Here is a 113,937-nt window from a genome sequence, read left to right on the forward strand (position 1 = left end):
CATTGAGATCATGGATAACACACAGAGGAGCTTCACTCGGTCACTAGGCCAAGGGGGCACATGTATAAGAGGTGTGGGTATTCCCAGTCCATCCAACCACATAGATGGAGCTTATGTCATCAGCTGCTGACTTTAACCACCACTACACACTAGCTTTTAGACAGCAGAAAGGATGGCTAAATGAGAGAGAGATCTTGTAGTCGCATTTATCAAGTCATGCATTTATTAAGTCATGGTACGATAGACTGAGGATGGTGTTCTGTATCGTTGGACAAAACATCAATTCTTCAGTAGTCGCAGAGACCTGTTTTTATCGAGTAGACAGCTGAGCAACTCCGTTTGGGCCCTCTTTCTGTGTCAAGATATAGGTTTACCTTTTATGACTCACTGTAAATATGGCCAATGGAGAGAACATAATGCACACTTGTACCTGTTTCACTTTGGTGCCGAGGGGAACTCATTGTGATCCAAAGTTATTTCTTTGCAAATGATCTGGTAGAGGGAGGGGGCCCCTCAGTCGAACACCTGAGAGAAACATTTGGATGAAGAAAGTTATGTAAACCAATAGTACCAATGCCATAACTACTTTCGCATAGTAATGCAGTTATGCATAGAAATTATTTGAAGGGCTAAATTGTTTGAAAATGCTGTCAGCCCATGCGGTTAGGGAAATATGCTCAGCTCTTTCTTTCACTGGTGGTATAGTTTATATGCCTTCAGTATAAATGTTAACAGAGGCAAAACTCATTGCAAATATTCAATGTTTTCCAGACTACCAAGAATGTCCGTCTCTCAAGGATTGGTGGGGGTTGCTTGTTTAAGCCAATAGGCACAGCGCACCGCTAATGTCATTTCGGTGTGCCTCACGAGTTGAGCCCATTACCAGCGGAGCGCCTGTGTATTCTGCGGTACTTTGACAATTGTAGATGAACGCCAGAAAGTCGTTCTTTTGTCCCCTCTATTTCCAATGTATTTGCCAAATTTTTAGGTTAATTTATCTGCTCACCGCAGGGAAGGCTACACTTCAACGGCATAGCTTGGCACTTTCTGGACTTTTCATCCTATGCCAATGAGACGCAACGTGAATCATTTTTGCAAGTTCAGGAATATTGGTTCCGGACACTTTGTTTATCACAACTGAACAATTTTGGGTAAGATTATTATTGTATTGTTTACCGCATTCAGTGTGAGTCGTCTTGAGTAATGCCTTTTCAGCTGCTGTTCGTTAAGCAGTTTAAATCAAGCACCACACACCCACAGGTATTTGTATGAAACGGATATTTAAATCCCTGCATCTCTAGGAAACGGTGCACGTATTCAACCGTGAACAGACTAAATTATGGTATTCCTCACTGTGTGACATCAAAAAATGTTATATTGTGCATCATAGTTTACATGATGCAATTAATTCTTTTCCAAAGGACTGAATTCATTCGAGTTCGCGTGGAATAAACTGGGCTCATATGTGAAATACGTTTACAAAATCTGGTATAATGCTTTCGATTTCGCGTTTAAATGAATATGCGGAGAAACGTGGTCTGGAAGTGGGGTGTGTGGGATCGCGGTGCCCCCCTAGTTTCCAGATGTATGGACTCAGCTGTCGCCTGTCACTTTGGTGACAACTGGTCGGCGCACTGTGCCCACTGTGGATCCGCCGTCCTGTCTCAACTCGGAGCAAGCGGAGCGGACAACCGGTCCCGTGGGCGCGAGGGAATGTGTAAAGCATGTTCTTATACAAATGTAGCCAGTTGCAGCATTTGTAACCCTCGCTGTGTTGCTGTTGATGGAAAATGTCAGAGTTGGACTGCCCCAATGGAACCCGAAAGTAGAATACTTGCTCAATGTGAAGAAAAAGCTCACATCTCAGCTCTCTCACTCATAATAGTTCCAAACAGCTAGTTGTATTGGGAATACAGGCACACGCTTTAGATTCAGAAATGTTCCCGGTGGGCTGACTCAGTCTGCACAAAATATAAAAAGCACGAGGGAGCAGTCCATGTTATATTTAACAAGGCTCTCTCACATAATGCTCCCAGTAGGGGACAGTAAACATCAACATAAGCCATTAAGCTTGTATGCTCTCTGGAGGCTTGTTCTGTGGCGTGGCCCTGGCTCAGTCAGAGAGCAGGAGGATGGACTCAGCCTGGCTCGAAATCTGTCACTGTGGCCACAGCTGGGGGGCTGGATGAAGAAAAACACAGAACTGGGTTGAGCCCCAGCTCTGTGCCCCCCCCCCCCCCCCCCCCCCCACTCCCACCCCTCAAAGTCCCCTCTGACTAAGCCTGATGGCTGGGGAGGTGAAAAAAGAGCAGTCGGCTCTCACACATCGGTCGGAACCCTCTCATGCTTGAAGGGACTTTGTGGAGTATGTGTTGGTTTGCTCTGGACACACGGCCAGCCTGGAGTCTGGTTCAGTTCAGTTAATGTGGTCAGCCACGGAATTTTTGCGGACTGAGACAATTTTCACCTTTTCAGGAATTTGTGTCATTGACAGAATTGGTGTTTCTGTGTTGCATGTTTAACTGGTCAGTGGAGAAAGTGTGTGAACACACTCTGGCACTGTGTGTGTGTGTGTTTCTTGAAAAAAATAGGGGAGGGAAACTCAGATCAGAAATCTAGGTGGCGGTGTCACCTAGTGGCTGGAAGATAGACTCACTCCCTTCAGCAGGGTTTTTACCCGTTATAGCAGCTGACACTTCCCTAGGAAAGTTTTCGAAGTCGGGCGAGATCCTAAACCTTTTAATGCTAATGACAGCTGAGGACAACATTACTTTAGTTAGACAATCAAGATGACCACGAGGGGAAAGCTGAGCATTAGTGCTGCGTGTCCAACATGCACTGGTTTTACATTTAGCTCACAGCTCAGGACATTCTCTGATGTTTATCTGAGTTGTGTGTTTTCTGTGAAGAGACATCTTAATCCATTATAACATTTATTCGCCGTTTGACCAAAAATATGGCTGATAAACATACCAGCTGTGATCCTTTGGTTGTTTAGATGACCTCGCTTAAATGGCATGTTTAGGAAATGAAGTGTTTTGGTCGAGGTCTTGCTTGGTTGTAAATCGTTTATTACAAATTTATTTATAATGTACAAGAATTTGGGACAAGCGTCCCATACATGATTATGGATGGACTCCAAATGTCAAGTCATGTCAAGATTTCTCACTTCATGGACTCTCGGAATTCATGATTTCCCGAACAGAAGAACCAAAGAGCATTTATATTTATTTCTCTCTAACATTAAGTGGATCTAAAAAGGAAAGCTCCAACTCATTTTAAAGTCTCTTGGACATCGTCTTGGATTTTTTTAAATTCTTATTGGCCAATGAAGCGCTCAGTAGTGCTAATTTAATCATGTAAAGGAGACAGTAGTAAATTCTGTATGTTGTAAGGCATTGTTCAATCCTCCAGGGTTTGAAAGGGCTTGAAAAGATATGTCTGCTTATTCTCAAGGGAGGCATCTTATAATACGTCTTTCTACCAGAGAGACTGACTGCCCCCATGACATAAGAACTCTTGTGTTTCAGCACATTCGTGGGTCTTTGCAGTGAGAGAAGTGGAGCAGACCGTATCACAGACAGGAATCCAATCATACACAGTGGGACATTTTGTTGTGTGTTTGTTCATGTGTGTGTGCAAGTGCAAATGCCAGTGCATGTTTACGTCTGGAACACACATGCACACGCAGTGTAGACACCAAGCCAAGTGTGAATGAGTAGAATGTAAGTCTTGGTGGGTGCCAGAGTGTATACATTTACCTGTTGATTTAAAACCCCAAACCAATGAAATGTACACAGTGACCTATTTGTGCATGGCAGGATGAATCATCTTCGTGTCCGTGTAAATCGCTCATGAGCCAAACACCCTGGCAGGCTTTTTATCCCAGACTGGCCAGCCAGACAGGCCATTTTGTTCTAGGGAGCAGTCTGTCTGAAGAAGCCAATCTTTCATGGCCTGAGTGCAGCGAGAGGAGGATAGGAGTGTGCTGCCATAGACAAACTGCAGAGCAGATCCCCACCAGCTATAAACTGTTAGTGGTAGCTTGGCAGGGAGCTGTACGCAGTGTGGCTTGTTTTAAACGCCGGTGGTCTCCACGCACACGGACACTCGGGCCGTGTGGTAAATGGCTGTACTTGGTCGGTCATTTTTAGACCTCTGTTTCTGTGTGGTCATTTAGAGAGGGAGGAAGTGGACTGAGCATTCATCGTCTTCATGTTTCCCCATGCAAAACGAGCCGTCTTCTCAACCTTCAACATGCTGATGAGTACAAGTGAGAGATGTGCCGGTGGCCCCTATTGAGTCCACATGCTAAGCATTATTCTAAAGGGATTAAAGCTAGTTAGTGATTTAGCGCTTCCAGACGTAGCTCTGTTTATTAGGAGTTACAGGACGATGTCTGCTTGGGAAAAACAGTCTTGGCTCACACTCTGGATTTAATGCCCTTCCAGATCTCTGCCTACCACACTGCGTAATTGTGGGGGGAACCATCAGACCACCAAGATGATGAAAGTCATTCACACGCATAGATGCTTCATTATGTCCTACATGTGTTTATACCATGATGCTTAGTCTCTTGGAAATAAATCATCTATAATATCCATAACACAGGCCATAGAGAAAAAGATGTATGGTCTTTCTTCTAGCCGAGCTAGCAGTATGTGTGTACACAGTACACCTCTGTATATGTGACCCATTGCCCCAATGGTTGGAAAGGTGGTAAACCAAACAAGACTGACAAACCTGGGTCTGGTTTGACCCCTTTCTCCTCATTATTTTCTCCTCCTTTTATTTTCTTATTTCTTTTCTCCTCCTCCTCTTTTTCTCCTCCTCTTCACCTCTTCTCCTCCTCCTCTCCCTCTACAGGGATCCTAGTAATCACAACGTCACGGGAAGAGAAGCAAAGAAAACACATTACTCCGAGATAGTCATTAAAGAGCACAGCTAATTTCCCTGGTCCACTACAGGGGATTCTTCTAGAGCTTTCCGGACCCCTGGTTGGAAGAATGCAAAACACTTGTCCCTCCTCCTCTTCCTATGGGGCTCATTCCTGCGGCCTCTGTTGTCAGAGAGGTCGAGTCAGACAGAATTGATGATATGGAAAAGGTCAAAGGGATTTTAAAAATGGACTCTGCTGAGCATATTTTGTATACAGACAACAAAGGTATTTCCTGGGATATGCTTCCTAAAAGGTTACTTGCCGGGGACAGTTTGGTTGGCGTCCAAAAAGGTTTTTCTCAAATCTGGGTGGTGGTGGAACAATGCGTCCTCTGTTCTGTATAACATGTATTTCATTGTTACAACTGTATGACAAATCTTTTCTTTTTTTTTTGGATGGCTGCCAACTTAGATGGTCCACAGTGGTTGCATTGTCACCATTTAGAGAAACCCATAAAGTACAGCACATAGACAGGCTTGAATCTAACTCTTTTTTTCTAGATAAAGGGACTACTCTGATTGAAGTTCATATCAAATGAGTCACTGAATAAAGACTCTCCACTACTATTGAGGTGAATAGGCCTTAATTAACCCCTTCTAGCAGGATGAAAGAAACCCTTTGTCCTGGCTCTGCCCTGTCTTAATGGTTATCATCTGGTGAAGGGATACGTCCCTAACATGATCTTCCAACCCAGCACATACGAAGGAAAAAGCCAGACAATACGATGCACAGACACTCCCTTTGGAGCCAACCGTGGTGATGCTCCCATAGTGCAACACTTGACCTATCACCCCACCACTCTCCACAACAAGCACTCATATTAGTTCCGGGGGACGTTTTCTGCTGTTAAGTGGGTTTCAAATGAACACACATGCTTGATAATGACTACAGAACTGTTACTACTTACTGTAGACCCTCTGCAGGAGAGCAGAAGGATAGGCAGAGGATAAGGTTAGGGAATTGGGCTAGTAATCTGAAGGTTGCTAGTTCGATTCCCGGCTGTGTCAAATGACGTTTTGTCCTTGGGCAAGGCACTTCACCCTACTTGCCTCGGGGGGAATGTCCCTGTACTTACTGTAAGTCGCTTGGGATAAGAGCGTCTGCTAAATGACTAAATGTAAATGTAAGGTAAAGGGCCTCTATTAATGTCTTGAGAGAGGACATAGTTCCCTATCCTGTGGAGTTGTGGTGGAAAGGCTCTCTCTCCCTCTCTGGGTTTCTAGCGTTCTTCTTCCATCTGAGTCTTTCCCTTCTCTCTCTCTGTCTCTCTAGATTTGATCATGAGATCCCGCCCTTAGTGAGTTGCAGTCAATCCAGCATAAGCAGTCACACCACCTCTAAGGAGATTGTCTGGTTTCAAACAGGGGGTTGTCCTCTCCCTCGTGGGCTGCTGACATGAAGTCATGTCTAGCTAGTGTGTCATCTATTGATACGGTGCCATGGGCATCATTATGTCTCCATTCAGGGGTAGATTAGCGTGGTCCAGCACTGAAAAGGAATACTTCTCTGAGCAGCTATTTCTGCAGCGTAGGTCGACTCTTTAAATCACTTTAACACACTTCCACATGACTCAAATCCCATCGTGTGGTCTATCAAGGTGTTTTCGATGAGACATTACACCAAGTTTAGATGTGTTCTCAAGAAAGCAGATGTGACTGACATGGCTCTCCTGGAGTGTTGATGTCTGTCCTCATGTAGAGGATGCTGCTTGTCAGCTGGGGGAGGAAGCCACGATGACATAGGGACGGACGGTGAGCGGGCTGTTAGCTAGCTAACGTACAGGTGGGTAAATATTGACGAAGAGGGCAACTGAGGACATACCTTGCAGAGCAAACCCCTGGGCCCACAATAGAACCAGCCAGATGACAAGGACTGATTTGTTTGCTCACGACGACCTCCCCCACAGCTCCTAGAGAGTGGAGATTTCAAAGAGGGGAGCTTTTGTTTGGTATGCTCACACTGTCTTCCTGTTAGGGGTTGGGCTCCGAAATAAAACAGTGGAGCAACACACCAGATGTGAGTCTGTGTGTATCTGTGCACCGACACACACTGACACAATCATGGGCAGCAGATGACTCAACGATGGTAGAACGATCAATAAAAATTGGTCAGCTGTTCACAAAATGAAATATAAAAATGTTTACGTCATTAGAATGACCAGAATTGTATTGTATTAATTTTTTAAATCCCGCATGGGCTGACAAACAGCAAACCAAACGCCTAACCACTCCCCGCTCATAAAAGTGGATTGAAATCATTTAGCTGAGTGACCTCAGTATTTGCAGCTCCAACAATAACACAGAGCTGCTGACAGAAGGGGACTTGGTCAGGGCCCAACCCAGGCCTGGTTTCTAAGAATAAGCCCTGGGCAGGGGGGAATGGCATCCCTAATCTTCGGGGTGATAAGACAGGCCTGAACTGGTGTCCTGTTTTTCATTCCTCAAATACACCACATGGATAAAGCTGCTGGGGAGGCAGCTCCTGGAGGCCACTAATGGGCCCGGCCTGGCCTGCGTCTGATTCGCTGACATCTCTGGGGACCTTCACCAGGCTCCAGACCCTTCCCAGACACACTGGGTTGCGTTAGCGTTCATGAGTTTGAGTATTTGTTCACTGGAGTGTGGAAAAGTCTCAAGGTCTCAAGACCTTCCGATGTCTCTCTATCGCTCTGTATGTCTACAGCACATTTGATTAATTTAGCAGAGGCTTTTATCCAAAGCTATCTATCATTGTAAAACTTCCATAAAGCCAAGGCAGTGGACATCTTCCGTCACTGTGATGGCCCTGGTCCTTTCACCGTGTCTACGATAGGACTCCCAGTTCTAGTCTGGTCTCCCGGGGCAACAGTCTCCAGGGAGACGGGGGAGCTGACCCCAGCCAGCCCATGGCCACGGTCAAACAACAGGTCTGCTCAGCCAACCAGCGCTAAACCATCTAGCTGGACACCTCAGCCGAGCCCTACCCTGAACACCATCGAATAAAGAGGTCTGGATGGGCGACGTCACTGTCCCCTGACCCCTGACCCCTTGGAGCTCTCATCTTGGTACCTGTGACCGCTAGCCACGTGATGGGGTGAAAGGGTCAACATCAGAGCCTTGGGGAACCCATGGAGGGAAGGGTGCAATTTAGCCTCTTTTCTCTTCTTTCTGCTTTTTTGTTTTGTTTTTTTACTAGCACCTTAATGACTTAAATTGTGTCCAATTAAGCTGGGTTAGAGAGAAGCATCCCTACTTACAGCAGTCAGAGTTTCCTCTGTGCAGCGGCACTGGAGCATGTGTTTAATTAGCCAGTTATAAAAGAGTGTAACGGAGTGTTTCTCCTGGAATGTTAATGATTAGTGGGATCTTGACTGAGCAGCGCTTAACTGTTTCGAAGTATTGTTGAATGCGGTGGTCGCCTTTTGAAGCCTCGCAGGTTTGGAAAACGCTTCCATGTGTGGGAGCGTGGATGTTTTTCTTTTTACACTGCCTCTTCTTCTTACGACGACCTTACAGCTCCGAGCGCTCACACCCATGTTGGTTCGAGCAGGCGGTCCGCTCACAAGCTCAAGTTTAGCTCGGGGCTAAAACCGAAACAGGAAATGGTTCTCTTGACATGCTCGGATATAGTGTTTAACTCTGAGGCCAGCTTGAGAGGACAGCCCAGATGTGTGAACGTTTCTGTTGAAACGTTTGCGGCTTGCGTGTCAAACGTTATGAAGCCGAGGTGACCTCCAAGTCTGGAGAGAGGTCAAAGGTTATTCAACGAGAGCTGGATTCACCTTGTGAACCCAGAAAGAGTGTTGTTTCAACATGAAGAGGAGAAACAGGACACGCTCATACCTAATTGGTTTGTGAAAAAAAGCCCAACACCTTTTTAAAGCTTTAACGGAAAAAAACTACAAACCAAAGAGGAAACAAAGTTTCAGGAGAAAGGCACAGCAATGTAGCGTCATAACCGGACGTTACCCTTTAAGCTAACATGTCTATTCATTACCTTCAGAGTATGTAATGCCAGGGGGACCACACATGACAGGACTGGCCCTTTGCTGATGCAGTGCTTTTGTGAGTGAGAGTAAGTGTGGAGTGTAAGAGTGGCCCATTCAAGCCCAGGCCTATGCTGTGTGTAAACCACCACATCCTTTGTTAAGTTATAGTGCCCTCAAATAAAAGGGCTTCCTCCCTTTAACAGCCCCGGGAACTGAGGCGCTTCACTTCCCATTGTTCCCAATGAGGTCCAAGCTTTACAACTGGGTGAGAGGCTGTCAAATCGAGGGTGAAATACGATGACTTGTCTTATCCGACATTCCAGCACTGTGGCTGATGCAGTTCAACAGTAATGTTACTGCTATAAAGTGGAGAAACATGTAGTCTACCGCCCCAAGACTAAGAGCACTCAGAGATGGTATATGTAGACGTATTATGCAATGCATTGGCCTTTGAATACTACACTGGGTACAGAATAGAAAAGAACAGAACAGAATAGAATAAAATTAGACCAGCTGCATACTCGTCGACATGATGTCTGACATAGTGTATTCCTTCTACAGTGATCAACTTCTAAACCAGGGTTATATTTGTAACAATACAACTTGATATCCTTATGAAGCATAATCCAGTTATAAAGCGTGAAGAATTTGATAAAAAAATTGCAGTGATGCAGTACTGGTGGGATTATTTTGTTCTACTTTGATCTTATCAACATATAATGTATTCAAGGTTTGTAATCAAATAAGTATGCAAAACTGAAAACGGAATATTCTCTAATCTTTTCCTTTCCATTGTCTGATGCTGAAATTGGTTTAAACAAGGTCAAGTGTGTTTCAATGTATTTTTCCACAAATCTTCAAAACAGGACATTACAACAGATACATTAAAACTGGAATAGTGTGCTCTCATCTCCCCAGTGTATAAGTGTGAAAACTGGAAGAGAGGTTATCTGAGGGTTATGGAGCTAACCAGCTCACAGTCTGACCTGGGTTTGTCACTGCCAATCTAGCTAAGTCAATATCAATGCACTGACTGCTCCACCAGTTGACCTTTTTCTTCCCTCTTTCGAGGCGTAAAAGGATTGTTATTACAGTAGAGTGATAGGCTTTTACTGGTCTTTATGACTCAAGCTTTTGTTGGGCTTGTGTCCTGCTAATACCCATTGGCAAGTCATTTAAGCCTTGAGACAGGCCTACTTTTATGATAAGGTAACTCACACATCAGTGGGTGCCATTCCCAACAATGGTTGTGAAGGACAGTAAACAGTTAGATGGTTTGGGCAGCGTGGATTGACCTTCTCCCTGCCCCTCCTCAACTCCCATGCTAGAGCAATCAACTTACATTCACCACAGCTGAGAAGATCTCAGTCAAACAATGTCCAGAGGTAGATTAGCCCCGAGGGGTGAAGAAGTATGCTAACAAACCGCACAAAACCAGAGTTCTTTACATTCTGCTTTTATCATGGCTGGTTTGAGTTTTACGGCTCCGTTCTCAAGGGCGAGGCCAGTTTTGACCCAAAGAAGAATGTCTCTTTACCGTGGGGCGTTGGTGCTAGTGAGGACAGTGTCCTGTCATTGTTGGGGCATGCTGGAGGTGGCGTTGGGTGTTTTTACTGCGCTGAGAAGGTGCAGACCAGGTGTGGGGTGGTGGTTAGGTCGTTGTGGCTATGACAGGGGACCAGACCGTAAAGCCCCAGGAGGACAGATTTATGAGTCATCTGGTGCTCCCGAAGGTTAAAGGTCAGGGATGTTGGGCCGTGTCTGACTTGATATTTCTCAAGTATCCGAGGTGAACCTTGAACTGGGAAACTACATCTCACTCCAACAATAGAACTGTACAGTGTCAGAAGGACCAGCAGAAGATCGCTCTGGATAAGAGCGTCTGCTTAAATGACTAAATACAAAAGATGCAGGCCTGTCTTTTTCTGTTAGCAGTCATGTTCTATGGAATTTGGTACATGACCAAAAAACAATAAATATATACACAAAATGTGGGGTTCTATGACCACCAGATGGGATATTCTCTTTTGATTACTTCGTAAGGGAGTCTTTGTGAGTTTTAAAAACTATGAGTTTTAGTTCTTCAGGTCTTCTAAAATACACACGTGCGTATTGCCCTTTAGAACTTAGTCAACTTGTTCGTCAACTTTCTCCCAATAAACACATTTTAGGCTGGGAGACATTAGATAATAGTTTACCATTATATAGCCTACTACTTATTGAGAAAATCTATCAATTGAATAGTTTTACTTTCAGCTATGCATTCAGGAATTTCTTAAGCTGCAAACCTTCTTGTGTTGTTTTGCTGCATTTCCGTCATGTATTTCTTGAATGCCCTGCAGGCAGGATGCAAAGTTTTCCCTCCTCTCTAAGACTTGCTAATGGAGCGACAGCAGTCCTTTGGGCCAGCACAAAGGACTGTGTCCTGTCCTGACACCAGCTGTGAATGGAACTCCCTGCCTGCATGGCCTTGGCTGCTGCAATGGCTTTGTCTACATACACACACACACACCCACACCAGCATAACAGTGGTTTGACTAGAGAAGGGTTGGGTTTTATAAGTCAATGTTGAAGAAAGAAACATTATTACTTCCATAACTGGCCTCTCAGGGTGATAAACTTTGTTTTGAGATGGACATTATAGGTCTGCTTGGCCAGGGTTTGACCCAGAACCAAGTGTTTTTGTTTTCAGAGGCAACAGGAAAAGCCTCACCTTCTGACATTCCTCAGGAGGTGAAGGAGACTGGGAGGTCAACTGGTCTGCCGGCTCGTCTCAGAGCCATCTCTGACAGCGCTGACAATCACTGCCTACAAACGTATTCATATCCTAAAAATGACAAATATCGTTTGTGTGTATTGCTGGCCGCCAAGAGTTTAGCTGGCTTAGATCAGATTGCATTGTGGCAAGTGAGTTTTAAAGCAGCTGATTTCTGTGTTTGTAACGTTATACCCCCAAGCTTATATCTCCCTCGAGACAATGCTGATAATTGGAGCTTCCTCGTGGATGTGGCTCACTTGTGTTGTGATGGCTACTGGCATTCATATGGAAATAGGCCGGTGGATTAGAAAAAGGAGCTGGATCACTCTGTCTCAGTGTTGAAGAGCTGCTGACAGTATCAGGGACTGGGGCTGATGAGGGTTGTGCTCCGGGTGGAAGTTATCTACAGTTTGGGATGGCAAGTTAAACACAGTCTGTTATCAGCTTTCCATTTATCAAGAGTTGATACACAGAGTGAGAATCACTGATGTGCTTGTTGGGCAGAGTTCCTGAGGGCTCCTTCACTGATGGCTCTCATTTGAAGTGTGTTTGAAGTGCGAGGGGAGGGTCACCAGGGGGAGACGCCCGTTTTGAGTGGCTAGTCTTGGGGTTAGGGGGTGGGCTCAGAGAGGGGTGGAGGGGAGCTGGGTGGGGGGGCAAGAGGGGGACGGACATCTGGTTGTTGGTGCTGCCCTCCTTCACACACCTTCAAACATTCCCTCACACACACGCACACACACACACGGACACACCTCTGGCTTTTGCCGTCCTTGCTTTGATATGGGCTGTTGCTGCGCTGACAGCCCTGGAAGACGAGACCGCGTGCAGGGGAGGGTGAGGCTGCTGTCCTGGATTTAGAGCTGCCGAAGAAAGAGGGAGAGAACGAGAGGCAGACAGAGAAAGAGGGGAGAAGTGAGAGAGGGAGAGAGGCTGGAGCCTGGAGACATGCAGCACAGACCACAGAGCAGAGTGAGGACTGAAGGACTGGAGGACTGAGATAGATCTTGAGAGTCTGGGTCCAGGAGATTTGCCCAATACTGAGGTAAGACCGCTAAGGGAACATGACTGGAGTGGATCTAATCTGATTTTCATTGGAATGTGATTTGATTGGGAGTCAGACTTTGAGAGGCTGTAAAAACTAGGCTGAAATGTCTCCCAAACCGCCAGTGCTTCATAGGTTGAGGTGGGGGTTCCAAAGAGACTTTATACTTTTTTTTTCTTCTATATAACAAAGAAGAGAGGACGTATTTCTTGATTTTGTTGAGTTGCAATATCTCACATTATGCTCACATGACTTAGATTCGATTTGCTATGTGTTTCATATCATACTCAATGTAAGACCCTGGACATGTTTCAGGTCACTGCATCCCTGCTCTACAGAGTGGTGGGAGGGTGAAGAAAATTGGGATCATCGTTTTTTCTTCAGGCGGTGTGAATACAGGTCTGCAGTGGGATGTGCCAGTGTGTGTGATGGATGGGATGTGTGTGACAGCAGCACGTGTGTGTTAGGGAGCGGGCAGGAAGTGGTCTGTCTCAGAGGGTTGCTAAGGAGACGTCGCTCACTCCCATTCAATCCCCAATAACACCCCCCCCCCCTGGGGTGGAGGGAGGACCCTGGAGGTCCCCCAATCCTGGAACCAGTGCCCCTCTCTTCAAGTGAGACCCATACACTCACAGGCGGGCCACCTCTCTTCTAATGTTCTCCTGGTTAAAGTGGAGTGTAACATTTCCTTTGAGTCTGGTCCAATTCTGTCAATGGTTTGACTTTGGCTGGGATGTATTGCATAAGGATATCATATGTTTATTTTGTAAAGCTTCACTTAGGTACGCACAAGGTTGTAAAATTGAAGAAGGATCCAGTTTTACTTTTGTTAGTAAACGTCACGAAAGAAGGCTGAAATGCGGAAAGATTTGTAACTGGCTTTCTCATGGGTTTTTTCAACAAGGGCCTTGTGAATTTTTAACAGGTGACGAGTTGGCATGAAAAAAACGTACGTTTATTGGATTTAAAAACCATCTGCTGTGTATTTTCGGAGAACAGAAATATCTTGTTTGTCTGAAAAACAGACGAGTCAGAGTCCAAAAAACCCAACTGGAGACTTTGAAATGAGTATCGTGTTATCCCTCCTCCAGCAGAACCGACCCAGCATCCCAGGCGAGTCCCAGCCAAGTCAAACATGTTGGGCCTAGCCAGTCTGAAGGAGGGCCATGTGTTTAGTTGTGTGCTTGTCCATCATTCATTTCCTTCAGGAACATTGACATGAATTTGGATCAGAAATGGCTCATTTTCCTTCTCTGCTTCCAGGATGTGTTCATCTGAGGCTGTTTCGCTGTCGTGTTTTTAGCTGAGTGTATCTGACAATGAGCACTCTTGGAATTGAGCTCTTTGTTGAAATGTCAATATATCACCTCCCTAAGAAGGAAGGGATGTTAGTTTGCAGTTTGTGAAATGGTCTTTACATTCTGTGTAACAACCACGCACTGTAAAAGTTGTTCATTTTCTTTGAATAATCTTTAAATTAATAATATTTTATCTATAGAATAATCCTTTTGTTGTCCCTGTCATCTCTTCATATCAATACTATCCCTCTCCATTGTCAATAGAATTTCCATACAAGCCAGTGGTGACTCCTCTTCCTTGGTCTCAACCCCCTCCTGACCCCCTCCCTGCCCCTCCTGGCTGGAGGCTAGAAGGGCCTCTGTGGGCAGATCAGTCAGATTTGCAGTCCAGAGCTCCCAAAGCCATGTTAACAAGCACCTTTACAATAGAGAGGGGCTGTTAAACATTCAGGACGGCAGGGGTCTGGCCTGTGTGGGAGGATGAGAGGGAGGAGGTGGCAGATACCCTACAGACCACAAGCTCCTTGTTGAAGCTCACTTTTTATGTTCGGCCAAAACTACGAAGCGGAAACGGTAGTCAGTTAGTGGCAGGGTGGTGAAATGGTTCAACGGCCGGACAGCTCATTGAAGAAGTTGTACGGTTGGAGTTTGGAGGAAATGAACTGGCTAACATCTGAGGGGATAATTTGCATACATTTGCATTAGCAAACTTGCAGCTGCGGTTCAGAAGGAAGGTATTACTGACATCAGCGCTGCTGCCAACTCAGGTATCCTGCCTGTCTACTCTCCATAGAACTCTGGCAGAGATGTATCTCCGGTCTGACATCCCACATTGAGTCAGGCCAAGTTTCTAGAGGCTGAAGGGCCTTGTCTGACACGCAAAAACATCTTTCCTACAATTGTAGTAAGTGTGTCTGATATAGCGTGAAGCAGCACTGTAAAGTTTCATCTGTTCTCTTTGGCTGAACTCTATACTATAGTTAGCTGCCTCCCAAGTGAAATCCACCCCATTCTTTAACAAGACCTCATTTTTTTGTGGGTATTTTAGTCTCATTTGCAAGTCAATAGACATGAATAGAACAAGGAGAGTGTTATTCCTCTCGTCTGAAGACAGGCTATCTGAGTTTTGAGGGCTTTAAAACCACGTAGAGAATGTAGAGATAAGAGACCTCACCTTCAAGGGAGAGAGACTGACAAAAAGGCCGGAGGAGGCAAACAGGCTCTTCATGGAACAAGCCTCGAAGTTGATTCCCTTGTCAAAGAGAGCCATTGTTGAGGGCATCGGAGGCGTTTCGACGGGAGGTGTCATACCCTAACCGCCTGACTTGACACTTTGCAGCACAATGCTGCCATAAAGCTCTGAATCGCTCAACTGTCCTCCCCTAACAGCGTCGTCCATCATACTTGTGTCTCGAGGGGATTGGTGTGGGCAGCCTTGAGGACGGCATGCCAGTTGTTGGCATGAGTGAGATATGGTGGTGAGGGTGAGGGTGTGCAGCCCGTCCTTGGGACCAGGCGGTGGGTACGAATAGCCGGTAGCTGCCTGCTGTGTGTGGAGCAGTTAATCATTCCTCAGGGGTCCAGGCATGCCAGCCTGCTATCTCACAAAGAGCTGATGCTAAACGAGAAACAGAGTCAGACCATACAGCTGACACTTGGACTGGTAGGCCCTTGTAAGTGTGTGTGTGTGTGTGTGTGTGTGTGTGTGTGTGTGTGTGTGTGTGTGTGTGTGTGGATGGACAGTATGTGGTACGTGCACATTTGGTGCTTTTGTGTGTGTGAAGATATTGTTAGTGTGTCCTATGCGTGTGTGTGTGTTTCGGTGTCTGTGTGTGCGTGTCTGTAAACCACACTCTCCAGCATCCATGCATATATGACATTCCAGGGGTAGAGCATTGGTTTTAGTCCTCTAGTCTCAGGCCTGTGTTCTTCAAAGGCAGCAGTGGAGGGTGGCCGGTTTTCTCAGCTGTCTCCCACCCCTGCATGTCCTGGCCCAGCCATGGGGGTCTGGGGGTGGGGGAGGGGTGGGAGGGGTGAGGGAGGGACGAGGGAGGGGTTGGAGTTGTGAGGGAGGGTGGGGTGGGCAGTAGACTGTGCTGTTCCTGGCTAGGCTCCTCAGATCTCTCAGTCAGAACTGTAGTGAGATGAGAAATGACCACAACTGCACTGTCCTTTGTTCTGTCTGTGAATAGTTGCCCCTTATGGGTTTCCAGCCAGGCATAAACTGTCCAGAGACAATGTACCTTTAGTGTGGTAAAGGGAACCTGGAATTAAATTAAGTTGTGTTTGGTGGTCCTTAAAGGCTCTGCGTGCCTCGGTTTGACAAATCATCTGTGGAATAATGTGAAGCGATGACCGAAAGTTTACCCAAAACCTTTTGGATCTGAGATTTCCGCGACATGACAGTATTCATCCTACTCTCCCATGTCTCGCTGTAACGTTGTCCGCAATAAACTTTCACACTGTCTGTGTGGTTTATGTGTGCTAGTGTGTCACACAGGTCTGTGCGTGTGTGTCAAATGTAATTCTGTTGGTGTCTATGTGTGTGGGCACACACGTGGGTCAACCTGGGGGTGAATCAGCCAGCCTTTGATCTCTCGGCCCTATTTCAATCCCCCCATGTCAGTGTCCAGACAAGTCAGTCGTTCCCTTCCATCCATCCCTTCTTCACCTGTCTGCCAGTGCTCAGTCCACCCCATCCTCCCTCTCCCCCCTCCATCCAAAAGATGAAGGGATGAACTTCTAGACCCCCTCTTCCCCCAGCTCTGGCAGGTTGAAAAACAAACAGCCCTAGGAGAAGAGAGGAGAAGAAAGAAGAGAGAGGGAGGAGAAGGGGGGACGAGCAGGGCCTGTGGACATTCCCCATATGGCAGCGTTATCCACAGGGTGGGTGTTTCTCTAAGGCTAGGCCAGTGTTTATACAGGACTGGGGCTCCAGTGATGAACCCATCATTACAAGCCATATGTCTGCCTCATATGGGACACAGCAGCACAATGAGCTATCACGTACTCCCCTCCTCAACATGTGCTATGCAGATACGCAGGAACCTTGAAGTGTGAGTGCTCAATGTCTGGTGTTAATCCTGGTGTGTCTTTGTTCAAGACAGGGTGAGTTACATTACAGGACAGGAATGTGCTGTCTCAGTTCACCCTAACCCTGGCCCTGACGTTGAATGCGGGTACTTATTGCACGCAGGGCTAGCTGTTGGTTACTGTCACCAAACAAGTCAGGAAGTCACCTTGTAACACTTCTGGAATCTTCTAATGGAGCTCGGAGGGAGCCACATGAGGAGGCATGGGGAGATGACACATTACCACAATGGCGGTGACTGAGGCACAAGTCCTACTTAAGATGTTCCTCAAATTAACAAACCCAAGCCAGATAAATAAAGGAGCTGTTTATATGTTGCACAGTAATGGCCTCTCATGGACGTCAGCCCACATGAAGGGCATCTTGATGGTGTGACTCAAACAGTGGTTTAGTGCTAGAGCAATGTCGCCTTGACTCAAGGAATGTGTTTATGTATTGGTAATGTACTGTGTCTGTATCATATCTCTTTATCATGTCTCTTTCCGTAACACAATTCTCTCCTCTTTTTTCCGACCTTTTCATTCCTCCACTCCTCCCTCCCACCCTGCCTGCCTCCTTCCCTCTACCCCACCTTCTCTCCATTCCTCCCATCCTCCCTTCCTCTCTCCCTCCAGTAGAAGTTGAAGTCAGATGAACCTGGAGAGTTCTGCAGGCTTCCACCAGGGCGGCGTGGCACGCCAGAGGGACATGATGGAGCAGAAAGTCAGCAAGCTGACGTTTGGCTTCCAGCGCAGCTCCACGTCGGACGACGACTCTGGCTGTGCTCTGGAGGAGTATGCATGGGTCCCCCCCGGCCTCCGACCGGAACAGGTGAGCTGGAACACGATGATCGCTCTGCTCTGTGTCCCGGCATGTGTTGTGTGCATGATCCTGCAGTATAAATGTAACCGGGGGATTATTAAAGACTCTTCTACTTCCTTGTGTACTTTCTGTCACCATTTTAAAAGCTACAGAACACTGTGATACAAGTTCTAACCTGACATCAAACTAGATGTTTAGGGGTACTCATGTACAGTGCAAGACTTTAGTTTTGGCCTTATTTTATTGTTTTCTGCTGAGAAAAGTTTGACTGTTACTTGAGTGTTTCCTTGGTTTATGTGTGGAATGCTCGGGTAGCTAAAAAGAAGTGACCCGATTCTAGCTGCTTGTTGAAGAGAGCTTCTACGTTGCTAACCCATTTCACTGACCCAGAAATATGTTGTTCCTAAACATTTTCAATGATATCCATAGCAGAGGCCTCCTGTCGAGCAGACTCTCTTTGTTTGAGACAAACGCAGTCCCACCCTGCAGCCACTTAGAGACAGGATGTGTATTTTTATTTACAAACTGCAGCACGGAAAAGTCTGCTTGTGATTAGACAAATGCAGGACTTTACCAGGAGGCCTTAACTACCAATAGCTACCTCCTAACCTACCTAGTACCTGACTGGCTGAACCAGGATTCAAGAGAGGCTAGACACTGCCTTTTACAGGCCCATCCACAGCCCTGGCTTTGTGTGTCTGTCTGTGTGTGTGTGCGTGTCTGCCCGCAAGGAGCGTGATGTGGCAACCTCCCAAATCGACTTGGGGAGGCCCTCTTTCTCTCTCGCTCTCTATCCCTTTTCTCCCTCCACCTCTTTGCTCTCTCCTCCTCCACTCCACATTTAAGACCAGCACACATGGAAGCAATGAGAGATGAGGAAAGAGAAAGAGGAGAGAGAGAGAGAGAGAGAGAGAGAGAGAGAGAGAGAGAGAGAGAGAGAGAGAGAGAGAGAGGAGAGGATGGGGGAGCTTGCGAAGCAACAGGAGAGCCCCAGAGCCCATCTACGCAGGGCCCCTTTGTGTAGAAAATGCGTGGGTCAACTGTAATGCCTTTACTGCTGCTATTCTCCTGAATGGCACGCACATTACGGGTGATCATTACAGTGGAGAAACACACAGCTTGGCTAAGAGCCTCAGGATCCCCAGGTCCCAGCCCTGGGGTGCAGGATAGGGCCTAATAGCAGGGGGGAAAATGTGCATAATTTATGGCCAGGCCAAATGTGTGTGGGGGGGTGGTCTTAGGGGGATGGGAGGTGAGAGGTAAATTGCTGTCCCCTCTAGACGGTCAGCAGCAGGAAGCCCCCCCCCCTCCCTCACTCAAACACACACAAACACACAAAACATACACGCACACACAGGAGAGAAGCTTATTTCTCCTCTTTATCTCCTGACTGTAATAACCCCCCAGCCTCATAAAGCGTCCTTCAGTTGCAGCTCCCCAAGGGTCAAAGTGCCACAGAAACACTAAAAGACACTCATCTTTGTCCCTGCAGCCAGTGTCAAGCATATGACAAGCCCTCCCTTCTCCTCCCCTCCCTGAGACTGTAAAGACCGGGCGGTTTACTTAACGGAGTCATTATAGGCTCAATGAATATCGACGATTTCTATCTTCACTGTCCACATTAAGTTGACATACCTGTGGTACTTAAGTCTGACATAGGAGAAAGAAACACACTAGCTGTTGTCTATCATTTTAACTCCCACAGGAGCAATAAAGAGGGATTTGATTCATTTCAGCCTCTCTAACCTCTCCGTTCCTTTGCCTCTCGTCCTCTCCTTTGCTCCCCCCTCCACACTTCTCCTCCTCCCCTCTCCTCTCTGATCCAGGTGCAGTTGTATTTCTCCTGTCTGCCTGAGGACAAGATTCCCTACGTGAACAGTCCTGGAGAGAAGCACAGGATCAAGCAGCTCCTCTACCAACTGCCTCCGCACGACAATGAGGTATGTGTGCGTGTTGTTCGTGTATGTATCATAAAGTCAGTCCCAATGGGCCCTCTCGTTGAAGACATTTTTGCCGAGCCACCACCCGTTGTCCCACCCTCCCCTTTCAATTCGCCCGACTCCATCTTGTTTGAGGAGCAGCATCTCTTTCCTCTCCTTTCCTCCCCCCGCCCCTCCCTTCTCCTTTCTCAGCGACAAGATAGCCTTTCTCACCGTCACAGAGGGATTTAGGGTCTCCAGTTTGTGTTGGGACACGATGCTTCTCAAGGGATGTCTTTATGATGTTTGCTGGGAGCCTGTGTGTTCTACCTCCCTCGGTTCCTGCCTTAGTGCCAGTTTATGTGAGCCCAGTGGGGTAGAGGGATGGTGCTCTAGGAGCCTTTATGTTCCTAAGGGTGTCACTACAGTGACACCCTTAGACACAGAGGTCTACCCAGGCCTGCGTGTCTTCTACTTGGCTTCCTGCCTTTGTGGTCCAGCTCTTGATTTCACTGTAAACACAAGGCTTGTTTGTTTAAAAGTCGGCTTCGCCCCATGTTTGGGGTGGTACAGAACCTCTCACAAATTGGATTCGGAGGAGGGTGGAGGAGTTTGCAAGGGCAAGCAGGGGTCACGGGTGTCTTTTCTCCCCTGTGCCAGGACACTGACATGGTGCCGCGCTCACCTGCTTCCTCCGTCTTCCTCCCCAGGTGCGCTACTGCCAGTCCCTCAGCGAGGAGGAGAAGAAGGAGCTACACATGTTCAGTGTCCAGAGGAAGAAGGAGGCTCTGGGGAGAGGCACGCTGAAACTGCTGCCTCGCTCTCTTCTACACGTCTGCCAGCATGTACGTGCCCAACGTGCAAGCACGTGCACTCACACGCGCACTTGTTGTAGGCCTTTCCTTCTGTCATGGTATGAGTGGTGTTCCGTTCCTCCACACATAGGGAGAGCGAGGAGTTCGGAGCTCAGTATTAAACCATGCTATGTAACAGATCAACTAAACACATGCTGGATCTGCAGCCATGCACATCAGCCAGAAGCTCCTTTTGATTTGTTTGGAGTGCAGTTCCATTATTTATTTTTAATCCCTGTGCTTCAGTACAGTGTTTTATTCACTGTTTACTATGGTCTGTGAGCAGCCCGGGGGTGACTATTAAGTTTTGTCAAAACACAACCCCAGCACAGGCCCGCTTCGCCTCACCTCACTCCGCTCCCAGTGACATACGTTTTTTTGTGTTTTTTTTACTGTGCGACTACAGTCACTGTTCATGGCCTGTTCATGTATGTGTGTGTGTGTCCCCACATGGCACCCAGACAAATAATTGAGAGAACACATCAACCACAGTAAGACCACAGGCACCACAGTCATAATTCCCTCAGTCGACAGATGCCACATACACTGAGGGGGATAGACACAGATGGAGGGGACTGTGCCCTGTATCTCTACCCCCCAGCCCCAGGCCCGGCCCAGTCACAGAGCTGCAGTGGGATGAACTGTGGTCACCAGATGACACCCGCTCCCAAGATTAAGGCCTCGCAGAGCACAGTCTGCAGTTGCATATGAGAATGGGCAGGACATTGGGGAACATCTGAGGACAGTTTGGCCTAAAGTCATACAATAAACATTTCGAGTGATTGTGTTCAACCACAGTTTCATAATAATGTAGCAAAACATTTTTTGGGTAGAGACTGATTGATGCAATCAATCAGTAGGCGTTACATATTGTGGCTGTGGTGAACAGAATGAATCTGCGTTCCTGAGTATTGTCCTGTCCATCGCAGTGTGGGGAGAACGTGAATGGAGGAGAGATGGCCGTGCTTGCTTCAAGGGCCGGCCCTGGCCTGTGCTGGCACCCAGCATGCTTTGCGTGCTCCACCTGTAACGAGCTTCTGGTGGACCTCATCTACTTCTATCAAGAAGGCAAGATTCACTGTGGCAGACACCACGCAGAGCTGCTGAAACCTCGATGCACAGCCTGCGATGAGGTGAGCAAGGACACAGAGACTCCATGACTGACTCACCGACTGATTCAGTGAATTACTCATTTTCTGTGAGACAAAAATAAACAATATAAACTCAGGAACTTGTGTTCTAGCTATGCCTCAGGTTTAAACTTGTATCTTCAAATAGAGGAAATCCTCCCAGCTTTATTTTAGAAACCGTTTGTTGAACGAGTTCTCTGTCATTTTCCAGACATTGACTATCTAACCGTGTGTTTATTTCCATAGATTATCTTTGCTGATGAGTGCACAGAGGCGGAGGGACGCCACTGGCACATGAAGCACTTCTCCTGTTTCGAATGCGAGACAGTTCTGGGAGGCCAGCGCTACATCATGAAGGATGGGCGGCCATATTGCTGCGGCTGCTTTGAATCGCTCTACGCCGAGTACTGTGAGGCCTGTGGGGAACACATTGGTGAGAGTTTGTTCTGGGATATTCAGACTAGATGGTTGTCAGTTTTTCTCGGTACTTCCCTGGCACTGCCACTGTCAAATGAGTTCTTGATTCTAGAAAACACACAACAACCGTCTTGTATTATTATTATTACCTGGTACTGTCCATGTGCACTGTCCAATACACTGCTGTAAAGGAGCTGTCTTTTTTGTCCACCGTGCCTTGTAGCTAAGATTTGGTTACATTGTGATGTGGCTAGTGAATACAGACCATCTCTAGACTCTGACCACCGAAATCCTTGCACTTCTGATTCTTGATCTTCTGCTATACCTTCGACATGCACCATGTTGTACATTACTTTGGATAAAAACAAATGCTGCCAAATAAATCAAATGTACATTTAAGTGTGAAATCTGCAGGATATTCACCCTTCGACCCCTTTGCTTCCTAGGTGTGGACCATGCCCAGATGACCTACGACGGGCTCCACTGGCACGCCACCGAGAGCTGCTTCAGCTGTGCCCAGTGTAAGAGCTCCCTGCTGGGCTGCCCCTTCCTGCCTCGCCAGGGACGCATCTACTGCTCCAAGGTCTGCAGCCTGGGCGAGGACGTCCAAGCCTCCGACTCCTCCGACTCCGCCTTCCAGTCTGCCCGCTCCCGCGAGTCGCGCCGGAGCGTGCGCATGGGGAAGAGCAGCCGCTCGGCCGACCAATGCCGCCAGTCGCTCCTCTTCTCGCCTTCCGTCAACTACAAGTTCCCCGGCCTCACCGCCGACGCCAACGACGACACGCTCACCAACAAGCTGGCGCACATGAGCCTGTCGGACGAGCGCTTCTGGCGGGGCCGCGGAGAGGAGGTGGAGGCCCCCGAGGACCGGGAGGAGGAGTGGGCGGAGCACGAGGACTACATGACCCAGCTTCTGCTCAAGTTCGGCGAGCACGGCGTCTTCCAGCAGGCGGACGAACCGCGGCCCGCCGACCCGTGGATGACGGAGACGGAGACGGAGACGAAGCTGAAGCAGGAGGTGAAGGCTGGGATGGCCGGCAGAGGCGGTGGGGTCGGCGGAGGGGGAAGCCAGAGCCTGGCCAGTAAGAAGTACCAGGCTGATATGTACTGGGCCCAGTCCCAGGACGGGCTTGGGGACTCGGCCTACGGCAGCCACCCTGGGCCGGCCAGCAGCCGGAAGATCCAGGAGCTGGAGCTGGAGCATGGAGCTGGAGCGGGCTTCCAGAGAGAAGAGAAGCAGTGGTACGATGACTCGCTGGAGTGCATCACCGATGAGTTGAAGCAGGCAGAGCAGAGCGTCAGAGACTCCATGGACTCCCTGGCACTCTCCAATATCACCGGTAAGAGCGGTTCGCCTGAACGTGACTCCACTGAGGTACTGAACTATAGTGGACCCAACCTAACGTTCAATGTCCAAATGAAATGTTTAGCATCAACCCATGGCATTGTGGAAGGTGAGACGAGACACATTGCACGTCCACATTTTGTCGAAAACATTTCACCTCGTTCTAACTCCCTCTCTCCTCACAGGAGCTTCCGTTGATGGCGACAGTAAGGACAGACCGCTGGTCTACTCTCTCCACAACTACCAGGAGCTGGAGACAGAGGACTGTGAGAAAACCAGCAACATGGGAACCTTGAACTCCTCCATGTTACATCGAAGTGCCAATTCCCTAAAGAGCCTTACGTCTGAGCTGGAGCAGGAGGAGGTGGAGGAGAACGTCCCGGAGGAGGAGGAGGAAGAGGAGGAGGCCCCTCTACCAGAGGAGAGACCCAAGCCTCCTTACCTCCCCGCACTGAGGAGAACACGCTCCCAGTCCAGGCCCCAGCAGGTCAAATTCTCCGACGATGTCATTGACAACCATCGCTACGGTGACCTGCCAGTGCGCCAGCCCCCCATGAGCGAGCGGACCAGGCGGCGGGCGTACCACTTTGAGGAGCACGACCAGGAGCTTCGCGCTGGACGCCATCATCACCACCATCATCACAACCACCAACACAGGCGGCGCAGAAGCCGCAAGTCGCGCTCCGACAACGCCCTCCACCTGGTGCCCAAGGAGAGGGCCCGCGTGTTCTACCGAGAGGACCACAGAGGGCATGCCGTCAACCCCAAGGGGCCCCAGACCTTCCTGGCTGGCCAGCCAGGCCACATCCAGCGGCCCCACGCTCACCCCCACGCCAACCCCGACTACGGGCTGCAGGGCCCGGCCATGGAGAGGTTTCTGGGGCTGTGTGCGGAGGACGACGACTGGTGCTCCACCTGCTCATCTTCCTCCTCAGAGTCGGAGGAGGAGGGCTTCTTCCTGGGCCAACCCATCCCTCAGCCCCGGCCACACAGACACTACTACACAGAGGACCTGCCCAGCCCCATGGCAGGCCTCCCCTCGCCGCCTTACGGCCCCCGGACTAAGTCCAACAAGAAGAAGGGACACAAAGGGAAGAACTGTATCATTTCTTAAGACTTTCATGATTTCCCCGGCTTGAAGTTAACGTGCTCTGTAGCCATCTGTATCTCGTTGCCACTATTTGAAATGAGAAAAGAAATCCAAATAGTCAGTCACATTTCTAAATTCTGTAAACAGGAAGTACATGTAAACACACAGCACTGGTCATCACCTCAATTAGGATATTGAATACAAATACCAAACACATTTCAGTAGTCTGTAACAAAAAACATTGAATTCATTTATTCAGAGCTAAACATATTTATAAAGCAACATCTAAAGACAAACTGAAATGATTATTTAACAGTGCAGATATGAATGTAAATATTGTAAAGTTCAGATACATAATGGATATTTTTTATACCCCCAAGTTCCAAAAGTTTTTTTTGTGGCAATTACAGAACTCATTTTCATAACAAAGGTTTTAAACATAAAAATAGGATGTCAACTGTGGCTTGACAGAGTATGACCATTGCTATTTCCATCATTTATGTGCTTCTTAGTATTCAGACTTCTGCAGCCCTGACTCTTGCATGACACCAGTATGCATTATAGGGCCTGGTTAGGTGGACTACTCTATTTATGGGTCATATTGTAATGTAAACAGATCATTGTAATCTGTATAAATGTAAAAAAAACTGGAATATAAGGTTAAAATTGATAATTGTAATAAAACATATATTATGATGTGAGACTTTCTTTGGTCGTTTGAATCCCTAAGTGGTTTGTGAGAGAGGACTGACAGACACACACACCTCAGTTCTAGTAATTCAATACATTTATTATTATGAACACAAAAACGACATGACTGTAGTGTAACATGATATTTGTACGTACGCAACAGTACAAAAAGTGCGTAACATGGTTTACAATGTAAAACTTAATCTGTTCAATAAAAGATGTGGCCACAAGACTGTCATAATAGGAAAATAAATGTTAATGAATGTGCACTTCAGTGCGGCTTGATGAGGTTGCTGGAGAGCAGTTTTAAGAAAACACCATCTACACTGCCCCATAAATATAGAAGTTTAGTTGATCTCCACAAAACTCTCAATAACACAATTTTCAACGGAATCAGTATGATTCAGGTCCAGGATACAATTGGACTGGACTGTAATGGCCATCAAGACCCAGAGAAAAGGTACTTGGCATCATTGTGTAGTCTGATTACTGTTTAAGGTATATGACGGCACAGTGCCCCTCAGTAAAAACAATCCCGTACTTTTGTATTGTGAAGGCCACAAAATTCGCATAACTCACTTTTTAAAAAGTAGGACCAAGGAACATGTTCAACAATAATAAAAATAATACAAATAAACAGCTGCAGTTCCAATAACATTGGACTGCATTGTGATACCATCACAGTACAAACACTCTCCTCCTCCCTATACTAATACTTTGAATACTAATGATCATAACTAACTATATAAGTCAACTAGTGTCTTCACATTAGAACGTCGTATCAGGGCAAGGTTGCTTTCACTCTCACTTGGAGGGCGTTCCAAGCTTCGAGGCCACCTGGTCCAGGTCCTCGATGAAGTGTCGGAGGTCTTCCAAGCAGCGCTCCTTGATCTCCATCAGGCTCTGATGCAGAGGAGCCTGCAGCAGCTGGTCCAGACGAGGCTCCTTGGTCACCAGCATGTTCACCACCGTGCCGAACGTTATGCAGTCCTGCCTGTACAGCTAATCACAGACAGATACAAAGTTACACACACGCACAGGTGTAGTAAACTGTTAAAAAGAACAACTTTCAAGTTGAGCAAAGACATCTTTGCCTGAGGAGTATTAAATAGGTTCAACGACTGCTGGGAACACGAACACACACACACACAACCGTACACACACGGTTAACTGGCTCCCAGAGATTCTAACCTATTCTTCATACCAACGCTTTCCCGTGAACTTAATGAACCCATTTCTGGCAAGTAGGTGCGTTCAGCAAAACAGGTGTGGGTGTGTGTGAGCTGGCCTGTGAGAGTGCGTGTCCATCGGAACAAAGAGGAGCAGAGGTGTTAGTCTGTAAGTGGGACTGCACACTTCTTTCACACCACATTGTAACAAGCTTTTAGGTCTAGCTCAGGTTTTACGGCCAGGTTGAAATGGCCGTTAACCTATTTATTAAAGCAGCCCAGTGTCCCAGGTGCAAGCCCACTGGGCCTTTATCACCCGGGGCTAAGGGGCCCCGCTGTGGGGCCAGCATACGATCCCTGCCAGAAGCCTGGTCTGGACCAGCTTTCACACTGCACCACCAAGTGCTCTTGCAGGGCAGGGTGCAATCTGGGACATGAGGGTCCTCCAAGGTTCAGCTAATCCTGCCCAAGCTCTCCTCACTTCAAAGGGCAGCTAAATGCCAAATGAAAAGGTTCTGACAAGAAGATTAAACCTAGAAATGTCTGTAAGGACGTCAGGATGAATGCCTTTCATCTGTGGTCAAACCTATTATATGTTATACATTCTACTATAATACAGTAACTTTGTCAGAAGGACACACAAATTAGCGAGACATTTAACCCACTTCTCCAAAAAAGCGGTTTTTATCAAACAACCTGCTAGCTTGTCAGAGCTTCTGCTGTGTCACAGTAGGAGTATGCAGTCATATAGGGTATGTAGGCAGCAAAGCATTTCGTTTCCCAGCGTCTACCTTGAAAAAGAGCGACAGCGTCTGATCTCACATATTCGGACACTGTGCCTTTCTGGGTGAGACCAATCACAGCGGCAACAGCAAACAGGGACATGGAGAATGGCGGACACAGCAGAGGCTGCTGGCTGTCGACTCACATCCCTATGCAGAGTCAAGCAGGAAGTAAAGTCGACCAGGCAAAAAGACTCCGGAGAGTATTTCATTCTAGGAGACAAGCGGGTGTGAGTTTCAAGTCTTAGTGCGAGTGTGTGTGTCTTTGCGTGTGTGCCCCGTGTATGTGTGCGAGCGTGTGTCTTTGCGTGTGTGTGTGCGTAACAGGGGTCTGGTATTGCAACAAATAAAAAGAGGAAGGGAGGGGGGGGGGGTGTTTATTAAGCTGTAACTCAGGGTTCAGTACAGGACAGAGCCTGTTAAAGTGCATCCTGGATGAAACCTGAACTGTCCATGGCCACTTAGGACACTCAGAGGACAAACGCTGGGTGGTGCTCCACTTCAGCTGGGAGGTGCTCCACTTCAGCTGGGAGGTGCTCCACTTCAGCTGGGAGGTGCTCCACTTCAGCTGGGAGGTGCTCCACTTCAGCTGGGTGGTGCTCCACTTCAGCTGGGTGGTGCTCCACTTCAGCTGGGTGGTGCTCCACTTCAGCTGGGAGGTGCTCCACTTCAGCTGGGAGGTGCTCCACTTCAGCTGGGAGGTGCTCCACTTCAGCTGGGAGGTGCTCCACTTCAGCTGGGTGGTGCTCCACTTCAGCTGGGTGGTGCTCCACTTCAGCTGGGTGGTGCTCCACTTCAGCTGGGTGGTGCTCCACTTCAGCTGGGAGGTGCTCCACTTCAGCTGGGTGGTGCTCCACTTCAGCTGGGTGGTGCTCCACTTCAGCTGGGAGGTGCTCCACTTCAGCTGGGAGGTGCTCCACTTCAGCTGGGTGGTGCTCCACTTCAGATGGGTGGTGCTCCACTTCAGCTGGGTGGTGCTCCACTTCAGCTGGGTGGTGCTCCACTTCAGATGGGTGGTGCTCCACTTCAGATGGGTGGTGCTCCACTTCAGCTGGGTGGGCCGAGGCTTAATGCTACCAGGAAAGGTCAGGGAAAGAGGGAATAATATAACATTTAACCTGAGACAATGCGAGTATAAAAACAGACTTGTACAAGGAGAAGTAGCCTGTTCTCTTTCATACCGTAAAAACAGCTAAAGGAACTGTTGTTCAACAACAATTCAAATACCAAAAGCAAAGGGATAACTGGATGTACAACATACATTTCCTGTTATATTAGAGACCGAGACTTGTTCGCATTGTAAATATTAGGCCTATTTCTTGATCCATTCTATCCTGCATGGCAGCTGACTGTCGGAGGCACCTGAGGTGAAGTAGATTCATACAGAAGCCATCATGCTCTCCCGATTGAAACAAAATGAGGGGTCTCTCTCTCCTTTGCGCTACCTGCTAATTAAAAGTAAATTCAACAAAGTGCCTGCAGGTCCCAGACGTCTGAAAGACTCTGACGCTCTCTCTCTCCCCTCGCCCTCTCCGTCTCGCTCTCTCACCTTTCTCTCGCCGTCCCCCTCTCCTTGACTATCTCTCCAAGTTTCCCCTCGTCCTCAACGCCCTGAAAATACCCTTGCTCTACTAGCTGCAGCATGTTGAGGCAGTTAACATACACACACACACGTACTGCAGCCTCTCATCCCACATCGCTAACCCCCCACATTGCTGAGTCTTCTCTCAGTACTGGGGACAGAGCTCCGACCTGCACAGAACTGTGCTGCGGGGGGGGGGGAATGTATGCAAAGATTGTAGCACAGCGTCAAGTAAGGAAAGTTCCCCCATCATCCATATTGTTAAACAAGCCATCGACCTTGACGGGTATCTCATGCCCAGACTCAGAACTGCTGAGACCCAAACATAGAGGAGAAGGGCCAAGAGCGAGTGAGAAACTCTGACAGAAATACTCGACTGTGGGAGATGTTTGGACTGAGACGGACGCTTTAATGTCTGCTGATGATGTCAAGCGAATCCGCGGGGCCACATAATGATAGCCTTGAGCCGCTACCACAGAGAAGTGAGAGACTCACAACACGTGTGGCCAAGTCAGGTTCTTAAAGCAACACCGGCTGCAGCCTGACAGGAGAGACAGACTTTTCCCCCCCCCCTTGAGACGGTCAGAGAAGTGGCTTCTCTAAATCTGATTCACTCTAATCTGACTTTCCACACCGAACGGTAGGGAAAGTCCTTTGGAAAATGCGCTTGTTTTAATCACTTCCAGGTTTGAAGATGTCAAAAGGAAACAAGTAACAATAACAAGACGAAAGCATGCAGAGTCCATGTCCCGTATCCCAGGACCCTCCTGGTCACTCAACGATAGTTGTGTTTGTCATCTTTCAAAACAAAAACCTCCATCTGCTTTTCCTCTCAGCTCGACTGTGTGTCGACACTGATTGCATTCTCACTTCATGACATCCTTTGTACACTCCTCTATACACTTTGAAGCTCGGGAAGTGGAGAAGAGATGGAAGGGGGGAAAAAAACCCTTGCAACGAACAATGAAGTCTAATTAAATGATCTCCCTTGACACAGACAGAGCTACAGAAAGACTACGCTATCACAGACAAACACACAACACAACAACAATATTACACACACTAAGAACTTAGCGTTGCTCTATATAAAGGCTGTAACAATACGCACTTCAAGGAAAGTTTCATAAAAAGGCCGCTGTTCTCTTAACTGCTGCCTTTTAAACCAAAACAAACAGGAAGGGTGTGTTTGACTGGGTCACTGGGTCTGGTTAGTGTGTTGGTTGGGGAGAATGTGGGGGGGGAGGTTGGAAGAGAGGTTGCGGGGGAGCCTACGGGGGAGGTTAGTGGGGGAGGTTGAGCCTGGGTTCCTCTCCCTGTGGTGGGACTTGGGGGGCCGATCTCCCGGCCTGATATGCCAGGGCCACACAGGACGGGCTAGGGGCCCTCAGAGACCCCAGTGTTGAGGAGCCGAGCCTGGGGGAGCGTTCCGGCCCCACATCAGATATGGAGCTCTGGAGTACGGTAGAGCATGTTTGTGTTTAGCATGGGTGTGTGTGGTTTTAGCTTGTGTAAGTGTTTAGCCTGTGTGTCTGTGTGAGTGTGTGTTTACAGGTGTGTGTGGATGAGGGGCAGGGGGTGAATGTGAAACTCGCATGGACATTCTGTGGAGCTCTGCTCAAATGAGTGGGGTGATGCAGGCAGGGGTCCCGTGTCATACAGGAAGTGGGGTAATGAGTAGAGGGCTGGGACAGATTAGGGGGATATTAAAAGAGCCATTTTAATCACTCAAGCTACAAAACCTCTCAATGGAAGGCCTAATAGTTCAGATGGATGCGTTTCATTTGCACTGATTGAAATGATTAATGGGCTCTTCAGTAAATCACTCCCAGCCATGCCTGGCCTGTGTGTTTTATATAATCTATACAGATTAAGAGAATAAAACGGTTTGCTTTAACAAAGTGGATGTTTTGGAGGGTTTCATTAAGCTTGCAGTGTCACCTGCCGTTATTTAAAACCCAAGGTTTTAAATAACGGTCCTCTCACTAATTTACTGCTACAACTTTTCAAATAACACTCCTGCTAATGGAAGGGCTGGATCTGACTGATGTCCACGCCGAGGTTTTCATACAGAGGCCGACTTTCATGTTGACTGTCGTGCCGTTTCATTCAGAAAACACGGTGAGAACACAAACTTAAAATCGCCAAACAAAACAAACAATCACAAATCATAAAAAGTGGGATTACTTGTAGGCCTCGCTACCCAGCCAACAGTTGAGTGCTCCGAGGTGGAAGTGGGTGTCGGTCTTCTCCCTCCATATGGATGAATAACTGCCACGGAACAGAGCCTTCATACCAAATTCGACTTCAGGTCGAGTTCCTATCCCCTGCTCCGACCCCACACTCCAGCCTCACCTTCGGTTCTACCCCTCGCTACGGGGGTTTTCACTGAGGCGCTGCAACAAACGGGTGTGTGCGCTGGCGCCCAGAGCAGATGTTACGGCAAATGTGCTCCACGGACGCTTGGCCCTCACCGCGGTTGTGACCTGCTTACACATGGCAGGCTAAGCATGAGGGTTAACGCCAAGAGAAGTGCCACTCCGTGGGTGGCCAGCCTGAGTCCTGCAGGGCAATTCCTGCCCTGATTTAATGGGGACAGATAAGTGGTACTGTAGAGTATGGTGTACAAGGGAGTGGCTGGTGGGCATGCACAGCATTGCAACCCCCCGTGCATAAAGCTTTTCTGCCAACTCATCCTCCCCTCTCTCTCCTCCACATAAACGGGCGGAAAAACCATATTCCCCAGACACCACACTGCAGCATAAAGCAGGGGTTTTCGAGAGCCAGTAATCCAGATGGCGGGGGAAGGTTTAGAGATAGCTAGCCTAATTCAGTAGCTGGCGGAAGTGGCAGTCGGAAGGGGTCGGGACTGAGAAAACTCATTACCTTCTCAATTTCCAGAGCTTTGTTGGTGATTTCCCTCGACCGCCGAGTCGCAAAGTCCTCTTCTGGAGCGTTCTCTGACTCCACGCTGACCCTCGCACCCGGTTCCGCCTTTGAAACCAATGCAGGGGGCTCCGCCTGGGACGGAGCAGGTCAAGGGTCAGGGGTCATTTGGCTTAGGTAACTGATTCTGGTTTCAAAGTATGCAAGACAAACCTGAGGAGAATGTCTGCGGCCTTCTCGTTTAACGCTTCTAACTCGTTACCACGCTTCATTATGCATGCTGCATCTCAAATAGTAAACTAGGATGTTCTGGTCCATACATCTTTGATCAAAGCCTGGTGACAGTCCAAGATCAAAGCTAATACCTACAGACATACATCCCTTCACAAAAGTGTAACAATTAAAAGAAACCCAAAAGAAACCCAAGACAACATACATCACAGAGTTCTATTCAACGTGTCAACTTTCTCTCTTATTTTAAGGTATATAACTAAATCCAGAAGCAAATAAAATGACTTTTGTGACCATGTTAGCTCATTACTTTTCGGTTTACACAGAACAGAGACGTCATCCCTGGCAAGGAAATGGGACGTGCTTGGTGGTGCTTGGGTGCCCTGTCTGACGTGACCCCAACCAAACCACAAGAAAGGAGAGGCTGTATAATGAACATCCACTAGCCTGTGATGTGGCCTGTTACATTCTTAAATGAATCACATTAAGTTGTGGATCTGCCAACACCTAAAAATAATCACCATAACTGTAATGAAATGTGTTTCCAAAAGGTATAGAAGCTGGATTGTTCACATGATGCCTGCCCATAATGTGTTCAAAGTGCACAGTATATTTTATAGGGTGACAGTATAGTGCAGCTTATTGTGTCTTTTAGAATGTCCTCAGGCTGCAGTGCCCACTTCTATTCTCCTTGTTCCTGGGTGGCAATATTCTCCAGTATAAGTGGATACCACAGGGAGTGGCATTCACAAAGACCTACCTTGAGTCGCACAGCATCCAGACAACTATTGGGATTAGGAACCCTGTCTGGAGAAAAAGAGGGGAGGGAGAAAGACATAAAGAAAGAGAGATATAGTAAAACAGCAAAATACATTCACCTGAACTTGATTATGGTTTTACTTTTTAAAAATAAATTACAAAACAGCTAATAGATCAGGGTCAACACAGGACTACTAAATGTCTCTCTCTATTGAAAGCACATTTGAAACAACAATTGACTAGCTGTTGTGAGCTACCAAGGACTCATTACACTTTTACTGTGGAGAATGGAGAGGACAAGATGCTAAGCGACTGTCGAAAAGCACAGACAAATAGCTGGTTACTTTATGCACTCTTGCTCGAGTGCTCTCAAAACAGCGGTTGTGAAGTTCAGCTGTGACTAAACTGAAATATTGTGCTCTGCCGCCTCCAATATGTCTATAAAAGAAAACAAATATGTCCAAGCTGGAAATTGTTGTTTTTATTTAAGGAATCTCCCATGGCGATGACACCGAGCCAAGGTCAAATTAAAAACACACTTGGGCCTCAGCTTTATTTGACTACAGGGCTTTCAGGTTGTGAGACACCAAGTGAACCTCAGAGGTAGTTCCTCAGTTTAGGAAGAAAAACACTGTTTTATTATTGGATCAACTACAATCAAAAGATGATGCGCTCGATCAGTGAGAAACTGCAATAAAAACATTAAAATGTCAATTGGTGACCTCTTCTGTTGAGGACAAGGTCAATCTAATCGGTTGATCTAAAGTCCATTCAGCCATCCAGGGACATACAATGTGTATGTTGCAAGGTAAAACTGCCACACTCATCACCACAAACATTGAATCAGTGGAAAATACTAAGCGGTGTAATTCCAATGATTACTGACAGATGCCCAACAACAGATGCTCATAACTAGATGCTAATCCAAGATGAGCTGAGAGAGAGGGAACCATCCAAGTGTTGTCAATAACAGTAATAATAATAATGCATTTATTTAGCAGACGCTTTTATCCAAAGAGACACATAGTACAGCGGGCGATTTGAACCTGCGACCTATCCATCTGCAATCAAATGCTCTAACCACTGAGCAATAACCAACTCCTGATGAAATGGGGACAACATTCGATGGAACGTACAAGTATTCAGAGAGTAGCAATATCAAATAGGTCATGTCTACGGCAAACCCGACGATTAAAATCACGTTAATTCAAGCACGAGTCCATATCTCGTTGTTTCTAATGCTGGTAGGTTTGAGCTGGACATGGAGGCCGTGGTGCAGCCCAGCAGCTGGTCAACACCCTGAGCCTGCGATGTCCTCCGACTAGGTACACTAGGCATGCTGCACTGCAGTTCAGCTTTCACTGGGGCATGACGGATGTATCCTGCCACAATAGAAACGATTTGTTTTATTCACAGAACGTCACTGGCAAGGGCATATGCCAACAGTGGAAGCAACCGGAATGTCCCTGTGACAAACAGGTTGACCCTTCTCATTTGTTTTTGGCAGTATCTTGCCTTTAGCCATAGTTTTAGTGCATCTTAAAACGCAATCATTGCATCCAGGCTCACTCAGAGAGCCATTTCATCTCCTTGGGTAGACTATGCCCAGTGAGCATTCCTTATCACCCCAAAAGCTTTGAGTTTACTTTGATGTGTTGGCCTAATTAGCGTTCCAGACGTGGGGGGGGGGGGGGGACAACTGTTTTCTAGCAGTTTTACTGCATCTTCAAAGGGGGGGTAGAATGTCCTGCCCAAATACAGGGGGGCTCCTCAGACCCAACTGAAGACTTGTGTTCTCAACTGGAGACACTCTGTAAAACAGAGTTTAAAAACCCAATGAAGGCTTTAATTATTCTACACAAGCGAGGACTTGGGTGAAGGGCTACACATTACATGCAACATTCCCGTAACTTATTTATGACAAACGTTATCATGAACGGGAAACCACCCAACTCCATGAATACTCCAGCTATAAGCAAGCAAATCATTGCATTTCTAAATAATATTCTTCTCATCGTCGGGTCATTCGAAAACAAGCTGTTCTGACTTTAATTAATCCTCACAAGACGATAGAGGTGCTACTTTCGCACCCAGCTGAGGTCAACCTCAAATCAAAAGCCAAATCACTGCAATAAAGCAAGGCTATCTTTTTCCACCCTTTCCTTTGAGGTTGTGCATGTCCTAACATGTTCGAGCACACCCTGGACCCTAATGATGCACACCTCTAAAAACAGATGCCTCAGGTTCTCACAGGTTTCATTATGTGAAAATTAGCTGGTTCCTGACATGTGCTGTTGTAGGCACTGTTAATCTGCAGTTCGCCAGTTGTACATCATGAACCACAAATGCTGTTGTGAGAAGGCATCTGCACCGACTGCAGAGGTTTCAATACAGGTGCTTCATTAAATCGAATGAATTCCCCATTGGTTTGCTTGTTGCTCCAAATACAATATCCACTCTGAGAACAATGCATGTCTATCATTTTCGATAATTCAAAGCATATTGTTGTGTTCAGGGATTGCTGCTGCAATGGGTGAAATAGTTGAATTTCTGAGGGGGGGAAGGGGGCACTGCGGCCTTACCGAGCTCCCTGTTTTGACTGTAAGCTTTTTTTATACCCCGAGAAGAAAAAACAAGAGAATCTAAATGACATAACAATGGCGGTCACGGCAAAATCCGATCCAGGTATTTCCAATCAAAACAAGAGACAGTGCCAATAAACCTGCTATAACCTAGATACCCAGCAAAAAAAAGAAACTGTATACTTTAACTCAACTTAAAAAGCATACATACAAACTTACTTGTATGCAAATTAAAGTTGTAAACAAGTATGCGAGTATACTAAATCAGTGCATTTTGAAGAACACTTCCAATTGTGTAGAAAAATACATACTGAAACGTAATGAGAAAGCTCTCATTTAATGCATTGAAATTCGATTTTAAGGACACTCTTTTTCAGCTTGGGTATCTATTATTGACAACTGGCGGCTAGGTCTAATTTCTGGGGGTGGGGTAGGGTGCTTACTCCTCTGCTGGCTCTGCTGGTAGGAGCAGGCCTGGGCATCCCTACTGAGGGCAGAACGAGAACGTTCCCATCCTGGGTAGGGCTCCCTCCGCCGGAAGTCCTCATGGTCCTCTCTGGAAAGACAGGCAGGCAGAAGCTCACACACTGGGGATGTGAACTGTTCAGTAGTTGAGCATGGGACTGCAGGTCACAGGTTCAAATCCTCCACCTGGACATCGCTAAGCGTCTGCTGAATGTAATCCTACTATACCAACAGCTCTATAATGTAGGCACCATAAACAATGTACATCTATACAGTAGGGTTCAAAAGTCTGAGATCACATAGAATATTTTTTATTTTATTTTTTTATCAACTTTTCACCCACATTGTTAAGCTGAAATGATCATTTGCAATGAAAAACGTTGTATTACATTAGAATTAACTAGGGGTCTTCGGGTTTTTATCGGAAGTTTAGATGCCAGTCGAGAGGTGGGCACTTCAAATTGATCCGCGTACCCCGTGTAGGTGAGCTCATGCATTGGCTTCTCTCCTCTTCTGTCAGCCTTGCCTGCAGACAGGGACCTGGGGGGGCCCGGCCCACGCCCTCTGCTGCTGGGGAGGGATCCAGCTCTCTCACCGCTGCAAAAACACACCAGGAAACTCAGTTACATTCCTAGTTGAATTATTATTCATAGTCAAATCATTTGACAATTGACAGAACCATTTCATGTCTAGAACAAACATTGAAGTCCTTCTCTCTAATGCGAGTAATACCCTCTGGCACAGACATCATATATAGCCTGTAAGAAAATAAAAATAAAAAATAACATCTGCTAGAGAATGCAAGCACAGAAAACATTTCCTATCTATTCCACAGTTCAAACCACAATATTTTAATTGCTGAACTTCTAATGATTGAGTGCACAAGTACCTAATCTGGTTAGTAAGACTTCTTCATGATGTGGGTAGGACCTTTCTGTGAATAGCTTTTTATATGACAGGAGCTAAATTAAGGTTTCCACATTTAGTATTACAGAATGCTTGCAATGTCCTTTGTTTTTTGGGAAAATATGTTTAGTGGAATTATTCAGTGAAGGGTAGAAATAGCATGAATCTGAAGTGACCTGGGCCAATTTCTCTATGCGTGAAAAGGTTCCTACACCAATAAAAAAAGAATGTAATAGGCTAGGCCTCCGACCACTGAATTAGTTTAAGATAAACCAGGTCATTAAGCAACAGCATCAGCACTAATCCAGATCATTTACCACATGAATTTGGCAATGGTTACTAGGGTCGCCTGCATTTAACTACATCTGTTTAAGCTGTGGTAAAATCATTAGTTTATTTACCAAGCTCTATTGTTTTCGTTCCTGATCCTGGTGATTACTTGTGACTACACAACACTAAGTAGAACCAAGCGAAGGTATAAATGAGCCAACAGCACCTGGCTTTCTTGACCTCTGCCTGAACTTAGGCCATGTCCCTAACAAAGAGCAGGCATAACATGGCTTCAGGTTTTTACGACTGCAGGCCTGTTTGAAGTAGCCAAGGCTTAGCCAGCCATTTGCCAAATAAAGTTAACTGCCATCGTTCCAGTTCTACAACAATCCCACCAAACTAACACCAACTCTTTTACCACCAAAGGACGTAAAACAACTCATGCGTTTGGAAAGCCAAAGGAATCTTTAATAACAAGATGATATTGTTAAAAGTAAATCAATTGGGCAACATATGTATCAACACTCATAAATTAAGGTCAGTTTGTTTAACAAAACTACCGGACCAATGGAAGGATGCACTGCTCTGCACATTTAGATTACATTTGGGAATGTTACATTCAAAGTAAAAGATCCTTTCAGAGATTCCAGGCCGCAGCTCACCAACATGACACACTAGAACAGCATGTCTCACATAACAGACTATGATGCGTACAGTAGGTGTACTGAATCCTGGACACAACAGCTTTCTAATCTAAGAGCAAGACAGACCGAAATGACAGAATCAGGGCAAGTGGATGTCACTGTTCTCCTAAGAAGAAATGGAAAACTAGTGGCTTTTTTTCAGAAGATATAAACTAGATAAGCGAGGTCTTCTCTCCCTCAGATCCAAGAGGCTTTCTTAAAAGGACCGTCTGTTAAGAGCCACAATCTTCTAAACCAAAATAAATAAAATGCATAATTACATGCACTCCTTGTCAATAAATTATATATTTCAAAGAACTAGCCAAAATGTTTTCAGGTTATCTGGCTTATTATGCCAACAAAACTCTCCCCTTTCATCTTCTTCATGAATTTATAAATCAGAATTCTGCAATCAAGTTTGTGCACTAATTGGTTGGCAACACACAGTTATGACTTGAGATCTATTAACTAGGTGACTTTACAAAAACCATCAAAGCTGGTGAGATTTAGCAAGGTGGCTTTGATGGTTCAAAGAGAGAGGAAAAAGAGAGACTCAACTAGTTGCACTTAACTGGCCTCCTATTTTCCTCATTATCGGCTATTCATCATCTGAGGTCAAGAGCTCTACAAAGGAGCAGATTGAGTAATCCGTCGCCTGCTTCTGTTGCCATGCCGCCCCCCCCCCCCCCCCCCCCCCTCCCCTCAACACAAGACAGAATCCGGGGACTGGGGGGCTGCTTCATGGACCTTCACCGGGGCTCCCACTCAAACACTCAGACTGAGGGGGGCTGCCAAGGTAATGGAGCTCCGTGTGGTGGGGTTTGGGAGCATGGAGAGATGGGGTAATGGGGTGTTGTGGGTAATGGGGTGCTTGTGTCTGGCCACCTTTCCACATGGCTAGCACCACACCTCCTTCCAGGGGAGATCTTTGAGTCTTCTAGCCAACGCTACATATGGGTCAAGCTCCAGACACACCAAACACATTGTAATGAACAGATGGGAACACTAAACAATCAATGGGCATCAGCCAGTGCAATTAGTTTGACAGAAATTTGGTAAACAAGTGAACAGTGTTTCCTTAATGGAAAGCAAGCCTACTCTACATTTGAAAAACAAAATGAACAAAATGCCCACAACACACCAAATGGTACATTAAAGTGCCACTGAAACAATCTACTTTTGTTCTCTCTTCCTAATAGGGGTTCTACTGATCACGTATAAGCCAGAGATTGAAAGGCTAGTCTTCTGATAGTTCTACTAGCTGCGAAAGTCCACTACCAGGAGGAATGCACACTACTCTGACCACAACAACTTGGCACGTATTTTGGAAAAAAAACAATGTGCACAGTTTAATGCATCAAAAACAAATTTGGCTGGCAAGGTACAAGAAAGGCCAATGCTTGGTCTGAATCAGGGGGGTCAGAACACGTTGGTTCAGGGAGGTAGGTGTATCCCGGCCTGGAGGACCAGCAGTATAGCTCTATGGCAGTGGAGGGAGTAACCCAACTGGTTTTCCTGTGGGGGTTTGGCTCTCTGCTTCAGTAAGTAGACACTGGTGCCCTTTGTCCCTGTCTCAAACCTGGTGTGACTCCACTGAGGGGGGCTTTGGCCTGTGAACTGTTGGCACTCTGTAGAAGCTACTGCTAGACGGCTGTCTAGGCAGTGCTGGGCAGAGCCTCTGGGTGTTGCTACTCTGTGTAGGGTTGAGCTCCCAAGGCCAACTTCAAAAAGGCTCCTGAGGTGGATAAGTAAAATAGACCATGAAACATATTCCCACGAGCACCAAGCACAAGCACATCATCTTTAAAACCGAAATCCTTCATTACCCTGCATATGGCTAACAAAATCAACGATGCAACTCTTCAAATAATAAATGACATTCGAATGAATTTTCCATTACTATAGTATGAAGGATCAAATGTAAAGATATGCTGCCACCTCCTGGTACATGCTGGCACTATACACATTTTCAAGCACGACACAGGTTCAGTCTCTACGTTTCAGCTGCCACGTAGGTTCTGTCTGAAACTGTTCCAAGGTAGCTTTCAATTAACCCTCCACGGTTGAATAAAGTTGAAATCAAAATGAGCAAAAGTTGAAGATTAGGATGGTACCTCAGCTTGACCTGACGGCCAGTGGGAGTATTATCTCTGGATCCTCTGTAGTAAGGATACGAATCCTAGAAGAAAGAGCAGGGTGGAGGATGTTTGGTTCAGCCAAGTAGAATATGACTTGAACCTCCTTCTTCCTTTACAACAATCTAATAGGCTCAAACAGCATGTCATATACACATTCTTAGCTCTTGTTCTGACAGAATAACCTGCAGAGCCCAACATACCAGTGAAAACAGTGTTTGGTTCTTATGATCCTAAAGAAGCTTAAAAAGGTGCATACCTTGCGTGGTGGTGAAGACTTTCTGCTGCCACTACTAAAACGAGTAGTTTCACCATAGTACCCTCCTCGGTCATCCACTCCATGCATGTTTTTGCCTCGATGTGCTCTCCCATCCTGGTCATGGTAGCTTCGAGAACCACTGTACCGCTGGTCATCATAGTCGTATTCCTGGACATAGTCCTGTTCTGGTCTCAAGAGAGCCCTCTTCTCGACAACACTGACAACTCTCTTGTAGATTACCTGAAATGATAGAATTCCACTGTTTGGATTGGCGAAAAAGGCTTAGATGATTAATATCGAGGGGGGTGGGAGGGGGGGAGTTGTAAGGCAGTTAAGTTTCTATCAAACTATCCCTATTACCTCTCTGTGTGGAAAATCCTCATAGGCATCTTGCATGCTGCCATCGCGCCGATAAGACACTAAAGATTTACAATTAAAGTCAGATGAGTAATGCAAAATATGACATATATCAAACTTTTAGTAGGCAGCTTACTGTCAGTTTCAACCAAGTATCAACCATTACTGCTATATAAAAAGCCAATAAAGTCAAGCAATCATATGGATTCAGTTTCCAAAAATTTGACCAAGCCATGCGAGGACGTCAGATCTGACATCCGTGCATTTTGTCCCCCACATATATATATTTTTTACCTGGTTGCACTGACAGCAATAATGAACATGCCAAGAATCGTAGTTATACACTGTATAATACTAGTAGCTGGGACAGAATGGAACTGTCACTTACTGTTTTTAGTTTAGTTTTTTCATGGGCGGGTTAGAGAGGATGTAGCTGACTAGTTGCTCGGTATGCTCTCTGGACCTACAAAACACATTAATGAAGTTAGACCTTCCGTGCATTTGTCCAAATATTATAATAAGATAGCTAGCTCGCGTGTGATATCACATTACAGCGAAGGAGGAAGGCGCGTGTCCATGGCAGATAGTACAGATCTACGTAGCTAATGGCACTAATTAGCTATGCAAATGTGCTAGATGATGGCTAATTAAACGAAAACCAAAAAACTGAGGGAAAAAAACCCTGATCAATAACTAAGCCAATGACACACACATTACCGACACACACAGTAGCCAACTATACTAGCTATAGACTAGTCCAACGATGTGCAAAAACAAGATGTTGCGAATTTAGTGCTAGCAAATCTGAAACCTGGCTAGGCTAGCTAAGCGAGTGTTTGGCTTTAGATGTTCTGGTTTGTGTCTTGTTCAGACTGCGGCCGACAGACTACGGCCGGGTCATTTGTTCGTGAAAATCTTGATATCAATATTGATTTGGGGACAATGACATGGATGGTTAGCTAGCTACTCTTCTTGTCAGGCATACTGTCAAATTATATTTACTGTTTGTAAACCGTACGCAATGTTATTGCTTTTGAAACTTGCTAGCATAACGGTAGCTCTAGCTTTCTGGCTCATAGCTCAGCCATAAGGAAAGCCGATGTTGGTTCTGATGAGGGAGGACAAACATTCTTCTCTCAATGCAAGTCCAGCTTACAACAACGGAGGGTTCCAAGCGTCAAACAAAAATGAACTTTTTGCTCTTCTAACATTGTGATGTAATGACATGTAAAATACGATATACGTTGATATTATTACTACATTTAGTTTCGGAAACAGTGGTTCATTTTCAATATTTCACTGTAGCGTTAGCATAATTAGCCTCCCTTACTGTTAGTGCTAAGTTTCTTTGGTAGTTAACCTAGGTTTCAGCATACTGCTATAGTATATAACTGAGAGGATAGACTTACCCATCAATGGTCAAGTATGTTCTTAGTTAAGCATACCTAAACGACAAAAGTACAGCCTGCTACGCTACATCACCAATTTATTTAGATGACTTCTCACATAACTAGCCAAGCTACTGTAGAGCTAGCTATTGTAGCCACACAAACTCACATACACACAAAATCTATCTTCCCAACAACAGTTTAATTCTTCTTTCATTGTTTTATGGCAGACTGCAATGCACATTATAAGGTGCATTACCGCCACCTACTGTTTGGAAAGTTTGGCGGATTGCAGATCCAATACGTTCATGAGCCTCTTATGTAGTATAACGCATCAGAATGTTTTGGAAGTGTCACTCTTACTCAGAAAAAAAAATTATAACGCAAAATTAGATAAAGCATACGTGCCTTCTACATTACTTAGCTGAAATGTAGTTTTAGGTTACATAAATGGAAAACCATGTGGACGATGTATATAATTAAATAAACCCCCCTTCCCATGCTCTATTAACCAACATGTGTAATGTAACTAGAACTGCATCTATCATATTGTTCTTTTTTTTGTCAAAACCCCCGTGGAGGTGTGAAATGTTAGCTACAGTTTCTATCTAAATTAGCTATGGCCCTCTATCTACAGGAGTCGCTCCCAAATCTGTGTCCCCCCACAGTCTCTCAAAGCTGGGCCTGAAGGGTGAGGACTGAGTAGGCCTACTTGCCTGTTCCATTACTTTCTCGCCTCAAAGGTAGTTGGACTTTTCTGGGAACCATCTCCACGAGATGCCCCTAGGGTAGGCCTATCTCTGCCCTCCTTACTCAAACTGGACCTATCAGCAACAATTAGAACCACACTGGAGTTGTTGATTTCCCTAGGAGTTGAAGTTTGAGGACAACTTATATCTTACAGTAAAGATTGATTTACTTTCCGAAATACTCTGTTTTATCTTAACCTTGTACATGGTCTGTTTCAGTTTTAAACTGTACAATGTGTTGTTTTATGTGTGTTTTTGTTTTACCTGTGATTCGTTATTGAATGTTGTTGCAGTAATGCTTAGTATTTACTTTAGGTCAGGGTTAGGGTCAGGACTGGGTCCTCAAACCTCTCATTCACCCTGGTCCTCGGCCCAGAGGCATCTCCCTTGCATCCACCTGCAACGCTTCAACTATGTAGGAGCCCCAGCTAGTGATGGGTCGTTCGTGAACGATCCGGCTCTAAGAGCCGGCTCTTGAAGGTGAACGTCGGGAGCTGGCTCGCATATCTGAAGAGCCGACTCTATTTTTAATAGATTAATACAGCCTATAAAAACTAAATGATTATGAAATAACTAATTTTAATTATATTTAAAATAATTGACTAACTCAAAGAACAACAAAAAAATAATTGTAGGCTTAAAGGCGCACACGATCATCCTCACATTCTGTTCCGGTCAATCCTGCATGAGGGAGGGCTGAGCCAACTCACACAGTCAGAGAGTAGTCAAAACTCGGAGGAGAGCCATGACAAATCAATGCATTTTTAAAGATATGTGGTTACGGTCGAGTATGATTTCATTTCATAATTTAATTCAAATTGTTTTCACACCCATCATAGTCAAATTCATAGTTAAAACATGTATTTTTTAAAGAGACGTTCGGGAGCCCAAAGAGCCGGCTCTTTTTGGTGAGCTGAGCCATACGAGCCGACTCACGAAAAAGAGCCGGAATGCCCATCACTAGCCCCAGCACATAGCCCCAAAAAGTGCCCTCGCCTGTATTCTATCCAGCTGCTGGCCCATACACAGCCAGTTTAAAGCATCCATAGTTGATTGCGAACGTTTTAACCCTTGTGCTGCCTTCGGGTCACATGACCCAAAGGTTCATAATGAACCATCGTTGTGTTTAACCAATTTTACCCAATACAAAAACAAATAAAAATAATTTTATTTTAACCATTCCAATGTGGGGGGTCTGAGACAGCCCAACAGTTAAAAGAAAATGCTTCACTTTGTTTTTGTATGAGGTAAATTTGTCGCAATACAAAGGTGGGTCACAATGACTGATGGGTCAGAATGACCCGAAGATAACACAAGGGTTAAGTGTACATATGTTTAGCAGTGACAAGACACTGGTAACCAGCCTTTAAAGTAAATTCCATGTTTTGCTTTTAAGTACATTATATACGTGTGAAATGAGTTCCTGAAAGCATGTGCAAAGCGCTAAAACTTTGTCACATTGAAATATGGAGTTAAACCGAAGAACAGTTTCTCTTCCGTTTTCAGATCAGGTTTTAATGGGCGGAGCCAGAAAATGCCCTATCTACGTAATTTCGCCCTATCTACGTCAGATCACTCAATGGCTCCTCCTGCTGTACTGTTATTGTAGCCTACATCAGCTAGCTAGCTAGCTTCAGGATGTCTCCCACCACCTGCAATTGCATCTTCCCTAGATGCAAGAACTCCAGCTGCGCTGCAACGACATTTAAGTTCCCTATTGATAATGAAAGGAAAAATAGGTGGATAGATTTTGTGAAGAGCCACGCTCATGGAAAGCTTCGGATAAACTTCAACAGCCGCCTCTGCACTGACCATTTCACGGCAGACAGTTTTAACATGGACCAGAGACAGACGGGGTTCACCAACACACGGCTTCTCTTGCAGCGCGGAGCCGTACTGAGCATCGCCCCTCCGGCCGTTCATCCTCCGGTCGCACCTGGACCATCCACCGCCGCCAGCAGTTCATCACTCAGTTCTGTGTGCTTGTTATAATTATACTAGATAACTTTTCCAGAGGTATCTCTGCTATGAGTTAGTGCAAACCGCTAAATTGATATTAGGCTACTCGGTGTAGAATGATTGTATTTTGGTGAAATGGTAGCTAATGTGTTAGAAGTAGCCTAGTTGGAGAGCTCTCTGTCTGCTGTCTCTGGTGTCCATTTTTACTGTTACAGCTAAGGGGAACATTTCATTTACATGCATCTGTATGTTTCACTCATTGAACAAATAAATTCTAATTCTATACGGTTTTGTTCGGCTTGACATAGCGTCCATTATCTGGGTCGGAGGTAGGCACTAGGCAGCGAGGGGCGGAGCTTCAGCTCCTTCAGGCGACACGCCCCCCCAGTCTCAAGCAGAGAAGACTGCTGATTTTTTCACGATTTCAAAGCCTAATTTAACATACTTGTCGGTGTTATTTTTTCATTCGAATTTGGATGGGTAGTTAATAACACATTATTCTGTGGTGTGGCAAACTTAAAACTCGTTTCCAGGTCCACTTCACAGGTTCTTTAAAGTGATGATACTGTATCTCGTCTAGCATGTCTTGACTTGGTCATACATTTCACAGCCGCCAGATCGCGCTGTTTTGTAAATGTCGTCTACTTGGCCTATTATAATCCCATTGGGAGTGCCTAGTGCTGCGTATGATCCTGTGATATGAGCATATGAGTTTGAAAATGGTATTGGGAAATGTTTTCAATTCAGGGGATCAATAGTTTTGTTCTGTGCGGTTTTATGTGCTCCTTAACCTGAACTGAAGGCCTAAGTAGGCTACCGGATCTGATGCATTGCTTATTTCAATAAAATGTTATGTCAAACATTGGTTACGGTAACTGGTAATCCAACTTTTACATTCATTTAGATGTTTTTATTTCATTTATGTCTTTCCTTTGGATGTTTGGATCTCTGTTGTGATTGCTTTGCAATTGATTGGACAGGATTCACCACGTGATCATCCTTCGACTGGAGTTTCCACGACAGCTGAAAGCAGCCGAACGGCTTTAGCATTCTCCTGTTTTAATAATCCAAACTGAACTCAAACAAAGATCAGGTTTCATAAAATGGGTGATAAGAAGAGCCCCACAAGGTAACTGTTTATATCTGGTTTCAAAGAGGTACTGAAAACAACTAGTGGCGATTACTTGAGCGCACGACGACCAATGGATGAAGTAGTAGGCAAGCATTGTAGCGTTCATGGCGGACTGGCTTGTTTTATGTGGCCGCTGTGACAAACACAGGCTACTGTATTATCCTCAACAATCTGTGTGATTAATATCAGATTCACGTATTGTATTAAGCTTTCGAGAAAGCGTTTGGTTGACCTCCGTATTGTCACGTCTAAACCATTGCACTCTATGCGTTTGTTTTGTCTGAAGGCCGAAGCGGCAACCCAAGCCCTCCGCCGACGATGGATACTGGGACTGTAGTGTCTGTACATACAAGAACAGTGCAGAGGCGTTCAAGTGCATGATGTGCGATGTACGAAAAGGAACGTCAACCCGGTAATTGTGCAATTCTACCCTGTTTTGATTTGTAGAACTGCCAGCAAGCATTCTTGAACGGAATTCAAATAGCAGTTTCCAACACTCCACCTTTACTTATAATTAATTGATATGATTAGTTTTCCATGAAAACACTGGCTACATGCTCAATTATAAGGTTTTAAAAAGTTGTTGCTGTGAAACTTGAGTACCAGCATTTGGAATGGTGAGGCACTGTAAACGTCTGTACCAGAATTAATTCATATTTATGTAGGCCTATATATCAAAAGTATTTACATTGGAGACTTGAATGTTGATTATGTTTTTAACATCACCTAAAATTCTTTGGGTCTCTTTAATTTTCTCTCAGGAAACCTCGCCCTGTTTCTCAATTGGTCGCACAGCAAGTTACTCAGCAGTTTGCATCACCAACACAACCCAAAAAAGAAAAAAAAGAAAAATCGGAGAAAGAGAAGAGTGATAAGGAACCAACATTAAAAAAGAGCAGTAACAAGAAGACAAGGTAATTTTGTAATCTGTAATTGCCCTTTGTTTACATTTACATAAGACAAGGTAAACAACCCTTTTGTATTTTGTCTGTGAATTTTATGCAGCGCACTTTAAAATTGATGATCTTTCTTTCATGTTCTTGTTCGGTAGAATACATTCCACTAATTCATGTTGATATTCAAATATTTCTACTTATTGAAGAATCTCGTTTTTTTGCCTCTACCTTCCAGGCCTAGGTTAAAAAATGTGGACCGGAGCAGTGCCCAACATCTGGAAGTCACCGTTGGAGACCTGACTGTCATAATCACAGACTTTAAGGAGAAAACCAAGCCCACCTCCACCTCCTCCAGTGCTGCATCAGCAGACCAGCACAGCCAAAGTGGCTCCAGCTCTGACAACACTGAACGAGGGGTGTCCAGGTCCTCCTCGCCTCGGGGAGAAGGCTCTGTCAACGGGGAGGCTCACTAGCCCCCACCCCCAGCTCTCAACCGACAGGCTTAGCCCACGTCACCCAGTCATTTGTCAACATGCACATGTGAAACTTTTTTGCCTATTACAGTTTTTAATTAGGTCGGGGAAAACTGTGTTCCCGGTGAAGAGCGACAAGTTTTAGTTTTCTCCAAGGAAGAAGACCACATCAACATGAAATCAGCCAGTCTGTCATGATGAATGAACTGAGCACACCTGACAGTCATAAGGACCCCTAGACGTGCAGCTGAACAGTGCCAGGTGTCATGGCAGCATTCACAAACCTCAGTGTTATGTTGTCATCACTCACTTAGTTGATGGTGTCAATCTTTCTAATGTGGACTGTTGAAGACATTAGAGTGTTAGCTACAGAGGATGAACAGAATATGCATTATGAGAGAATGTGAAGCGGCCATCTCTTAATTGTAGATTGACGTTGAGTTTTTGGTAGCAGCAGACTTTGCACTTGATGGCATCTGGTATGGGTGTTCATGAGAAAGTTGTTTTAGCATTATTTCCAGTCTGGCCAACATTTTACTGAATCATATCACTGTTTATGTTACTGGTTATATCCAGCTATTTTGTTTTATGTCGATGAGAATCATCTCAACTGAAAGTTTGCGTAAAAAGTTGTAAGAATATTGTAAGAAATTCTGCTTCTTCTCCACTTTGTAGAGTCAAGCATGCTATCATTAACAGTGGTTTATATTAAGATATTATGAAATAAAGCTGAAGTGATAGATTTATCAAGCAGAGTGGTAAAAATGTCTTGCTCAGTGTGGTTGGTATAGATTTCTTTCTTAGAGAGCTGGTTCTTATAGGTACCTTTTTGTGAATAGTAAATGTATGTTTGAATTATGTGAGTGTGTGCTGGTGATATTACCACATTTCTGAAGACTTAAGTAGTTGGATTGGAGTGGAGTTGGAACGTCCAATGGGAAGATCCACTGGCAGAGAATTGGTCCTTTGAGTAGGAAAAATATGATCCCGTGATTACCCCTGTTTTTGGTTTTGTTATGTCTGCCGTCAGGTGAGGAATGCCATGTCAAGCGGTTGCAGGTGGATGTGTATAGCTCGTGGTAGAGTAATTTGGTTGCATGCTCAAATCCTTCCCTGTATAACACTTTGGTTTAAAAACAAGGCCACTGCCAATATAACATGGGATAGATGAGGTTGCAGGCAGGCAGAGGAGCAAAACACCGTCCCTTCAGGCAGTGTTAATCACCTTTGGGGCATGGTGAGTGGGAATGCATGGCTTGAGGTGAGTCAGGTGGCTGAGCGGTGAGGGAATCTGGCTAGTAATCCGAAAGGTTGCCAGTTCGATTCCCGGTCATGCAAACTGACGTTGTGTCCTTGGGCAAGGCACTTCACCCTACTTGCCTCGGGGGAATGTCCCTGTACTTACTGTGAGTCGCTCTGGATAAGAGCGTCTGCTAAGTGACTAAATGTAAATGTGTCTAAATGTTGAGGTGTGGAGGCAGTACTGGGCTTGTTTTTTCATCCTAGTCCATAACATGAGCTCTTTTTCAATCTGGCAGCCATGGGTTAGCCAGGCCTCCACCGTGTAGAGCTTGGCTACCTACTAGTCCTTCACCACTCTGAAGGCGCTTGGGTTATCTTCCTCTATCTTATTCCTCTGAATCCAGCCTTCCTCTGAATCCAGCCTTAATCTTCAATATTTATTTTCTTCAATAGTTTAATTACTTTTGGAAACCAATAAGATGATTACAAAAGTAAACGGACCGTATTATTAATAATTAAAATAGTTTGTATTCACTTTGACATTTCATGCAAGACAGACAGGTACAGTTATTTGTGGTTTCTCCAACGTGGAGATTTACTTTTCCCCCACATGATGGCGCTTATGGGACATATTTGTCCCTATTAAAGGGTACTTAATGGTAGTAATTCTGAGAAGTTTACTGAATTGAATGAATGTTGCCTTTCGTTTACGTTTTATCGTTTTATTTTATGACAAGAAAATTCTCCAGGAATTAAAATAAACATGGGAGACGTCCATCTGTCTGAAGGGTGCAGTATCGCCGAATGACAGCGCTCTCTCTGTCATCCGACAGAGGGCGCAGTAGACCGTGAATAATCGCTAATCTATGTTATCAAAGTAAATATAATAATATAACCAACCAAACTAAAACACAGCAAACGTTGGTTTAACATAGTCGATAACTAAGTGTATTTTATGAGACTAGGTAGCCTATCCTTTAGGCTACTTCTGTACACGGACCATGCCAAACCAGCTGCCAGGTAACAGCTAGCGATCCTAATCTCTCACAATATATCGCGCGATAATCCATATTTTGTGTAAAGTATCTCATTTAGTTTAGATACATAAAACCTTATTCTGTTTCTGAAGTTCCTTTGCTCTGTCAACATCCCTGTGCACATTTCTTTAGCGCGCGCGCTTCCAGCCGCTTTTAGCGCGTGCTTGTAATGTCACAGGCTGCCAGACAGTTGCGGTTCGTGGCATCTCACAAGAAAAGAGAGCGAGCGAAAGGGGGAGTGCAGTTGTCCAAATCGGCGTGGACTACTGAGAAACTGGCAAGCCAGCAAGCCCGTTTACAATAGCTATAACAGTTGTTTGGGTGCTATCTCCCCTACCAACAGTCTATGAGCGTGGAGAGGATGAGAAGAGGGATTTTCTTTTATGCTTTGAAAGCACAGAGAAGTCAGTCCAAAAGGTAACGTTAAGATCACAGTTTCTGTTCGGCTAGCTAGCTAACGTTAAATTATAAGTTGACAGCTTTTCTGTGATGGTCAGTCGAATCACAGAAAGGCGTGTGACTGTTTTGAATGACCTAACGGTTTCTGTTTTGTTTACTACGACTGTGTTGATAATGCAAATACGAACACATTTAAGCGATCTAACAGAAATAGTGGAATTGTATTCAATTGGCTTTGTTTTCTTATCTTGCACACGTTAGAAACAGCAATGTAGCAAGACAGCTACTATACTAGGACAGTCACACTGATTACAGTAATGTACTAACTGGCTACTGTAGCTAGCCATATTTACCAGCTTGCTATAACCTCACTTTAAATCGGGATATTCCACTGACTAAGATTGGCACAACCCATGGGGTTTTCCCATTGTAGTTGAGATGATAGATGCATAATCATGGTTACTCAGTGTACGCGTGAATCATTCTTGACTCTCCCACTACACTGAGCTCCCTGCATATTAACTTGGTCAGAATGATAACGCTAGTGTGCTGAGTTCCATTGGCTACTTAACCTGTGGTCATATGCGTGCTTCATTCTGGCTGCATTCTGGCTTCTCTAGCGTCTGTTCTCCGTTCTGTACAGGAAGCATCAGTGGTTTTTCATGTGGCTTGTTAACTTGGCTACACCCTCTTGCATTTGACAAACAAGGGTACATCAGGAACATACTTTAACATTAACCAGTTTGAAATACATGACAGAAGATGGCAAAGCTCCTGTCAATCTGCTGATGAGCAACTGCCAGTTTGTTTGGGCATCTGCTCAATAAGGCCTTGGAATAGATGAGAAAAGCAGGGATTTTTATGGGTGGTGAGAGGCAGTATCTCGCCCTTACCAGCTCCCAACAGACACACATATTACGTACATGCATAGACACACGCGCCACATATGCTCCAGTCAGCAAAAGCCTAGGCCAGTACATTACATCATTCCATTAACTGGAGTGATTCATATTCATTGCAGGAATGCTTGGACAGAAGCTGTATTTTTGAGTGAAAGTTACCTTAAGGTTTGTAATACATGTTTTTAGAGTGTAGAATACTTTAAACAATTGGCTGTAGCACTCAGCCTTGGTGAATGTAATGCTTGACTGTGCTTGAGGAGGAAGCCATGCATCAGAAATGTGACGGTTGCCATGCCGTTGCTAGCTGAATAAAGTGAGTCAGCCTCTCTCCCCTTGACACTATCTGATTGCTCAATCAAGCCATCCCGTTTCACTCCTTGTTTCTCTCCCTTACTCCCTCCATCACCATCTTGCTCGTGGGTTTGAAGCTGTGTCCTCATAGGCTGAAAAACTCCCTGACACACCCCTTAGATAACAACACTTGCTCACCTCATCCTCAGCTGTGTGGCAGATGCACATGTTGGGTGTCACTGACTGATTGCATCCTAACACTTGCCCTACAAGGACAAGCAGAGTGCTTCAAAGTACTTGGAGTCTGGGACATGGAATCTTGGAATGGAATGTTGCCTATCCTGTTACCAGGTTCAATATGTTCGTCTTCTCCTGTCCAGATCCTTTTTCAGGATCTGGATTTAGAAAAAAACCCTAATCTGGTGATCCTACGTGGCCGGCACAGGGTGGATCTCATTTGAAAGCTGTATCCAGCTGTAATTTGGGTTTCAGATGGTAGCACATTAGCCTTTTGTTTGTGCAAAGCTCACAGGGCTTAGCCTTGCTTCGAAACAATGAGTGTAATACCCCCTGCTAACACCAACAGGATGTGTTTCATGCATATGCCAGCGCAGGGGGATCCCAGGCCTCAGTGTTGTTTTTGTCTAATCGTAGTAAGTTACAGAGCTTCACTGGTTTATTTGGCTCAGTCTACATGCTCTTTGAATCTGTAACTATTTGGGAGATTCCTGTGTAAAACGTTTGGACTGGTTGGAATGGTGAGAGGAGGGGGTAGAGGTGTTGAGTTAAAAGAGAGCTAGACATGCTCTTAAATAAGGAAGGACAATGGGCAGACCACGCCAATCAATTACGAAAACTCAATTTCATAGAGGAAGTGCTGTAGTGATATTTTTTTGTCAACCTGGTGGATATATCTGTAAATCAAATAAAGAAAAACAAGACTATACCTGGCTGCTAGACTGAGGCTTTAATGCTAATTAAAATTAAGTATATATAGCCTTTTGTTATAAATCCTACTGTTTGGCAGTGTGGTCAGATACTAGGACGTGATTGTCTTTCTGTGCTGGTTACATCAATGGCATTCGTTGTTTTTAAACGAAAAGGATGTCCAGCGCAATGATGATATTATTCCTCTTGAAGAGCATAAATGGCTCTTTTGTCTGGCTGAAAGGCTGCCTCATGACATGGTGTCATCTGCCCCAAAGCAGGGTGTCATCTGCCCCAAAGCAGGGCATCATTAACGGATGGAGAAGGAGACAGCTGATACCAACCCCTCTCAAAGGAAATAGAGACATTTACTGTCTGTTTGTGGCCAACGTCATATCCTCTCCCTGTCTTTTGTTCTGCGTGCATCTTGGGAAACTTGGGCCAGGTTTCCGTTACTAGGCCACTGATGGGGAAGAGAAACCTATTTGAAAAACTCCAAGTCAGGTTCTGAAATTCCGAGGTGATGAAGTCAGCCTAGGTTTCTCAGTCAGTAATTGATGGCAGTGTGTGGCGAATAAACGGTAACAGCCTCAGACAAGGACATACAAAAAAAAAATCGACTCTATAGTTACAGGGCATGTGCTCACAGCCAAGGTCGTAGTACAAGGCGTGTTTGTTTGAGAGAGAGAGAGTTCTCTCCGCCATTGCATGCATCTGCTGGAGGTGTGTTATAGACACTCGCCTGACTTGCTGTGCCCCTGAGAATTATTGTCCTCCTATTCTCCTACTCCTTTCATTCAGTGAAATGAAGGTCAGACAAAGGCTGTAAAAATAGATTGTCGTCAGGCTGGTAATGGACAATGTACAAGATATAGGATAAGTTAAAGGCCAAAGCACCTGTACTTTCCTAGGTCTACCCTGGGCTACCCTGCCTCACCAGCACAAACTAGGCCCTCGCTTCCATTAAGTCTTGCTCTCGGTGGAAATGTTGCGATCAGATTTTGATCTTCCTCCATTGCTCCCCCCCATACTTACATTTAGTTGTAATCCTGACGTTGGACAGTCCTACAAGCTACATTTAGCGTGACGACCGTTGAACCAGCAGTGAAGTACCACACTCGTGCATAATGAGAGCACAGTGTTTCTGCCAGGCTTTTGGCTCCTGGCCAGCTAGCTCTCTTTGCTCATCTCTGCGTGTTTGACGTCTGTTGTGAATTCCCTCGTTTGGTGAGAAATGGAATGTTTGGTTGTGAAAGAACCTGGTGCTGCAACGCTGGGGTGATGAATCGGATTGGAGCTGGGATCCAAACTGTGGATGTTAGGCCTATATCATATCTGTGGATGTCAGGCCTATATCATATCTGTGGATGTCAGGCCTATATCATATCTGTGGATGTTAGGCCTATATCATATCTGTGGATGTTAGGCCTATATCATATCTGTGGATGTTAGGCCTATATCATATCTGTGGATGTTAGGCCTATATCATATCTGTGGATGTCAGGCCTATATCATATCTGTGGATGTCAGGCCTATATCATATCTGTGGATGTCAGGCCTATATCATATCTGTGGATGTCAGGCCTATATCATATCTGTGGATGTCAGGCCTATATCATATCTGTGGATGTTAGGCCTACATCACACTGTAACGTTGCTATTCATCTCCTTTATGGTACTGTGATGGAAGCATGGGGTACACTTCCCCAGTAACTCTCTGAATTTGATGATGGTCCTGTGCCAATGGTAGTTGCTATTTCACATTACAGTTTGGTTATTTGTTTGTCATTTCCCCTTCCCCTGGTTTAGGTTCAACACAATCCGTGTCTGTCCCTGCAATTCTACAGTGTCAAGTATACAAAAAACTCTCTCGCGACTCACACATGCCCGTACTCTCAACGTGAAGTCCTGTCTCCTCTGACATATTATTAGATGCTCTACTTCTGATTCAGCTGTCTGTGGGGAGAGACGGCTTTTTCTCACAACATGGCTTTCTCAGCAGGGTCCAGTGCTCCACTGTTTATTAATACCTTCCCCTGCACATTCCTCAACCTCCCCCCATAAACGTGCTGCCACTCTGGGAACCGAGGCGAGTGGCTTGGCCCAGGCCGCTGCATGCATTGTGCTGTCATTGTTATATTTAGATCTTTTCCCCCCTGTAGGTAGAGAGGGCCGAGGGCCAGTGGTGCTCCTCGGTTCTCAGGCCAGTCAGACCAGGCCAGTGGAAAGTTCCCCCGGGGGCCTGCTTCCACTCCTCTGACCCCATCTTGTTGTTTCCTATTTTAAAGATGGTGGTGGAGGCAGGGCGGTGAGGGACAATTTCAGACCATAATGCATCGGGGTGGGACTAGCAACCAGAGCGAGCAAGAAAGGGAGAGGGAAGGATGATGATGGAGCGCACAGTTGGACGGAGAGTTGAATGAGGAGGGGGGGGGGGGGGGGGAGCAGAGAGAGAGAGAGAGAGAGAGAGAGAGAGAGAGAGAGAGAGAGAGAGAGAGAGAGAGAGAGAGAGAGAGAGAGAGAGAGAGAGAGAGAGAGAGAGAGAGAGAGAGAGAGAGAGAGAGAGAGAGAGAGAGAGAGAGAGAGAGAGAGAGAGAGAGAGAGAGAGAGAGAGAGAGAGAGAGAGAGAGAGAGAGAGAGAGAGAGAGAGAGAGAGAGAGAGAGAGAGAGAGAGAGAGAGAGAGAGAGAGAGAGAGAGAGAGAGAGAGAGAGAGAGAGAGAGAGAGAGAGAGAGAGAGAGAGAGAGAGAGAGAGTGAGAGAGAGAGAGAGAGAGAGAGAGAGAAGAGCACAGAGAAGAGCACAGAGAAGAGCACAGAGAAGAGCACAGAGAAGAGCACAGAGAAGAGCACAGAGAAGAGCACAGAGAAGAGCACAGAGAAGAGCACAGAGAAGTGAGGGGAACAAGAGTAGAGAGCTATTCCTGGCCTCTCTCTCTGCTGCACTTCTGGATCTTGGCCCCCCGGGTCACACAGTCTCTGTGTCGCTGCTATTTTCTGCCTCAGTCCCAAACACAAACACCACTGTACTGCCTGTCCAGAGGAACGGTGGGAGGCAGACTAGACAGACGAGAGACAGCAGGAGAGAGTGTGTTTATCCCAGAGAAACATGGTTCTTCTCCAATATCAACCCCCAATCCTCTTGAGACCCAGCAATGCATTGATGTCCCCTGTAGTGGGTATTAGTTGGCAACTTCGCAACCATACTGCCCTTTGTATTCAATTATTTTGTCCAATTGAGAGGACATTCTGGGATTTTTAATGACGACCTCAGGAATAGCCATGTCATTCCAGTTTGTTTTGAAGACGGTTTATGCATTAGTTATGCATCTATGTTGTGACATTTCTTTTTAGAAGCCAAATCCAAGCACCAATGTAAAATGTGAACATTTTGAAAACTCTTCTCGAGAGTCCTTTCTATAGATCTATTCCTGTTTGTGCTTATGGATTCACTGTGGTCAAATGGACCAGCCAGTGCAGTGTGGGACTGCTTGTACCGGTGCCAGGAGGATGTTTTGGAGACGGCGGGAAACAATTGGCTGTTGTCCACGTCCACACGTGCTGGCACACCGGCAGAACAAGCTCGGTGGAGCGAGTCTCTTAGACATTTTAGGGTACATGTGTCGAAAGAAAAAACCAGGGGCCTGTCAAGTACACTTGGTCAGAAAATCTGGCTTCAGAACTGCATTTCCGTTGTGGGAAGTAGCCCGAAATATATGGGCGTTGGAAAGTGTCAGAGGCTGGCGTTATATCATTAACGCTATTACCGGTATGTCCAAAAATACTCACTCTTACATCAGCCGTTCACAGTACGAGACGATATACAAGACATGAAAATAGTCTGTAGTGTAGGGCCAGAGACTCCCAAATCGTAAGCGTAGGGACTGAGATGGATGTCTAATCTACGCTTGTCCATGTCTGTGACATCTGGGATCCATACCTACTCCTTCAAAGGGACTCGCAGCCCGTTGATTATCTCCCCGCTGGCCTGCCGGGCCTTCCTCAAGCCTGAGCCACAGTGACATCCTGATCCTCGGGCCCTTCACTCCCACACAGCGCTGCTTTGTTCCCTCTCCCAAGACCCCGAGCCACACGGGCAGGAAACGAACAAAGCATCCGTTGAGGTCCATCTCGACTGAAGTCGGCGGCGGCAATAACGTTTTTCTTATCTGGGCCCCCGGAAACCAGGCGCAGTCTGTGTGAGTATAGAGTCGCCTTTGATAGAGGGGCTCTCCGGCCTCCCTGTCTGCCTGTCTGGCCACGCAGGGAAGCGCGCGCACACGGAAACCTGGAAGTGCCGCGCTAAATTCCGACGGTATTTGCACAACGCTCCTATAGGTTTTCCCGTGACCTGCGGTGAAAGGACCCGTCTTGTGTTCTCTTTCCCTCTCTCTTTCGATGGCCCTAATGTCACACGCACAGACGCAGCCACACGGGTGTGACAACCGTCGAGAACCAAGTGGGCAGGGTTGTCATGTGGACACTGGTGCCGTGTGGTGGCTAACCGACCTTCTTCCTCTGCTGTGGCGTTAGGCTGAAGTGTCTGTCTGCACGGCTCAGCCATGACACTGAACATATAACTGAAGACATCTCTTAAAGTCCTTATTGCTCTGGGGGCTTGTGGCAAATGACCAAAATGCACATTTGCGGGGAAGACTCTCGAGGCCTGTTATTGTAGTCTGCCGTTCCAGGCCCAACGTCCGTTAGCTAAGTGCGTGCGAGAGTGCTCATGTGTGAGCATGCATACTTTTATGTGGCGATTCAGACCGTCTCCACTTCCGTGTCCTTCTATAGGCCCCCCTGCCTGTTGGTGTCCGGAATGTAAAGCAGCCTCGCCTCTAACAATGCCAGACGAGACAATAATCCGGCCGACTCACACTAAAGCACATGTATTGTTATCACCATGCACTCCGGTTAGTGGCTTTACGTCTGGCCTTTTTGAACCTACATTGATAGTAGCGCCCGCGTGCTCCATGAATACTTCATAGGGCGTTAGAGCGTCACTTATTCATACCATGTTGAGATGGCATCCTGAGACTATGCCCACGAACACGTGGCGGCTGTAGTCTGGAGTGTCGTCTGCTCTGCCCTCGTCTGACTGTACTCCAGTAGCTGCTGTGTTTGGAGTTGGCTGGGTGAGACTGTGTGTGGTGGCCTGTGCCAAGGCATGGCTCGGGGTGAAACGGGCCCGGCTGAGCAGGGCAGGGCTGGGCTGAGCATGGCAGGGCTGGGCTGAGCAGGGCAGGGCTGGGCAGGGGTTGCCTTGGGTGGGCTGAAACAGTGGAGAGGAGGCCTGGGTGGAGGAGGAGAAGAAGAAACGTTTATTCATCTTACAGGATGACGCACACAGGAGGGCTGGGTGGAGCAGGGTAGAGGGGGGGCTGGACAGAGGAGAGGGTAGGTGTGGGCTGGCTGGCCTGGCTTGGCAGCGTAACTGCTGAGGCAGAAGATCCTCAAGCTAACCCGACCATCCATGGACTGTGAACTGATCAGCCTGCAGCGTGGGCAATGGAAGTAGATTCCTGTTCTCTACCCTCTTCATGCCACCAGCAGTCTGAGGTGTGTGTGTGTGTGTGTGTGTGTGTGTGTGTGTGTGTGTGTGTGTGTGTGTGTGTGTGTGTTTGTTGTGTTCACCACCAGTAGGCCACATTTGTGGGCTAGAAGATCCAGATAATATAGATGTTATCAAGGTCATAGTACTGGATATCCCTCTGGTTCTGGTCCACGTTCAATCTCCTTACAAGTTCTCAGACGTGGGGATTTAACCCGAATTGCTCCTGGCTGACTGAATTAACCAGTCGAGCAAAATGTGACATTTTATCTGAGCCGCTGTTCCTCTGTATTCCAGCCAGGAAGTAGGCTGCGCCCCCAGTCCCAGCCTTTACACAAACTAGATATGGTGACCCCACATATATACATATACAGACGCACACACACACACACATGGCGTGTGTCCATCCGTCCTGCCCCTCCCTGCTGTTCCTCTCCACGGTGGCTGACCACAGCTGGACTGCTCCTCCCCCTAATCCCAGGCCTTTTCATCAGGACCCAGTCTAATCCACATCCAAGTCGGACTGTGACGCAGATTAACATTGATTACAAGGGAGAGCACACGAGAACAGAGAAAGTTGAGGTCAAAGCAAATGGACGAGGCTGTGAGCTCCGGTTGTGTTGAAAGGAGCCTGCAGGCTACGTCAGAGCTTCTCGGGACTTCTCATGAGAAGACCTGCAGGAGGTTCAGAGCATGCAGCACACAATCTTGCCGTGGGTTTTTGAAAACCCTGGTCCTGGAGTCCTGTTTTGTAGGCTTACCTTATGGACCGTGAATATGGAAGGCCAGGCCACGGACGTATCCTAATCATAGATGCTAGATATCTACAGCACACAGCCCAGCCCAAATGAGGAGTGACCTTCAGGCTGGGCATATTTAAATTGTCATTATTATATTCGAATTTATTTAATACTGCTGTGCTGAGATGTTATTGGTGCGCTGTAGTACAATTTTTTGTTTGCCGTGCTGCTCCACTTGTTGTTGTGGTGCTGTGCTAGTGAAAGCATATTGCGGGCCCCCTCACACATGCTAGAACTACAGCCTTCCACCGCCTCACCAACAGGAAGTGATGTCACCCTTCCCCGTATATACTCACATCCTATAGCCAGGTAATCTGATCTTGCGTGTTCACTGCCTTCCTCTTTCTCTTTGCGGCTTTGCCTCCCCGACGTTTCTCATGATATCATCCCTTACTCCGTGCAGCCCACACGTGGGCTCGGCTAAAGGGGTCACCCCGTCATTTGAACAGGTTCTCACTTCTCCTCTTCCTCCTCCTCCTCTTCCTCCTACTCGCGGCTCACCTTGTTAGGCTATTTTAAATCAAACCCACTCTCTCTCTGTCTCTCTTTTCTCTCTCCGTCTCTCTCTTTCCCTCTGTCTCTCTCACCCCCCAATTATCCTCATGCTGACTCTGCCTCTCTCTCTCTCTCTCTCTCTGTCTGTCTCCTGCGTGGGAGGCCACGCTGTAGTGCAGGACCGAAGACCGTAATCCTTCCCCTCCTCCACCTCCCCTCCTTCTGCTGACTCAGTTCTCCCTCTCGTTTTCCGTCGGTGTCGCGCGGGCTGCTCACCGCAGACAGACACCTCTCAGTCTCCCCGCCTCCAGAGAGAATCCCTCTCTGACGCCGTTCCAGCACGGGTCATGTTCCACCTGAACCTCCAGCAAGGTGGTCCTCAGCTGTGCCTGACTCACAGACGGTGTTATTTAAACAGGCGTGCTCTGTCAGCACCAGACCGTTTGGTCCCGTTAGTCATATTCTCCTGATGTGCTGACTAGCCTAACACACACACACACACGCACACACACTCAGGTCAACGTATCCGGTAACACCAGGCTCTCTGAGTCCTGTTGGGGAGGGTTAGGCTAGGGATCAGGTAGGCCTAAATCCTCACGCCCATCACGTTGAAGGAGTGCCCAGGGTTTCTTTTCTGTCCCTGAGACAACTACACACACACACACACACACACACTCACACACTCACACAATGCTATCAGCAGCATTCTTAGCCGGTTGGTCACAGAACGCAGGAAGCAAGCCTGGATGCAGATGAAGGACGAGCGTAGCAGACAAGGACCCTTCACAAGCGTAGACTCACAGACATCACAATAAAGCCCTGGCACAGATGTCAGGAGGATCTTGTTAGTCACTTCTTGTCCGAACTGTTTCCATTCAGACTGCTTTTATTAGGACCAGCTTGGACTTGTGCGACACGGCCGTGAAGTGAGCTCCATGGGCCGTACCTGGTTAGAGAATCTTGTCCTAATTGTTGTCTTTCCTCATTTAAAGGCTCCTTTAGCAGCCTTTTTTTCTGCCGCTGTTCTTGAATCTCGGCTGTGAGACCCTGGGCTGAGGGCCCTGTACTTGCCTGGGACATTTAGCAAAGACATTTCGTAGACTGTGCTGACTCTTCGACCACAAACTAAAAATAGCCGACAGATACCGAAAGGGGAAGTGGACAGGACGAAGTAATGGGAGTAGAGAGAAGTGTACACTTCATTGCAGGGTAGAGACTGGGGCCGGAGGGTAGAGACTGGGGCCGGAGGGTAGAGACTGGGGCCGGAGGGTAGAGAGTGGGGCTGGAGGGTAGAGACCGGGGCTGGAGGGTAGAGACCGGGGCTGGAGGGTAGAGACCGGGGCTGGAGGGTAGAGACCGGGGCTGGAGGGTAGAGACCGGGGCTGGAGGGTAGAGACCGGGGCTGGAGGGTAGAGACTGGATGGGGGGGGGGGGGGTCTGTTAGCAGGGAGGACAAAGGCAGCTTGTGTTCAAGTGGACTTTCCCAGCCACACCTGCTGGATGTGGAGCTGCTGACCGTGCCACAACAGTGCTTGGGGCTCCAGCTGGTCACACATGGCGACAGCCGGCAGGGAGAGGGACTCCGCTGCTGTCGTGCTGCTGTCGTGTGTCTAGTGTGAGGGCGCGAGAGCCTCCGTGTGGAGGCCTCTGTGGTGGTATCGTAGATCCTCATCTAGTATAGTGTCATATAGTGTAGTATGGTATCATAGAGGGGTGTCGTTCAGGCTTTCATGGGGCGGAGGATTACGTTTTTATAGTTTGACATTATAAAATAGACCTCAGTTTGATTGAGCTGTCAGATGAGAGCGGTGTACAGTATCATGGTGTTTTTGAGAGTTTAGGCGATGACACGGTGCAGATAATTCAAGCGTTTCTGAAACATAGGCCTTGTTCCATTTGATAACAGTTTAATGTGCTTTTTAGTTTTTACGTTAAGTGTCAGAATGTGTTTGGGTACGCTGTGCATGTTTCTGTGCCAGTGCCGTACAGTAGTCCCCCTAATATCTCTGTTATCCTAGCATAACTGGCATACTTTCCATGACCTAAAAGCAGTCTGGAAGTGTTCTTTGGTACATGAGCTGAAGGACTGTTCTCTCTCACCCACCACCTCCACCAGTGAACACCTGAGCTGCCCAGGGGACTGGGACTGGAGGGCTGGGACTGGGGGGCTGGGACTGGGGGGCTGGGACTGGGGGGCTGGGGGGCTGGAACTGGGGGCCTGGGACTGGGGGTTAGGACTGGGGGGCTGGGACTGGGGGTTAGGACTGGGGGGCTGGGACTGGGGGTCTGGGACTGGGGGTTAGGACTGTGGGGCTGGGGGTCTGGGACTGGGGGTTAGGACTGGGGGGCTGGGACTGGGGGTTAGGACTGGGGGGCTGGGACTGGAGGGCTGGGACTGGGGGGCTGGGACTGGGGGTTAGGACTGGGGGGCTGGGACTGGGGGGCTGGGGGTTAGGACTGGGGGGCTGGGGGGCTGGGACTGGGGGTTAGGACTGGGGGGCTGGGACTGGGGGGCTGGGACTGGGGGTTAGGACTGGGGGGCTCGGACTGGGGGTTAGGACTGGGGGGCTGGGGCTGGGGGTCTGGGACTGGGGGTTAGGACTGGGGGGCTGGGACTGGGGGTTAGGACTGGGGGGCTGGGACTGGAGGGCTGGGACTGGGGGGCTGGGACTGGGGGGCTGGGAAGATTGTACTGGGGGGCTGGGACTGAAAACAGCTGTGGCCTAATGAGGGTGCCAGGCCCTCCTCACCATCCACCCATTCTCCCACGTTCCCATGGGGCTACGCAACAGACAACAACACGCACGCACACACACAGACACACACACACACACAGCTTGTCATGACCCCAACCTCCTGGCTCAAGCCTCCTGCCTGTTACCGTCCCTCAACATGATTAGCCCAGATGCAGCACAGACCCAAACAGCTACTTGCCTCTACCCAATCAGCCGAGCTCAGCATCAACCTGGCGGCTGTCTCTCCCAGGCCCCCTCCTTCACGGCTGTCTCTCTCTCCCTTTGCTTGATGGCGAGCGAAACAGAGAAGCACAAAGCTAGTGCTCCGCACCTGGTCAAGAACACGCAGGAACCACGGGCTGGTGCATGGACTCCTCAGTCCCTGCCTGGTTTTAGAACTTTCATTCTTACTGGGTGTTTGCTGAGCAGGACACAGTGAGAAGGCCACTGTCTGTGCGTGACTTGGTAGACAGTTCTACGAATGTCCATTTAGTTGTACAGCCCATTTCCACAAGTACATAACGGATGACTTCTCAGCTGGCTGAACACATTCATCATCCTTTCTCCTCTTCCTCCCCCCCCCCCCCCCCCCCCCCCCACCCATCTTCTTTGATTTTCCAGATTTTGACATGAAGAAGGACGTAGACACGCTGATTGCCGAGGAGCGGGCGGACACCATCTCCAAATATGACAAGGTGCGTGGGCGCCGCAGGCAGCCTCGGAGAGCTGCTCTGTGGCTGCACTGAACCGCAGGTCTCACAGACGCCGTGGAGACGGCCAGACCAGCAGTCATGCAGCTTTTTCTTTCTTTCTTCTTCACTTCCTTTGAATATGATTAACGGTAGTACGCTCTCTCTATGGACTGTCAATCGACTCTGTGGACGGTCTTTTGACAGTCTACTGATGAGCTATGGGCAGCCTATGGACTTAAGTGGTCTGTAGGCAGTCTATGGTGAGTGACCAAGTCAAAGCAAACGTGTCACAGAGAGCTAGGTGCCTTGTTACCCGCTTCTAAACGTCTCTCTCTGGGAGAGACTGCATCCTCGCCTGCTCTCTCTGGGAGAGACTGCATCCTCCCCTGCTCTCTCTGGGAGAGACTGCATCCTCCCCTGCTCTCTCTGGGAGAGACTGCATCCTCCCCTGCTCTCTCTGGGAGAGAGATCCTCCCATTCCCTGCCTGCCAGCCTCCGCAGCTCAGCTCCTGCCTCACTCTCCTCCATCTTACAGACATATTTGCTGATAAGTAGATGCAAAGCAAAATGACAGACCTCGCTATAATGTAAATCAGTCCATGTCCCAAAGTGGGTTCAAATTCCCATCCCTCCTGTGCGTTGCTCTGGATAAACGCGCCTGCTAAATGAATACAGTGTTTGTTTATTCTTTTGGTGTCCAACTGAGGGTGAATATGAACGCTTTGCCCCACATAGTGAGTCTCCAGGCCCCAGAGCAGTGTCTGGCATCTGTCAACTCTGAACAGATTAGGGCAGGCAGAGGAAATGGGTGATTAGAGGTTGGGTCGATTAATGACAGCCCACAGCTGTATGTGTGTGTGTGTGTCTGTGTGTGTGTGTGTGTGCGTGCTGGGGAACTGTTAATGACCATGGAACATATAGATTGTGGTTGCAGTACTCAGTGAACAATTAGGAACTTACACAACCATATAATCACTCCCTCATTTAGTTATTTGTTTGTTCTAGAAAAAGATCTTATAGGTGGCATGCCAAAATGATGAAAAAAATATTCATATTTATGATCTTCCAGAATTACGACCTGTTGACTGTCAACTTCTGATGACTTGTTTGATAAACACATGGCCGTGTTTCTGTGTGTGTGTGTGTGTACTTCCAGGGCAGGCAGGAAGGCGTCCACATTGACCCCTGGGAGGATGCTGACTACAGCATCTATAAGGTCACTGACCGCTTTGGCTTCCTGCAGTAAGTCTCTGTGACAGAGAGGGCTGCTCGGCCATTGTGTGGTCTTCAACTGGGGGCTGGAGATCCCTGGGAATTGGCAGGGATCTGGTTCAGGTTTAGGTTAGGGGGCTAAGGGTGTGATACACACACACACCCATACTCATAGACACACACATCTCCATTCCCAGACACACTCACACACCTCCATACTCACAAAACACTTACGCACACACAGCGCTGTAATAGACAGGTCGACACAGAGTAGATTCTATTCATCCAGCCAGATATTAACAGATGTGTAAATCGGACACGTAGTTGACTTGTGTTTCTGCCCTCTTAGTGAGGAGGAGTTGCCCACACCGAGTACTCTGGAGGAGAAGGTACGTACAGCAGGCGGAGGCTTGGTGACGTGTGTGTGTGTGTGTGTGTGTGTGCGTGCATGAGTATGGAGGTGTCTGTGAGTGGAGGATGGGTGTGTGTGTGTGTGTGTGTGTGCAGTGCCATCCATGACTAATACCCATAGTAGATCAACGTGCACTGGAGTATTATAGCTTGAAGGACCTCTGGTATTCACCATGTTGCCCCCCCCCCCCCTCCCCAGCATAAGCAGCTGGAGATTGAGCGGGTGGACAAATGGGTGAAGATGGTGAAGAAGTGGGACAAGTACAGGAACAGTGAGAAGGTGAGGGTCTACAGCTAATGACCACAGGAATAAGGTTGGGGCCTGGAACCAATGACTGTAGATAAAAGGTAAAGACCTAGAACTGATTACCATAGGTATGTGGTTATATGTAAAATCAAGGGGGGATTTGAACCTGCGACCTCTTGATCAGCAGTCAAACGCTTTACCACTAGGCACTGAAAACGACTGATGATAGATGTTTAGGGTCTAGAACTAATGACTATGGGTACCTTTTAAGGTGAGGGTTTTGAAGTGAAGACCATGAATACTAGCTGAGGGGAAGACATTACTGTCATTCGTTTCCAAGTCTTCATTTTACAAACAAGTAATCACAGTGATCTCTACTGAAGGTGGCTTGCTGGTAACGTGTGTGTGTGTGTGTGTGTGTGTGTGTGTGTGTGTGTGTGTGTGTGTGTGTGTGTGTGTGTGTGTGTGTGTGTGTGTGTGTGTGTGTGTGTGTGTGTGTGTGTGTGTGTGTGTGTGTGTGTGTGTGTGTGTGTGTGTGTGTGTGTGTGTGTGTGTGTGTGTGTGTGTGTGTGCGTGCGTGCGTGCGTGCGTGCGTGCGTGCGTGCGTGATTTTTATAGATGACAAAGCGGGTGTATAAGGGCATTCCTCTACAGCTAAGGGGTCAAGTCTGGGCCCTCCTGCTGGATATTGAGAAGGTCAAGCAGGAAAACTCAGGCAAATATGAGGTGAATGACTGATAGTACACTCCTGCCTATTCTGGCACGTGTCCATTGCATATCCAAACTACAAATGGTAGAATTTAAATTAACCACACAGAATGAATCTGTTGATTAATTGTGTTGTCATAATCATCATCGTCACCAACAACAATGTTGACAGTTTTTATTGTTTGGACAGAAAATGAAACAGCAAGCAAGGGATTTCTCAACAGAAATCAAACAGATTGACTTGGACGTGAACAGAACCTTCCGGAACCACATAATGTTCAGGGACCGCTTCGGAGTCAAGTACGTGTAATTATGTCTGAACACACACACACAGACGCACACAAACATAGATACTTAACATGGATAGGATGACTATGGCACTGACCTTTGGTGGCTATTTTGTAACTGATAAGAAGTCTGTTTCACTGGCTCCTGACTTTGTTTTGGTTGGGCGTCTCCAAAGCTTTGACTGTTGATGTTGCATGTCCTCTCGTCTGTAAGTGTACTACAGGACTGAACTGACGCCCTAACACACTCACACACACACAAACACACACACCATCACAGTCATACACACACAAAAACATAGACACACTCTCATACATGCCACCACGCACACACACACACACAGACCAAACCAAAACAAGTGTGGTTTCCTCTCAGTATTTAATTAGCCTTCCTGTCAGTGTGCGAGGCCCCACAGGAAATAGCACTCATACGGAAACAAACGCACACACCTGCACGCATCAATGTAGCGTGGCAAACTTGCATGCACCATGTATCCTAACAATGTGTTAACATTAGGGTGTTAACACAGCCACACAACCAGTTAGAGAAGGAAATGACACCAAACCAACCTGCAGTGTTCATGCACCTGTCACAAGCATGTCTCAGAATAGGTGTGACCCAGGCTAAATTCAATGGGGTTTTCATAAGCAGTTGGCCTTTGTCGGAGTGATGTGCCCCCCCCCCCCCCCCCCCCCCCCCCCCCCTGATATCATTGTCCTATTTCAACCAAACGGTTTGAATACAAACAGAAATACCGTTACATCCTGCCCGAGCCTTCTCTGCCTGTCAACAGCTGGGTGTTCACTGCTCACACACAAACACACACACACACAAACACACACGCACAGTTATTTAAAGCTCCTCTCCTGTCTCTGTCTATACGGTCAGTATTTACTCCATAGCCCCTGGACCCCTGGCTAATTGTCCACATTACATCAGTTGATGCATTGACATAGACCAGTGTGCCTGTGTGCATGCCAGTCTGTCTGTCCTGGGCACACCCCACACGGGGTGCTGTGTGACAGAGAGTGTTGAAGGGCCAGACGGGCGGGGAAACGCTGCCGGCACAATCACAGGGGTTTGGAGCCAGTGAAGCATGAACGCGCACACTCTTGATGCGGATGCTTGATCAATGACATATGTGCACACTCCACGCACACACATTATTTTCTGTGGAACTTCGAGGGCCTTTTGTAGAGCCCAACTGATTTATTGGCGCATTTTCTATCGGTATTATAAATCGGTTAACTATCGGTATCGCCATTTATAATGGCCGATATTTTTTAATTTAATTTGTTTATTTATCAGATCTTGGGAATGTCTCACTCATCTCTCTTCTACTCTCTCTCTCTCTCGCACGCACGCACACACGCACACACACACACACACGCACACACACACACACACACCCTTCATTATCAACTGAACATGGATGTGGGCAGGATAGCTCTCTGCCAGGGAGGAGTATAATGAAGGGTAGAGTGGACGAATATCCAGGACAACTTTGATTACAGCAGTGTAGTAGAACAGTCCTGATTGGGTTAGAGTAAAGTACAGAGGTTCTGAGGGAGTTGTAGTACAATACAGTGATCCAGATGACGTTTGGGTTCCAACGTTATACTACAAAGGTTCAGAGAGAAGCTTGGTTTCTGCCTGACATCCTGTGCCTTAACTCCCAACGGATGGGGGTCATGCAGGGACTGGATGGCTCATGAATGAGTAATCGTTCCTCACGCTTTTTTAAAATTTGCTTAACAATCCCTCTCCCACTTTTAATAACTGAAGACTGGGTTCACCTCCGAAGACTAAATTAAGTTATACGATCTCTTCAAAGGATCTCCTCTTGTGTTATGCACCTGGTATCCCAGCATGTTGAACTGAATCTAAACGTGATGATCCTCTCTCTCTCTCTCTCTCTCTCTCTCTCTCTCTCTCTCTCTCTCTCTCTCTCTCTCTCTCTCTCTCTCTCTCTCTCTCTCTCTCTCTCTCTCTCTCTCTCTCTCTCTCTCTCTCTCTCTCTCTCTCTCGCTCACACTCTTTCTCTCGCTCACACTCTCTCTCTCTCTTTATACCTCTCTTTCTCTCTCCCCACAGGCAGCAGGCTCTGTTTCACGTGCTAGCGGCCTACTCTGTCTACAACACGGTGAGTGCGTGTGAAGGTCTACGTCTGTGAGCATGAGCGCGTGCGTCTGCATCTGTGACAGCGCGCGCACACTTGTGCGTGTTGCATAACACGGCAAAGCGCTGCGTACGATTTACAATGCAGGAGGGGGGACCCAACGAGCACAGCCGCTCTCTTCCCACCAACGCCACAGCCTGGAGGGGCATCTCTTATTCACGAGGCAGATCTGCCTGCATGTACAGCAACACCGCACACCGGCCAGACCAATGGTACGGCAGCTGCTCTCCAGTTCCTCAGCGCGACGGCGCCGTCATAACTCGTGAGAGGAGCAAGTTCAGCTCGACGTTGGTGGTTCGAAGAGGGCAGGAAATGTCGGAGGAGCCGTGCGAGGGGGGCCGGGCCACGCCAGTGTCAGAGACTGTCTGTGTAGGACGGCCTGTACACTTTTGAATCCAAGAGAATGCCACGAACATCAACAATCCAGTATCCAGTCCCCCAGTCAGGCTAACCCGAAGGACCGAGTTGCGTAGCCGTACTCGAGGCAGCTGTGCTTCCTCCTTAATCCCATGATCCTCTCCTCTGGGTTGAAGACGACCTCCGCCCACCGAGGTCAGAGAGTTGACAGTTGGGCCCGATGACCATGTCACCGTTGTCATGCACTTCATCTGCTCAGTGAGCCTGTGTTTGGCTCACCACTGGGGATGTGCAGCCACGGTAGTTCAACAGGATTTGTCGGTGTCGTGAGGACGTGCATTTGCCAGATGAGGGGAGGGGAGGGGTGGGGGGGATATAATGTATTATGGTTGGTTGGTTATCTTCTGATTTATCCCAACATAAACACAGAGACACACTTGTGTACACACACGGTTTTCCCCATATACATACTGTACATGCATTATTTTGCACACGGTACATACGGACACACACATGCTCAAACACACACACACACACCTGCCCTGCCAAGTCTTTTTCTGTGGGGGGGGGGGGGGGGAGTATGGTCCTGTTTTTGGAGCCAGAGGAAACGGCCATGTGCTGTCCTCCTTTCTCTGCCCCCCTGAAACTGGGTCAGCTGGAAAGAGGGAGGGGGGGGGAACGGGAGAGGGATCCCCGTTTAGCTGTCACGCACGGAGAGGGGTGGGGAAGGAATGCTGGAAAGGGAGGCGGAGAATGTTTAGCTTATCCCCAAGATTCTTCTCTGAACTGAGTCTAGTTCCATCAATGTCAGAGGTTTGGTCAGAGGTTTAGCAGTACTAAGTGGGATTAGAATATAATTAAATATACAATAAAATAAAATATAAGTTGCCGTAAATTACAATATAAAAATACAAATATTACAAATATTACAAAAAATACAAATGTACAAGATACCATTTTGTAATGCCAGGGTCTGCTAAGTTTATAGGGTATCATAGTAATACTAATAATAACCCTGTTCTGCGCTCATCTGCCTTGCTCCCCCACAGGAAGTGAGCTACTGCCAGGGCATGAGTCAGATTGCGGCCATCCTGCTCATGTACCTAAACGAGGAGGACGCCTTCTGGGCGCTGTCCCAGCTCCTCACCAACACCAAGCACGCCATGCATGGTGAGAGGAGGGACTAGGGAAAGAGGGGGAATTTCAGCCGACCAAAGCCACCCCCCCCCCACCACACACACACACACACACGCACACACCGGGTTTTGGTCGGGTAAAATTAGGTCGCTTCGGATAAAAGCATCTGCAAAATAAATACATTGTTACTAGTTAAATGGGGGTCACTGACAGCATGTTCAGTATTAGAGTCGTCTTCACTCCTGTGTCTCTCTCTTTCTGTCTCTGTCTCTCTCTCTCTCAGGCTTCTTCATCCCTTGTTTCCCTAAGCTGCACCGCTACCAGGCCCACCATGAGCAGATCCTCTCCAAACTGCTGCCCAAACTCAAGAAACACATGGTAAGTTGCTGCTGAGGTACTATAATATTGCTCACCGTGCCTGGTACTGAGGAGGGCCTGGTACCTGAGGTGGGCCTGGTACTGTGGAGGGCCTGGTAGCTTATTTTGCTGCTGTACTGAATGTACTTGTATGTCACTATAGATAAAATCATTTGATAATTGAATAAAATGTCAAATGCCACAGATGACAATGTATATACGTTTACATTTAGATATACAACAAGTGCAAATAGTGCTATATAATAAAATACTATAAATGCACAGCTATATGTAAAGGCCTGAGAATACAATGAGTGACTATACAATGAGTGACTAGAGTGTTTACAAACCTTTTCCCTAGCACATAACAGAAATTCCTACCGTCTCATCCAAGTTACAGCATAGAGACGTCATGGTGCAAGGTGTTTGGACCACTGGGAATGATAGAATGGTTAAAATGTTCCTCTAAATCCTTTTCCGTTCTATTGTCTCCCTCTTCTCAAGGACAAGGAGCAGATGTCTACAGGCATTTATACCACCAAGTGGTTCCTGCAGTGTTTCATTGACAGGGTGAGACAGCACTTCTCTGAACCCACCTTTCTTTTGTCATGGAGAAAACATTCTCCTAAACATCTGTGTACTCACGGTTCTTATGTTATGGTCTCTCTGTCTGTCTGTCTTTCTCTGTCTGTCTGTCTTTCTCTCTTTCTTTCTTTCTTTCTTTCTGTCTTTTCTTGTGTGGCTGTCCCAGACCCCGTTCACCTTGACGCTGCGTTTGTGGGACATCTACATCCTGGAGGGGGAAAGGGTCCTCACCGCCATGGCCTACACCACCCTCAAACTACACAAGAGTAAGTCCTAACACCACCCTCAAACTACACAAGAGTAAGTCCTAACACCACCCTCAAACTACACAAGAGTAAGTCCTAACACCACCCTCAAACTACACAAGAGTAAGTCCTAACACCACCCTCAAACTACACAAGATAAGTCCTAACACCACCCTTAAACTACACAAGAGTAAGTCCTAACACCACCCTCAAACTACACAAGAGTAAGTCCTAACACCACCCTCAAACTACTCAAGAGTGAGCAGGGTGATGTCATCTTCTGTGCTCCGTAAGTCAGATAAAGCAGTTGTCTGGCCACACGACTGCTTCGTTAGATTACATCACACACACACGGTTGGCTGGCTCTTATCTTCCTCGCTTACATAATGTTGCCGGTTGCTATGGAGAAGGGGAATCCCATCTCCTTATTGGATGCTCTCTATGGAGAGCCTAAGATGATTGGCTGAAGACTCTCAATACATCAGCTTACGTGCAATTTCTTCCCGGAGATCAGTCATTTACTGCTCTGCTCTATTCTGCTCTATTCTTCTCTACTTGTCTCTGCTCTACTCTATCTTACTGTACTTTACTATGCTCTGTTCTAATATACTCTACCTTACTCTGCTATGCTCTGCCCTGCTCTACTCTTAACCTGATGCTTCTCGGTGTTCACCAAATGAACTCCCCGAATGGTCTCTCTTCCCTTGTGTGGCGTCCCTGTGCTGCCTGGCCGTGCTGGGGTGTCACCAGAGCGCCTGCTCAAGCTGCCCATGGAGGACCTGCGGGAGTTCCTGCAGGAGGACCTGGCCGTGTCCTTCCACCTGCCCGACGACGGCGTGGTGGAGCAGCTGCACGCCGCCATGACGGAGCTCCGCAGGATGAGGCTGGACCTCCCACCACCAGGTGGGGCTGTCACATTTACCGCTGTGTCTCTCTCTCAATCTCTCTCTCGATCTCTCTCTCTCTCTCACTTTCTCTCAGTCGTTCTTGCATTCCATTCATTTCACATTTGACCCCAAGCCACGTACCAGTAGTGCGTGTAGAAAAGTACAGCAGATGATCTGGGTCAGAAGGGCAGAGTTCTTAAAGTGTTTTGGTGGTCAGAGTCAAGGAACGGTCGGTACAGTGTTGACCAGGCACGTCACAGAGCAAGCACATCTCAGATACCACCTCTGTTGGGACGCGGCCTAGCCCTGCTTCCGAGCCAAGCCAGTCGCTAACTGGCTAGCTATTGAACTGATTGTGGATCGATTTGTCACATACGTCCCCCTATTAGACTGTCTGTCGCGCTCATGCTCTGTAGAGGTTAACACTAAACCCTCTTCACGTCTTTCCTCCCCTCCATTCGTAGCCAAGTCGGACGAGCTGCCCAAGATGCCCCTGGGTGAGGAGAGGCCTGTGCTGCTCATGCCCCTCCAGCCTGAGCCCCCTCCAGAGCCCCAGGACCAGCCCCAGCACCCAGACACCCTCACCCTGGACCGCAGCCCTTCCCCCGAGAAGCCCCAGGACACCGCACAAACCACATCCCCAGATCCAGTTCTAGTGCACAAGCAGGCCCCCACCCCCCCGGAGAGGCCCAAACCGAGCCGAGCCGTCCCCCCTCCTCCACCGCCCAGAGCGGACGACAAGCCCCATGCGGGGGTCGGGGGGGTAAGGGAAGGGGGCGAGAGGTGTCGGGGCGTCCCTGGAGACGGGAGCCGACCTAGGGACGGGGACCACGGCCAGGAAGTCAAGCCTGGAGGTGTGGAGCCCAGGGGACAGCCAGAGGACTGGCCCCCGCCTTACGACCCCCCTGCCCTGGGTGTTCCTGCGATGCAGCCTGAGGCCGAGGCCCTGGAGCTCCCAGACCTGCCGCCTCCACCTCTCTTTTACGCAGAGGAGGACAGTCTGGCCTCCTTTGACCCTGGAGCACCCTGCCTGGAGACGGGGAGCATTCCGGGGCCGTATCAACCTCACCCCTCTACCTCCCCCCCTGCTCCCTGTCTGGGGCCACAGGTTCGGCCTCTTCGGGTTCCCCTTCCCAGCCAGCGCCCCCCTCCGCCTACATCCCTGGACCTCATTCCAGAGGAGCCCCGACCTTCTGTGCCGCGCCTCCCCCGCGCCGCCTCCTCGCCCCCCATGCTGCCCCCCAAGCCCACCAAGTTTCCCGTCGCTCTCTCTGTGCCCATGGCCGTGGGGGACCGACGTCCCTCCAACTCCTCCCAATACGACAACCTCTCTGAGGCTGACGAGGAGGTGGACAGGCTGCTGGAGATGGCTACCACCGTTTCCCAGAGGCCCTCTCTGGCCTGCAGTCCTCAGGAAACAGGCCTACTCCCAACACCCATGCCAATACAGGAGTATGACCCCACAGACTACCCCCTCCCGCCTCCGCCCGTTTACCTCCCTAAACCCGATCTGAGAGCCTTCCCCCCGACCCCCTCTCCTCCTCCGCCCTCGTTCTGCGCCCTCCCCGCCCTCCCCCAGGAGCCAGACTGTGAGGAGCAGAACAGCTGGGTCCGGGACTCCATCATCCCCCCTCCTCCTCCCTGCTTTGCCGACAGAATCACCCCATTCCAGTGTGCCCCCCACCTCCACACAGACGCGCACAGAGCCACGTCATCCCGCCAGGCCTACCCCCAGCCAGTGTCCAGGGGCCACTCGGCCTACCCAGGGCACGCCCTCCTTCCTGGTTCACCCTCAGGTCAGACTCCAAGGGTCCCGGCCGTTCAGTCCAGCCCAGACTTTTACAGGATGCACACAGGAAGCCATCAACTGCCCAAATCAGTCACCTTCTAGTGCGGAGGTTAGGGACTAGTAGGTGTAGAAGGCTGCGGGCAGGGCCATGGTCCTGGCCGTCGGGGTCAAACTCGACCACTGTTACCTATCATGCGACATTTCTTAAAGAGGCTTGAGTCAAATGGCTTTAAAACGAACTTTTGTCTTCAGGTGGGTCCGAGTTTCATTATTTAGGGTGATTGCATTATTCCAGGCAAGATCCATTAAGCACAGATAAGAAGCATTCGTAACGAATCCAATTGGCCTATTCAAAGTATTTTGACAAGCCTGTTGCTAAATGAAGAACATGAGCCTGTTTTATGGCCAGTCCCATGTCTGTGTCTTTTCAGGTCTTGTGACCTGATTAAGCTTTTTCATACTTTGTACAAACATTTGATGTGTTCTCGTGTTTTTTAAGGGCAATTACACTTTTATATATGTTCCATTTAACTTAAATTGAAGGTGGAATTGTTCCCTGGTCCAAACTTTTGTATGCCTCACAAAAGGCAAGGATGTTTGTGTTTGTGTGGGAGTGCTTGGTAGTGATATGTGTGTTTGAATATCAAGATACAACATTAATCTTTTTTCAGTGCTGGTGTGGTAACCCCTTTCAAAATACTGCAGCAATTGAAAAGAATCGTTTCATCATCAAAGCACTTCCTGTCTTTCATTTCCAGCTTCCTGTTACGACAGTGTCTTAACCAATCACAGGTTGGTTCCTCAGTCTTCCCAGCTGTAGGATTTCCTCAACATCGAACTCAAGGGCTTTTCTAGTTAGCATGCAAGCTAAATGTTTGTAAAGCACCAAACGCCTGAAGCTGCTGTTCCTTTAGAACAAAACTGTACTGTGGTTGGCTGTGAGCAGGCTCACACAACTCAGTACCCTGTTACACACTGTTGATAAACACACATGCACACACAACTGTGGCCTGTGGGAAGCCTCGAATAACTTTTGGCATTTAAGTTATTGTTCGAAAGTCTATGTTTATCAGCAGACCAACAATTTGTGTTTGAATTTACCAGCAGCAGGGTCTTGTCTCTCTCTTTCACTCTCTCTCTCATCCATGGTGCAATAGAACCTGTTGTACTGTAAATAGCATGTTTCACAGATATAGGGCTGAGTCCCATCTAAGTGTATATTCATTTGTGTTGGAGTCAGCTGTTTACCCTGTGATTACCTTTTCAACCCCTTCAATAACGTTCTTGAGTTTCAATCTGGTTTGTGTTTGATAGGCATGTGACTTCACAAGCAATAATGTACTGTAAATAATTATATAAAGATTTATATCTGTACGAAGACAAGCTAAACAACACATTGTGGGAGGGAACCTTAGTAGATTTTCAAGAGTCGTACAAAGTAAGGTCACGCTCTTCAAAAGAATTTGAAAACAAACAATGCACAAAATACAGGGAGACTCCAAAGTCCCACTACCAAGCCTGCTGTTGTTCAAAGCAGTGGCACCACCTAGTGGAGAAAGTGAGAACAGACTAACCCTGAAGCTAAAACTGCCTGTCTAGAAAAGGTGCATGTTTAAAACACCAGCATTCACAGAGGGAGGTGTTTTGTATGAATCGGAAGTTGAGCCATACTGTACAGGAAAAAGGATTTTCGGTTGGAAACATTTATAACTGTTGCTGATTTATTAAATTATATACAGACCTACCAGCCATGTATGTTTGGTCCATTTAGTTATTTTCTGTCAGATTTCTTTGCAGTAACGGTGGAAGTATGTGTGGTGAGGTCCAGAGACATGTTGTGTTGGTGTTTAGCTCAGGATGAACAAACAGACATTATCACTATCAGTAGCACATTCAGTTTCTTGTTGTCGGGGTACATCTGGGATGGTTCTTGTCTGTGCCAATCCTCAAAACTAAGACCAATAAGCGAAAAATCCATACATTAAGCAATATTGAGAAAAGTGTTCTATAAAAAATGAACCTTGTCATCTATGTTTCCTTTATTTCTTGTGGAACACAGTTATATCAGTAACAGTAAAATGTCATTTGTTTAATTCCACCTTATTTACAACAGAGGTATGGATATCGTTTAAGGCATATATCAGTTAAGGCATATCACACATCAAGGCACTTTTCAAGGCAAAATGCAGGGTTAACAGTGTTTAAGTGCAAACGAAAAGTTTAATATGATTGAACCAGCTGTAACCGTTCACCAGTACCCTGTACTAACTACATACTGAATATTATATTTCTGACAATTCACACTTTTGGTTAAAAGCAGTGTACCACTGGGCTTTCATATATATTAAACATGCATTCTCAATTTACACTGAATATGTTCTATCATCTATCAGTCTGTTACAGCAAGAAGTAGGAGACTTACCTTTCAGTAATGGAGTGTTAAACCGTAAACAGTCTGCATAGAAGCACAATATAAATACCATTCATGGATGGCATTTGCTAAATATTATGCTACTTTTTAATAAATAATGATTGTAACCATACCATATTTAGCCATAGACAAAGATATATTCAAGTAACATACTCAACCATACTTAATATGCAAACTACTGGTTGACGAAGCACTTATAATAAAGTCTACATCTGTTCCCACCCAAGCCAGACTGATAAACTAACATCATTAAACTATCTTCTCTGCATGCTGGTTGGCTGGTAGTCCTGTCAGCAGGCAGATTCAAAGGAAATGACATCATATCTTGAGCTGTGCCATGAGGTTGGAGAGGGAGGCTGCGCTGTCCCTCAGTTTGGCGTCTTCATCCTGAGCCAAAGACACGCCAGCGAGCCTGGTGGATCCGGACGCTCCCAGAACACAGGGAAGACTGAGGAACACCTCCGACCCTAAACCGCCCCAGCCCTGAGACACACACACACACACACACACACACACACAGTTAACTGGTGCTCTATGCTCTAAACCTCTACCCCTGTGTATACCTGTGTCAGGGTAGGCTTACAGTGAGGGTAGTGGTTAGATTTAATGGTTAGCGTGTTTGAGCTAAGAAGCTATGGCATACCTGTGCTGGGTTAGAGTTAAGGTTAGGTATAGTTTGGTACCTGTGCCAGTGTAGACACAGAATGGGCCTTCTTCCGGTTCATCAGGATACTGTAGGTGATGTCAGCCAGGGACAGACCCATGGACCAGGACCGCTGGCCCCGACCTCTTAGCAACTCCACAGCCCTGAGCACAACATACAGCAGCATTAGGACACCATTTTGGATAGAGTTCTCCCTTGATTATTATCAATCAAGGCAAACAACCCCTATAGGGTGCCATTTTATATCAAACAGGAGCAGATTTATCTTAGTGGCATAAGAGTAGAGAGGTCTGAGATTGTACCTGTCTAGGACTGGTTTTAAGGCGTTGGACCTTGGAGCAATCTCTGGATGCTGGCTTGCCCCTGTCTGTCCAATGTTACTCAGCACAGCCACTGCAACACAGCAGACAACAATGAAGTATCCATGGCTTTCATATGAGCAGCTCTCACCTATAATAATATTCATGTGTTCATTTAGCAGATGCAACATACAGTACAGGGGCACATTTGAACCTGAAACCGTCTTGATCTGCAGTCAAGTACTCTAACCACTAAGCTATGCCCTCCCCTATAGACATGGGGTGGAGACAAACAAGGTCCAGTCAGAACGCCAAAGTACAGCTGGTCTTTTACGCTCCTTCTCACCTTTGTTGTCCGAGAGCTCGCCAATGACCCAGGCCTGCTTGTGTGTGTTCAGACTGATGTCCAGGATATGGCTGAGACGTTCAGAATCCAGGTTACACCCTGCTCCAATCACGTGAGTTGGGGGTAGTCCGCTCTGCCTCCACGCCACATGGGTCATGATGTCCACTAGCGAGGGGGCAGGATTTGACCTCAGTTGTACACGTCACAGGGTACATCCATACAAGATTTGGAAGTCTTTCCAATAATGGTAAGACATGAAGAGCTGTATGGTGATACCATTTTTGGGGTGTGTGTGCAGGTGTGCGAAATGTGGAGATGATGTTTATGTGCCTGTAACATGTCAAAGCTGAGAACATTTCAGCTCCTTATACATTTAATTTAATTTCACTGTATGTCATTTGTCTAAAAAAGTGTGTGTGTGTTTTGTGACCTGGCTGGGAGGCGATGAGAAGGACAGCGTTTGGGCAGAGCCGGGCCAGGCTGGGTATGATGCTCCGGTACAGGTCCACGTTAGTCTGGACCACACTCACATACGACTGCTCATCACTCCAGGCGTTGGCGGTTACCACGACAACCCTGGAGCCTGCTGAGGCAGAGAGATCTGCAGGTATAAAATAAAAAAGGTTAAAAGGTCACATGGATCACATTGAATAAGTTGTATCCATATTTTTTACATTATTCCTTCAAATCCACTGTAATATCAGACACATCCCAGGTTTAAGCTGAAACCATGATCCAGTCTTACAGATGTTATACCTTTGGAAACCTCCACCTTTGGCAAGTTGAAGATTCCCAGGTCCATGGTGCCACCTTTAGTAGAGCTCTCTGCTATGTCAACAAAAACGAGCTTGTCCACGTTCCCCTGTGCGACAGAGGAAGAACAGAACATCAATGAAATAGAAGACAGCCATGGATGCTTGTTCTAACATCGAACAAACTGGGTATAGCTCAGTGGTAAAGGGTTTCACTGCAGATCATCAACCGTGTATCGCATTGGATAAAAGGGTCTGCTAAATGAACACATTATCTGAAGGAAGAAAAAAAAAACACGGGGAGGGTGACAGACCTTTGCCAGAATGCTCATCACGGAAGCCATTCCTAGGTCGCCTCCCCCAATGACAGAGACTTTGTTGATTGGTTGATCATTGTGTTGTACTCCAGCTGCAATCAAAAGCAAATTGATAAATGAATGTGAATTTTGTATTGTATGATATTACTTTATGTATTCTTTGGATAAAATAATCTGCTAAATGAATACAATTAAAATGTTTATGTATGTTGTTAATAATGGAGATAATGGAAGCCCACCACTGTTGACTTTGAGGTTGGATACGAAGCCTAACAGGTCATTGGGGTCTCTGCTCTCTCCTGAGGGTTTGGTCGCCAACGGAGGCTCATCTTCAAACTTTGAGGTCATCTCAGCCAGAAGGCCAACCACAGAGGATCTGGGCTGGAGGAGGGAGGAGAGGGAATAGGAGAGAGGAGTGAGGGGGGAACGTAGACATGAACTATTGATGAATACTAATAAAGAAAAGAGAGGATAGTACATAGTACATCATCATGTCACATGATCTCTCAATCTTGATCTTTGACCACCAACCCCCCCACCCCACCCCCTATTCTCCATCTATTCCTCCATCCCCAGCCTTACGTGGTCCCAGTTGTGGAGGCCGGGCAGGTGTATGCGTCCCTGGGCGTCCACGTGCTTCCCCTCCCTGATGACCATGCTGGAGGTGGGCCTCATCAGACAGATGGGGGGTGTGAAGGGGAAGGAGTCCATGAGCCACAGCTGAATAGGCAGGTTGTAGGAGCGGCCTGGATTGACAAAATACACATATAGCTAGCTCTGTCCTTTACAGTGCTCAATAGACATATAAGCAGAAGACTTATTCATCTGAGATGGGCCATTCAGAGGACAGAGGACAGAGGCCAGGCATGCAGTACATGTATTATTGCTTCTTAATTACCTTCATACTTGACGGGGACGGTGCCTATCAACTTCAGCAGGTCTTTTTGGGTTCCGTCGCTGAAAGCTTGAAAGAAATAGATATTAATCAACAGAAACAATATGCATTCTGTTGAACAACAGTGGTGTAGCTATAAAGATTATACAGACAATCTTACTGTATGTTCCAGTTACAGGATTTATACGGGGGTGAATTCGATGTAGTTTCTGTAGCTCCACAATGGCAACATCCCGGAATTTGTACTGATACCAGATTAATTGAGAAAATTAGACAGCACAAGCTAGTGACTACATGAAGGACACGTGAAAGCTTGCTAAGCATTAAGACGATTGTGTTGGCATCAAACACAAGGCAAAACTGGTTTATCCGGCAAGATTGCAGGTCTGTGTCACAAGCTTTATACCAGCAGTGTAGCAGGACTATGTTGAACGTAAGATACCATTATAAATTCATAACTAGCTAGCTCTAGTAGGCATTCAAACTAAGCCTCAATTCATAAATATCACAAACCTTCGACAGTATTCTCTGTATTTCCTCCAAGCTAAGATCCATGGTTTACCATCTACTCGTTAGCTAGTGATGAACTGCTCAATGCCTTCCAACCACTAAACTTTCAAGCAACAAAATATAAACTTCCGCAAAGGAGGGAAAGAGAGGCGTGTCTCACAGGCACGGGGTTGCGTGCCACTTCGGTGACACATACACAGACACACACACAACCACACACAGGTCACCTGTGACGAGTGTGTTTACGTATGCTCCTATGCCACTTGGAGGCGACGTGGTCCATGTCCAAACGTACAGGTATCCATGCCGTTTAAATGGAGGGTTTTAGACTCTCGAAAAGTGGATTATGCTTTTCAATTTGGCAACCCAGAGTTTGTTGCCATCTAGTCCCGGTCAGCTGACTGCTGTAGTCTATTTATTAATCCGCTATTTCGCAGCATATCCATCACTAACCACTAGATGTAGTTTAGAAATGAATAACGGGATTTCAGAGGGACAAAGAATCCAGTCTAACGCTCAGTTTATCTGTTTAATCAGCTAAACAAAATTATAGTAGCTTGAAAGATTTTGGAAACAGCTGTAGTTACTGTGCAGTCGTACTAAACTAAAGCTATAGCCTATAGATAGCCCTAACCTCTTACTAACTAACTAGCTAGCTACCAGTCTAACGTTGTAAATGCTGATAGTTAGCTAAATTAGGTTGCACTAACGATGTCAAGTGGAAACCGCAAGGTTTGAGGCTATGGATATGACTGGGACGAGTGGAATAACCATGGAGACGCCCGAACTACCTATCGAGGTAAGATCGTAATAAAACCTAGAACCCAGTTATGTATGTAACTAGGATAATTCGTAAGTCTGTTGTATAAGAGTGCAGCAGTGTGGTTGACTGTCTGGAGCTAGTTTAGTGGCTAAAGCTAGCACCTGCTAGCTAGCTATGGTCGTAATTAATTTGTTCTTATCAGATCACCACCTACATCCTGAGTTTCCTGCATGCGTCAGACAGAAAGGAGGCATCTCTGGTCTGCAGGAGCTGGTATGATGCTAGCCAGGACCATCGCTTCCAGGTAATCTATTTACCCACATCCCACCAACCCACCTTCCTCATCCTGAATGCCTTATTTTTTAGTTAGGGATCCCTACCTAAAGAATGAATTCAAACCTACCAACTTCCTGTCTGCATTATCTGAAAGTTGAGGAGCTAGATACGTGACAGTACCCTTTTTTATGATCCTCACCTTGATATCATCAAATGACTCTTTTGGAGGATTCAGTTTCATATTTCTCCATGCCCCTACAGAGGAACCAGACCTTCAAGTTTCCAGCCTCCACCTCGTCTTTGGATCTGATCCGTGGCCTGGGAAGACTCTCCTGCTGCAGCCTGGTGATCAGTCACCTGGATGGGTCCAGTTTGTCCCGGGCTGTGCTTCTGGAGGTGGGGCTCCACCTGGGCTCTCGTCTGGAGAGCCTGGCCCTGCCAGGGAGCAGTGTGACAGAGGCCTCCCTCCTGGCCCTGCTCCCCCACCTAACCTCCCTGCGCAGGCTGGACCTCCGGGGCCTGGACAGCCTCTTCATGTCGGGGGCCTTCCTCTCCCGGGACGAGCAACGCCAGCAGGTGAGGACGAGGAGGAGGTGGATGGTGTTGAGTATTGGTGGTGTTGGGGGGTGGTGAGTAGGAAGAGGAGTAGATGGTGGTGAGGATAAGGAGGGAGTGGGGGGGGTGAGGAAGAGGAGGGGTTGTGGTTATGAAAATGATGATGATTCCCGTATTACCCATATTTGGTGGGGCAGAACAATTAAAGAATGTTTTTATTCAGCAGACCCTTTTATCCAAAGCGACTTGCAGGTGCCTCACTCACAGTTGAATGTGTGACCTCATGATCTGCAGTCAAATGCAGATTCCCTCACTCCCACAAACTCAAAACTCACAGCCTACGGTCTGTGTGTTCCTCCAGGTGCGCGTGGCCCTGGCAGGCCTGGAAGAACTGGACCTGTCAGATCTCCGTTACCTCTCGGACCTCACCTTCAACCGCCTGACAGGCTGCACTCCTAAGCTGCACCGCCTCTCGCTGGCTGGGTGCCACATTGCCTTCGAGTTTGACCCGTACCGCGGCTGCCCCGTGGGTGTCGTCCAGGACTCGTCGGCTCTGCTGTCCCTGAGGAATCTGCGGAAGCTGCTTCTGGAACAGTCCTCCACCATGAGGGGCCTGGACCTCAGTCGCACCTCCATCACGCCTGAGTCCCTGCGCTCAGTCGCCAAGGTAAGACACCAACACTCAATGTTGAAAATGTATGTCCAAGAAATACATTTCATTCATGTAGCAGCTGCTTTTATCCGAAGTAACTCATAAAAAAATTGTACGGGAAATAAAATAGAAATGTTCTTTGTTGACTCAACTAGGTAAATAAAGGTTAGTAAACATTGGAGTGGGATCCCGTTGGCCTCCATATGCCAGTACAGGAACCAGTTACTTTTACCAAGACCATAAACCAACAAGAAGTTGTGCCCTCCCCTCTTCCCCCTCTCTTCATCCCCCACCTCCCTGCCTTCCGACAGGTGGAGGGCCTGAGGTTGCAGGAGCTGTGTTTGCGGGGCTGTAAGGAGCTAACTGACTATTCTGTGGAGGTTCTATGTAAGCACCAGCCGGGCCTCAGCAGTCTGGACCTGAGCGCCTGTACTGAGCTGACAAGCAGGGCGGTGCTAGCCGTCAGCCTGGGCCTTCCGAACCTCAGGAGCCTCTCTCTGTCCAGAGACTGGAGGATTACTGACAAAGGTCTGTACACAGACATCCTGAAACTGTCCCTCGTCTTCCTCAATGTCGTGACGAGTAGACTGGACGGATCCATGTTCCGAGTCATCAAACCTGGTTATAGTCATCAATCTGGGTCTTGATCTCAAAACAAGGATCTCGTCAATAACATGTAATGTATTATGGTTGTCTGTAACCCCAGGTGTGGCATTTACCACTCTGTGTTGAACATGGCCCTCAACCATAGAATAGAATACATAGACCTTACACCTCTTGTCCAGCAGTCAAATATTCCACCATTGGCCAATACCCACACCCACATTACAAATAATACAAATGTACCAGGGTTTCCCGCAGCACTTTGCTGTTAAGGCGGCCACCTTAGCAACACACGCCTGCCGCCTTAACTACGTTGTCAAAAAACAAACACAATTATTTGTATTTATTTTTAATTAGCGATATTCGCCGTGTTTCCGCCAGTTTTCTCCGCCAGTTTTCTCCCTTTCATTCCAACGGCAGTCTCCCTTCTAGAGAACTTCGTTTTTGGAGGAGAACTTCATTTCTCTCCCCCCCCCACCCTGTCCATCGGCAAATCTCACCCTACCACCTTGACTAACACATTTTCTGCAGGAAACCCTGTGTACCATACATAGTATAGACCATAGGAACAATATATACGTACAATATCATACTCTGTTTGTACTGCCTCCCCCTCCAGGTCTGGCCGACCTGGTGTCCCTCCCTGAGCTGAAGAGTCTGGACCTGTCTGAGTGTCTGCATGTCAGCGGAGCTGAGATGGTGAAGGGTCTGTCTGGACCAGGCCCTCGAGCAGGCCTGGAGACCCTCATCTTCAAGAGCTGCACCTACATACGGGTATGCTGCTAGCTAACCTGTCTATCTGCCTGCCTGTGTGCCCCTCTGCCTGTCTCTCTCTGAGACTCCATCTCCATCAATCCCAGGTTCCTCATCCTTCTCTTCTCTCTTTCCATATTCTCTCCGCCTGCTCCCTGACAGGACCTGACGGTCTACCCCTTGGCTCAGCTACTGGGCGCCAGTCTGCGTGAGCTGGACCTGAGCTCCTGCGTGTACCTGACCGACCTGAGCGTGCGCGCCATCGCCACCTACCTGCAGGGGCTGGTGGTGCTGCGTCTGGGCTGGTGCAAGGAGATCAGCGACTGGGGCCTGCTCGGCATAGTGGAGCCCACCAAGGAGTGTGAACCTGCTCAGGAGATTGTGAGTGTGGGGGGGGGGGCGGAAGGGGCAGGAGGGAGAGGGATGGAAGGTGGGGGGTGGGTGGGGTTTGTTAATGACTGGATGCAATCATTTGCAATATACTCCACCCTGACTCTTGACTCCTGTGTCTTCTCATCCTCTATCCTACTCTCTCCCCTCCCATTCTGCTCCACGACACCTCCCCCTCCTCCACTTCTCCTCCACTCCCCACCCAGGAGGACAAGGACCCCAAGTTCACCAGGACGTTCGGGAACATGGGCTTCTTCCGGCCCCCGACCCTCCTCTTCCAGGAGAAACCTCGGCTGGTGACGGAGGAGGACCTGAGGGTGTTCAGGGAGCAGGAGGGGGCTTCTCTCCTGGCCCTCCACTCCCTCCAGGAGCTGGACCTCTCAGCCTGCTCCAAGCTGACCGATAGCAGCATCACACAGGTGGGCGGCTGGATGTGCTGGTGGTCTTAGCCCTCCGGTGCTCGGCTGAACTATGAACTCAGACTAGCGTAGGCGATAGACTTCACTGAAGGCACCATCATTGTTGGTTGAACTTTCCAAGAACCGACTTGAAAACGCTTCTGTAGACAGTGACAGCTGCTGTGATCGTTAGCTCTGACACTGAACTGTACCAGTCCCCGTGCTCTACCACTGAGCTATACTCAACCCCATGTTGTTGTGGCCTCTAGGTGATTCGCTACCCTGACCTCCAGCGCCTGTCCCTGTCCATGCTCCCTGAGATCAGTGATGCCAGCCTGGTGTCTGTGGCCTGGCACTGCCGCAGCCTCACCAGCCTGGCTCTCAGCCACTGCCCCCGGATCAGCGACCATGGCATCGCCCGCGCTGCACCACACCTCAGCAGGCTGCAGCACCTCTACCTGTCCTGCTGCGATGCCGTCACCGACAGGTCAGACTGGACGTATGATAGAGATTGTAAAGTAGATAGAATACATATAGATTATACAGTACATAGAATACATATACAGTAGATATGTATATATAAGCAACAGTTACTGTATATGGAAATTAGATTAACTCACCGTTGGTCCTAAACTAGGTATGACCCTGGCTTGAACTGCTGTGACTGAAAAAAAGTGCTTCTGAATTTAACACTCAGGCTCTTAAAATTAACTTGAAGTGATTGTGGTTGACTGATGTTTCTAACTTGAAAACTATATTAGAGATCAACTTTGACTTGACAGTGGGATTTTTTGTGGATTGTGTCTCCAGGTCTCTCTCTGTCCTAGCTCAACACTGTAAGAGACTCCGCACGCTGGACATCTCCATGTGCAAGGATATCTCCATAACAACTGTGGACCTCCTCCAATCACAGTTGCCCTTCCTAGAGAACGTCCACTGCCGCTTTGTGGGCGGGGCGGACCTGACTCTCACTCTGTGATTGGTTGATTGTCTAACTGGTTTTACCGAAGGAAAATTGCTGCTAGAATCATCTCATTTCAGTGATCCGCACTGACACCGCTCGTCTTTTAAGTGGTGGTGTGTGTGAATGCTTGCACGTGCGTGTGCGTATATATGCAGGCAGGATCCAGCAGTCACTCTTCCAGACTTAATCCAACCCCTACAGCTAAATATCACCTTACTGTACAACGCAGACAGATTACATTCCAACATATTCTTTCTATCTAAAGGGACCTCTGCTACTGGGATAGGTCTGGGCCCTAGCTCCTAGATGTGACAAAGGTTGGATAGGTATAAGTGAGGTAACACACGTTCCATAGCAGGGGGCTAGGGCAGTGGGCAGTCCATCCAGTCCATCCCTGGTCCTCAGGGACCCCCCTGTCCTGCATGCTCTAGATCAGGGGTGTCAAATCCTGGTCCTCAGGGGCCGCTGTCTTGTACGTTTTAGACGTTTCCCCGATCCAGCACACCTGATTCAAATGAATGATCGTTATCAGGCTTCTACAGAGCTTGATCATGATCCATTCATTTGAATCAGGTGTGTTGGAGCAGGGAAACATCTCAAACATGCAGTACAGGGGAGTCCCTGAGGACCAGGGTTGAGAACCACCAGGCTAGGGGGACAGTCCATCTTGCTTGTGGCTGTTCACATCCAGCCAGACCCACAGAGGTGGTCCCAGCCAAGGCTGCGAGCGAGGGATGGAGGGAGGGAGGGATGGAGGGGCTGAAAGGGACCAAGAGAGCAGGCCCCACCCTCTCACTGCCCACAAGCGCACACACACAGGAGGGGGGGGGGGGGGCAGAGTATGTGCTGTCATGTTGCAAACAGGACTATGCTATTAAAATCATTATAATAAGTCTTAATACATATTTATTTAAGTATTTGGCCATATATTTGTGATGGCCCTGAATAATTTTATACCAATTTTAAAATAAGCAGAGGCTCATATGCTGATTGTTGAATTTGACAAAAAGTGATAATGTGTACCAAATGTAATTTTATCAATAAATGACCTTGCAGACTTGTCTTGTGGATTTTTTTCACTGTAAGTAAACACAACAGATGACAGCTGTTTTCTGTATGTAAATCGTATTGTCTTTATTCATGTCAACCATAGCTCATTAAGCCGCAAGGCTAAAATGCACATTAGTGTGTGTTGCATCAGAAACACAGTGCAGTAATCTGAACTTTTATATTACTCACTGGTCTAGAGAGATAAATAAAGAATTCACTGGCCACAGGATCAAAAATTGTAAGTTTAGGATTGTAATCATCATATAAAAATGATTATCATACATTTCCTTTTCCCGCTATTAAGATTATGAAAATGAATGTAAAAGTGAGCTTTTTTTTGCTACTGTTAGACAGTAGTGTGATATTAGGTCAGTCAGGATCACTTGCTCTCGTACCATACATCAACAAACATGGAATACATGCAGACCATAATAAGCATATCTTGGACAAACAAGCATGCTGGGTTTACATATCAAGTACAGTATAGCTATGATGCCTTAATAGGCTATGTATTATTTATATAATGCTGTATTTATTCTCCTCATAGTTACGCTATGGCTAAGAAGCCTAACACACATACCCACTTAGGTGCATTCTTTAAGGGTAAAAACCACTGATCAAACACACATTCACATCTACAATCATGACCATGGCTAATTGTACCTCTACAACACTCACACCCATAAAAGCACAAAGTCCAGTGGCTCTGACGGAAGCTTCTGGTTGTTTGCTAAGCTGTCACACCCAGGCAACCTCTGTTAATAAAGACTATAAAAGATTCATCATGACATCAAAGCCCAACTTCCAGATGCCCTGCCCAGACAAGACTATGAAAGGACCGTCAAACACACTAATTGAAATGATCTTTAAAGATAAAAAGGGCTCATACATTTATAAATAGAATCTTAACAGGCATGTCTCTATTTTATTCTGTCTTAATTGCTTTTATTTGGAACCACAGGACTGTGTTGAACCTGACAGCCTTAGTTCCTGGTTTGGGCCCAACCATCAGCCCACCATAGCCTCCCCCCACCTCAGTCCTGCCTCCCCCCACCTCAGTCCTGCCTCCCCCACCTCAGTCCTGCCTCCCCCCACCCCAGTCCTGCCTCCCCCCACCCCAGTCCTGCCTCCCCCCACCTCAGTCCTGCCTCCCCCACCCCAGTCCTGCCTCCCCCCACCTCAGTCCTGCCTCCCCCCACCTCAGTCCTGCCTCCCCCCACCTCAGTCCTGCTTCCCCCCACCTCAGTCCTGCCTCCCCCCACCCCAGTCCTGCCTCCCCCCACCCCAGTCCTGCCTCCCCCCACCTCAGTCCTGCCTCCCCCCACCTCAGTCCTGCCTCCCCCCACTCCAGTCCGGCCTCCCCCCACCCCAGTCCTGCCTCCCCCACCTCAGTCCTGCCTCCCCCACCTCACTCCTGCCTCCCCCACCTCAGTCCTGCATCCCTCCACCTCAGTCCTGCCTCCCCCACCTCAGTCCTGCCTCCCCCACCTCAGTCCTTCCTCCCCCACCTCAGTCCTGCCTCCCTCCACCCCAGTCCTGCCTCCCTCCACCCCAGTCCTGCCTCCCTCCACCTCACTCCTGCCTCCCTCACCTCAGTCCTGCCTCCTCCACCTCAGTCCTGCCTCCCCCACCTCAGTCCTGCCTCCCCCACCTCAGTCCTGCCTCCCCCCACCCCCGTCCTAAGCTCCACCCCAGAATTTTGAGCCTCAAGCCCCATCCTGCCTCCTGCCAGCCCCCATCTCCATATATTACTGCTCTGCCTGACTGAAGTCATAACAGAAGTTAAAGTTGCTGGGGGGTTTAGGTACAGGGGGGGCATGGTCTGGGATTTGCACGTTTTCCAGGTCCAGGAGGCGGAGTTTGATCTCCATGGAGAGGAGGATCTCCAGCTCACTGCGCATGCACTCACTGCTCATGTCCTTCCCCAGGAGCACGCTCAGTCCGTCCGTCCACAGGCAGAACTGAGGGGGGGAGGAGCCCGGGGGGGGGGCGGGGGGGGTGAGCGGGAGATGACAAAGTAGGGAGGTAGTGTATACAGAGAGAAGGAGAGAGAGGGAAGGAGGGAGGGAGGAAGGGGAGAAAGGCGAGTTAGCAAGAGATACAGACAAACACCAAACTTTATGGCTCATAGAGGTTCGTTAAGCTGACAGAAACATGGTTTGACTATGTATTTTATCGGGACAAAACCATTTCAGACACACAGCAGACCAGATCGAGGATGTCTTCCTCTGTTTGTCCAAACTGTACAATACAGTCACTTACATCTGTCCGGGAAGAGGCTATGAAGTTCAGGCTGTACTCCTCCACATCATACGTGATGCTGAAGGCCAAGTCCAGATTCTCCTGCAAGAGTGGGTGCATGGTTGGGGCCAGCCAAATGAAGGCACTACTTCCCACCCGGAAACTAATTCAACATCCAGAATACTAATGGGTTCATTTAGCAGACACTTTCCTCCCAAGCAGCGAGCAGGGGGGAATTTGAACCTGTGACGTCTTGATATGCAGTCCAACTACTCTACCAGTAAGCTATACCCATCCCTCTCTCAGGTAACCATGGGCCACTAGTGGTGAGAGGAATGTGAGGAGTGTGGAGGCACCAACCTTGGTCTGCTTCCCCTTGTTCTCTTTCATGTGTGGACAGTCCTTCCCCATCAGTAAAGCCTTAATCTCTGCAACAGGGACTGCAGAAGTAGAGCAGAGGGGGGTGAGGAGGAGACGAGAGAAATGTGTGTGTGTGTGTGTGTGGGGGGGGGGGGGGGGGAGAAGAGAGGAGAGGAGGAAACGATGTACACATGCAGCTCAGAGGAAGCGACTCACTTTTTTCTTGCAGCATCTCGATGGGCGGAGCCTCTGTGTCCTCCTCCACATCGCCATAGTGAAGGACTTTGTGATTAGGTGACAGGCGACAGTACCACAGCTTATCTGAAACGGCCAATGGGAAACATCAGAGCGGGTCTCCCTCCTCTAATCCACAGAGCTGCTATCTGCCGAGATGGTGTCTGGGAATCTTCACTTGGCTTAAGGGCACCGACAGCAGCCCTCAGTACAGGACGCCCTGTGATCCCTACAAACGTGTACTTTATTTCTCTGTATGTTGCATTTGACATCCTGTTGTACCACTCTCATAACAGACTGAACCCCCTAAATTATTTGATGTTACACTTCAGATTTTATGTTTTTGCTGTATTGTACCATTTATTATTGTAGCTGAGATATGATTATTGCACCGCTTTCGGTAGCATTACTTAGGCGCTTTACTGGCTAAATACAAAACCGTAAATACAAGACCACCGAAATACTGCTAGAACTCTACACATCTGATCCTTGAATTTTTGCTGTCCCTTCTATATGCACTGTTTTCATGTTGCTTTGGATAAAAGCGTCTGCTAAACGATTAAACGGTAAATGAGACGGTCGGTCTCACCCTGTCTACGACGGCTGCTGATCTTGCGGAAGAGTGTTCCCTGACACAGACGGTTCAGTCTCTGCTGGCGAATCAGCTCCAGCAACTCAGGCTTCAAACGCTCCTTCAGCTCTCTAACACACGCACACACACACCACAAAACACACCGTCAGTCCCATCGAGCAAAACACAACTTATTCTGCTTACTACTACTCCTACTACTACTACACACACATACCTAGCTAGACAGAGACACATTCCTAACTGGAAACACATACCTAGCTAGACAGAGACACATTCCTAACTGGAAACACACACCTAGCTAGACAGAGACACATTCCTAACTGGAAACACACACCTAGCTAGACAGAGACACATTCCTAACTGGAAACACATACCTAGCTAGACAGAGACACATTCCTAACTGGAAACACATACCTAGCTAGACACACATACGTAACTAGACACATACCTAGCTAGACACACAGTGTCAGACAAAGCCATAACGTCATATCCAGCAGCTTTAGAGCTGGTTCAGTGTTAGTATACAGACACAGACAGTGACTCTGCCGAACATGTCGTTTGGTGACAAACATAGCAGAGAGAGTGGGTGACAAAATGGCTGGTTCAATAAGGGTAAAAACTACACAGCACACAGGCAGACACAGGTGGTCAGGGCGAAATGTTCTCCAAGCCGCACCTGGCAGGTGCGGATTGTTCTACAGAAGGTTGTAGAGGGTCTAGAGGAAAGGTTGTAGGGAAGGTTCTAGAGAGAAGGTTCTAGAGAATGTTCCACAAAGAACGTTCTACAGAGAAGGTCCTATAGAGAGGGTTTCAGAGAGAAGCTTCTACGGAGAAGGTTCTACAAAGATAATTCCAGAGAATGGTTCTAGATAAATGTATACGATTATATAATTATAGTAAGAAGGTTCTAGATATTGTTCTACAAAGACTGTTTGACAGAGAAGGTTGCAGAGTGTGTTCTAGCAGGAGGGTTTTACAGAGAAGGTTCTAGAAAAGGTTCTAGAGAAGCTCACAGGACAGGGGGTGCGAGGGTCTCCTCCTGATGCAGACGCTCCGTTTGCCTCAGCTTCAGGATCTCACTGTAGTTCAGGGCGTTGACCTTGTTCTTGAACAGTTCCAGGGACGTGGGCTTACTGGACAGGGTCCTGGTGATCTGCTCACGCACCACTTGCATCACCTGCAGGAGGGACCGGAGAAAGACCGGAGTACAGTCATCTATCACACCTTCACTAGGAGAGGAGGAAGATGGGGTGATGTGGGAGGGGGGGTTCATGAGTGAGGGGGAGACAAAGGAAAGGGGTATTGACCATGAGAGGAAAAAACGACAGGGGGAGAACGAGAGAAAGAGAGCGAGAGAAAGCAGGAGAGAAAGATTAACAGAGAGGAAAACGGGAAGTGAGGAGAGAAAGAGTGAGAGAGGGAGCAGAGAGGGCAGGAGAGGGGGGGTAACATAGAACATGACAGAGCAGGGTGTACAGAGAAAGAGGGTCTGTGTGTGTGTGTGTGTGTGTGTGTGTGTGTGTGTGTGTGTGTGTGTGTGTGTGTGTGTGTGTGTGTGTGTGTGTGTGTATGTGTGCGTTCACACACGCAATACACTCTGGTATTGCGGTCACAGTTGCACAGGGGAAAATCCATAAAACTAAAATCCATAGTTCACTCATCAAAACCAAACTCTGAACGTGCACACACACAGAAAAACTGATCTTCTCAATCTCTTCCCAAGTCGCAAGTGTCCCCTGTTTGGTCCCCACTCCTGTCCCCTGGCACACACCGAAGTATACTCACTAAGACTTCCCCTTGGAGATGGGGACAGTACCCAATCATCTGTCAGACAGACAGATCAATGATCCATCTATTCATCTCTCTATGTATCAATTGACCACCAGGTCAGGTTTTTTATTTTATTTGACTGTTCACTCACTGGGGATGTTAGCATATTGGTTAGCTTCACATCGATGGGCTACAGTCCGCAAAGCAACACTGACACAGCCGCTCACCATAGCTGACTATGAGACTGAAATACGTTCTACAGGTTAGCACACACAGTCCAGAAATACATGTCATGAAAGGTGCTGTTAGCATACACATTAGCATACAAGTATTCTATTCAGCATGTGTATTTAGGTTATCTATTCATTCAAATACTTACAGAAACCGAGACTAACATTAGGACATATCTAAATATTCTTTGAAATGAAAGACAATAAATTCAGATAAGTACCACCACACATTGGCAACAGCACTACAGTACACACAAGTTCAACGAACCACAAACGTGCCAAGCTCTCACCTCCATTATGCTTTCCTACTAGTTTAACCACTAGTTTAGGTGTCCAGTCAAATGAGAAATGGAGAGAGGAAAATGAGGAATGAGGAGAAGAGTGTAGGGAGAGAGAATCCGATTTATCATGAGCTCAACCAGCACTGGAGCTGTTTTGTAAACAGACAACCTGATAGTCACACACACCCCTGTCCAGCCCCGCTCTCTCTCCCCTAACACTAGAGTTCTCATGGACTGACCAATAGGAGAACCCCTGAGCGCTGATCTCACCGAAGCACCTGCCCCTTTTCCCTCGTAGTCTCGTGTGTCTGGTGTGTGTGTGTGTGTGTGGACACCAATATCGACCCCCTCACAAACATACACTCTAGCATCCCTCCAATAATGCAAATACCTTTCACGCACACACACAGGCCCCCCCCAGCTGGAAGTGGAGAGTTGCCAAAAGCAATTAACGGCTAAAATCAAGAAGAGTTAGGGGGGGTTATTGGGGGAGAGAGAGAGAGAGACACAGAGAGAGAGCTGTGTGTGTGTGTGTGTGTGTGTGTGTGTGTGTGTGTGTGTGTGTGTGTGTGTGTGTGTGTGCTAAAAGCCAAATATAGCCCATCAGTGTGGCAGGCTGTCTGGATGAGGTGTAGAATGTAACCCTGTCAGAGACAAGGACCGAGGAAAATGAAAGGACGCTGTTCCAATATAACCGAAAACCTGGGACATCTCGAAATATCTTTTACAGAATCGACCAATATTAAGAACACCAACAGTGCCATTGTTTGAGCTCATTGGTTATGCACAACAGAGATATTGGAAAGCAATTCCAAAAGCAACTCTTTAACACAAATGAAATCAAGTGAGCCTTGAGAAGCTGGGCCCTAACAGACAGGTCTGAGATGGCTCCAAGTGAAATAAAATACAATTCTTTGTAAAGCCCATTTTCCAAGCAATGTCACCGAGGGCTTAACAGATGCCCATAGAATTAGACCTAAAACAACTTAAAACCCTCAAGAAAGACAAGGAAAAACGTCTAAATGCATAAATGTAAATGTAAAAAAAAAATGAAGAAAGACAGTGGGTGAATCGGCTGAATACAATTCTGCCGTAAGAGTGGAGTTCAAAGTAAACATTTGCAAGTGATTCCTAATGTCCAAGTCTGGTGCGTTGTTGTTCTCCAGAGGTCTGTGTGTCGTGTCATTACTGCTGATGTCACCATGCCTTTGTGTGAACCTGCCCCTGTGAATCTGCCACCCCGCCGGTGTCTCTTTGTGCCTCTAATGCCCCATTGTCCACAGGTCAGGGCATTGTGGGTAGGGAGCAGTGGGTGCACACAAAGGCAGGCCGCTTGGCCGGACGCTGGCCCCCGGGAGGGTCAAAAGGTTGCGTGTTTACGAGAGGAGCAGAGCGGAGAGGACAGGGGTACTTTGTCAAACATGTCTGTGGACGGGATGCGTCTGAATACAAGCTCGCTCTGAGAGAAACCTGGTTAGCATCAGAAAGGAGATGCAGGCTATCACCTAGAAGCCTGCTGGTCACTGGAATATGAACCCCATTCAACCACCTCAAAGAGCTTTTGCTGTTGTCTTCAACCCCCTCCACGAGCCACAGTCTAGTCTAGACTGGACATCTGGTCTTATGCTGCTCCACCACTACACTAATCCTAACTGGTCGAACCCTATCTAGTATAACTGGTCTAGATCTAACATCCCTGTCCTGATGGTGTTGCACTACTGTTGCCATGGCTCCTGCCAAACTTTGATATGCTATCCACAGGTAATGTCTCGGTTTTCGGACTTGGGGTCAGTCCAATCCAGAAGCATATTGAACTTTAAATACATTAACAACTAATAAGCGTCTAGTCCAGATGACCAACCTGATATTCAGGGTAGTTGGCATCGCAGAATTGTGGTAGAGCACTCAATCATTACTTCATTAATTTATTCATTAAATCATTGTTTATTTGTTCGCTTGTTCATTATTTCATAATCTCATCAATATTCTATTGTTATCACATGATCAATGTCTCCAGCTCATGACCCAGGACTAACAGCTATGGATCTATATGCCTGAAATAAAGTTGAATTTAATTGAAATGAACCTCTAGTCCATCTGGTCCGATGCCACAGACCTACTTCTAGACCTCTGTGGAAAAGATACTGGCTGTTTTTGTGCTGTGATGTGGCGACTGGTAAATACACTATAAACTATACACTATACACTTCTGATCCCTGATTTTCTGCTGTATTTTCTATCCGTTTTTATGTCGTTTTAGAGCAAAGCTCCTGCTATGTAAAAACGTCATGTTTACACAGTCACGCCCTACAAAGAGTAAACCCACACCTAGTGTAACAGTGTAAAACTTCGGTTACCCCACACCCTAATTTAAACAGTGGGCTGGGCAGCTCATGGGACCGACGGCAGATATGGTTTGGGTACCTTGTCAAAGTCCTCCTGTGTGGCTCTCATCTCCTTCCAGGTCTTGTTGACCAGCTGGATGCAGACGCAGAACAGCTCCTCCAGAAGCCGATCCTGGGAGAAGAAGATGGGGTGGTAGTTGGACCCAGTCTCTGACGCTGGGAGAGGGGATGGGGGTGTAGAGGAGGAAGGAGAGGTGGCAGGGGAGAGCAGGAGAGGTGGAGAAGATAAAGAGGGGAAGAGAAAGGCAGAGAGAGAAATAGAAAGAATATGGGTGTAAATTAAATGTATACAATATATAGTATATTTGAGATGCCAGACAAGACCAGGCCAGACCTAACTTTTACAGTATATGTATTTCGGTATTTGAAGATCCCATGACATGCTGTTTTTGGATGCTTTTATATAGGCGTTAGTGGTCCCCTAATACTGTTTTTGAATTTTTTTCCCGAAATTCAGCCTTGGTGCAGAATTACAGCCACTACAAGTAGTCCCACAATGAGCTTTCCTCAGGACGTGCTGTTTCTGTGTCTGTAGCTTTAAATGCTATGAGGAGGAGAGAGGCGGGGCTAACTGCCATGCTCCGGTCTTTTGCGAGCCATGATGTCTCGAGGAAAACCAATACCGCGCTCGCACGTCCGTAGCTCATTTTCTCATTGGTGGGCCAAATTTCTAGCCACTGGGGGACCAAAGGCAGGCTAGGGGAACTCATATTAATGTTAAATAACCTCCTAAAGTGAACATTTCATGTCATGGGACCTTTAAGATTTACATTCCATTGTTCTTTTTTATATTATTCTATAAAGCATCATTTGGTTTGAGAAAAGGAGTTATATAAATAACAAATATTTTTTACTCACGGGGCTCTCCGATGCGTAGGATCTCACAAAGGATGAGGGTGAGCTGGATGCTGCTCCGGGCAAAAGGACACTCATGCTTATCCTCTCTGCTGCTGTTCTCCAGGACAAACTGAGGGAGGGAGGGAGGTTCCCCAAGTGGAATACAAGGGTTTGAAACCAAGACAGATTGAGTCACCATTGACCTCGGTTTTCCCTCCGCCCCTGCACCTCTTTCCCCAACCACACCCCTTCCATCCCTCACCCTCCCTAACCAACCTCCACCCGCCCCCACCACCACCACCACCTCACCCTGCTGTAAGCGTCTGGGTAGCGGGAGGCAAAGTAGGCCATGGTGTCCAGGGCTAGGAGGCCTGGGGGGGTACGGACCAGGTCCTGGCCAGGGTTACTGTTGTTCTACAGAGACGGAACACATACACACAGACACACACCAATTCAGCCACACATTTATATGCACACACACACAAACACGCCAACACACAACACACACACAGGACAGCTGTTTAAATCGTGGCTAGATGGATAGATGGCAGTGATGACAGACAACCTTTCTGTGTTGTAGTGAACTCATTTCTTACAGGTAGAAACACAGTAGTCCTAGCTCAGGTTGCACTCACAGAGAAGCCAAGCTTCTTGAACTCCTTGGCGCAGAGCGACCGTCGTCTCTCGTTGCTCAGACTGTTCTCACTCTCCATTTCAAACGCCGCCTGGCGGAGACCATGCAGGATCTCCCTCTGGTCCTGCAGGAGAAGGGGAGGGAGGAGGGGAGGGGTGGAGGGGAGGGAAAGAGGGAGGCGGCCAGACATGGAGAAAAGGGGGTGACGAAGTGTCCATGTTTTATCCCATTTATTGTGTGTATGTGTGTGTGTGTGTATGTATGTGTGTGTGTGTGTATGTCTAACCTGGTTGTAAGAGTCCAAGGGCGTCCTCATCCTCTGCTCCAGGTGGTTGAGAGTGACAGACTGCAGCACGTACAGATAGTGAGCCATCTCATCCCCGACCGACGCAGAACTGTGGATGATGTTCTGCAGGACCACAAACAACCAGGAGCAGGTCACACACCTTCACCCATCATCCCCTCACCAGCATCAAGTCCTCTCCTGTCACGTTCTGGTGTAGGGGAACCTCCATCTATAGCTTCATATGCAGCTAGACGTGCAGGATATGCTCATAACCGTACCTTGTAAATGTACTGACGAAGGTTCTTCTTTCCGAGGTATGCAAACAAATCCTGAGAAGGATCAACACTGTTAGGTTCACTACATCATAACAACAGATTCACCATTATCATTGGCACAGGTGGAGCAATACATAATTTTTACATTTTATGTCAATAAAACAATTGTAATTAAGCTTTTGTCCAAAGCGAAAAATAAATACAGGCATACAGTAGTGGTACTTTTGATTGTACGTATCTAATTTTAGGCTTTTGTATTTGAAATTAATAGAATATTGCCCCTTTGCATTCCTTATTCACTGGAACAACTTAACTGTAAGTAACTGAACAATTTCCCCTTTAGCTTGTTTCTTTCTTTCTACCTATCTACAATGCAGGGACCATTTTCCCCACAAGGTGGCAGTAAAAGCTACAGACAGGAGAGGAGGCAGGCGGCAGGAGGCAGGCGGCAGGCTGCAGGAGCAGACATGAGGGGACTTTGCCCCCTGTGAGATGAGATCATCAGGACTGCTAAAGCCCTCTGTTTAGCTTTAATTCAGGAAATCTGGAAAGACTTATCAATGTGCCATGTTTTTATGCAGAAAGTAGAAGCATTAAAAGAAAGCCGGGAGAAGGAGAGAAACGGAGGGTTACATAAAAGAATACGAGCAAGAGCTTTGGCTTTATGGTCATTGCTTGAGTAGAGCAGAGTAGAATAGAGAAGAGTAAAGCAGAGCTGAGCAGAGCAGAGCTGAGTAGTAAAAAAAAAAAAAAGGCAACAGACAAAAAAGAAATACAAAAATCCCATGCACACAACCTGCTCTAGTCAGTCTAAATCTGGAAACTAAATCACTCGAAAATATGCAAAGGAACGTCATAACAGAACAAGAACATGATTCATGAGTTGTCGAGGACTGAGCCTGGGACCCCTTCTCCCACCCGTAGTTAACCCTTTGTTTCTCTCCTTCTCTGAATACAGCTCGCTATTCTCTTCAACTCTTCACTCCTCCCTACAGTCACTCTACACCTCCCCTCCATGCTCCCTCCCACAACCCGTCTCCTCCATCCGTTACGCTCACTCCTCCCCTCCTCCCCTCCTCCAACCCTTTAGTGTGACGAAACATTTTTTTCCCTTTCAGAAGGAAAGCAGGCCATTCCACAGAACACAGAGCATTGGTGGTTCAGTGGTAGAATTCTCGCCTGCCACGCGGGAGGCCCGGGTTCGATTCCCGGCCAATGCATGTGACTTTTTTGTTGCTTGCTTTGGGTACACAATGACACACTTTGACTATCTCACGAACACTAAACTATCTAATGTAACACTGCACACTTAAAACTATAATTAGTGCAAACATATTGTAAAACAATGTTCCTAAACATACGCTTTCATTTAACATACAAATATCTAATCAAATCATATCCTCCTATACAAATCATATCCTCCTATAAATGTTCATTTTAAAATGTTATTGACACTTAATTCTATTATGAAAAGCACAAGCATTAGGCTGAATGCTACCAGAGGCATATGAACCAGAGCACAGCTCTACCTGTCGGTTTGCATCGTCGGCAGTCTGGAGCAAGGCCATCAGGAGAGCCATGGCCTTGGTCTGGATCTGTTGGTTGGTCCTGAGATACAACAAGGAGGAGGAGGGACTATGAGGAGAGATAGGGTGCACAAGGACATAAGGAGAGTGTGTTTATGTATGAGCCTGTGTGTGCGCGTGTGCGCGTGCGCGTGCGTGTAGAGCGAGAGCACCCAATGGACGGGTGAATAAAAGCCTGTAAAGTTACACAACAATGAAATCAAACACACCCAAACTGGGATTGGCTACATACACCTGGAGGTGTGCGATGAGTCTCTCCATGGTGACTTCCTGTTTGACCAGCAGGAAGAGGCTGGTGCTGCTCAGGACCATGCTCTCCAGGATGGCTAGTGACACCTGCTGGATGGAGGCGTCCGCTACCTTGGCGTTCACGAAGCTGGCAATCTGACAGTGAGACAGATGGACACACACACACACACAAGTGCACGCACGCATTCACACGCATACACACACACCAGGCAAATAATATGAGAAGACCAAAAGAGAGATAGAGAGAGATGGAGAAAGAGGGAGTCAACTGACCTTCTTGATGAAGACAGAGGAGAGATTCTCCCAAGACACAATTCCATGATCCATCAGCTCCATAAAACCCGTCAGTGTGTGGGTCATGATCAAAGGGGCCCTGACACACACATACACACACAGCACAGGATGTGACTACATCAGCAGACCCCCCCCACACACACACACACACAGATGACTGCGGTGAAGAGGTGGACAGGAAGTGACAATCTTATTAAGACAGGAATGTGTGTGATGACTCTTGAGTCCTGAGGCAGGAACTGCTAAACTGGAAGAGACTACTGTATCATAATCTGCAAGTATACCAAACTACCTGTAAACCTATTCATAATCCTAGACCTGGATTAGGACTATGTTAACTGTGTATGAAGGACTTCCATAGCATTGATGGTTTGAGACTATACTATAAATCAGGCTCCTAGAGTAGTATTCGCTGATTAGCATTAGTTCATTAGCATTAGCCCATTGAGATGGTCCCACACAGAGAATGTGAGCAAAAGCAAAAATGGGAGTAGAGGGAGGGGTAGAAAAGGTGGAACAGACAGAGAGAGATGTGTTCAGTTGGGTTGTAATCACCTCATATCTCAACACCAGCTTCTATCAAAGCAACACATTCCTCTCCTGCCTGAGCAAATATTCACCGTCAACTACAACCTCAACCCTCCCTCCTTCCCCCCGCCCTCCTTCCCACACACACACGCATGCACTCCTAGAAACATGAACACCAGAACAGAATTGGGAAAAAAAGAGAATGTGTGCGCATGTGTGCACCAGTGTCTGTGTGTATGTGTATGAGTATGTGGCGTGTGCATGCATGTACCACTGTGTGTGCGCGAGTGTGGTGTGTGGCGTGCATGCATGCACGCGCATGCACTGTGTGTGCGTGTTTGTGCGCGTGTGACTGACTCTTTAGCCTCCTCCACAATCTCCACCAGCAGGGCGTGTCCATCTCGGCTGATGAACTCCTGAGCAAACGTCACGTCGGTGGACACGCTGGCCAGCTGCTTCAGCGAATCACAGCGCACGCCTGAGTCTGAGCTCTGGATGCCTTTATACAGGTCCTCTGCACAGCGACCCTACACACACATAACATACACACACACACCAAACACATACATATAAGCGCACCAGATAAGCTTAAAGTAATGGATTGGCTGTGCAACCATGCGCACACACACAGGAGATACAGTGTGATGGTTGTGGCTGGATAGTGGCCTCCAGCCAGCAGACTCACCGGGGCCTTGGTCAGCCGGAGAATGCAGCCGTTTTTTATATCCAGACGATTCTAGAGCACACAGACCACAGAGCAGACACAATAATACACATTTATATATATACACACACAACACACTTCACAGGAAACACAGAGGTTATAACTGATGACAATGTTCACACTCAGTGTGTGTGTGTGTGTGTGAGTGTGAGTGAGTGAGTGAGTGAGTGAGTGAGTGAGTGAGTGAGTGAGTGAGTGAGTGAGTGGGTGAGTGAGTGAGTGAGAGAGAGAGAGAGAGAGAGAGGTTTCTCTGCAGCTCTGCAAGGTGTTATCCACATAAATTCAGTGACCAGCTTCCCATCTGATGGAGAGGCATGTGTTGGAGCTTTCTAAAACGACAGCGGGCTTCCAAATATAGCTCCAGCTGCTACACACACTCACACATTCCAAAGGAAGAAATCTACAACCGAAAACAGCTTTACAGGACAAATCACTGGCTACTGTCACAGACTGCATGCACTCTGTGACAGTAGGTCAGGTGTCAGGTGACTGAGCGGTTAGAGAATCAGGCTAGTAATCAGAAGGTCGCTGGGTCGCTGTAAGTCGCTCTGGATAAGAGCGTCTGCTAAATGACTAAATGTAAATGTAACTCTCAGAAGAGAGGAAGATATGACCATGGAGATCAGATAAAGGTGATAAAGGCTTTATCTGTTACATTAAGGTTATATTTGTCAGATAAAAGCTATATTTGTAGTTCTGAACTGACCGATTCAGTGATGTAGGTCTGAACACCATCGGCGTACTGCAAGGCATGGTTTTCAGGACCTTGAAGATTCCATCTGTAAGCAAACATCAAACACACAGTAGCTACTCATACATCTTACATGGTATCTCACTCATACTCACACACGCATAAGGTACGCACATACACTTAGTACACACGCACACAGACCGTACACTCACCCGTCACAGACCTCCTTTATCACTGCTGACAGTGGCTTTTTCTGTACAGACAGACATGATGAAATGCAGTCAGTGCGTTGGAAATAAAGGAGACGTCTCCAAAAAGGTATCACACACAGTCTAGAGTACACACAGGATGGTTGGCTGTACAGGAACCCCAAGTTTAGAGTTACTATTCCTCTGTGCATTTCAGGAAAGACAAGCTTTACTACTTGTATGTCTGTGCCACCATTACCCTATCATTAGTGGTGCCCATGGTGGTCAAACAATCAAATGTTTCGGTGTACTGCGGTAAACCAATCACTGCCCTGTAATTTGTGGCCGGCGACAAGGTCAACCAATCAGATGTTTTTGGTGAGATTTGTCAGTCCATTGGGAGTGTTTCTGATGGGCCGAAGTGTATGAAATATGACTGAATGAACACTACTAACTACCTCCTCCTTTTTTTTTTAAGAACCTTCAAAATCTCCATCAATTACAATTATTAATCAATTTTGACCTATAAAGTGCATCTATATACTGTATACAGCTAATTGGTTTACTTTGAAGAGCCGTGGGTAAGGATTGCCTATGTGATTCCCGACTTATTGTAGCTGCCCAACTCTCACCTGGTCCAGTTGTATGAGTTGCGGGTAGGCCCCAGGCATCTGGATGGCGATCTTCACAATGTCCTTTTGCTGTGGCATCCTGGCTGCTGGGCACGGCCGTCCTCCTTACTGCCTGACAGATAATATCAATGTAGAACAAGAGGGATATAGGAATTCTCATGGTCTGCTAAAAATGACTAAATGTAATGGTCTCTTGATGGCTTCTGAAGAAGTCAAATTGACCGGCTAAGACTGGTGTGTTTGTGAGCTGATGTGGTCAGAACTGCAGAGTGAGCTGAACTACTAGAGGTTTCGTTTTCAGTTTGGTGATCTTATGTCTTCCTCTTTTAAGATACTTTACTGTGTCTATCAAGCTGAGAGAGCTAATCCCTCTATACTACTAAATCCACAGTCACACACACACGCATCTATTTCCTCTTCAGCCCTGATTCGGCTTCCATTGGAGACAGTGAAGTTCTTTTCATGCCTTTTCCCAAACATATGGAAACACTACAGCACATTCTGAAAGGACCCTTCTGCATCTGCTTCAGGACAATCTCTCGCTGTCTTTCGCTTTTTCTATTCCATTTTTGTGTGTGTATGTGTGAGAATGTGTGTGTGAGTATGTGTGTGTATATGTGCAAGTACAATCCTTGTAGCTTACTCTTCAATAGTTCCTCTAACACACTCTCTACAAAACAAGAAGCTAAAACAGAAACATTTTACTGCTGATGCCGAACTACAGTTTCTGTCAAAACAGAAAGCATTCTAACTCCAAACTGCACCTTCAGCTGTTAGGCCACAGACCCTACTAGGACTGGGATTAGGGTTAGGTGTAGAGCAAGGGTTAGGGCTCAGGTTATGGCTAAGGTTAGCTAACCTTCAGCAATCCAACCTTGCACCATCTAAATCTTAATGCGAACTTGCAACATGCAAGAATGTCACTAACGCACTGTAAACACAGACTGGTAAACATAGCTGGTCCCTAATCAGTTAGAAGAGGAGGAATGCAAGGTAGTTTGTTGAAACATGCTCCAATCACCCCCAGCCAGCAGCACATTCTAAAATAATTTCTCACTAACTAACTTGTGTAATAACAGTCTGAACAGAAGTCCAGTATGTTGAAAGAGAGACCTCCGAGATGACACGTGTGCCTTAAACCTGTGTGTATGTGTGTGTATGCACGCATGTGTTCATGTGTGCATGTGTATGAGCACAGGTGTGCTTACATGTGTGTGTTGCCAGTAACCAAATCAATTGTCTGTGCTCCTATAAATATCCTGATTCATGCTTCAGCCTTGTGTTACAGCAGGCCTTAACTGTGGCATGGCCCCCCTGACCCTAGAATAACTGTCCTCCTACCCCTTGCTCCCTCAGGGAGAGAGGGAGGGTATGTTCAGCTGCCTGGAATTCCAAACCTGACAGACCACTCTCCAAACACACACGTACACAGTTTGTTGTCATCTTATCTGCGCCAGTAACCCCAGTTTAGTATCTGTGTTCTTCTGACAAAGACTGTCAGTGGTCGACCCTCCAGTGAAACTGATCCAAGCAGACACACGATTAGCCCAGTCCTCTTTCCCCTGTGGTTCAATTCAGCTGTGAGTTTAGTCACGCTACCTGACACTTGGGATGGGCATGGGAATATTTGGTTTGCTTCAATATAGCACAGCCTGTGGCAATGCACAGCACGAACAAAACTATTACCTTAAAACTAAATGTTTTTACAACCATATAGTTAGGATAACTATCATTATAAGCAAAAGCATCTGAGAGACAAATTACATTTCATGTCAGTCTGAGGACAATGAAAGTTGACATAAATTGAGGGAGCACAACACGAATTCAACCTCCAGGTTCTTTTCAATCACGTTCGATAGCCAACATGTTGGTTCTCGTATAGGCAAAGCTAAGCAACAGCACGTAAATAAATCGACAAACTAGTGAGTGAGCTGACATTTTCTTCGATTCCTACCTGTTTCAAAAATAGTTTTACAGTCCTCGCGAAAGAGCCGAGTTCGGAGAAGGTATCATTTGGAGCAGGCTCCCCGAAAATTAACGACAATAATCCTAGATGAAAATATTGATAATGGAAAACCTGGAATATTTCGGTGGAGGGACTTCCTCCAAAGTTTTAGAAGTAATTGACCATTCAAAGTTCCGGGTTTTGCAAAGCCACAACCGCCCTCTATAGGCAGACCGCCCCTGCTACTTCCCTTTCTGCATGAATGGAATAGTCCACATTAATTTCAGGAATACCACCCACAAAAAAGTAAAGTGTAAGATACAAATACATAGGCTACAACACTTAGGCCGTGAAAAATGTGTCTCTTTTGGTGACGGAGAATTATCTGAATTGCTGTCTTTGGCTTGTTGCGTTCTCATTCTCAATCTAAAAACATCCATGTATTGAGTCAACTAGCCTAATCCGAGTTGGTTCCCAGGGCACTTCAATTGACTCCGCAAACCGCTGGATTTAACCAGATTTTTATTTTATAGATCCGACCATTATGCCAAATAAAACAAAAATGTCACATGATTTATTTATTCATTTCATCGAGGTGACGTAACTACAATATAGCCATCATCATGAACCAGTTTAAATGCTTTGATACTGTAGACAGTATCCTTCACAAACATACAAACGCCCGCGAACACATACACCCTGCTGTTTCTGATAGAAATCCCTGGGTTTGGAAAGGCTTCAGTGAATTGACAGCAATACTTTTGTAACCAGGTGAAGGGTACCTCTATAGTGTTTCATTTCAGCCCATACCACCCCTGGTCTATGCTCTTAAAGCCGTGTCAGAGTAACCACCATGCTCACATTTCGTATAACTTCCTTTATATTTATAATGAATATAACTTCATTACATTTACATTTAGCGGACGCTCTTATCCAGAAATTCATAATTTAAAGTAAAACTAAATGTGAGTTTGTGAGGTCTAGCTGGTTCCATGCACATCACTTATCCCTATGCAAAAGGAGACAAAAGAATGACAGCATAAGGCTAGATAACCAGTTCCAGTCAAAAAGAGAGCAAGTTTAAGTCACCATTCTCATATTGACCTTTCAATCCTTCTAAGACATCTGCCAGCAAGTGTATGGGGGTTACGGCTTTTCACACTGTCATATAGGCATGAGAACACCACCCATCCTTACTGATCGGACTGGTGTAAAAGTGCAATGATGAGAAGAGATTTCAGAGGATAATTTTGTACATATATTCCACATAACTAAATCCTCAGATGAGTAACATTATCTAACAGATATTAAAAATATATATATAGAGGCTGTGACACAATACAGAGGCTATTTCTATACAGAGGCTTTGACACATGGAACACATTTGGAATAAAAAGGGAAAAAAACAACCTTAAATGTGTAATATCACATACATCTTTTACACAGAGAGAATGATATAAACGGGGGTACTTCAGACATATGTCTACAGGGTTGAGCAACATATTAACAGACAATAAACCAGCACTGAAAAGTGCTGCTGTTCTTCTTGGCAACTATACATTATCTGTAAAAGATACAAATGAAAACATACATTTGATTTCACATACACTGACACGCATAAGCTAAATAAAATTATGTTTATGGAGGACAAACAAGACAATGAGGACCAAAGCTCGTCATCAAGAGAATGATCGGTTTGATTCAGGACTGTCTGATTCTTTCAAATGATTTGTTCGCTAATGTTGTCCGTCTCTCAGTCTAACGTACTGTAGCTCATTGACATGTCAATATCTGTGGTACAAAATATATATTCTCTATATACAGGACGACAGTGCATATTTAATCAGCTGTGCTCTGTCAGCGCACGTTTGAGCTCGCACGGCTGTCTCAAATGTGTGTGTGTGTGTACAGAAGCCAGGGTGTATAGGTCAATGACAGCCTGTGTGTGTGTGTGTGTCCACATGTGAGTGTCTGCTGTTTGCGTCCGTGTGTCTGATGTGTGCATGCTTGCGTGTGTGCATGCGTGTATGGCGGGGAGACTGCCAATTGTTTCTGTACGTTTGTACCATGGCTTCACCAAACACACGTGGAAGAAATTACATTTCTCACACACATAGCAGTTTCACAAAGAGGAGGCATTTGACCTGAGAGATTTAGTGAGTTTAGAACGGACACACTGTGTTAAACCTCAGTACCTGTATCCATGGAGACTGGGCTCAAGGTTAAGGACATAAGGGAAACCAACGTTACAAAAGCTCCATCGTATACACAGGAGAAACAACATTTTCTTATAATACACAGAGATCCAAAAATAGAATCGCTCATTTGCTTTTAAGGTTGTGTAGTTTGTTTGTGTTTTTCCATAGAAAATGTAAAAAAAAGATTTGTTCCTCTCTTCTTCCGGTACGACTTCTGCACACAAGCTGAAGGGTGGTGATGTCAGAGGTTAAGGATGGGCACGTCAAAAAGGTCACACAGGCCCTCGGTCTCGTCCAGGTTGTAGATGTAGTCATGATCACCAGGAGGAGGGGACAGGCGGAGGAGAGGAGAGAACACTAGAGAGAGAGTGAGAGAGAGAGAGAGAGAGAGAGAGAGAGAGAGAGAGAGAGAGAGAGAGAGAGAGAGAGAGTGACAGCGAGCAATAGAGAGCGAGAGAGAGACAGTGAGAGAGAGAGCGAGAGACAGTGAGAGAGAGAGACAGTAAGAGAGAGCGAGAGACAGTGAGAGAGAGAGAGCGTGAGAAAAACATACATCACATATAAATACCCTCCTGAGACCCAGGGGGAAATACATTACGAACAGGATTTTTCTTTTCTTTTTTACACAACAGTTTTCTTATTTGGTAAACCAGTGGCTCGCAGACACATCCATGCGCAGCAGTGGGATGTTGTTCCCCTAGATTGGCACTGGCCATGCTACACATGGACACAAAGCAACCACTCACAGGGTTGTAATGTCATTTTTCTGAATCTACCCATCCTTCACTTGAGTATCTGCATTTAATTCATGTCACTTGAACTTACCTTCTGAGGACATTAACTCCTCCAACAAGTCTGCACTCATGATCTCTGTTAGATGAAGGGATGAAAGGATCAGATGGAGATTAAAAACATGTTCATGTTACACTTGATTGATTCCTGATTAAGAGTTTGAAGACCTGAATTACTACTTGCCTTTAGTTGGGTCAAACATTTCAGACAGGTCTTTGGGGAAATCCAGCACTATGGACAGAAGGATTGAAACGTTAGAATGGGACTTTCATCACTCCTCAAAATTATAGTTTTGGAATGGACAAATATATTACGTTTTGGAAGTAATGATTTCAGTTCAACGAATCCAAAGCATCCACTCGCACACTTACATTCAGAGGGTGCTGACTTGATTGGCTCAAAGACTGCAGAGGAGGAAGGCGAGCTTCCGTCCAATGAGGCGGATGACTGGAGTGCCTGGGCGTCCAATAGCGGTGTGGGTCGGATAGATGTGTCTGAGGCTGCAGCCAATGAGCTCCCATTGCTGCTTGTTATTTCTGGGGAGGGGGAGGAAGGATGACATCAGCTACACAATGAGCAAGCATTTATGAATGTTGGGGGGTATGTGTACAGCTCAGTGATTAGAGTATTTGACTGTAGCTCAAAATGGATACAGGTTTTAATCCCACTGTACATTGCTTTGGATAAAAGCATCTGCTAAATGAATACATTATTATATTATTATTTTAAACATACTGGTTAGGCTTTCACACTTGGCAATTGCTCAATAACTGCTCAACATCTGTGACATTTCTCAGAACACTTACATCCCCTCAATGCATTAAACCATACTTACAATCTCTTAATACATTTCATCCCTTATCTAACACATGCTTACAAACCCTTAATTAATACATACAAAGGTAATGAGGTAGTCAAACAAAGCCCAGAACTCTGTCAACAAACTCCCCTCTCAAATGTGCATCTTATACACAGACACACGTCACCAGACGCCCTGCCCCCTACACCCTTCCCCCAGAGTCCCCCACCTGTGGTGGCAGCTGTCTGGGAAGAACTGCTGTTGGTGGCAGGTACAGCCAGACTGGGACCGGAGGAGGCTGAGGAGGGGGCTAGGAGCTGGTGAGGCTGAGAGGAAGGTTTGGGGCCTGGGGTGGTGGTGTTGGTGGTGGGGGGCAGGGTCTGGATCATGTCCTCAGGAGGGGGGACGGGTAGCACCACAGGAGACGGGCTGGACGGGTCCTTGTTGACCAGAAGCACCTCAATGGGTCCTGCCGAGCTCTTCAGGCGGATCTGGTACTTCTTCTGGCCATTGATGGTCTGTTCACACGGGGAACCAGAGAGTACGAGACAGCGTTTGGGTATAATAGACACAGACTAAAAGGCATCTCTGGCTGTGTGTGTGTGTGTATGAATGTGTGTGAGCGAATGAGTGAGTGAGCGAGCAAGCAAGAAAGCAGCATGTGAGTGAATGTATAAATAAATTATTACGTATGTGAGTGTGTCTGTGAGAGAGACAGTGAGAGAGACAGTGAGAGAGAGACAGTGAGAGAGTTAGAAACTGGTACTTACAGACTCTGGGACAGGCACTTCCAGCTGTGTGCCTGTGGGGGCACGGATGGCTAGCAGGGTATCACCTAGAGGGCACAGGACACAGAAGGGGTGCACAGGGGCGGAACGAGGAGGGGGGTCACAACTATGACAGTGTACATGTGAAGCCTTGGAATAAATACGCGATAAATACAACCTTCCTCCTTCCACAACTTATCTGCAAAGACTAGATGGGTGAAATGTAAAAGACTACAAGCTTTCACCAAACCAAAGATGGTTAGATCAGATATTTCCTAAAGAGCATCTTTACTTTTCCAGAGTAGGAGAGAGACGGAGGACAGCTGGGAAAAGAAGGAAAGGCAAGGAGGCCTACCCTTGAACGCTCCACACAGGTCTTCGTGTCTTACATAAGCCAGAGTGGATTTGTGTTAAGGGTACAACATCTTACCACTGGAACATAGATCACTGACCAAAACACTCTAAGCAAATAGCAGGATTCTGCACAGCAAGCGAGGCACAGGTAGGACTCCTGTTATGTCTACGACCCCGAGTTTCATCGCCACGTTCCTGTGGGCAGAGCTGCTACAGTAAAGGATATGGGCTGTTCTGTGAGTCGTCCGTGACGTTTTTGATGCTCTGCTGGACCCAGACCCTCTGCTGGTCCAGCTCCTGTTCCCTCCTGTCAAGGTCATCCAACTCTGCCTTCAGGTCTATCAGCTTGTCTGCTATCTCCCTGGTGTTGCAGCCTGGGCCCACACCCCTATGGACAGGAGAGGGAGTGATAGAGGGGAAGAGGAAGGGAGGGGGAGAGGAAGGGAAGCATACACAAATAGAGAAATAAACAGACAGACAGAAGGGTGTGAAGTGTAAGCGATGCAAAAAGCTGAAATGTTGGAAGGCCAGTGTGTTGGATAACCAGAAATGATTCCTGTAAGCCTGTGTATACATCCTGTAGCTACATTCAGTTACTCACTTCCACTGAATGCTGTTCTTGGACTTCTTCTCGATCAGACCGATACCCTCCAAGACGTTGGTGATGTCATAGATGCGCCGTTTCTGTCGGACGGCTAGAGTGTCTGCAGCCTGTCGGGAAGAGACCAGCAAGACATCTTAGTAGTAAATAAGAAAGTGTTTGCTCAGCAGTTGATTTTATCCAAAGAGATGTACAAAGGGGCAATCAAACCTGCAACCTCTTGATCTGCGGTGAAATACTCAACCACTGAGATGCAACCCCTCCCCTACCTCCTGCCATCACCATCTCAGCTCAGGGGAACTGCTACTAATGACATGTGGTGTTTTGGGTAGACTTGGTAAGTGTGAATCAAAAGTGATGGATCAAGAGAAGGTTCTGGTCCTGAATTTACTATAGTCCCTGAAGTAGCCATCTACACCCTACACGCGTGTACAGATCCACTTCATTTTGTAAGTGATGGCCTTACTAGGAGTAGCCTACTTAGCAATGGTATCAACACTTGTAAAACCACACATTGACAGGAAATGACAGAATGAAACAGTTGTTTTGATATGATTAACACCCTCCATATAGAAACTTTCCAGCTTTTACTTTGACAGACAGCCAAGTCACACTACACGTGGTCAACCAGCATTTGATAAAGTGTACAGCAGAATGTCTAGAGCTGATAACCGTTTGGTGTGTTTTAGGCCGATCTATGCCACTGCCTACACTTGCCATGTTAAAACAGGGTGTACTCAGTCCCACCCTGGTCTAACTACCCACAGAACCAACCACAGTAACTGTGACTGGCCTGTAGATAAAGGGTGAGGACACAGATTATTTATCTTTATTTGAAACCTTCTTTCAAACCTTCTGGCCTAGACTTTCAAACCTTCTGGCGTCAATATAAACTTACCCTTGTGGGTGAAGTGCATATGCCTGTTTGTGTGTGTGTGTGTGTTCTCTCTGTGTGTTTCATTCTGATACTGTACAACTATTCACAGATGTCCATTATGGGCAAACTGTCGACCAGTTTGACGAGTTCGTACAATGCTGACTGCTTTACAGATTGATGACCTAGAACATGCTACACATCGTACATACAGAAAGCATCTGTTTAGATCATTCAAAGTTTTGCTTCTGCCAGTAATGCCAGGACGGCCACTAAGACAAATCCAATACAATGATGAGTTGTAACCTCACAAGAGTTGAGGCGGTTGACAAAAGATGACCCACTTTTACACAGTGGAATCTGCAGGGGGCAGTCTGAAAAGTTGTCCAACTTTCACAAGCTGGGCTTGCAAATGTGCGTAACGTTAGTACATACGTCAAACTCAATGACAAGTTAATTTATTAACGGAAGCTAACAATCACTGTTGAAAAGCACTCAGCTAACGTTATCATTTGAGTGGCCATCCATTCAAACGCTAGCTTGTTAGCTAGCATTGCAATGTGGTGGTGCAGAGGGGCTCGAATGACATCCGCGTGCCAACAACAAAGAGGTGCATGCTTACTGCTTTCAGGTCCAGAACTCCATCCTTGGCCTCTTGCAGTAACGTGACGAACTTGGTCGTGAGCAGCCCAAGGCTCTTTTCGTGTCGGCTGGGAGTTTGAGGCTGCAACGAATCTGCCATTGCTCCAAGTTCGGTTCTTCCCGTCTCTAGCTCCATCATATTGTTCGGATCCAAAGCTTTTAGCTCCAGTCTAAGCCTCTACTCACACTGTTAGTACAGTACTAGTCCTAACACCACTAGCTAACTGTAGCGAGCACCCCTGCGACTCGCACTAAGCAAGCGAGAGAAGCGGGGTATGTGTCAATGACTAAACTAGGTGGTAATTCTGATAGTCTGGCCTGGCCCGGTCCAGATTGTTTATCTGGTAGTCCAGAACAGGCCTGTGAGATATTTCAATGAGCATAAGGTCTGAGAAGCCGTTGAGCACGCTAGGTATGCTGGGATAGTGTTCTCATTAGGTTGCCAGGTTTAAGAGAAATAGTGAAACAATCCAACGTAGTCTGCTGATGGATCTGTACAACACGGTCAATAAAAACACTGAAAATACCACGAGCCTTGTTTGACACCTGCCTAAATCTATTATAGAAAATACATTACCGCTGTTAATCCCACATGGATCCGAGCTCTTCTTGTCCGGAATCTTGTAAATCTGGCAACCCGCAACAACTAAAGACCTTCGCTTTCTGGGGAACAAAGTTTTTTCACAGCTTTACACTCAATGGTCATTTTATAGCAATCAAAGATAACACTTTGGAAAAAGGCTACATTAATTATCTCGTAACTATATAATATGTAACGCCGAGTTAGTCAAAATTAAATAAATACATAGGCAAATAAATAGATAAATACATACATAAATAAATATGGCTATGAAATAAATTCTGAAATAAAATAAAATATGGCAATAAATATATAAATATAGCATTATATAATTATATAGCTGAATCCATTTACCGTCATCAATAAATAAATACATTTATTTATTTCAAAACTACGTTTTTGAAAAAACAACATTTATTTATTTCATGGGACTTTTATTTCCTAATGCCAAATTTATTTACTTTTTGAGACTTTTATTTCCTAACGCCACTCATATTTCCGAGCACCACATTTATTTCTGTGCTGTATTTATTTCCAGTCTCACATGCAAACGAGAGGGGCGTGGTTATTTTCAGACCAACGCAGCTGCACAAGATCGAAGGCAGATAGGGACACCTAGATTCGGTAGATGATGGAAGACATTAGTCGTGTCAGAGATCGCATGCTGGCCTTATAGATGAAGACTTCAATATCTATGTTCTGTAGAGCACTTATCCGCCAAAGTACCTCTACAAAATCTACAATGTGTGCCAAAATAATATATCCTGACAAGCCATGCTGATCAATTTGATCTATAAGACGTAATTTTGAAGAAAAAAAACCTAATTTTGAAATAAATAAATGTATTTATTTATTGATATTGTTAAATGTATTCAGCTATATAATGCTATATTTATATATTTATTGCCATCTTTTTTTCAGATTTTCAATTTATTTCATAGCCATATTTATTTATGTATGTATTTATCTATTTATTTACCTATTTATTTATTTATTTAATTTGGACTAACTCCGTGTTCCATACAATAATACCCAACAAAATTGTACATGTTAGTAGTATCCTAGGGCTAGGCTGTTACTTGAAGTGTAGTTTACTGAACTCGAACCCCCGTTAATCCACTCCCCTCATATACTGCTAACTCTCCTCTCCTACCTTACATCTGCCTTCACTTTGTTATTTGCACTACTGGAATGTCAATTTGCACTACTGACTGTTTATTACAGTAACAACTGTTTACTTATGCATCTTACACTACAATACTTTAACTGGATTATGCTCATTTGCACTGCTGACTGTTATTTACAGTACCAACTGTTTACATTTGCATTTTGCACCGTACTTCTAACTGTAATATGCAATCACTTTCCACTGCACTTTTACACTTTTTTCGGATAGCTTCTGTCCATACTTTATTGCACTACACTGTATATCCTGCACTTGCTGCTATTGCACTTCTGGTTAGACCTAAACTGCATTTCGTTGCCTTGTACCTGTACTTGTGTAATGACAATAAAGTTGAATCTGATCTGATCTGAGTTCGCTCAGTTGGAGGGTAATGAAGTGTATCTACAATCTACATTGCAGTTTCTATGTAACAATGTTATACTGTAACCTAGGTATTGATATGTAGTTCCATGATAGTTCATTTACTGTAAGTACTGAAAGTGTTCAAATTATTCAGTCAATACTCTCGAAACAGAGATTACATATAACGATACACAACAATTTATAGATTCCACACACAGACAAAACATTTATTTAGTGACTTACATTTTTGCAGATGAGTAAAGTGTAAAAAGCAAGGGCATCTTATTAAAAGTCTTTGCGTTTTATGTCACTTAATACACACTCCAAATTAGCATTCCTCCCCTAAAACAACAACGTTTTGCTTGAATCTACTATCTGGCAGTTTCCGTGGCTGATTATTATATCCTATTATTTCTGAGAATATATATATATCTGTACAACAACTATAAAAGTCATAGGTCTATTGGTTCCTAATAAATTACTTTCAAATACATAATTACTATCAAACAGTACTTACAAATATAGTGAAACAAAACGTAATAGACTCATTAAAATCGTCAGTAACATAAACTATTTTCATATAATTTATCATAAATCAACAACAAAGATAGGGATTTTTTCTTATGGTCTTTAAGTATGTAGGTAAATGTACAAATGAAGGTCCAATATTGAAGATTCAATATTTAGTTTGTTGGGAAGCTGCCAGCTCTACATGTATTTTTACATTGTCATGAACAGTTTATTCAGATTCTAGTGATTCTAGTGGTTTTTAAGCAGGACAATCCCCTGTCTGCATACAAATAGATACATTTCCAAAATATTTCCATAACAAATAATCTATTCAAAAAAGCTCTTAAATTAAAAAATCCAAGACAAATTTATGAAGATATTGACAACACAAGATTCATGAAAAAATAAGGCAAGTTTTTTTTTACATCTTTACAAAATTGCTGTAAACATCTATTATGCACATCAGAAAAATCATTCCTCATACTGAGGAAATAAAAACCTGACTTTTTTGTCATCATATTCTACAATATGCCCGTCTAAGGAATGATGGCTTGATCCTCTCGCTAGTAAACGAAAGAAAGCTCCATGGTTCAGGGTTCAGGAGAAGGCAGTTGATTCACAGACAGAACCGCAGCAGACCTGATAACTAACACAGATATACGTACACACATACAGACACAAACACCTCGATCCTGTGCGATCTTATCCGAACGAAATACAATTGAAATTATTGCTAAATTGTTTGTTTTTTTAACTCTTGGAGGAAACAGAGATAGAGAGCGTGTAGCAGCAAATACATCACTAGTGATAAGGAGGAAGAGCATTTTTCCCTCCTCTTCTGGTAATTTTCATAACAGAAGTGTGGAGAGGACTACAATAAAGTAGGATTTTGCAGGTATTTAAGGAAAGGTTTAAGTGGAAGTGTCAGTCTTTGGATAATTCGTATTATTTCGTTGACAAATGTCGTCATGATGTCATCTCGTTAATTCCTGTAAAGCCCACAAGACCAACCAAGCAGATGGAACAAAACAAAAATATGCAGGAAGTATTAGATGTTGTTTCGGCTCTGGATTTAGAACTCATCCAGTGCTCCAGCCTTCTATCTCACTGCCCAGATGTAATAATGTAATTGAATTTGAGAGAGTGGGATTGAACCACCAACCCCTTAAAATATTTTACTCATATCTTCTTCTTTTCTCTCTTCTTCCCTCCTTTTGCTGCCTCATCCCTCCCTTCTTCATGCCCTGTGTCTTCTAGGTCCTTGTCCGAGGATAAAGTGTCATCTCCCTGGGTGCCAAGCATCATGGAGCTGTTGGAGTTCAGGGAGGGGGTTGCAGGGGGGCGGTCAGGCTCAGGGGCGAGGGTGGAGATGGGAGAGGGGGTGGGCAGGGAGGAGGAGATGGAGGGCTGGAGGAGACACGGGTGTTACAGGTTGTGACACACGGTAGAGGAGGGTGAGATAGACAGGGATATCGTTTGAATGACGGAAAGCGCATGTACATAGCGGTGTCTACAGTTGTCTACAGTACCTGCGGTGAGATGGACTTGTTGGCCCTTTCCTTCATCTTGGCCAGGGTTCCTCTGAAGCCAGACTTCCCTGTCATCTCCAGAGCAGCTTTCAGCAGCTTGGGGGTCCCTGCCCGGGGCGGGGGGAGGGAGACTTTAGCTTCTGGCTTTGCTTCGGCTGGCTTTCTGTCCTTGGTCAGCATTTTACTGTGAGCACAAACATAATAAAAATAATAATATAGTAATGTACTGTATGTATTTATTAAGTATTCATTTATCAGATGCTATTTATCTAAAGACACATACAGGGGCGGATTTTAAACTTTTGATCTGCATTCAAATGCCAAATAGCCAACTGAATTACACCCACACCCCCTTCACCAGACACAGTAGCACTTGAGGCGTGCAGAGGTTAAGTGCCGTGGCAGAGTGAACGGGCAATGAGTATTTTTGATACCAGCACCTGCTGCTTTTGTTGCAGTACTCCTCTCCTCCCATCTCCTCCCCATTCCTCTCCTCACCTCTCCCCTCCTGTCACTTCTGATTGTGATTTAAATGCATAAAAATATTTGTTTCAATGTCTATCAATATATATGAGTTGTTGTTTAGATGGTTGTCAGTCCCTGAGGACAGCCAAGTCCTCCAGAAGTCCTGGTCTCACCGGGCCTTCCTCCTGAGAAGCTTTTGTGATTCTGGGTAGTGAACCAGAATATCG

The 113,937-nt window shown here is 46.6% G+C and overlaps 8 protein-coding genes and 1 non-coding gene across 16 annotated transcripts; 5 read left to right on the forward strand and 4 right to left on the reverse strand.

Annotated features, from left to right (window-relative positions):
* The first annotated feature begins 924 nt into the window (after positions 1-924).
* Positions 925-25,469, forward strand: prickle1a (prickle homolog 1a). 3 transcript variants are annotated; one of them, XM_067234279.1, is made up of 8 exons: positions 925-1,151; positions 17,710-17,905; positions 19,723-19,836; positions 20,526-20,660; positions 21,599-21,802; positions 22,046-22,232; positions 22,663-23,556; positions 23,747-25,469. In XM_067234279.1, exons 2-8 carry the CDS (start codon positions 17,726-17,728, stop codon positions 24,673-24,675), a joined length of 2,643 nt encoding a protein of 880 aa, XP_067090380.1. In that variant the 5' UTR covers positions 925-1,151; positions 17,710-17,725; the 3' UTR covers positions 24,676-25,469. The 3 variants fall into 3 exon arrangements, with proteins under 3 accessions (XP_067090380.1, XP_067090381.1, XP_067090382.1); XM_067234280.1 differs by having other exon boundaries at positions 17,713-17,905; XM_067234281.1 differs by lacking the exons at positions 925-1,151; positions 17,710-17,905 and having other exon boundaries at positions 19,737-19,836; positions 20,476-20,660.
* LOC136941723 (periphilin-1-like) lies at positions 25,442-41,971 on the reverse strand. 3 transcript variants are annotated; one of them, XM_067234282.1, is made up of 11 exons: positions 41,814-41,971; positions 40,793-40,867; positions 40,408-40,466; positions 40,048-40,287; positions 39,768-39,832; positions 39,233-39,388; positions 36,269-36,391; positions 35,773-35,885; positions 32,749-32,795; positions 31,758-31,892; positions 25,442-26,343 (listed from the first exon to the last, which is right to left on the reverse strand). In XM_067234282.1, coding segments are annotated over exons 2-11 (1,137 nt in total). In that variant the 5' UTR covers positions 40,794-40,867; positions 41,814-41,971; the 3' UTR covers positions 25,442-26,145. The 3 variants fall into 3 exon arrangements, with proteins under 3 accessions (XP_067090383.1, XP_067090385.1, XP_067090384.1); XM_067234284.1 differs by lacking the exon at positions 39,233-39,388; XM_067234283.1 differs by lacking the exon at positions 31,758-31,892.
* Positions 41,972-45,505: 3,534 nt separating this feature from the next.
* LOC136942072 (YY1-associated factor 2) lies at positions 45,506-47,747 on the forward strand. The gene is made up of 4 exons (XM_067234835.1): positions 45,506-45,629; positions 45,919-46,044; positions 46,394-46,546; positions 46,764-47,747. Exons 1-4 carry the CDS (start codon positions 45,604-45,606, stop codon positions 46,999-47,001), a joined length of 543 nt encoding a protein of 180 aa, XP_067090936.1. The 5' UTR covers positions 45,506-45,603; the 3' UTR covers positions 47,002-47,747.
* Positions 47,748-49,552: 1,805 nt separating this feature from the next.
* si:dkeyp-19e1.3 (USP6 N-terminal-like protein) lies at positions 49,553-74,215 on the forward strand. Its single transcript, XM_067234323.1, has 14 exons — positions 49,553-49,697; positions 61,999-62,072; positions 63,226-63,311; positions 63,631-63,670; positions 63,892-63,972; positions 64,558-64,665; positions 64,838-64,947; positions 67,030-67,078; positions 68,521-68,641; positions 68,892-68,986; positions 69,470-69,535; positions 69,717-69,816; positions 70,546-70,698; positions 71,147-74,215. Exons 2-14 carry the CDS (start codon positions 62,007-62,009, stop codon positions 72,571-72,573), a joined length of 2,502 nt encoding a protein of 833 aa, XP_067090424.1. The 5' UTR covers positions 49,553-49,697; positions 61,999-62,006; the 3' UTR covers positions 72,574-74,215.
* A 332-nt stretch (positions 74,216-74,547) lies between these two features.
* uevld (UEV and lactate/malate dehyrogenase domains) lies at positions 74,548-78,804 on the reverse strand. The gene is made up of 12 exons (XM_067234324.1): positions 78,689-78,804; positions 78,336-78,420; positions 78,179-78,244; positions 77,863-78,026; positions 77,520-77,661; positions 77,278-77,372; positions 76,968-77,073; positions 76,642-76,812; positions 76,212-76,376; positions 75,869-75,959; positions 75,586-75,709; positions 74,548-75,385 (listed from the first exon to the last, which is right to left on the reverse strand). Exons 1-12 carry the CDS (start codon positions 78,728-78,730, stop codon positions 75,221-75,223), a joined length of 1,416 nt encoding a protein of 471 aa, XP_067090425.1. The 5' UTR covers positions 78,731-78,804; the 3' UTR covers positions 74,548-75,220.
* A 389-nt stretch (positions 78,805-79,193) lies between these two features.
* fbxl9 (F-box and leucine rich repeat protein) lies at positions 79,194-85,080 on the forward strand. Of its 2 annotated transcripts, none has more exons than XM_067235067.1 (10): positions 79,194-79,484; positions 79,651-79,752; positions 79,986-80,300; positions 80,641-80,946; positions 81,243-81,459; positions 82,154-82,308; positions 82,450-82,668; positions 82,884-83,096; positions 83,345-83,562; positions 83,886-85,080. In XM_067235067.1, exons 1-10 carry the CDS (start codon positions 79,428-79,430, stop codon positions 84,052-84,054), a joined length of 1,971 nt encoding a protein of 656 aa, XP_067091168.1. In that variant the 5' UTR covers positions 79,194-79,427; the 3' UTR covers positions 84,055-85,080. The 2 variants fall into 2 exon arrangements, with proteins under 2 accessions (XP_067091168.1, XP_067091170.1); XM_067235069.1 differs by having other exon boundaries at positions 82,887-83,096.
* Positions 85,081-86,771: 1,691 nt separating this feature from the next.
* elmo3 (engulfment and cell motility 3) lies at positions 86,772-102,244 on the reverse strand. 3 transcript variants are annotated; one of them, XM_067234333.1, is made up of 21 exons: positions 102,081-102,244; positions 100,127-100,234; positions 99,519-99,559; positions 99,322-99,394; positions 98,577-98,627; positions 98,249-98,418; positions 97,343-97,442; positions 97,053-97,204; positions 96,764-96,842; positions 95,238-95,288; positions 94,960-95,082; positions 94,675-94,797; positions 94,349-94,453; positions 94,061-94,169; positions 93,222-93,358; positions 89,530-89,693; positions 88,514-88,626; positions 87,907-88,011; positions 87,691-87,770; positions 87,352-87,432; positions 86,772-87,050 (listed from the first exon to the last, which is right to left on the reverse strand). In XM_067234333.1, exons 2-21 carry the CDS (start codon positions 100,202-100,204, stop codon positions 86,838-86,840), a joined length of 2,148 nt encoding a protein of 715 aa, XP_067090434.1. In that variant the 5' UTR covers positions 100,205-100,234; positions 102,081-102,244; the 3' UTR covers positions 86,772-86,837. The 3 variants fall into 3 exon arrangements, with proteins under 3 accessions (XP_067090434.1, XP_067090433.1, XP_067090435.1); XM_067234332.1 differs by having other exon boundaries at positions 100,127-100,238; XM_067234334.1 differs by lacking the exons at positions 93,222-93,358; positions 94,061-94,169; positions 94,349-94,453; ... (10 more) ...; positions 100,127-100,234; positions 102,081-102,244 and adding an exon at positions 90,807-90,946.
* trnag-gcc (transfer RNA glycine (anticodon GCC)) lies at positions 96,384-96,454 on the forward strand. Its single transcript has one exon. It is a non-coding gene; the product is annotated as a tRNA-Gly (tRNA).
* A 363-nt stretch (positions 102,245-102,607) lies between the features above and the next one.
* e2f4 (E2F transcription factor 4) lies at positions 102,608-109,463 on the reverse strand. The gene is made up of 10 exons (XM_067234469.1): positions 109,079-109,463; positions 107,583-107,692; positions 107,208-107,369; positions 106,983-107,026; positions 106,631-106,695; positions 106,090-106,378; positions 105,433-105,597; positions 105,245-105,292; positions 105,095-105,139; positions 102,608-104,626 (listed from the first exon to the last, which is right to left on the reverse strand). The coding sequence occupies exons 1-10, from the start codon at positions 109,235-109,237 to the stop codon at positions 104,511-104,513; spliced, it is 1,203 nt and encodes a 400-aa protein (XP_067090570.1). The 5' UTR covers positions 109,238-109,463; the 3' UTR covers positions 102,608-104,510.
* Between the last annotated feature and the right edge of the window lie 4,474 nt (positions 109,464-113,937).

This window comes from Osmerus mordax, chromosome 4 (assembly GCF_038355195.1).
Source record: "Osmerus mordax isolate fOsmMor3 chromosome 4, fOsmMor3.pri, whole genome shotgun sequence".
Lineage (NCBI taxonomy): Eukaryota > Metazoa > Chordata > Actinopteri > Osmeriformes > Osmeridae > Osmerus > Osmerus mordax.

Coding starts and splice junctions, on each gene's coding strand:
- prickle1a (XM_067234279.1), top strand. CDS start 17,726: ATGAACCTGGAGAGTTCTGCAGGCTTCCACCAGGGCGGCGTGGCACGC. Junction 21,803..22,045: donor GATGCACAGCCTGCGATGAG/GTGAGCAAGGAC, acceptor TTATTTCCATAG/ATTATCTTTGCTGATGAGTG. Junction 23,557..23,746: donor GGCACTCTCCAATATCACCG/GTAAGAGCGGTT, acceptor CTCTCCTCACAG/GAGCTTCCGTTGATGGCGAC.
- LOC136941723 (XM_067234282.1), bottom strand. Junction 40,288..40,407: donor AGGATTTTCCACACAGAGAG/GTAATAGGGATA, acceptor CTATCATTTCAG/GTAATCTACAAGAGAGTTGT. Junction 35,886..36,268: donor CATGAGCTCACCTACACGGG/GTACGCGGATCA, acceptor CTGTCTTTCCAG/AGAGGACCATGAGGACTTCC.
- LOC136942072 (XM_067234835.1), top strand. CDS start 45,604: ATGGGTGATAAGAAGAGCCCCACAAG. Junction 45,630..45,918: donor GATAAGAAGAGCCCCACAAG/GTAACTGTTTAT, acceptor TTTTGTCTGAAG/GCCGAAGCGGCAACCCAAGC. Junction 46,547..46,763: donor AGCAGTAACAAGAAGACAAG/GTAATTTTGTAA, acceptor TCTACCTTCCAG/GCCTAGGTTAAAAAATGTGG.
- si:dkeyp-19e1.3 (XM_067234323.1), top strand. CDS start 62,007: ATGAAGAAGGACGTAGACACGCTGATTGCCGAGGAGCGGGCGGACACC. Junction 64,948..67,029: donor AGGGACCGCTTCGGAGTCAA/GTACGTGTAATT, acceptor CTCTCCCCACAG/GCAGCAGGCTCTGTTTCACG. Junction 69,536..69,716: donor TGCAGTGTTTCATTGACAGG/GTGAGACAGCAC, acceptor TGGCTGTCCCAG/ACCCCGTTCACCTTGACGCT.
- uevld (XM_067234324.1), bottom strand. CDS start 78,730: ATGGATCTTAGCTTGGAGGAAATACAGAGAATACTGTCGAAG. Junction 78,027..78,178: donor CGTCCCCGTCAAGTATGAAG/GTAATTAAGAAG, acceptor TTGTCAATCCAG/GCCGCTCCTACAACCTGCCT. Junction 76,377..76,641: donor TCTCATCGCCTCCCAGCCAG/GTCACAAAACAC, acceptor CCCCCTCGCTAG/TGGACATCATGACCCATGTG.
- fbxl9 (XM_067235067.1), top strand. CDS start 79,428: ATGGATATGACTGGGACGAGTGGAATAACCATGGAGACGCCCGAACTA. Junction 79,753..79,985: donor GCCAGGACCATCGCTTCCAG/GTAATCTATTTA, acceptor ATGCCCCTACAG/AGGAACCAGACCTTCAAGTT. Junction 83,097..83,344: donor CCGATAGCAGCATCACACAG/GTGGGCGGCTGG, acceptor TGTGGCCTCTAG/GTGATTCGCTACCCTGACCT.
- elmo3 (XM_067234333.1), bottom strand. CDS start 100,204: ATGCCACAGCAAAAGGACATTGTGAAGATCGCCATCCAGATGCCTGGG. Junction 99,560..100,126: donor AACTCATACAACTGGACCAG/GTGAGAGTTGGG, acceptor CTGTCTGTACAG/AAAAAGCCACTGTCAGCAGT. Junction 97,443..98,248: donor ATTGTGGAGGAGGCTAAAGA/GTCAGTCACACG, acceptor TGTGTGTGTCAG/GGCCCCTTTGATCATGACCC.
- e2f4 (XM_067234469.1), bottom strand. CDS start 109,237: ATGATGGAGCTAGAGACGGGAAGAACCGAACTTGGAGCAATGGCAGAT. Junction 106,379..106,630: donor AAGTGCCTGTCCCAGAGTCT/GTAAGTACCAGT, acceptor CCGTGTGAACAG/ACCATCAATGGCCAGAAGAA. Junction 105,293..105,432: donor CAAGTCAGCACCCTCTGAAT/GTAAGTGTGCGA, acceptor TTCTGTCCATAG/TGCTGGATTTCCCCAAAGAC.